The sequence below is a fragment of the Andrographis paniculata genome, unplaced genomic scaffold (assembly GCF_009805555.1).
Source record: "Andrographis paniculata isolate CXL003 unplaced genomic scaffold, ASM980555v1 Contig36END, whole genome shotgun sequence".
Taxonomy (NCBI): Eukaryota; Viridiplantae; Streptophyta; class Magnoliopsida; order Lamiales; family Acanthaceae; genus Andrographis; species Andrographis paniculata.
Genome location: NW_026137569.1, coordinates 2,156,154 through 2,258,917, shown reverse-complemented (window position 1 = coordinate 2,258,917; position 102,764 = coordinate 2,156,154). Strand labels below are relative to the sequence as shown.

The 102,764-nt window shown below is 33.2% G+C and overlaps 16 protein-coding genes and 1 long non-coding RNA gene across 25 annotated transcripts; 4 read left to right on the top strand and 13 right to left on the bottom strand.

Moving 5' to 3' along the window:
- The first annotated feature begins 2,762 nt into the window (after nt 1–2,762).
- On the top strand, nt 2,763–4,645 carry LOC127249863 (uncharacterized). Its single transcript, XM_051272907.1, has 2 exons — nt 2,763–3,218; nt 3,363–4,645. Exon 2 carries the CDS (start codon nt 3,382–3,384, stop codon nt 4,432–4,434), a length of 1,053 nt encoding a protein of 350 aa, XP_051128864.1. The 5' UTR covers nt 2,763–3,218; nt 3,363–3,381; the 3' UTR covers nt 4,435–4,645.
- Nucleotides 4,646–5,936: 1,291 nt separating this feature from the next.
- Nucleotides 5,937–7,596, bottom strand: LOC127249702 (uncharacterized). Its single transcript, XM_051272633.1, has 5 exons — nt 7,579–7,596; nt 7,267–7,409; nt 6,989–7,145; nt 6,670–6,874; nt 5,937–6,580 (listed from the first exon to the last, which is right to left on the bottom strand). The coding sequence occupies exons 1-5, from the start codon at nt 7,594–7,596 to the stop codon at nt 6,105–6,107; spliced, it is 999 nt and encodes a 332-aa protein (XP_051128590.1). The 3' UTR covers nt 5,937–6,104.
- Nucleotides 7,597–8,133: 537 nt separating this feature from the next.
- LOC127249656 (PRA1 family protein G2) lies at nt 8,134–9,231 on the bottom strand. Its single transcript, XM_051272578.1, has one exon. It carries the CDS (start codon nt 9,035–9,037, stop codon nt 8,414–8,416), a length of 624 nt encoding a protein of 207 aa, XP_051128535.1. The 5' UTR covers nt 9,038–9,231; the 3' UTR covers nt 8,134–8,413.
- Nucleotides 9,232–9,516: 285 nt separating this feature from the next.
- LOC127249655 (uncharacterized protein At4g26450-like) lies at nt 9,517–13,946 on the bottom strand. Its single transcript, XM_051272577.1, has 5 exons — nt 13,536–13,946; nt 11,195–13,229; nt 10,904–11,093; nt 10,526–10,580; nt 9,517–9,948 (listed from the first exon to the last, which is right to left on the bottom strand). The coding sequence occupies exons 2-5, from the start codon at nt 13,087–13,089 to the stop codon at nt 9,896–9,898; spliced, it is 2,193 nt and encodes a 730-aa protein (XP_051128534.1). The 5' UTR covers nt 13,090–13,229; nt 13,536–13,946; the 3' UTR covers nt 9,517–9,895.
- Nucleotides 13,947–15,754: 1,808 nt separating this feature from the next.
- LOC127249757 (receptor-like protein kinase BRI1-like 3) lies at nt 15,755–20,394 on the bottom strand. The gene is made up of 2 exons (XM_051272730.1): nt 19,754–20,394; nt 15,755–19,664 (listed from the first exon to the last, which is right to left on the bottom strand). Exon 2 carries the CDS (start codon nt 19,593–19,595, stop codon nt 15,945–15,947), a length of 3,651 nt encoding a protein of 1,216 aa, XP_051128687.1. The 5' UTR covers nt 19,596–19,664; nt 19,754–20,394; the 3' UTR covers nt 15,755–15,944.
- A 6,591-nt stretch (nt 20,395–26,985) lies between these two features.
- On the top strand, nt 26,986–28,738 carry LOC127249971 (putative 4-hydroxy-4-methyl-2-oxoglutarate aldolase 3). 4 transcript variants are annotated; one of them, XM_051273095.1, is made up of 2 exons: nt 26,986–27,192; nt 28,058–28,738. In XM_051273095.1, the coding sequence occupies exon 2, from the start codon at nt 28,116–28,118 to the stop codon at nt 28,614–28,616; it is 501 nt and encodes a 166-aa protein (XP_051129052.1). In that variant the 5' UTR covers nt 26,986–27,192; nt 28,058–28,115; the 3' UTR covers nt 28,617–28,738. The 4 variants fall into 4 exon arrangements, with proteins under 4 accessions (XP_051129052.1, XP_051129051.1, XP_051129050.1 ...); XM_051273094.1 differs by having other exon boundaries at nt 26,987–27,192; nt 28,097–28,738; XM_051273093.1 differs by having other exon boundaries at nt 26,990–27,192; nt 28,093–28,738.
- Nucleotides 28,739–33,360: 4,622 nt separating this feature from the next.
- On the bottom strand, nt 33,361–34,808 carry LOC127249862 (scarecrow-like protein 18). The gene has a single exon (XM_051272906.1). The coding sequence runs from the start codon at nt 34,688–34,690 to the stop codon at nt 33,443–33,445; it is 1,248 nt and encodes a 415-aa protein (XP_051128863.1). The 5' UTR covers nt 34,691–34,808; the 3' UTR covers nt 33,361–33,442.
- A 6,780-nt stretch (nt 34,809–41,588) lies between these two features.
- LOC127249878 (probable protein phosphatase 2C 18) lies at nt 41,589–44,302 on the bottom strand. Its single transcript, XM_051272931.1, has 5 exons — nt 43,652–44,302; nt 43,069–43,458; nt 42,863–42,980; nt 42,546–42,769; nt 41,589–42,454 (listed from the first exon to the last, which is right to left on the bottom strand). The coding sequence occupies exons 1-5, from the start codon at nt 43,934–43,936 to the stop codon at nt 41,945–41,947; spliced, it is 1,527 nt and encodes a 508-aa protein (XP_051128888.1). The 5' UTR covers nt 43,937–44,302; the 3' UTR covers nt 41,589–41,944.
- A 1,212-nt stretch (nt 44,303–45,514) lies between these two features.
- On the top strand, nt 45,515–47,376 carry LOC127249523 (uncharacterized). Its single transcript, XM_051272351.1, has 3 exons — nt 45,515–46,204; nt 46,296–46,541; nt 46,633–47,376. The coding sequence occupies exons 1-3, from the start codon at nt 45,530–45,532 to the stop codon at nt 46,771–46,773; spliced, it is 1,062 nt and encodes a 353-aa protein (XP_051128308.1). The 5' UTR covers nt 45,515–45,529; the 3' UTR covers nt 46,774–47,376.
- Nucleotides 46,857–51,295, bottom strand: LOC127249521 (uncharacterized). Its single transcript, XM_051272346.1, has 9 exons — nt 50,223–51,295; nt 49,238–49,367; nt 48,518–49,020; nt 48,250–48,330; nt 48,053–48,151; nt 47,862–47,975; nt 47,712–47,786; nt 47,549–47,620; nt 46,857–47,439 (listed from the first exon to the last, which is right to left on the bottom strand). The coding sequence occupies exons 1-9, from the start codon at nt 50,538–50,540 to the stop codon at nt 47,173–47,175; spliced, it is 1,659 nt and encodes a 552-aa protein (XP_051128303.1). The 5' UTR covers nt 50,541–51,295; the 3' UTR covers nt 46,857–47,172.
- Nucleotides 51,296–52,373: 1,078 nt separating this feature from the next.
- On the bottom strand, nt 52,374–55,284 carry LOC127249522 (cold-responsive protein kinase 1). Of its 3 annotated transcripts, XM_051272348.1 has the most exons (8): nt 55,142–55,284; nt 54,876–55,009; nt 54,180–54,328; nt 53,978–54,093; nt 53,676–53,886; nt 53,352–53,589; nt 53,116–53,266; nt 52,374–53,031 (listed from the first exon to the last, which is right to left on the bottom strand). In XM_051272348.1, the coding sequence occupies exons 3-8, from the start codon at nt 54,247–54,249 to the stop codon at nt 52,642–52,644; spliced, it is 1,176 nt and encodes a 391-aa protein (XP_051128305.1). In that variant the 5' UTR covers nt 54,250–54,328; nt 54,876–55,009; nt 55,142–55,284; the 3' UTR covers nt 52,374–52,641. The 3 variants fall into 3 exon arrangements, with proteins under 3 accessions (XP_051128305.1, XP_051128304.1, XP_051128307.1); XM_051272347.1 differs by having other exon boundaries at nt 54,876–55,248; XM_051272350.1 differs by lacking the exons at nt 54,876–55,009; nt 55,142–55,284 and adding an exon at nt 54,434–54,865.
- A 4,412-nt stretch (nt 55,285–59,696) lies between these two features.
- Nucleotides 59,697–63,073, bottom strand: LOC127250000 (DNA repair protein recA homolog 1, chloroplastic). The gene is made up of 13 exons (XM_051273134.1): nt 62,769–63,073; nt 62,457–62,548; nt 62,057–62,132; nt 61,898–61,960; nt 61,633–61,762; nt 61,420–61,505; nt 61,196–61,321; nt 60,909–61,013; nt 60,754–60,810; nt 60,527–60,589; nt 60,369–60,445; nt 60,209–60,281; nt 59,697–60,023 (listed from the first exon to the last, which is right to left on the bottom strand). The coding sequence occupies exons 1-13, from the start codon at nt 62,982–62,984 to the stop codon at nt 59,919–59,921; spliced, it is 1,269 nt and encodes a 422-aa protein (XP_051129091.1). The 5' UTR covers nt 62,985–63,073; the 3' UTR covers nt 59,697–59,918.
- Nucleotides 63,074–69,973: 6,900 nt separating this feature from the next.
- LOC127249800 (NAC domain-containing protein 21/22-like) lies at nt 69,974–74,804 on the bottom strand. Its single transcript, XM_051272800.1, has 4 exons — nt 74,525–74,804; nt 72,600–74,318; nt 71,086–71,360; nt 69,974–70,681 (listed from the first exon to the last, which is right to left on the bottom strand). Exons 2-4 carry the CDS (start codon nt 72,766–72,768, stop codon nt 70,235–70,237), a joined length of 891 nt encoding a protein of 296 aa, XP_051128757.1. The 5' UTR covers nt 72,769–74,318; nt 74,525–74,804; the 3' UTR covers nt 69,974–70,234.
- A 1,680-nt stretch (nt 74,805–76,484) lies between these two features.
- LOC127249799 (uncharacterized) lies at nt 76,485–82,713 on the bottom strand. Of its 3 annotated transcripts, none has more exons than XM_051272798.1 (12): nt 82,490–82,712; nt 82,300–82,395; nt 81,983–82,066; nt 81,281–81,355; nt 80,775–80,855; nt 80,489–80,628; nt 79,833–80,093; nt 79,353–79,524; nt 78,860–78,943; nt 78,468–78,639; nt 78,015–78,205; nt 76,485–76,917 (listed from the first exon to the last, which is right to left on the bottom strand). In XM_051272798.1, the coding sequence occupies exons 1-12, from the start codon at nt 82,622–82,624 to the stop codon at nt 76,732–76,734; spliced, it is 1,677 nt and encodes a 558-aa protein (XP_051128755.1). In that variant the 5' UTR covers nt 82,625–82,712; the 3' UTR covers nt 76,485–76,731. The 3 variants fall into 3 exon arrangements, 2 of the variants coding, with proteins under 2 accessions (XP_051128755.1, XP_051128756.1); XM_051272799.1 differs by having other exon boundaries at nt 82,300–82,390; nt 82,490–82,634; XR_007838484.1 differs by having other exon boundaries at nt 76,777–76,917; nt 78,015–78,123; nt 82,490–82,713.
- Nucleotides 82,714–88,406: 5,693 nt separating this feature from the next.
- LOC127250008 (uncharacterized) lies at nt 88,407–91,149 on the bottom strand. Of its 2 annotated transcripts, none has more exons than XM_051273148.1 (2): nt 89,652–91,149; nt 88,407–88,676 (listed from the first exon to the last, which is right to left on the bottom strand). In XM_051273148.1, exon 1 carries the CDS (start codon nt 90,922–90,924, stop codon nt 89,659–89,661), a length of 1,266 nt encoding a protein of 421 aa, XP_051129105.1. In that variant the 5' UTR covers nt 90,925–91,149; the 3' UTR covers nt 88,407–88,676; nt 89,652–89,658. The 2 variants fall into 2 exon arrangements, with proteins under 2 accessions (XP_051129105.1, XP_051129104.1); XM_051273147.1 differs by having other exon boundaries at nt 88,408–88,657.
- A 3,776-nt stretch (nt 91,150–94,925) lies between these two features.
- On the top strand, nt 94,926–96,453 carry LOC127249730 (uncharacterized). The gene is made up of 2 exons (XR_007838466.1): nt 94,926–95,034; nt 96,238–96,453. It is a non-coding gene; the product is annotated as an uncharacterized LOC127249730 (long non-coding RNA).
- A 304-nt stretch (nt 96,454–96,757) lies between these two features.
- Nucleotides 96,758–102,724, bottom strand: LOC127249729 (uncharacterized). Its single transcript, XM_051272674.1, has 16 exons — nt 102,540–102,724; nt 102,265–102,450; nt 101,852–102,025; nt 101,193–101,601; nt 100,852–100,970; nt 100,685–100,762; nt 100,283–100,423; nt 100,012–100,056; nt 99,478–99,644; nt 99,276–99,354; nt 99,120–99,205; nt 98,831–98,960; nt 98,540–98,672; nt 98,152–98,336; nt 97,429–97,621; nt 96,758–97,318 (listed from the first exon to the last, which is right to left on the bottom strand). The coding sequence occupies exons 1-16, from the start codon at nt 102,714–102,716 to the stop codon at nt 97,116–97,118; spliced, it is 2,505 nt and encodes an 834-aa protein (XP_051128631.1). The 5' UTR covers nt 102,717–102,724; the 3' UTR covers nt 96,758–97,115.
- Between the last annotated feature and the right edge of the window lie 40 nt (nt 102,725–102,764).

The window sequence follows — 102,764 nt, the reverse complement described above, 5'->3', positions numbered from 1 at the left end:
AATTTATTTAGTAAATCTAGTTTGTATACTAAAAAAATAAAATACCTGAAAATTCACTAAAAATAAATAAATAAAAAATAAAATAGCTGACAATTCACTTAAAATTACAATTATAAGTGTAAAAATAAGCTCGACCTTAACACAAATTTTAGTGTAGTCTGTATTTTTTATCTTTTAAAGTAAAAAAGAAATAAAAAAGTGATTTTAAAAAATATGAGTATGATTATTTTGCTAAAAAAATATGTTAATAACATACAAATAAGAAAAGTTGGCATATTTTTTGAATGAGCGTGACCTATTTATCAAGTGTACTTTCAATAACAATTTATATTTATACACTCTTAGAGAGTATTATCCAACACATGTAATATATATATATATATACATATACACGTTACGCAGCACATAATATAGTTTTATATATAATATATTTTTAAATAACCTACATTTTAGCAATTAATTATAATCAAATAATACATATATTTATTACATGCAATACATATTGTATATAATATATATATGTTGTAGAGATGCTGGGAAGATGTGATTCTAATGCCATGTGTCCCAATTTAATTGGGACATATGACACTTAGGCATGTGTATATATATAATATATTATATATGTTTTGTTTTTGTAATTTATATTGAATTTATTGTTATATTTAAATTTTGTAGTATTTTTATAATTATTCTATAAATTGATACAAATATTGAATATATTTTATCAATTTAAAATTTAAAATATATAAATACAAATATTATATAATTCTATTGAACAAATCAATATTAGTAAATTTAATTTAATTTATTAAATAAAATATAATTATTAATTTAAAAGCTATTAAAACTAAATTTAATTAAATAAATAATTAATACTACAAATTAAAATTATAATTAAAAAATAATATATATATATATATAATATGAAAATAAATATTTATTAAAAAATTAGGATGAGTATTTTGGTTGTGAATATAAAATAGAAGAGAGTATCTGGCAGAAAAAAAAAGTGACGTACATAGGAAAAAGTAGTGGAGATGTCCAAAAACGGATATCTCCATTGCTGATGGTCTAACTATCCGAATCCCGTAGTTATAGTAATTAATTATCAATTATGGGGTAAAATGAAATTTGTTGGAGCCAGGCGAAAATCAAGCTAAATAATTATAGTAATTAATTATTAATTATATATATATATATTTATATTTATATGTAATGTTTGAATACATCCGCATAAAATCCATCAAATCAAATCAAATCATTACCACGTCCTCAATAATTTAATTTAATTTAACTTAATATAATCATCACAAGCGTTTAATTTATTAATTGATTAATACTACCACCCCTTCATTTTATCAAACCAAGTAAATGATAAATCTACAGTTCAAATCCCATTTTAAATGTAATATTTTATGATTAAATAATTGTTTGATTTATATAAATAGATAATAATATAATATTTTTATACTAAAATTTATATTTACTGTAATATAAAAAATAAAATGTAAAAGCTTAATTTGATGTGAATGAAATAAAATCATCACTCTCAATCAAATCACATGTATAATATCAATACTATAATTTTAAAAAGCCTTGCCTGCCTTAGACCCATCAAATTAAAATAAAAATATTAAACATATGTTTTTTGTAAAAAAATATTGAATAAGCAAATATAAATCCATATATATATTGTACACAACACATTGTAAATGCATATATGAAATTAAAACAAAAAAATATATATATCAAATAATTTTTAATTATCTTTCATCAATATTTTCAATCCATTTTCACTTAAACAAAACAAAAACATTTATATATATATAATTAAAGATTTAAATATTTTGTATAATTATATATAATATAACTTTAAAACTTTATTAATTTAAATAACTCCAAACAAAATTTTCACCAACCCAATTACTAGCCACAATATTTTTACTTTTTACCAGCCCCATTAAAAACATGTCCGAGCTAGAATTATAAGCCCGTGTGCATATATATATATATATGTATGGTATGTATTATTTAATTGAAGGGAATTAAATAAGCCTCAACTTATAAGGTAAATGTAATGTGATTTTTATTTTTATTTTTATTTTTATTTTTTTACTCTTATAAGAAAAGGAAAAAAAATTGTTGGAAGTTATCCTAAAATCTCTGCTGTAAATCTGTAATACCTTATATAGCTATATTAGATAGATTTTTATTAATATATCCAAACAGAAACTCCAATAAACAATTCAAGATAAAAATAAATCATATATATTCACACATATATATATATATATAGATATATAATATCAAAATCAATTACTTAGATTTATATTTTTAGGATAAATGATTTGGAATCAAAATCTTCCAAATACTTCATAGGAAACCGAATTGAATATATATAGTAATAAATTTTCTAGGTTTGACGGAGATTTTTTTAAGGGGTGAAGTTTTGAAAATTTTCGATAATAATAAAAAATTAGTATTTGATTAGTAAACAAATAAAAAAAATAGTATTTAATACGATGTTTTTATTGAAAATTACTATTAATAATATTAATGGTACAAAAACTCCAAAAAAAAAAATAATAATAATATTAATAGGAAATATTAATTATGATGAAAATTAATAATGAAATTATTACTTTGGTGTGTTTGGTTAGAGATTTTTTTGGTGTACGTTTAATGTTAAATAAATAATATATATTTTTATAAAAAATTATAAAATTAAACAAATTTTTAGAAAAATATTTACAGAAGAAGAAGAAAGCATTAAAATAAAGAGAAAACGAAGGATATATGGTTATATGTTTACAGGCGAAAAAAACGGGAAGAAGAGAAGGGAGAGAGTCAATTTTTCAGTAGCAGTTATGAACTGACTCTTTGATTTTCTTCGTCAATCTCATCTCACCTCATCTCATCTCATCTCGATCGTTTTTGTTTTGGTTTTTGTTCCTTGTCGCGTGTTTTCATCGCTGATTTTCCGGTGGTTGATTTCTGCTTGATTTTGAATTCACGGTGGTGGAGGATCGGAGCTTGATTTTAACGGCGGAACTGATCGTGGATAGCGTTAATACTGACCCCAATTTGTGCATCAGAAATTTTATGGAGGGATTGATGATGGTGATGGCGTTTTCGTTTAAGATTAGGAAAGGGTTCGTATTCGTATGTTCTCCCAAATTCAAGCAGTAGATTTTGAGAACTTGCAGTTTTCGGCTCAGGTCAGTGCAATTTATGTTACGATGAAATTAGGGTTTCTTACTTTTGGGAATCTATGAATTCCGATTGTGATTGTGTTGTGTTTGTTTAATTGAGCAGTGATTTGTTTGGTTTTTAAATGATGCTTCGTTCTCTTTATGATTTAGTGAAACTTTTTGCGAATCGATGATGGTGATTGATGGTGGTTCTGGCGGGGGAGATGAGCTGAGGGCAAAAATGGAAATTGACGTAGAGAAAGAACAATCAGAAGCAATGGAGATGGAAATGGAGGTGAAGGTGAAGAAACAAAAGCTTTGTGATATTTGTTTTAAGGCTTTTAAGTCAGGTAAAGCTTTAGGAGGTCACCGGAGGGTTCACGGACGACGGCCGGATCCGTTAATCAGCAATCAGAGCCGATCGATCAAATTCAAGAACAAATCCGCCATTAATTCCGGCGGTTTTCCGGCGGAGGAGAGGCAGGTCTGTCAGGTATGCGGGAAGATCTTTCCATCGGTGAAGTCTTTGTCGGGGCACATGAGATTGCATCCGAATAGGCATTGGAGGGGTATAAACCCCCCATCGACGGCGAATTGCAGTTCGTCTTCTTCGTCTTCACTAGTCGACGGCGATCCGCCGCCGGAGGAGCTGAAGGACGAGACTCGCCGGACTTCAGTCTCCGGCGAGAAAATTGATTCGACAGCCTTACTGAGCTGGAATGTGAAGGCCAGGAGAGGCCGTAAGGCCATCCCTCCCGACGAGGACGATCTGCGCGCCGTCGACCTGCTGCTGAGATTGTCGGGTACGAAAAAGCTCTTCGCCATTGATGGAGCTTTTGAGGAGAGGTTCAGTTACAGGAAGGGGAAAGGTCTTGCGAGCTGTAGTCGAGATGAAAGCAGGCCTTTAATGGCGACAATGCAGAAGATGAAGATGAACAGGAGGAGTGAGAATGTTGAGAAATTGGTAATTGAAAATGGTAATAATGATTTCTTCCAGGGCAGCCATGAATCTCGTGACAGGTTGGGTGGGAATAGCTCATTGTTGTACAATTCCATGGACGAAAATGGGAGAGTTAATAATAATTATTCCAATGTGGAAGAAATCAAAGAGGAGAATGTTGGAAGAATGCTGGACTTCGATTTGAATGAGATCCCCACAGAAGATGAAGATGAAGATGAAGATGACGATGAAGATGACGATGAAGATGAAGATGAAGATGAAGCTTCTACAGCTGGTGCTTGAAGAATTAACTCAACTTTTTGTTGACTTAAGGTGCTTTTTTTCGATTTAATTTCTTGTTATTTGCCTTTTGTTCTTGACTAGATTTGCTTAGTATTAATTTTGCTCTTTCCTTTGGACGTGATTATGCATGTTTTAGTTGCTTCTTGAATTTCTTGCTTGTTCATATATTATGTTTTGAACTATATGCATAATCACAAGCTTCTTTACTTTAGTTGATGATTTTGTGTTTGGTAGATTTTAAATATAATTCAAATAATTGACTATTAACATATATATATTAGAGGCATGGTTTTGGAATTATAGATTATGGTAGAAATATTTACATGTTAAGTCTTATCTTAATTAGGTTGTTGAGAGATTTAGGGTTTTTGTTTATTTGAATTTCAAACTTATTTTTATCGGTTTAATTTTCTTGATAAAAAATTGTTATATTTAGTATATGGATTTTAAAAAATTCCTTCATATGAAACATATAGTTTTATTTAATTACAATTTAGCATGCATGGTTGCGCACGCGTGTATATATGGATTCCAAACATGCATTGCTAATTTGCTCATATAATATTTGAGATATAGCTTAAATTATAAATAATAGTCTCTCAGTCTTTTTTATTCGGGACCAACAACTATTGTCCTATTTTTTTTTTTTTTTAATACAAATTTTACATTTTTATCCTTCATTCATTTATTACTTTTAATCTCTACCATACAATTAAGGGCAAATTTGTCAATTTATAACAAAAAGACAATCACCTAAATTGGACTTTTAGTCAAAACATATCAATTTTATTATCTTCGTATAACTTTTATTTATTTTTTTTTAATTTATATATTTTTCAATATTATACTTAATTATAAATATGTTATCACTACCTACGTTACATAATTTATCTAGTATTTTTTTTTATTTTTTTATTTTTTATTTTAACTCATGTTCAACGTAAATTAACACAAACTTTGTGGAAAGAGATAATGTTATTTTTTAGCATTCTCTTGATTAAAGTGTAATTATATTAACCTCTTTATATTTGTATAAACATATTTGACCTTTTATTGTGGTATTATTTGTTTCATTTCAAAAGAAGCTTTTGAAGTTTTCTTTTTTTTTTTTTTAGTAAATTTAAAAATAATAGTATTTGGTAGTGAAAATATGTAATAATATATTTATAATATGAATAAAAATTAAAGAGTATTTTAATATTATTGTATATTTCGTTTACTAGAAAAAAGATTTAGTAAGTACTTTGAATGTGTATATATATTATTTTATGATAGTATGTATATATATATATTTCAGAAAAAGTAAAGAGAAAGATAATAAGTCAATGCAAATGAATTCAAATAAAAGATTGGGCCTTGATCTGTCCTTGTTATTTTGGGCTTCGTTCGTTCATGAATCCAGAACTTCTTGATCCAAGAATTTCGGGCCCAGTAACATTTATGGAGTATTTTTCGAAACAAAAATATATAACCAAAGCTTAAGAAAAAAACAATCCCAAATCTAAATTCAAATTATACATACAGAAATGACATGACTGCAGGGTCATCTAAAACATACAAACAAACACAGAATTATCTTACACAGAAGCAACCATTCGATCTCTACACAAACTTCTATATCCAAAACGAGGAACAAACAACCCCCAACATCAATTGTCCTAATCCTACAGCTAAGTCGGAGCAGGCTCCATCCGATTTCCCGACGATCCGGCTACGAACACGGCCACAACAACGACTGCCAACGACACAACCTGCACGACGAACCAAAATCCATACTTACAAACGCTAGCCCGCAATTCCATCGTTTCATCCGCAAAAGCAATGTCTTGGCAAGCGCTTTCCAATTTCTTCGCCACGTTTTCAAGCACCGCCGCACTTTTTTCGGCGTCCTTAAGTGTATCGACCATCTGCATCTGCTCCGAAGCAAAAGCCTTGTGTTCTTTCAGAACTGTAATCCCTTTCACAGTCGCCATCCTCAGCTGCTGAATCGTTCTTGTTATTACCATATTCTCCACCTCAGCCTCGATTTTTTGTTTATAATGGCCCTCGAGCTCTGTTTCTACATTTATGTTTCGTTCTTCTATAGCATCGACGAATTCTGTGTTCACGTATGTATCTTTGCTGATATCCTTAAACTTCAACAGCTCTGCATAGATTAGATCAACAACAGTCAATAATCATTCCCACAAGATTGATTATACGATAAATGGTTTCGCAATCGAATCATGAACCAACCATTTTCTAATTCTTCTTGCGCCGAATGGAGTTCAAAGATGGATTCAGCTAGAACATCTCGATCTCTTTCATCTTTCACCTGTGATGATGAGCTGGCGACAAAATCTTCCAAGGACAAGCATTTGTAATCTCCCTCTCCATTGCTGGCTCTGCAATTCTCTTCGTAGTCCTTTAGGCTTTCATTCAGTACTCCATTATAAGATCTCTGCAAAAAATACCATGTTGCAACATTGCAAGTTAGATTTCATGATGGAATGAGAGTTTTTCGTCTCGATTCCGACCTGCTCTGCTCTAGCCTTCTCAGTGGTTTGAATCTGACCTTTTCTCCTTCTTCGCCGGCTACCGTCGAAGGCTTGCTGCTACTCCAATCTCCGACGAATGATGGAGGCGAATTGAACCACGAATCATCAAGCAGATCAAGGTAATTGAAACTTCTACCATTAACATCTATTAGAGAGACAGAATCGCGTGTTTTTCTTTCTCAGTCTATATACCATCTCTGGATCCTTCTCCAAATTGCGGTTCAGTTTCCATAACCTCAGAAAACTGTTCATTGCTTTCGATATTTTGCCCAATTATTCCAGACTAGAGAATCACCGCGATTCCTCGATCATTACGGAACAGAATTCTTTTGTAACCAACTCATGCGCCGGAAATTCGGCTTCAAAATTCATATGGTGGGCAAAATACTTAGGATCCCCAACGTCAGAAAATCTTAGGTCAAAATCGAGAACAAAAACCTATGGTTCCAGCTCATGGAAAATTCTCAAATCGAAATATACTAGCGAGAAGAACTGAATTCCGAGGAATCAACTCGGGATTAATTTCAGTTCCTTGGAAACAAAATATGCGGATAAAAATGAAATAAACTGGGCGGGGAACAACTGGAGAAGGAATTGATAGGCGTACCTGAGGATCAGGATCCATTAATGGAAGTCCAACTCGATTTGGGAATGGAATCAGAAGGAAAGAAACCCTACAACGGTTTAAAGATTTGATATTTGATATAGCAGTAAAAAAACATACATTTTTATATAGTAAAGGGAAAAAGATACTATTTTATTCCTCTTAAATTTTTTATTGGTTTCAAAAGGTGGCATAATAATTAATAATTAGTGATGTGAAATTAATAATAATATTTTTTTAGGAATAAAAATAAATAAAATTGGTGTGTAAATTTAAATAGATTGGTATTATCTAAAGAAAATTATATTGGTACGAGGTGTTAATAAATGTTTTCCTCAGCCTTTCATCCCTTCATCTTCCCCAAAAGAAGATACCCTTTGGTGTAATGTTATTTCAATGCTTCTTCAATGTTACTGTCATTTCTTTCAAATACCATTACTAATAAAATGTGTCTCAAATAAAGCAGTTGGATCATTGTGATATTGTGTCAACATTATTTAAAAATTAAAATTTGACAACAACAACGTGATCTCAAAATATTCCTTAAACCTCATAATTGATATGGTCGTTTGCTGTCAGGTCTCAGAATTTGCAGACCCAAAAAAAAAAGAAAAAGAAAAGAGAAAAAGCACTCATCAGAATTGATCAGATCCATCATCAAGAATTCAAAATCGGACATGACTAACTAATATTGTTCGTAACGAAATCACAACCATACAATTGCTAGCTGCAAGAATTCAATTCATGGCCCAATGAGACAAAGTTCAAAGTTCAAATGCAAATTCAAATTCAAATTCGAAAAAATGAAATGAAGAGATGATGATTCATCATGTGCTGGTTACAACGGCGGATTGAAGGGCGGTGCGCCGCCGCGAGAGGGCGGAGCGGTCACAATCAAGCCATTGGAAACGGCGTCGTTCTCGTCGAGGAAAAGGCCGTCGGGATTTCTCAAGACGGCGTGGAGGACGGAGATCAGAAACCCGGCGGCCACGCCAGCGGAGAGGCTGTTCAATGGGCCGGTGATCCAGAGGGCGCCGGCGGTGACCGCAACTAGGCCGCCGATCACCGCCCAATCGCTGACGTGGCGGCCCCAGATCAGGAGCGGATCTTCCCGGAAAAAATAGAAGATCAGCCAGAGGAAGAACACCAGCCCGATCAGGACCAGCGCCGCCGGCGAGCTCAGGAGGGCCGCCGCCGCGCACGCCGTGATGATTATCGAGTAATTCACCGAGAAGTAGCCGGCGTTCCGCCGGAATCGGAGGGATGCCTCCGCGACGGATTTGGGGAAATCGAGGGCGGCGGTGGTGGCGAGGAATTCCGGCCAGGGGCGGCAGCGGGACAGGCAGGCGGAGAGGTTCTGACCGGATCTGGAGATGGCGTCCATTCCGGTGATCGGAATCGTGGTGTACGTCGCAGCGGCGGCGCCGGCGGCGGCGGAGGAAGACGAGGAGGACGGGGGCATTTTGGGAATTGGGGGGTGAGTTTGACTTTCGGAGAACTTGGTCAAACTCCGACAATGGCTTTGGCTTCGGCGTCGTAATCGCTGCCCCTCAGATATGTTGGCGGAGGGGCGGTAATCGTCTGCGTTGAGGTGCACCGGAGAAATATCAGGAACCAATGGCTGTTCTCCGTCGGGAGCCCTGATTGGCGGTCCGATTCAGCGAATTTCTATTGCCCCAAAAGCTAAGTAGTAAATGATAGCCACTACGGAAGGAATAATTATTATAAAATTTGTTAATTGTAAGGCTCTTATTGCATACAAAACGTTACTTCCATATTTAAAATACTTTACATTACAGCAATTATAGAATCAAAATATTTTTGTAATCTTGTGACCGTAAAATTATGTATTCAAATCTAATCTACTAAAAACGAACTCGAGTATTATCGCCGCAACCAAGCAGCCCGCCTATTCCCATAAATGATCGGATTAAAAGCAACTCCAAGAATTGCCCTGTTTCTTGCATTTGAGAAATTTCAGCAATCAAACTGCATATATCCGTTAAAAATTAAGAGTTCTGCAAGCCATTCAGGCTTCAGCTCCACAATTTTTACCTATAACATGCTAATTGAAGTCGAAGATCAATATCGGGTAATAAGACGCGATCTCCGACTGAAATGGCTACTCAAATATAATAATAGAACAAGGTGTGATGGCAGGCGGATAGATCTACGCTTAACATTGCATATCATGATTGCAACAGCAACTCGACTCAAATAAACAAGCCTTTGAACAGTAATAAACAGGCAAAAGAAATTATTAAACATGTCAGCGCAGCTACCCAGATGTGAAATTACTTGAAATGATTCCACAATGTGCTCAAAATGGCTTCCCATAGTCCTGTGTCGGTTGCTCCCAATGCCCCAAAAGACCTATAACAAATGAATAAAAATATACAATGTGAAAATTGTGCACAAAACAAACATTGATAATGATCACATTTGGTGATTTATTGAGGATGTGAACATTGCTGTCTCGCGCTTAGAATATCCACCTCAGAAATACAATCTTCACTGAGAATCGAAACCAGGTTCTTAAAAATAAGAATACTCAAAAGGATGCAGGGACAGTGAAACATAAGTCACTTGTTAGTTTTGCTTGTTCAAAAGTAGCATAGAGTAGCAACAGCATGTTAAAGTTTAAAGATATCAAAATCATTTTCTAGGGGTTAGTTGCATGTTTGTAAAATGAATGGGGGAGAAAGAATCAGGATAAGGAGTCTGCTCTGCCAAATAGGTATAAGATAATTCAAGAAAATTTCAAAAAAGTAGCAAAATTTTAACCCCCTAGAGTAATAGTCTATAACCTTTCTTCTTCAGTTAATTTTCATATATTATACATGGGAAACATGTATTTTGTTTTAATTGGCATGCCAAAAACTTCTTTACCAGTTTCCTCGAATAAAAGAAGGCAAGTAAAGCAAATACAAAATATTAAGGATAGTCATACTTATTGGTATTTCACCAAGGGACATGTAAATTGAGTCATCATCAGCAAGCATACCCTGCAGTCAATGGAGAATGGTTGAATAAATATGTAGGAAGTGGAGAAAGAGTTCTGTACTTCATTGTGTATTAATTAAAGAGAAAAGAAAAATTAAATATCTGTAGTAAATTGCAATAAACACATTAAAAGGATGTCTTGCAGATTATGTGCTCAAGGTCGACAAAATTCAAGAGCTAATTAGAGGTATCAACAATGACTTGTATTTACGATTAATCAAGTACACAATGCAGCTCTGTCAATCGGAGGAAAAGAGTCTTCTGTTCAATTCAATACATAAAGACACAAAATAAGGAAAGCTATCAGCGAAATTTTTTATTGTACCTCAGTGTTAGAAAGGCCCATAGGATTGTTCAAAGAATTCAAGTCTGTATGAACAGAAGTACAGGTTGGGCTCCCATTTGCAAGTAGCTCAGATATCATCAACCCATACCCATCCTGAACATCTGGAATTGCATTTGCATTATGTACATTATTCGAAAATCCATCCAGGTCAGCAAATACCACATCTCCCCTGTAAGTGAATTATATGATGATTAACAAAAAATTGCATAAAATAAGTATGAAATAAACATTACATAATGGAAATTTGTGTCGGTCTCAACATAAACTAACCTTCTCTCAGGATTACTGAAAGCCTTGTTTTCTTGTGCAGAATCACTATCCAAATCAATAACTTCAATATCATTGGCCCCAACACTGTGTTTATTATCTTTATTCGGCGAGCAATTATTACTCATCGATAAATCAATGCCAACAGAGGATCCTACTTTTCCTGCTTGAGTTACTGATGGAAATAAAAACATAGTTTCAGTATCTCGCTGCTCAGTAACATCACTAGTTCCATCTAGATTCAGATCACAAGTCTTAAATGAACCCGGAAACAGCTGTTTCTCTTCCATGAATTCACCTGGCTCAGCTTGCCCTCTTGGAAACATTGAGTTATCCAAACTTTTCTGATCAGGAGATAGGTTGCAATGAGCACTCTGTAAAGTTTTTGCATCTTGTACACATGACTGTTCTTCAGTAGAGCTATATACCAGTAGAGAGCCGTCAGATTCAGCATCCGGGGTAGGAAACCATTGTCTAAACTTTTTGAAATCCTTCTTATCATCAGAGTCAAAATCTACAGCCCGCTTTCCATCTCTCTCCATAAACATGGGATTGGACCTTTGAAGTTCAGATAACTGCTCCTCTGGTTCTTCCTCTTTACATTGAAGAATTTCAACTGATGATCCAGACCTCAAGCACAATCCAGGATTCAGATTTTTGGAAATATCAAGTTCTTTAGCTGTAGGCAGAGAATTTACCATATCAGATTGAATTGGTTTGAGTTCTTGGTTTTCTTGAGATGAAGCATTACCTCTGGAACTGCCAATATCATTATCCAAGGTCCGTGTCTCAGAGCTTTCTGAAAGTTCTTTCTTTGATGCATTCACTTCTACGATCACAGGATCCAGACCACCCTTGGATCCCTTGTTCATCAATGAAGATCGAGTTTTAGTGGGAACATTTACAAATTTGCAGCGCTTGACTAAATCATTATGGTCCTCCCTAACTGAAATATCATCCCTTGAAGAAGACTGGACCTCCTTAGACATTTCATCCTTTTGATTCAAAGCATCATTGTTTCCTTTTTCATCAACAGACTCTGCAGCATCCTTAAACTTATCAGCATCATCAGGCTTTTTGGGGCATTCTCCTTCTGTACCCGACAGTAGAACCTTCTCTTTGCTCAAAGTAGAGTTATTTGCATCTGCATTCTCCACTAAACCACATTTTTCTGTAGCAGGTGCCGTATGAACTTCACTCACAACTTCTTTGGTTACTTCACAAGGAGATAAATTCTGCACCTGAGAATTATCATCCTTTTCTACAAGCTGATCACCATTATGTCCAACCGAAGCATCACTGTCAACTTCTTTCCCAGGGGAAGCCCTGCTCTTCTCCGCCCATGATTCACTTCGACCAGATTCTTTGTTCGTCTCTGTCATGTAATTTTTAAATAAACCAGCTCTTCTCCTTACTCTACCTGAGTTTCTTGAATCCAGTAAAGAGTACTCATCAGAGTACTTTCTCCTACCTAGTCCTACTTCTATAGCAGCATTTCCTAAACGAGAATGAACAGAGGCCCGGCCATTTGCAGGACTTTGTATTCTATCCGCTTGCTGTTGCCTAAATTCCTGAAAATTGCCCTCCTGGTTCTTCAAGGCTTCACTCGGCCACTTCCCTGAAAGTGCACTCGGAGGAAGCACCCCTCTAGAAACCAAATACTCAGCAGCCAGCTTACCAGCTTCCTTGAAAACATCAACCTCTTGTGGTGGCTGAAGGTGCTTTGGACGACCAGCACGTCCATAACCATCACGACCATAGGCCCTATTCTCAGCACCGTACATCCGAGGACCTCTCACTGAACTTTCTGGAGAAATTCGGGCGGCAGCCACTCCTCCAATTCCTATGGAATTTGATCTGTACATGTTCCCTGGTCCGTTTCGGTGCTTTGTATGCATTTTTCTCCAAATATATGAATACTTATACTGTGATGTGGGTAAAAACAGTTGGATTAGCAACCAACAAGTGTACTAACAAGTTACCTATATTTCACCAGATCATCATATGCATCAGCCTGCTGAATCTCCAAAAAATGAGCCTGCATTTAGATCTCCAATAATCATAAACTTTCATAACAAAAACTACAATAGTAATGATAAACACAACACACACTTCCCTCTGTTCTGAAAAAACAATGCAATCAGATAATTTCCCAACATACGTGCTAAATTCTTATAAAGGATTTCTTACCAAAAACCTTAAAACACCACACATAACAAAATCTCATATATATGTTCTTCAAAGCATGGCCTTTCAGATAAATCAGTTAGCAGATCTGGCGACTCGTTCACTAGAAAAAAAAAAAAAAAAAAAATTGATATTCAGCTCAGCAGCGGGGGTTTACCTCATCGAATTAGGGCTGTAGCTGAGACCTGAATTTTAGGGTTTCAGGTTTTCAGATCCAGTTCTCTTATCTGTCATCGTCAATTCAATTGCAACATGCTCGAATCGTCCTTCCACACAAGCTACTCAAAAGCAGGAGCGAATTCATTGCCCAGCCAAGATAACGACAGTAATCTGTGGTTTTATTACGCTAATCCAGACAAGTTCCGAAATCAATTGAAGTCTGATTACACAGAAAACCCGTCCTCGTAATTTTCAAGAAATAAGAACGGATTTGTGTCACTTTTAAGTTCCGACTTTCCTCCTGCTTGTTCTCGTTCTTCTTCTTCCTTCCGTCGTTTTGTGCAGGTGAGAGAGCAGATTGTATCGATTGCTTTGAGGGAAACGCATGCCTTGCGTGGCTACTGCTGACCGACCCGCTGTTAGATCAACTTTTTTTTTATAAAAAAAATATATATATTTATTAATTAATTTTTAGCAACAAACAAATGATTAATTACACATGAAAGATTGTAGATAAACCAATAGATATTTAAAAAACATATATATTATTATTTAAAATATCATATTAAAATTTTTTTAATTTAAAATGTAATATTCTCAAAATTTTAAACTCGAATTTGAACATTAAGGGTGTGTTTGTTTTAGGGTTTGGATTTTGAATTGGGATTTGAATAGTAAAAATTTTGAATTTGAATAGTTGTATGATATGATATAAATAGGTGTTGATGTGATGTTTTGAATGTAAAATTGATTTTTACTATAATATAAAAAATAAAAATTAGGCGTTTGATTTGATGTTTTTGGAGAAAAAAATAAGATGAATAGTGAAAATAAAATCCAATTTCCCAAACAAACACACATAAACAAATGTTACTATAATGGATTTTATTTTGGTTATATATTTGAGTGTGTTTGTTTGGGGGATTGGATTGGATTTACACTGTTCATCCAATTTTTTCCCCAAAAATATCAAATCAAACACCTATTTTTTATTTTTTATATTATACTAAAAATTAATTTTACATTCAAAACATCACATCAACTCCTATTTATATCACATTATACAACTATTCAAATTTAAAATTTTTACTATTCAAATCTCAACTCAAAATTCAAACTTCCAAACAAACACACCCTTCTTATAAATACGTTTGTCTACTTTAAAAATTATATAATTAATAAATAATTAAAAAAAATTATATTAGTAAAAATAATTATAATTTAATTAAAATAAAATATATATATATATATATATAAATTAGGACTTTTAAACTATAATTAGAGTGGATAATTATATTTAGACAAATTAAATAAAAGGGAAGACGGAGTAATAGGTGTATACCAATATATTTTAAAATACAATTACTTATTTTTAAAGAAAATTATAAAAATTGGATGGTAATTAAAAAAAATCAAATCTTAAATATTTGAATATTATTTAAATTAATAATGTTTCTAAAAAAATTCAATTTTTTTTAATTTATACATAGTTTTATTTTTTTTAAATAGTAATTTGTAAGAAAAACTATTAATTATAGAAAATATATAATTTTAAGATGAAATTTTTAATTGATAGTATAATACCAAATCTAAAAGTAAATAACATACAGGTTGTAGTTGTCTGTGAAATTTACATTTTGAATAATAACATTTTTTATTGAAATAATTAATTTGATAGGATATAAATATATATATTAATATAATATTAAAAATTAAAATTAACTTTTATTAAAATATTATACATAAAAAATTAATATTTAATTTAATATTTTCAAGATAAATCTTTTTTACATAGTTAGAATAATAATTAGGTATGTGATTTGTGAAATTTGTTGAAAAAAACTCTTTGGCCCAAAGTTAGTTTTACCAACTGTTAGTTCAGATGATATCTCGAGCTGCGACTATTATTATAAATTCATAAGTAACTTTTTCAGCAAATTTTATGAGACTGTTTCTTTTACTATTTTATCTAATAAATATTTAAATATATTCTAACAATAATAATATTTTAAATATAAAACTATTTTAATAAAATAAAAATAATAGTAGGAACATCAATAACGTACCATAAAACACAGCCGAAGTCCCGTAAGGATGGCCCGGTGGTATGAGATTCGACGTGGGACTGTGAGGTCATGAGTTTGTCTGTCGGGTCGGAGTTTACCAATGCCCACTTTCGGATAACGGTAAAAAAAAATTTATAACACAGCCAAAAAAATACGATCGATCATCATCATCATCATCAAATCCTAATCCGCGTGTCTTAATTCCAGCCAAATGAGTATATAGAGATTATTTACAGTAAGTAGCAATGCCCAAAATGTGTAAGAACCAGACACAAATATCGTCCATCGTCGTCTATCTCTCATCTACATACATATATAGATATATATATATATGTATCTATCTACGTCTCCCTTTCATTGGACTCGTCGATCACAGCATTCTTCACCAATATCCCTTCCAATATATCGCCCTCCGACTCCGTCTGCAGCTCCTTAAACTTAGCCATCACCTGAATCATCGTCGGCCGCCGGAACGGTTTGTCGTCGAGGCATTCGAACGCGATCTTCAGGTAATGGTAAAGCTCGGCGTCCCCCGACAGGCTCGTAATCAGCTCCGAATCCAATATCTCGTGGCTCCGCTTCTCCTTCTGCAGCTGCTTTGCCCACCCGACGAGGTTATTGTCGTCGCCAAACTCTGCCGTGTCGATCGGTCTCTTCCCAGAGATCAGCTCCAGGAGCACCACTCCGTAGCTGTACACGTCGCCTTTCGTCGTGCACCGGAAGCTCTGGTAGTACTCCGGCGGGACGTACCCGGGAGTCCCCGCCAGCGTGCTCACGCTCAAATGCGTGTCGAGCGCGTTCACGAGCCTTGCCATTCCGAAATCCGAGACCTTCGCCTCGAAGCATTCGTCGAGAAGTACGTTGCTCGACTTCATGTCGCGGTGGATTATGTGCGGAATGCAGCTGTGGTGTAGGAAGGCCAGCCCCCGGGCGGATCCGATCGCAATTTTCTTCCGAGCCGCCCAATCGAGCCTAACGCCGCCGATCTTTTCGCGATCGTGCAGCACAGCCTCGAGGCTTCCCCATTTCATGTACTCGTAGACAAGAAGTCGTTCGTCGCCGATCCGGCAGTAACCCAATAACGGGACGAGGTTACGGTGCTTGATTTTTCCTATCGTCTCCATCTCCGCCATGAATTCCCGGTCACCTTGCCCCGTCACGTGGATCAGCTTCTTTATCGCGACGACGCTGCCGTCCCGAAGCTGCGCTTTGTAGACGTCGCCGAACCCTCCTGACCCGATCAAACTATCAGCACTGAACCCGTTGGTCGCTTCGAGTAAGTGCGCGAACGTCAGCTTCCGCAACGGCTTCTCGAACGTCGCCACGTTGATGCTGAGCGGCTCGGGAACGCTCGACAGCTTCCAGCTGCTGCTGCCGGAGGTCGGGAGGCTCTCGATGTACTTCTCGCGCTTCTCTTCCGTCTTCTGAATCCGTTTCGCACGGTATAGAGCGTAAAGAAGCAAGAATATGCAAACGACGGACGCGACGATCCCGATCACCATCCCTAAAGCCATACTTTCCCTCTGGCCGTGGTTGGACGAGTTCGACGCGCGGTGGATGTTTCTCGAGCTACACGGCGGCAACGGGACACCGCAGAGCCCGGAATTGTTGGCGTATCTCGACGCAGGAAACGTCGTCAGCTGTCCGCCGGAAGGAATGGATCCCGACAGATTGTTGTTCGAAACATCGAGATCGCTGAGGAACGACAGGCCGACTAATGACCCCGGGACGAGCCCACGAAGCTTGTTGTGCGACAAATCGAGCACCCCGACCGTCCTCAGCCCTCCGAAGCTGTCGGGAATCTCGCCGGTTATCTCGTTGTGCCCTAAATTGAGAACCTGCACATAATTCATGGATCCTAAGCTATCCGGAATCGCCCCCGACAAACGATTGTACGACAAATCGAGGTAGATCATGCTGCCGTTGCCGGAAAAGGTGTAAACCGTTAATCCGGTGTAGATTCTCGTCGATGGGCACGAGTGAACCATCGGAAAATTCGCCAGCCTTTCAGTGCGAATCCCTTCGAACTCGACGAGTCCACCGGCACCTCTGCATTCCGTCCCGCCTTCGTTCCTCACAAATGCAAACTGTTTACCCGACACCGGCCCCGGAACTATATGGCCGGTCGACGCAGCAAGCTCCCGAGGAATCGAACCCGTCAGCTCGTTGCTGTTCAAATCTAACCATATCAGGCTTCGACACTCGCCTATTCCCGCCGGAATCGGTCCGCTCAACGAATTGTTTCCCAGCTGGAGGATCGCGAGGTTGACGAGATTCCCGATCTCTGCCGGGAGTCCTCCGGATATCCGATTGCTTGACAGCGATACCCATATCAGATTCGTGCAATTGACGATCGACTTCGGCAGAGTCCCAGTGATCTGATTATTGTTAAGAATCAGCATCTGCAGGTTACCGCCATTGATGCAGATGCCCTCCGGAATGTCGCCGGTCAGCCTGTTCGCCCACATGACCACGTCTGAGAGCTCCGGCAGGTTCCATATCTCTGGCGGGATTGAACCAATTAAGTCATTGAAGCTGAGATCGATTGTCCGCAAGTTCCTACACAGCCCGAGCTCCGACGGCACCGATCCTGAGAGATAATTGTTAGCCAACAGAAGCTTTTCAAGCTTCGAATTCAACGTTTTTGTGCAAAATTCCGTAGGTACATTCCCGGTCATCACATTCGAGCTAAGGTCGAGAACCCGAAGCTCCGTGCAGTTCGTCAATGAGCGCGGAACGGGACCGGTTATATTGTTGAACGCGACGGAGATATACTCGAGTCTCGTAAGGGAGCTCACAACGGTGTCGAGGAAACTCCCCGAGAGCTGATTATCGCCTAGGCGTAAACTCGAGAGCGACGAACAAGAGACGAAGTTCGACGGAAGTTCGCCGACCAATTCATTGTCGGAAAGATCCAATTCCTCGACCGTCCGGCAAATCCCTCCCAACTCAACCGGAATCTTGCCGGAAAACTTGTTATGCGCCAATGCCAACCGCCGCAAACTCAATCTCCCTAACAACTCCCCCGGAATCGACAACCGAATCGCATTGTGACTAATGTCTAGAGTTTCGAGTCTCCGGCAATTCGACAAGCTCGCCGGAAAAGCCGTTGCTGAAAGCTCATTTCCGGACAGATTAAGCACGGTGAGGTTCCGGCAGACACCGAAATCGAAATCGTGGATATCGCCGGTGAAGTTATTGCCGGAAAGATCGAGAACTGTCAAAGACGCCAATGCATTTGATACGAATGCCGCCGGGACGGCGCCGGAGAAGTCGTTCCGGGAGAGGTCGAGCACCGCCAGGCTCCGGCAGGAGGAGAGGGAGCCGGAGAGCTTTCCGGCGAGTTTATTGCCGGAGACGTTGAGCAGATTCAAATTGTTACAATTGGAGAGGAGGGAAGTCAACAGAGCCGAATCTGCAATCTTGTTTTCCGACAGGTCGAGTTGGGACAGAGAAGCCCCGATTTTGAGATCGACACGTGGCAGGGCGTTGCCGGAGAGATTCAAATGGACAAGTCTGCTGCAAGAGGTCGACAAGGCGCCGGCGGCGAGTGGCTGGGAGAAACTGTTGCCGGACAAATCCAGGTGCTGGAAGCTGCAAGAATCGCCGGTCGTCGAGGATAGGTTTCCGGCGAAGGAATTTCCAGCGAGGAGGACGGTGGTCAGACTTTTGAGGGCCATGAGATCGGAGAGGTCGAGATTGCCTGAAAGCCCAGCATTTGACAGATCAAGTTTGGCGACGGCGCTGCCGCCGGAGCAAGAAACGCCGGCCCAGGAACAGGGGGAGGAAGACGACGGAATCCAGCTGCGTAAGAAGCCGTCGGGATCGGAATCAATGGAGGAACGTTTGAAGGCTAACAAAGCGGCGGCTTCAGGTTGGGGGGAATTGATTCGAGCAGAGAGGTCCGGGAAACAAATGCCCATCAAAAGCATTGCGACGAAGGCCGTTTTTTGGACAACCTTAAACACGCCGAACCGTGCACTGTCCATCATTTCTGCTGTGCGAACTGCATAAGATCGAGATTGTTCTGGATTTCGGGCCCGATTTCTTCAGCATAAATCCTATTCACCGAAAGCAAATCAAGAAATTGGAAACACCAACAAACAAAGAAAAACATCCCAAAAAATAAAATTAAAAGTCACAATCGTACCCTTTTAAGGACTCCACGGTGAGGGTGAGGGTAGAGGGTGGAGGAGCAAGAAACAAGACAGGGACAAAGAGAGAGAGAGAGAGGCAGACCAGACCAAGAACCAGGTGGGTGTCGTCTTATGTTGTTTCCGTAGGTACAAGACTACTGTACTGTTCTCCCCTCCTGTCTTCTATCAAGTCTACAGAAACTCATCGGAGCTGAATTAACCACCGCCGGCGCCACCACCACCGGAGGCTGAGGTGTCGAGTTGTACAAGAGGAAAAGGTTTTGCCTTCAGCCTTTCTTGGCTTTTGGGTACGATGTTCAGAATTGTCGGCTATCACAGACAATTTGTGATGCCCTCCAATATATTATATATATATATTCACATCTATATATATATCTAGAGAGAGAGATATAGAGATATATATCCAGACCCTCCTCAATCACAAAATCCCACACCATTAAAATTCAATTCCCCCAATTCCAGCAAAACCCTACTCATTCTCAGGTGACTCAATCTCAAAGAAAACCCAAAAAACAAGAACGAAAACGAAAACCCAGACCAGACCCACTTTGCAGACAAGACTGTATTGTGTTGTGTGCACCAGAAATCGATTAAAGAAAAGCTAAAAAGATGAACCCCCCAAAAAAAAAACAATCTTTAATGACAATGAGCACAAAATTGGGGGTGCGAGGGGTCCAGTCAAACTTGGGATTTGATTCCCCCACCCCACCCCACCCCTACCTCCCCGCCCTTCACTAGGGTTAGGGGCCACTTTTTCCTTTCTTTTCTTTACGGGGGTTACGGGGCATCGACGCCTTTCCTTTACGTGATGGATCAAAGTGATTGTTTTCCTTCTTGAGGATATTTTCAACGCTATTATGTTAGTTGTTGATTTTCTTTTTTTATTTTCTTGCAAAAGTAAGGAAAAAAAAATAAAATGGGATGGAAATAGTTACAATTAGCTGTCTGTATGTATTAATTAATTAATGAATTTGCTGGGATTTTGGGGTTAGGAAAGAGTATTTTGAGTGCAAGTTTTCACTTGTATTGTTTTTTCTTTTCTTTCCCTAAAGTCCAATCTGTCGCTTTCCATTTCATCATAATTTCAAATATGGGGTGTTTGATTTTCTTGAGTTGTTGTTTGTTTAAGATTTATGGGATTTAGATCCATTTTTTAAATTCTTGATTAGTTTTTGCATTTGACCAAAATTGTGTGTTTTAGGAAGGGAGGATAGATTAGTAGATTGTTTCTTTAGTGGTATATTGATTGGATCACATTTAATGCATGCTATTTTTATTTTATTTTTTCTTTTGTTCTCCAATATGTGTTTATTATTTTAAAATAATTTGTGATTATTGTTTTGTGTTAATATAAATCATGTATAGTGACTGTCACTTATATTATAACTCAAGAATTGAATCTCGTTTTACATATGACATTTCATTATTTTCAAAATAAATAAACCCAAATAAAGAATTTTAGAAAACCCACATGTACAAAAATGATAAATATTCAAAAAAAATCAAACTTGAAAGTAAAGAAACTTAGAAAATAAAATCATATATATATATATATATATATCCCTAACACAATGCAAGAGAGTCAATGGGGGCAGCTTGCCTTCCATGTCACTTCAAGATCTTCGGACAAGATTCGAAATGGATCACGCTAGCTCCCATTAATTACTAATTTCAATTTCAAAATTTATATCTAATAATATTTTTGCAAAGATCAAGAACCCTGATACTACTATTATTTAATTATTTTTAATTAAAAAGATATATATATATATATATATATATAAACAACAGAGGATGATCCAATCTCCAGTGTGACACGAGATCTGCAAAAAAATTCAAACTCCATGTTGGAACAATAAATATTTTATTATATATATATATATAAATTCTCGAGTCTGCCACTAAGATATATATAAACTAAAAACAAGCAACTTTTTGAGGGGGCAATTCCATAGATTTCTGGGACGAAATTATTTGTTTATTTAATTAAATTATAATATTGCTTAGTATGAATAAACATTTCTTGGACAGTGGATGATTATATTGATATACTCACTATACATATAATATGTCCAAAACGTGACATTAGGCACGGGGCGCGGGACCTTAGGCTTCACCTTCCCATAAAATAATAATAATAATAATAATAGTACTATTATTATTATTGATTTATTTAGATAAATGTATTTTTAGTTTATTATTATTATTATTATTATTATTTGGGACACGCTTTGTCCAAATTGCAGGACAGAAGAGTGAATCATATTCTGGCTTACGTAGGGGGAGACCTTCCTCTTTCCATTAGATTCCCATCATCCCAAATTATTTTTATTAATTAATTCATTGAAAGAAAAAAGGGCAAAGAAAGAAAAATAAATTTAATTTTTTTTAAAAAAAAAAAAAATTAAAATGGAGAAAATGAGTGTATATGTATAGTGTAAGGTGCAGTTGAGATGGATTTATCAAATGGTAGGGACAAATGAGATTAAATGATAAATATAAGATTTGTTTCTACTGTGTAATAAGACAGCGGAATCCTCGCAATTAAATAGTGCGGGTTTTTGGACTCTTGTATTTTGTATATTATGTTCATACATATTCAAATACATTATAATACTATATCCATAGGGTTCATATTATGTTTTGAATATTAAATTATTTTTTTATTTTAAAATTTTTTTTGGACAATTTTTTTTATTATTATTGAAAATTTTTGATAAAATTGTGATAAGAAAACACACCCCTAATGTATTTTTATTCGGTTTATATAGTTTGGAGGACAATGCACACTTGAAAAATAATAATTGCAATTTTTATCTTATAAAAATAAATACTATATGATTTTATTTGTATATATATACTTTGAAATATTTTAAAACTATTTATTAATATTATACTCCCTCCATTACTTTCGAAAGAGATTCTTAGGAGTTTTGTACTATATTAAAAAATAATAATATTATATTGGTTAATGAAAGTGTGTAAGAAATTTTGACAATTGTTAGCATTTGACTTTTTGTATTGAGTAATTGTACATGTAATGGTACATTTGTGATTTAAGTAAAAGATAAGGGTATTTTAATATTAGTGTACGATTATTTTTTTTAAAAAGAAAATTATAAAAAGGTACTTTGAAATTGGACAGACGAAAATGGTAAAAATAGTACTTTAAATTGAGACAATCGAAATATTTTTCAATATATATCACATTAAATATATATTTCTTCTCATAAAATATTATTTTTGTCATCTATTGTTTCAATTTCTAGCTCCACCTCCACTTTTGCATCCTTAAGAAAATGTTGAAATATATATATTTATATATATATATGAGATGTGTTATGAGAAAATTCTAGGAAATCAAAAAAACAACAAACAAGGACAGGAGAAAAACAAAAGAAAATTGGTTATCCAGTTCGATCAAAATGATCTACATATGGAACGTTGTCGAGCCATAAATTTTATAGCGTCAATAATATCAAAATCATATCTAAATCATATCCTTAAATTTTAGGATATAATCCAACTTCTTATCTCAACAAAATGGATATTGTAACTTCTCTGCATCTTTGATAGGTATAATAGCTTCGATTTTGACTTTAGTTTTCGAATTGGATTTTGATTTCATCGACAACATAAGTTGTTGATCAAGTACATTTTATATAATATGTGATACATCAGTCCAAAACAATTTAACGGTGTGATCACCTAATAATTTTTTTGACATATTTTTTGATTAATTATATCATAAATATAATATATATATATACATATGTTTAAACAAAATATATAAATTCAAAATAATAATAATTCATAATAATAAAATACACATTGATGGGAGCCACAGTCTTTTTATCTTTTGGTGCACCATCTTCCTTAAAATGCTCCATTATTTGACAAATTCCATTCCATCCCCACTATTTATCATTAATTCAATTTTAATACAATCATGACTTTGTGAAAAAATTCTGTCAACTTTAATGAATTAATGTCCCCATTGGGTTAAAAAGTACGTAAGTAGTTCATTATCATTATTATGTTTTGTTTTTTAAACAAAAATTATGACTGCAGATTTTTGTTACTACAAATTCAATTCATTATTGCTACATTGAATATTTTTCATAAATAAAGAATATTGCTGGAATTTATTATTGAAATACTTGGCTCTGTTTATTTCTATTCACATATTTATTTCGAAAAATATTAAAATTTAAAATACCTTCTCAATCTACTGTTATTTTCTCGAAAAAGTTTTAAATAAAAATGCAATATGTATAAAAGTTGGCACCCTAGATGGCTTCCCACTTATCACGGCCAATTTTTATATTAGAAAAATAAATGAATAAAATTACGTACCACACGTGAATATACAAACTCGATTACTACACAGCCAATTATGACCCATACTAGATTTATTTAAATAAATACAAAAAAAAAAAGGGTAATAATTTTGACAAGAAAAAACAAAAATAAAAATAAAAAGGTCAGTATCTAGGGCACAGCTTTCATGCTTTGAATGAATACTTCATACATACTTGGCCGCCAACTCTGGGCCCGCATACGCACGTGCGGCGAAGCGTGTGGGTGGGCTCAGAACTTCTGTGAGAGCGCCACGTGTAATCTACTTGGATCGGTCAGGACGGAATAAAGGCGCGGGCAGCTGAAATGGAGCGGCGAATTTGGCAAATTGTTTCATAATTGATACGCCGTGCTAGTCACGTGTTCACTCTTTCTATCCTTTTAATTTAATTTAATTTTTTTTTGTATTTTTACTTTTTATTTTGAATAAAAATACGTTCAATTAATACTGTTTCGATAAAAATATACACTATTCGTCTCACTACAAGTTTATAAGTTTTGTTATTATTTTTATACGTTTCAAAGCAATAGTCACTATTTTTTATATTAATATATTAACAAGAGTAAAATAAAATAATAATAATTTATTCATATATTTTATCAACTATCAATATAATATCAATATTTCTTAAGGCTCGCAATCAACACAACTAAACTATAATTATGGAACGAAGAGATTATCTTTTTTTGTTCTGAAATATATTATTTTCGTTTTTTATTTAAAAATATTTATCTTTATTGCAGTAATAAAAACATTAATGTTAAAATAGTCTTAATTTTAATATAAATAATAAATAATTTTTTTTATATATATACAATTAATTTATATATAAATACAAATGACAAAAGATGTCAAAATCTTTTTATATATAAAAACAATAATTTCGTTATAAAAAAATAATAATTGTGGGTCTCAGTTAACTACAAAAATATTCTATTTTCAAAACAATTCTCACATTTTCAAAAAAATAAAGGCAACGTAGTTCTTTTGCCATTATCTTTTCAATATTATTAAAACTACTTCCTCCGCAATTCAAATATATGTTTACTTTTCCTTTTGAATTGTTATAAAAATATTATCATTTTATTTTTAAGTAAAAAATTATTATAATTTTGTACCTTTTTACTATAAAAAGAAAAAATAACAATTATTACTCATTTTTATTAAAATTTATGTCCGATTAAATGAGCATACATTTGCAAGATGGAGAGAGGATTTTATTTCTAGGTTCACACGTGTACAGTACCTATTTTTGAATTAATTTGATTTTTCCATCACACGTGGGGACTCTGAGTTAGGAAGAATTAATTAGGACCATGCGCGCGTGCGTCTGTCTTGACCTAATTCTTTAATTAATGAAGTGAGTGCTAATCCATCTTTGTTACGAAGATAAATTTAATTAAATAAATAACACTTTTTGTTTGCTAATATTTTAAAACATATTTTTACACTATATAACAAATTCTTTCTCTATTTTTTACATAAAATATTTATTTATATAAAAAACTACTCCTATATTATATTCGAAATATTACATTATACAACATTCATTCATTTCACATCAAGCATGCATTATTTATTTAACTTTTTATATTATTTTCAATTTAATTTAGGCTCTGTAAATTACATATTTTTTAAAATTTAAATATTATGAATTAATAATATATATATTTTTTTTATAAAATATCTTATCAAATACTCACTTATTATATATAAACACTAAAAGTATATATTTAAAGGAGCACTAAATTTAAGGTAAAGCATCTAATTCATACATAAGGATTTTCATTGATTACCTTTTTTCACCAATCTGTCTCTACACTTTAAAATCATCTAGTATAGTAATATATATTTTTATTTAAATAAATTTAAAATAACTCAGGACACAACCAAACACATCATTAAAATATTTTCAATTTTAACAATATTATTACAATATTTATTTTTTGTTAAGGTAAAACCATAATTGAATTTTGATAAATTAAATAGTTAAAAAGAAATATTTAACATTGGTTTCACATTGCTAAATCAACAATTTCAATTAGTCCCTTCCGTCCCAAAAGTATAGTCTTATTGTATTGGACACGAGATTTAAAATTATATTGGCGGTTGGTAAAAAGTATGGATGAATGACTTTTTTGCTTTTGTGAGTATATTAGTATAAAAAGTAGTGACAATTGTGTAATAATAGTGAAAAAGTAGGGATAGTTTTATAGTGATATGATTATTTATGAAAATAAAATTATTATTTTTGAACATATAATAATGGTAATTAAGACTATTGTATTCGAACGGTGCGAATATTATTTTTTAATTTTGAATTTTGAATTTTGAATTTACTAAAAACTTCAAAAACATATTTAAACGCAATTCGCCTCGCCCCCACTAAACAGTGTTTTTTTCCTTAGCTTTTGACAAAGGGAACCAACTCAATAATTAGAAATAACAACCTAAAATTATTATTGTCTGATGCCTCTAATGTTAGTCAACTAACATTTGATTAATCTCGGAAATTTCAAATTTATAATTATAATCAAGATAAATAAAATTTTTTTGATTTCTCATTAAATGATCTATTAATGTCGTGACTTATAGTTCCTTCGTGCGTGACAGACAATTCATGATGTCACATCATTATTTATTTATTTATTTTCTTAAATACGAGTGGAAATAAATTAATAATACTGGAGTATTCTATATATATATATAATTTAATGGGCTCAGGCCCAAGGTCATGTCGGAAGCCCATTAAGGATTTTTCTTGAAATTGGGCCAATAAATGAAGCTGCAATTTGCGCGTTGATGGAGACTCTTCGGCTGTGCATTTTCGGCCATAGATGACAGATCCACGTTGATTCGTTGTGGCAGACGTCATGGTCGATGGGATTGTGACGTGATGGCACGAGCTACGAGTAGATATGAGGCGATCGTCTGACCGAAATCGAATGATGTCTGCTTGAAGTTGGTGGTTCGTATATACTTCGGAGTTGCTGCAATTGGCCTGTTTTGGAGCATCGGTTCCTCCTCGGTCCCTGGGTGCTTCTATTCGCTTTCTTTGTAGTCAATAATCCGGTATGGCGTTTAATTGTTGTTCGATTCAATTGTTCAATTCGCTTGATTTTGGTTGGCTGGAGTCCATGAGTGTTTTGGTTTCGATTTCCGTTGTTTCTGCTGGTTATTTGAATGCTTATAATTTGGGGAGCACTGCTAATTTACTGCGGTTTGAGACCTTTTGAGTTCATCGGTGAGTGCGTTTAATTTCACCTTAGGTTTCCACAATTCCGATTCTTATTATGTTTTGATTTGCCCTAATTTGACTCTTGAGCTTGCTAGATTTGGGGATAATCCTTCTTTACGTTAGTTGTATTAGGCATTCCATTCGTGGTTGGGCTTCTACGGCATTTAACTTGATAGAACATCTGCATTTACTTGGCATTTGTATTGTGCGCCATGGATTCTGTCTTTTACCTTAAACCATCTTGTTTTGCAGCAGGTGTTAGTTTTAATTGGGAAGCTTTGAGTGGTTGATTTAGAACTCTTAAATGCCCTGAGATTGCATTTTTCAACTCATGCAAGTTTTAACTTTAGGTTAGGTCTCAGGGATTAATGTTTTTCATGTAAAACAACATAGAAATGAAAGATATTATTGTTTCGATCATAAGTAACTGTGCTTTAAGGAATTGATGCTTCTTTGAATAAAATAGCTGCTCTTAATTTGTCATAAGTGAGGCTTCTTGTTGGATAACTTTATAACTAGAAAGATTGATCGGTGCAGAAGGCCATAGTTTAACGTAAAACCATTGTGTGAATTCCGGTTTTCGCCCCTGCAATAACATCATGTTTGGCAGGACAAGTAGTAGTCTTGGTTAAATTTCAGTCGATTAATTCGATGAAATGTGAAATGTTAGTTGCATTGTTCAAATTATACTAAAAACAGGGTGTAACGACCATTATATGATATGTGACGGACAGACAGACAGACAGACAGACAATTCATGGGTTCCTTAGCAACTGCAGAACTATGCGACACAAACGCAGCTCTCCTCTCGAGCGGCGACATCCGTGTCCTGCCACCAATGTTCAAGATCTACGGCCAAAGTCGCGCATTCTCCGGGCAAATCGCAACGGTGAAAGTATTCGAAGACAATGTGCTGGTGCGGGGGCTTCTAGAATCGAAAGGCGAGGGTCGAGTGCTGGTGGTAGATGGTGGGGGGAGCATGAGATGCGCCCTGGTCGGCGGGAACCTGGCCCAGCTGGCTCAGAACAACGGGTGGGCCGGGGTGATCGTGAATGGGTGCATACGCGATGTAGACGAGATCAATGCCTGCGACGTCGGGGTGAGAGCATTGGCGTCGCACCCACTGAAGTCGAACAAGAAGGGACACGGCGAGAAACATGGCTCGATCAATATCGCCGGGACAATGATCCGCGACGGGGAGTGGGTGTATGCGGACAGCGATGGCATTCTTATCTCCACAGGTGAGCTCTCTATCTAGTCTTGGTTTTATATATGCAATTGCAAATGCAGTACATTGATCTTTTTTAATTAAAAGTGTGACAATAAATTTCAGATATTGTTCCAATGGGCACTTAGATAAAACTCTTTTAACTTTTGCTAGTTGTGTTTTCAATTTTATCTTAGAGGGTTTAGTGCAATTTGTGACCTATTGACTTCGGAACTGAGATAAGGTCCGATGATGTGGAAGTTGAGATGTGACATGAGGTCATGGGTTCAAACTTCAATAAAAAAAAAAAAAAAAAACGGATAGATCGCCTATGTATGTGTGACAACATCTAATATAATGCTTTTATACAGGAACGGAACTAGAATTTGAATAAATAAGGGGTTATTGTTTTTTTTTTTAAAAAAAATTGGTATAATAAATGTATGTACTGAGATCGTATCGAAATTTTGGTACAATATTGATATATACTATTTCATACCCAAATAAAAAAAATTAAAATAATAATTTTGGTATCAATATATTTAATTATTTATATATATTGATATACTGAATATTAAAATACCGAAATTATTTTAGTATATGCTAAAGATATCAAATTATACATTGGTATAGTACCAAAAAAATTAAATATGATTTTAGATCATATCGAAAATTTTGATATACAACCAAGCAGAGACCTAACTCATTCTCAATCAATCGGATGATCTGACATCGACTCATACATATACGGGAGTTGGCCTAACTGATACCTAATTCATTCTCAATCAATCAGATGGTTTAGCACCCGCTCATCTATATACTGAAGTTGTCTAATTACTAGGTATTATATCATCCCCACTTAAAAATGCAATGTCTTAGTTACATTCCAATGATTCCTTAAACCCTAAACCCTAATTCCTTTAATTGTTAAGCTCGTCAACAATCTTATCAACTACTGCGGGCTGTTGCAGATGGACTTTGATATTAAATGAGACACGTTCGACTCTTATTATAAATTTCATTAGACTTTTTTTTAATTTTTTCTCATTCAAAATTAAAATTAAAAAATCACAACTAAACAGACATTTAATTTTTAAATTACATATTGTTTCTTTAAATTTTATTTAAACTTAACTTTAATAATATATGTATATATATAGTAACAGCTTACATATATTATATATATATATATATATATATATAGTAAACCAATTATTCGAACTAAAAGTCACTGATTTGAATTTTTTGTTTTATTTATATATGATCCCTTAAAATGTGAAATTAAAATTGTAGGGTTCAAATTTTGTTTATGTTTCTGGTTCTATAGTTCTAGTTAGAATAACAAAGATCAAACCAAAAATGAAACCAACGGTTCGAACAACCATTAGTGTGGCTGCAGTATATATTTGTTATAATTGCAATATGGGTAAGTACTTGTAAGTAAACAATCACTGTTTTTTTTTTTTCTTCTTATTAAAAACTACGTGAAATATATTTTCGATTTTGTAAAATCCAACATGAAATTAAAATTTAATTGAAATAGCTCTAGGCCAAGGTATTAATTAATGTGAGAAGTCAATTGAAGCATTTCTTAAGAATCCTACAAGCTAAGGTCGATTCGTTCTATTTTCTTTGATAGATGGTCTGATCTTCATTTGGATTCGAATCCTAAACCCTAAATCTAGTGAGAGGACCACTGGAATCATAAGTTCTTGAAGAAACAAGAATTTTCTTGTGTCCTTTAATTTCCAGACGATTGAGAAATAAAGCTGATTAATACATTTAAAAGAATTATGTATTTACAAAATACTATCCAATTCATCCTATTTGATCAATATGTATATACACACACGATAAACTGAATAGATAGTATTAGTCCAACAATATAATAATTTATTAAACTAAATAAACAGTATATAGTATAGTATAATATTACATAGGACAAACTACGAAACCTTAACCTGACACCTAATTAAGAATAAGAAATACAGCTTCTACAATATACAATATATGTTTTCTGGCAGGCATCCAAATTCTGCCACGCAATATTTGCCTTTTCTGTACCTCTCCCACTAATACTATACTCCTTATTAGTACTTATTTACATATATATTACACATTATGCTAATAGTATTTCATTTTCCATTTTGATTTGTTCTATTACATTTTATATATACATATCAATATATATAAAATGTCAACTTAGACATGCATGTTTAATTAAGTTTCGAAATGACTTTTGTTTTAACAATTTATTATAAGGGCACTCGAAGAAGATGCCCACTCACTTCAATTAATAATTCCATCCTAAAGTTGAGTGAGTGATTGTGTTTTTGTCTGTCTTTATATATATATATATATATATATATATATATATATTTATATATAAATATATATATATATATAGAGAGAGAGAGAGAGAGAGATTAAAAATAATAATAATTGGGTAAAGCAATGAAAACTAATGTCAACTAGTTAATTAAGATTCCACGAGAGTGGAGTGCTATTATTCTATCATGTGGATGCTTTGATTTTGGAATTAATGTAAATATATATATATATATATTTATTCATCGGGAGGGATGGATACAAACATCAAATAAATAAATAATATTATGGCGAAGGCACAATTTGAGGAAGCAGCAGGGATCTCGATATACATACATAAATATATATATATATATATATGTGTGTGTGACTACTTCAACTTTCAACTACATTTCCTTCAAGATTCCTTCTTACATGATCAAAACATGCATTAATTAATTAATCAATTCATTGTCCTAAAAAAACCCTTTCTCTATCTCAATCTTTTAGGTAAAAAGAAAAAAAAGACACAAAAGATAGAGCAGAAAGAATTCTTGAAACCAAAATGTATGTATACACAAAAGATAGAAGAGATGGGTGTGAATATATAATATATATATATAAGTTGATGTTAACATTCCATATATAAAGGGATATTGCGTGCAATGTCAGGCAATTATATGATCCCAAAAGAGAGTATATAAAAGAGCAAAAATATAGCAACCCCACAAGGCAAAAAGTATGCCAATATAATGTTAGATTTGCACCACTGCTCTTTCTGCTACAACTCCTGCTCCTCCTCCTATACATTATACATTGCGTGGCCGTCATCAAATAACCATCTTATCACTGTCAGCACACCCCCCCTCCACCCCCCCCTACACATCATATCATGGCAAAGAAAACCCTATCAACCACCACACCCCACCTCCCTCTTGCATATTATGAATAACAAGATTTCAAGATCCTTTCTTTTTTTTTTTTTTTTTTTTGAAGTTTAATTGTGAATATATAACAAGGGTTGAGTTAATAATTGATATATAATCAAGGGGTTTTGTGGGTGGGGTGGGGTGGGGTAGGGTATGGTGGAGATGAAATTGCATGAAAATGTAAGGATAGAGAAGGGGATAAAAGTTTATGTATTGGGTATATAAAAGGGAAGAGATGCTTTAGAAGGCATAACTAAACAAGAAGAATCGACAAAGGGAAAAAGGGTGATTCTTGGAATGCCACAAGACATACACAGACACAGACACGAGAGAGATCCCAATGCTAAGTTGTAGCAATGGAAAGGGGCTTCTTGCCAACATCTCTTTGACAACTTTTATGCTTGGTTTTGCCAAGGAGGGGACAAACCCCACTAATTAGGGTTTCTTAATTAATTAATTACCCTATAAATATATATATATATTCATTTTTATTATTTATTTCATTACATACAAATATAAATACAATACAATACAATACAATACAAATAGTAATATACAATTAATTAAAGGTATATACGCTTGCTTCGTTTCGTGCTCATCAACAACATCATACATACATTTCCTCTTGATAATGTTTAAACATATTAAATTAGTCTTTCTCTCTCTCTTTCTCTCACACACCCCACTATACATATATATATATATATATATCAATCAAGAAAAGAGAATTTAGGCAAACAAATAATATACTAATACTTTCCCATCAACCACCAACTAATAAGTTTATCTCCTTTTGTTGTCTTAAAAAGTGCAAATTGTTAAAAGGGAAGTGAGTGAGTGAGTGACTGCTTAGGAATAATTTCAAGATATAACTAATTAATAATGCATAATAATATTATATAGTTGAGGGAAAGTGAAGCATTATCTAATTAGCACTCGAGATGAAAGAAAAGGCTACAAACCCTATATTTATATATATAATAAACAAAAGTAAAAATAAAAACCCACCAGAATGACAACTACACAGTACCCATCCACAAGATAATGGTATCTTAATATGCCATTGTTGCCTCTTCGAAAGGCTGATAGATCGACTGGATCATTAGCTAGCTGATGCTAGGTTATGGAGGAATCTTTAATTTGATAAATAATTAAAAATTCAATAATACTACAGATAGTGTTAAATCACACACACACACACACACACACGCAAGCAAGCAGAAAAATCTAGCAATTGATTACCATACAGTGAATTGAACGAACCCCCAACAGAAGCATCGATCACCAGTATATATATATATATATATATATGAAATTAAAGTACCCAGTTTTCAGCACTCCAAGAAAACAAAACCTGAGTGAAGATCGATCATGTCAATTGAAGGCATGCAACAGCAGCAGCAGAAGATGAGAGACGTGAAATACTGTTATCTTCCCATCCAAATTCCCAATGTTTCAGATCACAAAATCCATGCATTCGTTGTAGGGAAATTAGGGTTAGGGGAAAGGCGAATTTCAGTTAGATAGCCATAGGCAACCCTGATATACATGATCCTCAATTAAACTGATTGCATATATATATATATAGAGAGAGAGATATAGGTATATTGATAGATGATCTAATCTGATCTGATCTGAGTTTTAGTGCCAAGAAGAGACTGAGAAAAGGGGGTGATTCTGCCATCCCAAGAAAAAGGAATCATTGAGAATGTGGAGGTGATACCCCTCAGAAGGGTAATGGAGTCTCAGCAAAAGCTTCGCTTGGGAAAGGGCGAAAGGGCTCAATGGAACCTTCACGAACCCTGAATTTCGAAGCATAACTTCCCATGATCTGAACCGTTCGTGCCTCTCCTTCCTGCTCTCCCCCTCCGCCGCCACTATGTCTGCAATTTCTCTCCCGAACCATATCTGCTCCACCGCCAGACGCTCCCGGCTCGTCGGCGGAAGCGTCGCCTCCAACGAATCGAACACCGCCGCGTAATGGTCCAGCGCCTCCACGAAACGCTGGAGAAAAATCGGGTGGTTGTGATTCGCCTCCCTCTCCGCCACCGCCAGAACCCTCGGGCACATCGATTTCAGGCGGTGGAGGAAGAGGTGCAGCCGGTCCCGGTCCTTGAGCAGGCGGTGGAGATAGTGGACGCAATTCACTGCTAGGGTTTCGTCGGGGAGGAGGACGACGGATGAGGTCACTGAAATTGGGTCTTCGTTGGGGAGGAGGATTAAGGGGTGGAATTGAAATCTGAGACCTAATGAGTGAGCGAATTTCGCGAGGCGGTCGCCGGTGCGGCGGAGGATTTCGAGATCGCCGCCGGTTCCAGTGATGCGGAGCGTCGGCGGCGGGTAGCGCTCCGCCACCGCCTGCATCAGCGGCGGCCATTGCACGCCGTGCATTATGTCGAAATCGAGGATGTGGATCGCTTGATGCCCTTCAATGGCTTCCAGGATCGCCTGATTCGCCGTCAATTGGCTGAATCTGATGAACGGCGTCACCTGGTTCAGCGACAGGTACGACGACTGAACCACCTCCTCGTTCTCGCTCGCCGGCGCCGGAAAAAAGCTCGTGGCGGCGGCGTAGCGGCTGATTCGTAGGGACAGGGCTTTGGTGAACTGGTGGACGAGTCTTTCCGAGGAGTCACCGTACGGCGAAGAATTCGATGACAGAACCGCCGTCAGGCGGTGCGCGGCGGAGAGGTCGGAGCGGGAGACAAGCTCGGCGCAGCTTATGAGCAGCTGCCGCATGTGAATCGACGGCGAGGCGAAACTCCGGGGAGGAGGAATTATCTGATGGTGGCGGTGGTGGAGGTACACATTGGGCGACGGCGGCGCCGGCGGCGCCTCCGCCGGCTCCTCCTCCTCCTCATGAGATGACGAACCAAATGATCCCAACATACTATTAATCAGCAAAAGGGCACAACGGTCCCTCTCGATCAAGCTATTAATGAGACACCCAAACCCTAGAGCGAGAGTACAGTAGCACACCTGTCTGTATATCTGTATATATATGTGTGCCAACAGTGGCCAATTAATTAGACCTACGTGAAATTGATGGGGTGTGGCGGAGAAGAAGAGAATTTTTTTTTGGAGTTTGGGGATGATTGGAATCTGATGAAACTTTTAATGAGCTGAAAACTTATTGATGAGGTAGGGAATGGTTGAAGAAGACAAGCTTATGCATTTTTCGGGTGATGAAAAAAAAGTGAGAGAGTGATGACTTTTACATCTGATGATATGATATGTATATGATGGAAATGACACAGCAATACAGACACAGATAAAGATAGAGATAGAGATAGAGATAGAGAGAGAAAGGGCAATTCCCTTGAATTGAAGCAGTAGAATTAAGCCATGGCAGCAGCTGCACAGTATGAGCACTCACTCAACTCAACCACACACAAACACAGGAAACCCCATGAGGGGGGTAGTAAATGATATATAGACACAGCTGAGACAGATCAAAATAAAATAAAATAAAAATAATAAAATAAAATTGTTGTAGTTGTGCAGCTAGCTAGGGTAAGGTGTAAGAACATATCTATATATATCATCAGCTGCAATGTGTATCTAATTAATTAATTATATAATACTCCATCATTTTATTTTCTTTCTTCGGAAAATTAGGGCACAAATTACAGGCAGAGACACAGAGAGTTGCAGTTAGAATTAGAAGAAGAGATGAGAATAGTGTGAAGATGGAGAGTAATAAGTTAACAAAGGATTGACAGAATCGCCGACAGACACTCCCAAATGTCGTCTGCTTCATCAGATTATTAAAAACAGAATAATTGCCACAATTAATATTCTTCGACAACTTTATCTACATACATACACACATCCATCTGTATGTATCTCATATATATATATATATATATCTAGAGAGAGAGAAAGCCATTCATTTGGGGCTACAGTTATCACCTATTGTAAACCAATTACTCCATCTATCTTAAACACTATACAATATTTTTAAAATAAAAAATAATTAAATACTATTTAATTTTTTCTTGACATTTTATTATCGTATTGCCCACCTAAATTCCCGTACCCAAAACAAATCATAGGAAGCACATTTTTATTATATTTATATTTCCTGCATCATGGTTTTCTTTGACATCAATCGAATGTAAGAATATTATTTAACTGATTTGGCGTACTTATTGGGGAATCCATATTTCAGTATATTATTATGTCATGTAATTTGTGGAAATTAAGTTTAATTATTACCCAATATGGCACATGAATTAAGTACAATTCAAGATATTTATAAAAATGATAGGACATAAATTTGTGTGATTTTGGTTTGAAATTAAATATTTTAATATTGTTTGTTTTTTATTTGAAATAAAAAAAAACAAAGACAGGCTATAACTACATATTTCCAAAATTGTTGTGCACCTATTATTGTGTAATTCTTCTAAGTATAGTTGCGATGAGTGAGATCTCCTCACCTGGCAAATATTCCTAAAGAATAGTAATGAGAATATATAGAAAATTAAGGGTTATGGACCACATGAGCCAAAAAGGCACTTAACATATGGAGTTTTTTTATGACAAAATAATTAGTGCATACAATTGGCTATATATATATATATATATAAACATACAATGAAGCATAGAATTTCAAGGGGACAATGACACTTACATATACTCCTTCAGTACATTTTGTATGTATTCGTTTAGATTTATTATTAAAATTAAGCAATATTATTACTGTAGGTATATTTGAGATATAGTGTTTAGAGCATAATGGATACATTCTTAACATTATATTGGTAAAATTAAGTGAATTATAATCAAGACTATGTTATCAGATTATTCTATATAATCTAAGCCGTTGAGGGTTTGAATCCATGATCTCACAATAATAAATTATTATTATTAAGTAAGAGAGAGAGAGAGTAAGTAGAGAAGAAGAGAGAACACGCAAAGCCTTAAATGTGTGGATGGGGTTGAGGGTGGGGATGGATGGATGGGGAGCAGTAACTAAATATATATATATATATATACATATTTATTACATAGTAAGAAAGAGGGGGAGAGAGTAGTACGTACGTAGTGGACAATTGTTTGTCTGAAATGCGAATGCAAGCAATTACCCTTTTTCATTTCCATGTCTCACTTTGTCTATTTTTATTGGATTCTTCTCAAATCATCTATTCATTTCATTTCATATATATATATATATATGTCTGCATTTATTATGCAATATTGACTACCCCTCCCTCGCCCACGTGCACGTGCCCCTCCCTCACCCACATCTAATAGTATATCATATACCATATGTATATATATATATTATTCTTAAATTACCGGCGAATATAAAACTTTTATATAACCTTTTCCTTTTAACGGAAATATTAAATATAATATAAAATTACAGTATATAAATAAATAATATATATATATAAAATAATAGTCCACAAAATATATATATATTATAATTGATATAACACAAGAAGTATGTAAGCGAACAGATGGCACAAGGTGACATCTATATAATAATATTACACTAATTTAAATTATATATTGCCTATCTAAATTTTATATATTTATTATAAAGTTCATCACTGTGGTAATCTTCTTAATCATTCCCAAAGTAAGTATTAAATTAGCTATATATAATTTGTATTAATATATGTATATTAGTAACTATTTAATTTATTTTATATCAAATAATTATTTCAATTAAAATTTTTACTATTTTAATCTTCAAATTCCATAAACACACCCCGACGGGTGTCTTATTTTAATGTGTGTGTAAAAATTTTATATTTTTATTTTTCTGTTTCTATTCTATATTTATTATTTGGATCTTACTTTTATTTTTTTTATAAAATATTATTTGAATTATAAAACATAAACGTTCAAATGAAAAACATCTTATCATAAAATTATTTTAATTTAAATTCAAATCAAAATTTTAAAAAATCAATCAAAAACACACTCAGTTTTAATAATAATTATTATAAATTATTGATTCCACAAAATTTGTAGCTGATTGTCTGAGCACACGTCAATCTCTGATGAATTAATGATTACAATTTATATGTCAATTAGAAACAGCAATCATTTGTCTATACATACACATATTATAACTTATACCAGTTACTCTCTTCTCCCTACTTAACTTATTTTTATCTTTTTTTAAAAAAAATTAATTTAATTAAAAAATGATTATATTTTATTATTAGTAAAAAGGTATATGGTTATATATATTTTGATATTTTTGTTTTGAAAATACACAAAAAATAATATATTTACAAATAAAAATTAAAGATATTTTTATATTTAATTATGATTATTTTGACTGTAATTAGAAATAAATACTTTTAAAGCGGAAAATAAAAATAGTAAAAATGGTACATTGAGTTGGAATAAAGAGAATATATTTTCTACCATTTTCTTATTTATATGTTAAATTTATTATATTATTATTAATTTTGGCAAATTAAATTAAAATATACACTTTAAAAAAATAAAAATTAATATCCTCTATTAAATATTTATTTCAATGAATTCTACTATCATTATTATACATTATTTATATTTTTTCTCCATTATTTAAAATTTTTATAATATTTAATAATAAAATATTATTATTTTACACTGAAAACAGGATAATAATAATGGATAAATAAGACCTAAAACTAGTCATATAAATTTTTTAAGTGATCCAACACAGCTGTATAAATTAAAATAAAAATATATATATTTGATATAATAATTTATATATATATATATAATAGACATTTTTGTGTGTGAGAAGACATTGCAATATATGATTGGACATGCAACAATAAAGTGAACGATAATAATAATACCCATACACTGCATACAACTACTTATTTATAATTACTATATTTCAATATCTAAATTTTAAAAATATTTTTGAATTTGAGGCAAGAAAAGGTGGCTGGACAGTACAGTGAAATACTGTAGAATGGATTTGATGGTGGCAAGTAAAACAAACCAAAATATATTAACCAAATTAAACACACTATTATTATTATTATTATTACATGTTGTCAAATTTAAAGCATAAATAAACAAATAGTAGTACGTTACTCCCTCCGTCCTACGTATCGTGTCTGCTACACTGTAGACACAGTATTTTAGGGGATGTAATTAATAGATAATTAAAAATGTATTAGTAAAAATAATTATTCTATAATATAAATAATTATAAATTAAGATTAAGATAACTAATTAGTTTAATTAAAAAATTTAAAATGAGATTAAAGTGTGTAATTATTTTCCAAAAAAGGAAAGTGACATAGTATGTGGGACGGACAGAAACAGCAACGTGAACATGGTATTTGGGACGGAGGGAGTATAAAGCATAAATAAACAAATAATAGTATGTTACTCCCTCCGTCCCATGTAATATGGGTGTATTACTGTAGACACGGAAATTTAGGTAAAATATAATTAGTAAGTAATTAAGAAATATATTAGTAAAAATAATTACTCCCTCTGTCCCATAACAAAATATCCATTTTTTCATTTTAGTCCGTCCCATAACAAAGTATTCGTTTCTTTTTTTTAGTAACTGTACTATCTACCTAACATTACAAATACCCTTACAACTTACAATATATTACACAAATGTCATTACTTTTATATCACACGTACTAATAAGGTTATTTTAGTCATTTCTACTTTATACTATATCCTAATATAATACTAATATTTTTAAAACTACGTGCAAAAAGCAAATGGATACTTAGTTTCGGGACGGAGGGAGTATTATTTAGTAAAAATAATTATAGATTAAGATTAAAATAACTAAATAGTTTAATTAAGATTAAAAAAATTAAATTTTAAATTTTAAAATATGATTAAAGTGTATAGTTAATTTTCTAAAAAATAGAAATAACATATTACGTGAGAGGGACAAAAATAGAAAATAGAGATAAATTATTTAATTTTATTTTGTGGTGTTGTACAATTTAGGAGTGTTAGAATTGAAAAGCTGACCTTATTGCTTTGTTTCACGTGCATTATGTGATTTGACTCTCTACTTTTTCTCTTTCTCTTTTCATACACATATATATACATTAATAATTACTATAGTATATAAGTATTTATTTAAATGTTTATGGTCGTTGGAATCTATTTATTTACTTCCAAGAAATTCCACAATAAATCATTAAAATTCAATTCTTTAGGTTACGTTTTGATGATATTATATTGTTTTGAAAATGTTTGACTTTTATTAATTAGTTTATAAATACTTAAAACTTGGTAGATGTTTAATTTAACACGCTTTTAGATTATTATATTTATTTTTTAAAAAAAAAAATTATAAAAATATGTTTAGCAAAAAATGGGAGCTAAAATTTTATAAAAATTATAGAATCTAAAAAATTGTGTGATGCGGGTATGTTTTCTTACACTTTAAACCCCATACTTTTACTATTTGAACTCTATGTTTTTAAATTTATATATATATATATATAACAGATATTATATTATATGTTATTTTAATACAAAATTCAAATAAAAAAATTTTAAATCCCATCAAAAAGAACACATAATTAAAAAGAAAAAAAAAACAAAATGTAGATGGCATTTATGAGGATTTCCCCAAGTTAGAAAATATGAATTATCTATCATGTGATGCATATATGTTGTCTGATTTAAATAGGAAATTATCACCTGGCAAGAAAGGATATATGTCCTTTGTATTACGACTTCATTTATAACATTAATAGATATATATATATATATATATATTGGCGTGTGCTTGAATGTGTATTCACGTCCTGTCACATTACTTAACTATTGTATATAAAATATTTTATACAAAATATTCATTTTGCTGCCCACTTCTTGTTAGGATATAAGAGTATTTGAAATGAATATTTTATAACTTTTAAGTAAATAAAATGATGGAATATTCTACTAATTATATTTAATTTAATTTGTGAGCATCTTATATAACAAAAATATATTTATTGTTAAAGTAGTACTATTTTTAAACAACAAAGCATTCCAAACAAATCCTGTATATTCGATATATATAAAAATGAATTATATTTCATGTGTCATAAAAAAATAAAAAAATAAATAAATAATGTCATTTTTCTTATTTGTTTGTCATTAAAGAAATAAATTTCTTTTAGTAAGAAATTAGTTATATATTTGCAGTTAAAAAATATAACTGTAGATCCTGTGTTGATGCGGTCAAATCATATTGATTTAACTTATCAGCATATGCTATATAGATGATCGGTTATAATAATATAATACATATTTTTATTATAAATATGATAAAATATAAGTTGGTCATATAAAGAAACAAATTAGAAAAAAAAAATAGAGAAGTCGATAGAAATCTATTAGAGAAAAAAAAATACAAAAATTAAAAATAAAGGTAGTTGGGCTTGATGTTGATAGCCCAATGTTGTTACTTGTTGGGAATGAATTCACTTTTACTATAAACATCATATAAGTGGTATAGTTTACTATAAAAGATTATTTAAAGATTTTTCTTTTTCTTGTTATTATTCATGAGGATGGTTTCTAAAATAAGAATTTTTTTAGTGTCCATTGAGTAAAACCCTGATCAAATGTAATTATCCACATAAAAATAAAATAAAAATAAATTTTGATATGTTTAATAATAAATTATAATTTTACATTATATAATATTTTGTATAACCAAGTTATAAAATCACATTTTATTCTGATCTCATCACCAACATAACAACACATCAAACATAACATCTTGCCCGTCTAATTCGATCTACTTTTATTTAGCACTCCAAAAATAACAAATAGCCAAAAATAAAAAATAAAAAATAAAAATATTATCATACGTTCCAAAAACATTACACTAACACACAAAATTTCTCCTTACTTCTCCTGTTCAACTATTAAACAAAAAAAAAAAACCAACTCGGCTTAATTCGACTTGCGACCGTTAGACTATGAATTCAAACTCTCGCCTCTGAATTTTGTCAGCCGCACATAGTTTGCTTAGTGTGACTTATCTTATCAGATTTAATTTGCATACTATTAGGTTCGGCTAAAAATTTGCACTCGAGAATAGCGACCGAATATTTCCACATTATATATAAGAAAAATAAAACTCAGCTCAATTCGACTCATTCCGTCGAGATTCAACCCTAACCCCTTCGGCAAATCTCATAGCCATTTTCGCCAGCTCGTCGATCTCTTGTCCGACGACAAGAACCTCGGGAGGCTGAGGAGACTGTTCACCCGAGTAACGCCTTCGAGCGCCGACCACTCCTCATCCTCTGCCGTCGAAAGGCACTCCGCTAGGCTCCTCTTCGATTGACCGAGATCTGCATCGCTACCCTTCTGTACCACTTCCTCGACAACGGGAACAATCTCGCCGGGCTCATTAGCTGTACTAAAAACAGTACCGTCGATCGTTTCTTGGATCGCAAAGTCTCCTCCTTCCTTCGAAACGATTATTTTCTCGGCTTCAGGAGCTGCAGTCGCGCCATTGAACGCTGCCGGCGCTCGGTCAAGGAATAAACATACGACAGCGCAGTCGTCGTTCTTCGAAGTCGGGTACTTGAGCCTCCACGCTCGGGTGGCACAGTCGACGACCGCTCTCGCGGCAGTTCCGCGGCTCGGAGCCGAGGCGACGATGTCCACTGCCTCCTTGTTGGATAGAACATCCCATACCTGTGTCAAAACCCCGAGTTCGAATCGATGTGATCTTTCGTATTAGCATAAAGGTTGGTTTTTTCAAGAATCGAAATCGTGTTGTATATACCCCGTCAGTGGCAAGAACAACGAACTCGTCTCTCTCGGTGATGCGGTGGTGATAAATATCCGGCATCGATATCAAACCGAAGTCTTTCAGACAGAAGTCCCCGAATGCCCGAGCCATGGCCAAGCCTGGGGAATCGCTGTTCGGCAGCCATACACGAGCGACCTCCGGTTCATCTTGCAGCGCAAATACGCGTCCTTTGCATTTCTGGATCCGAGCAGCTTCCCCTGAAATTTCGACGTCGTTAATTTAGCTATCGTATTCGTAAAACCCAATTAAATGGTTTGGATAAAGAGTGTCGTTATCGTCATCGTAATTACTTGGAAGATTAGGTTTCAAGTCGACCGTCAGCTGCACAGCCGACAAAGCATTGCTCCCGTCTCTCGTCGCCAATACTGCCCGCGAATCGCCAACGTTTGCGATTATAAGATCCTCACCCTGGACAATATGTTGGATATAATTCATAAATCAATGTAATGTAAAACAGAGGAATCGATCACGATCACGATCACGAGACGTGTAATACCTCCTTGATCAAGGCAACGGCAGTGGTGCCGCTGCAGAAGCAATCGATCGTCGGATGCATCTTCAGCTCCTTATCCATCAATTTGAAGGCTTTGAGTATCGACTTCTTGAGCTGCGAATGCTTTTCGGGGATAATTTCGGTGTCTTCGGCTTCCAACGATTCGCAGCCGTCTTCGTCCATGAAATCGTTGAATCGTCTCATGTTTTCGAAATTTCCGTTGATGTTTTGTGCATTGTTTAGATCATTTTCAGGCTTGATTTGCCATCGGGAACGTAGCAAGATCGGCAGGGCGTCCCGTACTTTTCTAGCCACCATGTGGCCGTACGGACCGTGGCCGTCGAACACTCCACAGAACGTCGCCGCCGTGGCGCCGCCGCGATCGCAGAAGTTCTAACGGATAATTAAACAATCCAAGCAAAGTCACAAAAATGACCAACGGAATACACACGACATTCATTATTCAGTGCTCTTAATTGATTTTCTAAACCTAAAACAAATCATTGCGCCCGAATTCAAACCCTAATTAAACGAAATCGGAAATTGAGTTAATCAGAAACTGTAAAATTTGCTTTTAAAATCGAACCTCCCAAACAATCATGGCGTCTTGATTGGTTCCTTTCTTGCCTTGCTGGGTGTACAAGCTAGCGACGGTGCTCGAACCATTTCCAAATAGCCGCCCCGGAATCTGATGCAGCGCCCGCTCCTCAGCCACTACGGCGGCGCCGCCGCCGCCGCCGCCTAACTTACTGATGAAAGCAGTGAAATCGCCGGAGGCAGTTTTTTTAACTTTGGAATCAGCCCTAATTTTCCCCCCCTCCCTCTCCCAATTCGATTCCCTCTTCTGATCTGATGAGTAGCAAATACCCATTTAATTAAACAAATCCAAAAAAAAGCTTCCTCAAATACTCAGCCCGGCCAGTAGATAGTTAAAAAAAAAAAGAAAATAACGAATCGAAGGAAACCCTCAGTAATTGGAAAAGCAAAAAGAAGATGAGATAAATATCAGAAATGGAGAAACAGGTGAGGAAGAGTAGGCAAGGCGAGATCCAGAGGCTAGAGAGAAAAGTCGAGATTCAGGTGAACGAGGAGGTGGGAGTAGGTTTGGAGAGAGAGAGAGAGAGCGAGAGATTTACGAGTTTCGTTTTACTGCTAATTAAGATTAGAGGATTTTCGAATGAAGGAAGAAGATGAAAAAAGGCATAGGATACCTGCAGCAAGCAACAGCCATTGAAGATGAATTGAAGTGTGCGTGTAGGTGAGCTGTAGCTGGATGTGATGAAAGGCGCGCGGATTTACACGTGGCAGTCCATGGGTGGCTCCGGGAATTGGGATTATTTTTCGCTCTTGTAATAAATGGCTAAAGAAATCTTTTTTTTTATATATTTTAATTCCGCATTAATGTGAGTTCACTTGTGCTGGATACTTTTTTTATGTTTTCTTTTTATAGATTTTAGTTTTTATTTTTTATGTTTTAAAATGATTACTAAATCTAACGTTTACATAACGTATTAAAATTATTTATACGTAAGTTACTGTAAATTAATAAATATTATTTGAATTCAAAAAGAAAATTTCTAATTCTAATTTTAAATCAAACCAAACAAACCTCCAAATGTGAAATGAGTCTAAGATTACATTACGATTACGTTACGTCGGCAACTGCCGGCCGACACTTTCATTCCAACATTACGTTGCATCATGCATTTATATTATTATTATTATTATTATTATTATTATTATTATTATTATTATTATTATTATAATAAATTTATATATGGTTTGATTGTCCCATGCTACACAATATTTATTTATTTAAAGACAAACCATTATAATTAAATGAATTTAATAGTTGAGGATATTTGTTCCAAATCAATCAATCAATCAATAATTCTAATAATGTGTGAACTCACTCAATAATGTGCTTCTTCACGGGTGGGGTGGGGTGGGGTGGGGTCTATAATATAATATGTTATGCCTCCCAACATGGATATTATTTATTTGAAGTAAGTAAGTATGAATGAAATTAAAATGCTCAAATTCATCACTTGCTTTTCTGAACCCTTTTCACAAAACGTCTCAACCTGTTTTCATTTATTAATTTTGCACACCACTTATTCAATTTTACTATAAAATGATTCGATTCGTTTGTTATTGAAATGATTCATTCAACTATTGAAAAATAATGCAATATAATTATTTTGGAATGCCTTTTAAGCTAATTAAAAACAATTAGGAACCTAAATTAAGATAATTATAAGATTTCAACAGAGATACATATGAAAATAAATATATATATATAAATAAATGAAAGTTGAATCAACAATATTAGACCTATTTTTTTTTAGTAAAGCCCAGTCTAAATATATGACACAATATAATTGGGCTTATTTTTTGATGGGCTAAGCCCGGCCCAGTTAGACCCTTTTTAAAACTAAGCCCGGTTTCATGTGAAGACGGGACAATGAAGTCTTGTAGCTTATTCACACGTGCGCCTCTGCGTTGCATGATCCGACCCGTAATCCCTCCCGCCGGCGCTGCCCGGAGAACTCCGCGTCTTCCGCTCTACCAGAGGCCGCCGGCGTTCGAGGCCAATCTGTCAGACCTGAAAAAATGGCACGATTGGGCTAAGAATCAGGCCTCCTCAATCGGCTCCACCTTCGTCGAATTGGACAACGGCCCGGACTCCACACTCCTGCTCCGGGAGCTCAACTGGCTCGTCGAAGACGCAATCGAGCAGCCCTCCGTCCTTTCTTCCCAAATTTCCGGCGACGTCAATTCACCGGTGTCGATGAGGGCGTGTTTGGACGAACTGTACAGCTTGTGGAAGCAGCGGATAGAGGAGAGAAGACCGTTCCAATACGTGGTGGGTTGCGAGCACTGGAGAGACTTAATCCTGAGCGTCGAGGAAGGGGTTTTGATTCCCCGGCCGGAGACGGAGACAATCGTGGATATGGCGGACGCCGCCGTGAAAGAAAACGCCGATCTGAAGAACGGCGCGTGGGCCGATTTGGGGACGGGCAGCGGAGCTCTTGCAATTGGGATTTCTAGGGTTTCCGCCATTAGAGTTATTGCTACGGATTTGAGCCCCGTGGCTGTTGCAGTTGCATCATACAATGTGCAGAGTTACAATTTGCAGGCTAGAATCGATATCTATAATCAATCAATCTGCTCAAAATCCTTGTGTTCTTCAATTGATGTCCTTTTGATTGTCTTTGATGGTTTGGCAGGACAGAGTTGAGGTGAGACAGGGCTCATGGTTTGATCCTCTCAAAGATGTTGAAGGGAAATTGAGCGGATTAATCAGCAACCCACCATATATTCCGAGCGACGATATCAACGGCCTGCAGGCCGAAGTTCGTAAGCACGAGCCGATACTCGCCCTGGATGGAGGGATGAAAGGGTTGAAAGACCTCATCCATCTCTGCAATGGAGCTGCTACAATGCTAAAGCCTGGTGGATTCTTTGCTTTTGAGGTATGCAATTGTGAATTTGAAGAAACCGTGGTGAACTATTTTCAAATCCGTCGATGATCTTGAAGTAAGTCGCCGTTGTTGTGTGTTGCAGACGAACGGGGAGATTCAGAGCAAATTTCTGGTGAATTACATGGTTATGGAGATGAAAGGAAGCTTCGACCGTGTAAATATAGTTTGCGACATGGCCGGAGTTCAGAGATTCGTCGCCGGATATCGAGCACAACCCGAGTGATAAAAATCCCGTCTTGGTAAGGAAGAAATGCACACATTTGCTGAATCTAAAATAAAAAAAACTCGAAGATCAATACAGCAATGTTAGAGAGGAAACGCTGTCTTTTATTGCATCTGCAAGTTCTTAAACTAATCTCTAAATGTACACACGGCGCCAGCTTTGCTGCCGCCCCGACGTTCAATTTAAACGTCGAGGGCGCAAGCAAAAACCGTCCGACCCTGACAAGGGAAAAAGCTACAAGAAGACTGACTGACTATTTACATAATGTTACGTGTAAAATGAGAAGTTTCCAAATCCTCTGATCCACCATAGAATTTCATGTGCATCCATTTCTAGGGCAAGCTATTAACCAGGAAGATCTCGACTCACCGGTACAGACAGGACAGCCAAAATTGTTGTCTAAGACGCTCTTCGCCACTGTTTCTTCCCCTTTTTCTGAGTCAGCTTAAAGGGGCTCCATGTTTTCCTGCGTTTCGAAGTCTCGCAGAAAAGTCCGGATGCAACGGCCTGCTGAAGCCACAGTTCAAATTCATCCTCCTCGTCCATCATCTCGGCATCCAAATCCCATGGATATCTGCTGGAATTGGATCTCTGAGTTGATGTCCCTAATCCAACCATGTTTACATGGAAACTGGGTCTGTGGGTGTTTTCGCGGCAACTCATCCCCTGTTTTTGGTACAATTATAGAGGATTTATACAAGTTTTCAAGACGAAAGCTATCGGTTAATTACGTCAACATTACAAGACATTATCCTCAGACAAATGAAAGACTAACCTGACATATTGCCCACTCAGATACGTCAAAAACCCTGCTTTCGGCGCACACAAAAGCCCGGGGTATGCCTCCCTATAAATAGCACGCGTAATGCACAAATTAGTACCCGTAAAAAAAATTTACACAAGTAATGGTAAAACGCTACCGAATTTTATCAAAAAACCTTGTGAGGCTGATCAAGTACCACCGATTCTACCCATCCGTCACCGTCTTTTGCGGGATGATATTGACAGCAGTCCTGTTCGAGGAACAACAATTATGAAGAAACAAGCAATTGCCGACACATTCTGTAAACTTCAAACAGCAAACAGACCTGACACCATCTCGCTTTGGCCTTCGTTCTATTTGTACAAACCCATATGTGTGAATTGCCACACTTCGTGCACTGTATGCGCCTCGACTCCTCAGAGCAAAATTCAGTAGTATTCTGTTATATATGCGAGTGTTATTTCTAACTAGTTCAGGGGAAGCAAAAGGATAAACATTCTCGACACAATGAATTACCTGACAAGAAGTGCTTGCGGATTTCTGCATCACACACTTAGATTCTTCTTTTCTGAGCTGCTCATCATAATCTCTCTTCTTTGCAGTATCCGAAAGAACCTGAAAATCGTACCAAAACCAGCAGCTACCATAAGCCATAACCATTTTTCTTCCGGGCAATTGAATAATAACGAAACACTAAATATTACAATAACTACCTCATACGCGCATTGAAGTTTCTTGAACGATTCACTAGCTAGCGAACTTCCCATATTTTTGTCGGGGTGCACGAGCATGGCCTGTAAAACATTTTGAAATGTGATTTTCAATGCACAAAAGGTATCAACTGAAAATAGGGTACCCACGGAAAATTCGACCTGTTTTAGTCTAACAAATAGAGAACTACAATGATCGAAGATCAATTTTAGAGAAGCTCACATTTCAAGCTAAATCTTTTAAGTAGAAAAATATTATCTACGGGCACACCTTTTTATGGTATTCCTTCTTCAATAGCACCAGATCGAGTTTCTTTTGACATGGAAACCCAAGTGCTTCATAGTGATTGCCACTACTCAATATCCTCTCCATCTCAGTTATCGAGTCCGAATCTTCTTTCTCCACTTTCTTTGCAGCGAATTCTTTAGGCTTCTCGACAAAAGATGATGGGCTAGCAGGTTTGCTAGCTGATTTATGTGAGTTCAACTTCTCCTGTTCTTCTCCTTCCACATCAGAAGTGGCAGGATATTCACACTCAGTGGAGAAATCTTCCTCACTAAATGAGTAAGACTGCTTCTGTTCGTCAGAGGGAGTGTTTTCACTCAAGTTATCACACCACTTAATCAAATATTTCAATAGATCGTTGGATAAAAATGCCAGGTTAATTGCAAGAACAACTCCAAGCCATCCTACTCTAACTTTAACACAATACATAGCGTATACGGTCGCCATAAGCACCACCAGCCGTGCATGATTCAGTGAAAATAGATAACCTGCATTCGCATACTTATGGTTGGTCAGGAAATGTCGAAGCATCAGAATCGTACAGGAAAACATTCAGGAAGAAGCAAACTATGGTCTATCCAAGCATCCTCGTGAGCAGAAAACAACTCAATAAATAAAAGAACCCCAATATTTAAAGAATGCCCAAAACTGAGGATAGAGAAGAATGTAATTATTGATAAAATAAACGAAAAGAGACACACGTACCACCAACTACGAACAAGGCACCCGTAATCCAGAAGTTAGCGTACATCCACAAAATTAAAATGGCAAACAGCCCCACAATAAAAAGTCCAGGAGTGTAGCCTAAATACTGAACAGCAACACCAGCTGCTCCCTGAAAATAAATTTGCAAGAGAAAGGCTTAGAAAACTACAATTACCTTCTGTTTAAAACAACACAAGAAAGTTCTAAGCAACGATGGCTAAAATTTTTCACAATAGATGTATAATGTATAATGAAGATTTCGATAGTCAAGAAATCACCATTCGCACATAATAGACAGGTTACTCACACCATGGTATATGTAATGTCAATATATGACCAGTGGGATGATCAATCGACTAACTTCTATTCAAGTCCGTGAAGAATAATTGAATGAAAAAAATGGTTACAAGCGAATGTTAAACACATCAGCCGTCTCAAACTCGCACTAAAGATGACATTATTGTCCAATTTCCCATAAAAAGAACAGCGGATTGAGTTTAGCTTCTATAATTAAGCTATTTGATAGAATTATTACTCTCTGAATGTGCAAAAACCGAGAAAGAAATTGGGTAGATTTCTTCCAGAACCATAGTACTCAAACAGTATGAGTTTGTGCTATCTATGAAACCACCTAGATTATGAATTCTTTGAAAAAAAAAAAAAAGAAAACATAAGAATTGCTTCATAATGATAAAATCATATCTACAGCCGACTCATCTTGCTAGTAATATCAGATAATAAGAAATTGATTCTATTCAGTTAACCTGTCAAAACTACTTACAAAAAACACCAGAAAGAATCTGTTCTTCAGGTCTATAATTATAGGCATGTCTGCCCTAGATTATCCTTTATCCAAAACTTAGATACAGCTTCTCATCAATGGCTACATCAGATCCATCAAATAGACATTAAGAATATCCAACCAAAGTAACTGTAACATAAATTAGATCTGGGAAATTATTTAACAAGACCTTGAGGCACATACCATACTAAGTAGCACATACAAGAGGCACGACATTGATGTCAAGCTTAGGAAGCAACACCACATAATGACGAGCAGAGCAGCCGATCCCAGCCCAACAAAAGATCGACATCCCGAGAGAAAACAGTTCCTCCAAAACTCCAACAAGAACAGCAGACCTCTCCCCAATCTAGCACAGCCACAGCACACCATCGGCCAATGCCGCTCCATAAAAATCCCAATCTTGTCCCTCAAACAGCTCATGGCAGTCCTTGCTACTGAATAGCAATCTTTCGACTGCAACCATTTCAAACCTTGATTGAACAGTCCAATATCCTCCATCACCAAATGGAAACTCAATATACCAACGAACAAACAGTAAGTTTAACTGCAGCAACCAAATCTGGAACTATAAAACCTAATTTCTTGACCATGTTCCAAAATGGTCTCTCTTAGCAGAGACGGGGAGCGGTTTCACCTCCAAATAATCGAAGATTAGAAATGCAGCATCCATTGTTTATGACCTGTCTTAAATCCAATACCTAACAATCAGGAAGAGCGATTCGTAATTGTAAAAAACAAGAGCATAAGAGATCCAGAATATTCCTCTTCCACAAATAGAAGCTGCGATTCATGAACTCCAGTCTGCAAATCCACAGGAATCGAGAGCTAAAACAAGCATAAATTGCTTCACAACCACGTCTTCCAAAAAGTAATCCCACATAAATAAAATCACACCATTTTTTCACTTTTGCTCGTTTGACCCCAACAATCCCCACCCCCCTCCAAAATCCCCCACCAAAAAACACAGCCCCAACACCTACCACAACCAGATCACATATAATTTCCAAGAAGAAAGCAGAAGTAGGGATAAATTTAAAAATGAAAAATGTCACATAAAAGGGGAGTAAAAGAGGAACCCTAGGTGACGATTTCGTTTGGCAACTCGAACTCAGCTCACCTCAGCTCAAGGCAAACAAAAAGGCTGAAAGGTTAAAAAAGTGAAGAAAAGGGAAGGGAGTCTTGAGACCAGACCAGACTGCGACCGACGAGCAAAGCGAGCGGGGCGGGGATCATGTGAGAGACAGACAAGATTCCTAGATTTCTCATCATTTATCTATTCTTTCATTTATTTATAATTAATTTAATAAATGTACAAATTATTTTTTCTAGTTTATCTAAAATTGATATATTAGTAATATCTTCTTCTTATTTTAAAATTTATGAATGAATAAAGAAATTATTGGCAGACTTTGAATATGCTGTCTGCTGTCTCTCTGCAGATATATTTATGTATATAGTCATAGACGTAACTTGAAAGTCTCAAATTTATGATACATCTAACATGCAAACAAATACAAATTATTGCTCTTACTTTATGCTTTGTGTTTTTATATTTTAATTCAATTATTATTAATTACCAAGTAATATTAACAGATTTATACATAAAAATATTAAAATAAAATAAAAAAAAAAAAAAAAAGACGTACTAATATAAATATACTACTCCGAAATATAGGAACTTCAGTTCAAAATAATGGATGAATTGTGTTTTCAGTTATTGGGCTTGGATAGGGATTGATTGGCCCAGTTTCTAGCTATTCGCAAATGTTGGCTTATAATAGTATTATTTTAAATATCATACTACTATTAAAATAAATAGCATATGATAATAAGTAGTATATACAATCTATATAATCTTAATATTTATTTATGTCTAGCATTTTCTATGTAATGATTAGGGTTATTAAGCAGCTAATGACCGTCGCATGTAAAATTATGGAGTATTTTGTTGACTTTGAATGAATGATATTATGATGTGCATGAATTTAATATTGTTCAACTCGGTCAAATTATTTATCCGTACGCATTACTATTACAATTATTATTATATGTAATTATATTGGATCGTATTGATTAACTTCAGTCAATGCATCCTAATAATATACACAACATCAACATACAATTGTTGGGTTGAAATAACATTCATTCTAGTATATCATCAGTATGTGTTGACTTTAATAATAAGATACTCACACGTCAATCTCTGACCCCTATTGGATCATGAGATTTGAATAATTACATAATAATATAATATAAATAGGAGCTGAACTGATATTTTAAAAATAAAATTAATTTTTAGTATAATATAAAAAATAAAAAATAGATGTTCGATTTCATAAAAATTGATAGAATAATAAAAATATTGGAGAATCCTCCAAACAAACACACGCTGACTAAGTGTAATTTTAATTTAATAATTACATGAACATAATATTTTTCTATAGCTATCAAAGCAAAGAAAAATAAAATTTACAACATGTCAATCGAATTTAATTTGTGTAACGGCCAAAACCAAGCAATTTGAGAGAGTATTATTACACTAAACAAACCCACCAAAAAAAAAAAAACCTTTCTTCTTACATGGAATTCACTTCCTCCTTCACGAGCTCCGATCATACACGGCGGTGAACGTCATAGTCGCCTGAGAAGACGGGAGTGTCGTCGCCGTCGACACCGTATTGTCCAAATTATCCGATCCGGACGAGTTGTAATTCACTTCCGGTAGCTTCGCCTTGGCGTTGCTGCTCCTGATCTTGAGCTCCATGAAGTCCGATATCAATCCCGGCTTCGTTATCGCATCTTCATCGACAATTTTCTCGCCTCGGAGCATTCGAACAACCATCGACATCGACGGTCGAAGCTTGGGGGCGTCTTGGGTGCAGAGCAGACCGATCTTCAAGAACTTGCAAGCCTGTTCGGCGTCGAAGTCTCCGTTCAACGATTCGTCGACGAGCACCACCAGCTCGTTCCTCTCGTACATATGCCACGTCTGTCAAAAAAATTTGATCCTTATTAGGAAGAAAAATCACTAAAACAGATGAGAATTCGACGATTTGCGCAGATGGTTCTTTACCCTTTCAAGAAGGTACTGTTCGTCGATTGGCAATCGGGAGTTGTTGTTGCATCTACCGGTGACTATCTCGATGAGAAGTACGCCGAAACTGTAGACGTCTGCCCGCCGTGTCAGCTGGCCCCTCACCGCATATTCCGGTGCCAAATAACCTCTGCAACGATACGTCAATACAATTACGAATTGATATATATATATATTCTATATATACATAGCCCCGTGAAGTATCGTAAACTTACATGGTTCCGGCAACGCGTGTGCTGACATGAGTCATGTTCGGAGGGATAAGCTTGGCGAGGCCGAAGTCTGAAATTTTCGGGGACAAATGGCGGTCAAGAAGAATGTTGCTTGCTTTGATGTCGCGGTGGACGATGTACGGTCGCACTTCTTCGTGAAGATAGGCGAGCCCTCTCGCCACTCCGATGCATATTTTAGCCCGCGTTCGCCAGTCGAAGTAGATGTTGCTGCGCCCCGAACCTGGAGAAGCATTGATCACAAAGATGGTCGGTTTGACTTATCCTTTTTGTGATGTTAACGACAATAATTTGGGAATGCTGCCGTACCGAGGAGTGTTTGTGCTAGGCTGTTGTTCTCTAAATACTTGTAGACAAGAATCCGTTGGTTTTCTTCCACGCAACAGCCGTAGAGCTTCACTAAATTCTCGTGTTCGATGTCTGAAATTACTTGAAGCTCTGTCAAGAACTCTCGTAGCCCCTGTCTCGACTCGGGGGACAGAACCTTGATCGCTACCATCTCCCCGCTTTTAAGTTTTCCCTGTTCGTTCATAGGATGTCGATGGAGTTCAGAAATGAGATCTTAAATGTTGGAGTTGATTTGATGTTTTGGAAAGAAAACTCGATTTTACCTTGTAGACGGAACCAAAGCCTCCTTCCCCGACTTTATTTCCTGGGCTAAAATCATCGGTAGCTATTTTCAGTTCCTTGTATGTATAAAGATTCACATTATCGACTCCAGAGAGCTCTGCAAATAAATTGATGCACATGAACATCTCAAAGGAAAATACAACTCTATGCAGAAGATATGAATTGAAGGAGCTTTGTTGTTACCGTCTCCGAATTCGGATCGTCTCTTTGCAGGCTTTGATCTTCCTCCGCATAAGAAAGACATACAGGTCATAACTCTGTGGTTTAGCAGTGAATTTATGGTTTGATTGCTATGGATGGATGATGATTCCAGGAAGATAGGAGATACAACACTGCCAGATTAAAAGAATCGATCAACTGTTCAGTCCACAAAGGAATTGTAATGTTAAACATGGAACATATGCAGCATAAACAAGAGAGTCATGGATGTTGAAAACCTTTTTGCCTGTAACCAATTTGATCAGGAGAGCTAAGGAAGACGATACAAAGGATCGAAATATTTAAAGCCAGAAATCATCCGATAAGTGTCTAGAGTTCATCAAATTGGGGAAATTCACCATGAGATCACTTCATGATACAACCAAACATTGTGAAATATGCAAATCACTCAAGGAATCAACATTCTGGAATCCATGTCTAGAACTAGGAAAAGTCAGAGAAGCATACGACAGGAATTGTTTGAAAACAAGCAAGCGAGATGAGCTTTGAGGATGAACAAAATTAAGTTCATCAATCAAACCCTAGGGAAATCAATATCACAAAGATCTATCTCGAGCACAAATACAACGAATCCTCGACCAAAACCAAGAAATTAAATCAAACAACTCCGATAAGCAGCAGGCGGAAAGCGAAATCCAGAATCCCCAAAATCAATAGTACCTGATGAGGAAACCGAATTCCCCAGTACTGGTTCGGATGCGGCAGACTGAGAGTACCAAAAAAAACAACTATGGAAGGCTAGACTCCTGAATCTTTTAGGGCCACCAAAGTCCAAGTAGAAATGCGTGATGAAGCTAGTTTCACATTCGAAGACGATGAGGTCAAATTCAAGTTCAAATTTATATATATGGACCAACGAACGAACGCGGTGGGGATAATTCCCTCAAAACACTAAAATGATAAAATACAAATCAGAATATGCATACTGAGACAGGCAAGACTTTGTACGCGCGGAGCATTTGACGAGTAGCTTCGAGGAGGTTTGGGGGTTGAAAATGTCAGCCATGGCTGTGGGTTGTAGCTCGCATCGTACGTACGACTGTGGTCCCTTTTTTCCATTTATAATTCTTTTCTTCCTGCAGGGTGCAGGGCAGACACAGTGGACTAACCCTAATAGAGATTGTGGATATTTGCATCCACACCGTTGGTTAGTGCGAGTTCACAAAATCAACGGTCTGGATTTACCTGGGGTTGATTACTCATAGCTCCACTGGCCACGCCACCCATGTGTTGTTTAGCTGCTATTTGATTGATTATTTTAAAGAAATGTTTTGTTTTTGGATTTTCTGCCAAACTATTTTATAAATACGAACCGCCGTAGACATTTTTTTTTTTTTTTTTATTTTTTTTCTTTTTATTTATATATTCTCTCGTAATAATACATTTATTATTATTTAAATTATTGAACTTAATATTAAAATATTTTTATATTTATATAATTTTTTATACATATATTATTATAATTAGTATTAAAAATATTAATAAAGTATTTCTTATTTTTTCTTAATTTATAATATATTTTAATATTAAAAATTAATACATCAAAAGTAAACGAATATTTAATTACATAACAGAGAAATAATATTTTTTAATAAATTTATTTATTTTAAATATATGTATCAAATATAAATTAATTTATTTTAATTTTTTTATTTTTTTAATAGATAAATATTGTATTTCAATTTAATATCTACTACTCTTTCCGTCTCATATTTATATATCTATTTACCTTGAACTACGTTGTGTTGTGTTTATAGATTTTTAAAAAATATATACCCCCTATGTCTCATATTTATATATTCATTTGTTTTTTTTACGGAGTTTTAAAAATATTAGTATTATATTGGGATAAAGTATAAATAAAGGTAAAAAGACTAAATTAATTATATTAGTATTGTACTCCCTCCGTCCCACATAATTTGTTCCTATTTTTTATTTTTGTCCGTCTCATATAACTTGTCCTTTCTATTTTTTGAAATATAATTATACACTTTAATTGCATTCTAAATTTTAAATTTTATAATTTTTAAAATTTTAATTAAATTATTTATTTATCTTAATCTCAATTTATAATTATTTTTACAAAATAATAATTATTTTTACTAATACACTTCTTAATTACTTAATAATTATACTTTACCTAAATTTCCGTATTTACAGTAATAGCCCCATATTTTCTGGGACGGAGGAAGTATGATATAAATGTAATGACATATGTGTAATATATTGTAAATTGAAAGGGTATTTGTAATGTTAGATAGATTGTACGAAAATAGATATTTTGTTATGAAAAAATAGATAAATTATTAAGGAATGGAGGAAATATTTTTTTTAAAAATAAATTTAAGTTAATTATAAATAAATAAATATAAATTTTTATTATTTATAAATAATATTTATATTATATATTTATTGAAATATAATATTAAAAGTATATAAATAAATATTTGATTTCTTTAGTCATGTATATTGATTCATTATTCTTATAAAAAATAATATTATAATTTATTATTAATAATTTAATAATGTTTATATTACCTCAATATCGTAGTTGAAATAAATGCATTACTAATAAATAAAATAATATTTTATATCAAATATTAATTTTTATAAAAAAATAAAAAATATATATAAAAAAATACTTCCTCCGTCCCATAAAAAAATATTTATTTACTTTTTGCACGTAATTTTAGAAATATTAGTATTATATTAAGATATAGTATGAATGAAATATAAATGACTAAAATAATCTTATTTATGTATGATATAAAAGGTAATGATATTTATGTAATATATTGTATAAATTGTAAGGATATTTGTAAGGTTAGATAAATAGTACAGTTACTTTAAAAAAAATAAATATTTTATTATAGAATGAACTTAAAATAAAAAATAAATAAATACTTTTGTTACGTGAATAATTTATTTTCTATGTCAACAAAATAAATAAATGTATATACAGTGGATAGTCCTTTTGCCCCACGTCAATTTTTTTTAGAGAAAAAAAAAAGGTGCTTTTGAGATTTAATTAAATGAAGGTGGAAAAAGACATGAAAGACTAGCAATAGAACAATTGGCAGCGGTCAATGATAAAAGTAAAAGGCTTTCTATTATTTATTATATACAATTAATTAATTTACACGCCAACGATGATATTTTTAGCATTCACATCACACTATAACTATTTATTTTATATTTTTAATAACATTCACATGCACGCATGTATTTTTAATAAATAAATTTATTAGTGTGTGAAACCAGCCCTCACATATTCAAACAAATGTTACTTACACCACGTGGGATGCTAATTTATTCCAAATTCAGTCTTACAATTTTTTACTTTTCATTTTTTCCTTTATATACGATAGGATTGAATTCAAATTTGAGATATAATATTTCAACAGTAAAATTATTATTGTTATTACATCATTTTTAATGAAAAAAAAATATATTATTTAAATCAAAGCCAAACAAATTCAAGATATGTGACATAATTAGTAGAATGTGACAAATCCCAACGCCATCGAACTATCCAGACAATTTTTTTTTTTTACATTTTAGTTAAAACTATTTTATAAATTATATTTCAAAGAATAAACAAGAAAATTGTGTAAAAGATATCAAGCAAACAATAGCGGAAAGACTAAAAAACTAGTAATCTGTCAATCCCAAACATAGTGCAATAATTATTTTCGACACAAAATTTTAAACGAATAATATTAAATAAAAGAATTTTAAAATGAAGTAGTATTATTAGAGAAAAAAATGCATATTTATTTAAATAATGTGATAAAGATAAAATTTAGAGTAGAAATTAAATATATTTAATTATTTATTATTTTAAAAATATTGTAGTACTAAAGTTACGACATATAAACTTAGTATTTTGGCTCCTTCGGGAGGTTCTAAAAAATTAAAAGATAGTAAAAAGTTAAATTTTGTAATATACTCCCTCCGTCTACTCATAAAGTATACAATTACTTTTGGCGCGGTGTTTAAAAAATAATAGTATTTTAATTGTAGTGGGTAGTTAAGAGTAGTGTAATGACATTTTTGCCTTTGTTTTTTGGTATAAAAGTAATGATGTGATGTAAAGTAAGGGTATTTGTGGAAAAAAGAAGATATTTAATGAAATGTTTACTTTGTAATTGGACGTCCCAATATAAAAATATATATACTTTCTAGCTTGACGTAGGGAGTAATATCTTTTAAAAATTATAATAATAGTAATTATTAATGAATAATACAAAATATTTAAAAATAGGGCAAAAAATTAATTTTGGTTTTAATATAATAAAAATTTATCAATTTTGGTCTCAATATAAAAAACTCATTAATTTTAGTCTCATTATAAACAATTTCAATCAATTTTGGTCCAATTATAAATAACTTCAATCAATTTTTGTTCTACCGTTAAAAATTAACAGAAATTGTTGACGTGGCAGCTGACCTGGAAACTACACGGCCATGTACAATTATACCCGGTCATGTTGTTACATAGCCATGTATATTTCAGTGTGTAATTATACATGACTATGTTGTTATACGGCTATGTACAATTATACACGTCCATGTTGTTATATGACCATGTATATTTCAGTGTATTATACACTCTCTGTTTTGATCTAAAATTTTATTTTATTATATATATATTTTTAAAATTAAAATAGTTGATATAGTTAAAATGAAATAATAATAATAATTATTATTATAATATAATTAAAATGTATCAATTTTAGTTCAAATATAAATATTTATAGAGTATGTTCTTTTGGAAAATTTTATCTTACAAACATCAGATTACTGTATTGAAATAATAAATTAATTTTTAATACTAATATATTATACAAAATTAAAAAATAGTTGTGTAATTGGATGTTTGTAAGATGATTTTTTTTATATGAATAATAGAATTTTAAACAAAATATTTCAAAAGAATATATCTTATAAATTTTTATATTCGAATTAAAATTGATAATTTTTTATTATATTATGATTACCGTTAATTTTGTCCATTTTAATTATATAATTTATTTTTTAAAAAATATATTAATAAAATAAAATTTTAGACTAAAACTGAAATGTACACCACCATCTAACAACATGACCATGTATAATTATACACTGAAATATATATAACAACATATTCGTGTATAATTGTACATGACTGTAATTTTGAGGTCAACTAACACGTCATCTCCGTTATGTCCACGTCAGCAATTTCCGTTGATTTTTTAACGATGAGGCCAAAATTAATTAAAATTGTTTAGAGTGGAACTAAAATTAATGAATTTTTTATATTTGGATCAAAATTGATTATATTTGACCAAAATTAATTTTTTCCCTTAATTAGTCTCGGACAGAGACGGGGAAGCAGATAAAACTGGTAACGGTCGTGTAACTAATCCGCACAGCACATTAATAATGCATGTCAAGTTGCCCCTATATTTATGAGCAGTGGGAACAACTTTGTCTAAACAATTTGGTAAATAAATACTCGTAATAATTCATTAATTCAACCCAACCAAGACATCATCATTTCCTTCTCAACAATCACTACACATTTCTATCACTGCTCCCCCAAAGGCTAAAAGAAACAAAGGGAGGAAGAAGACTCACTAAAGAGGTTCGGGTTCGGATTTGGGGCCCCCGAAACAATCGATTCTTCATCGAACGGGCAGGCGAGGCACGTCAATTCTCACTTCATTGTGTTTCTTCGAAACCGTCTTCCTCGTCGGGTAACGACAACGAGGATTTTGCAAACGAGCCTACTTGGCCGATCCCTTCAGTCACGGCTGCTCGAACTTTCTGTACAGATAGTTAAATGCCGTTAAACATGTGAAATTGCTTTTTCGGCAACAGACGATGAACAATTGTAAGCAAGAAAAAATTATTTGTAAATTGGAAGTTTTGAGAGTATGTTCGAAGATTCTAATCGACGATAAATAATCCATTGATTCGTACAACGAGTGACGGAAAGGGGAGTGTAGTACCTTCTCTATTTCTTCAGATAGAATCGGGTTTTCTTTCAGGAATTGTAATGCTTTGTCTCTGCCTTGTCCCAACCTAAGTTTTTACATTGTCAGAAATCGAAAAGGCCGTGACACTTTGAGCCAATTCGACCATTGTAATGAACATTATAACAAAGCTAACCTTTGATCCGCGTAGCTGTACCAGGCACCCTTCTTTAAGACGACATCTGTCATTTCAGCACAATCCAACACACAGCCCTGAAATCACGAAAATGCGATAACCTATAGTAAGAAAATAGCAACAGCAAAAGAAAAGGTAAATTACACAGCTACACAAACCAGTTTGCTGACTCCCTCGCCAAATGTGATTTCAAACTCGGCTTGCTTGTATGGTCTCGACACCTTCAATAAAATGGAACTAGTTGGAATTCAGACAACAAATGTTATATAGAAGATATATTGTGTCGAAGCCCTATTTCTTAGCTGCAGTTTACTACATCCAATATACGAAAAACAGTAAATTTCAAACAAGCGTAGATGAAAATCTCAGAGTTAGCAACAAATACCTTACTCTTCTGAACTCTTACACGGACTTTAAGCCCGACATCTTCGTCTCCTTTAACCTACAACATCGCATACACCGGTTATGATCCATTAAGAGGCTTTGTTCAAGTGACAATCGAATGACAAAATAGTTCAGTCGACGTGGTTTTAGGCTCACAGATTTAATCTTCCCGATGGGACGTATCTCAAGTCGGACAGATGCAAAGAACTTTAAAGCGATTCCACCACTTGTGACTTCGGGATTTCCATAATAAACACCGATCTGTCACAGAGAAAAATATCATACCAATAGCCATTGCATAGAAATTGCAATTTACAACTAAAAAATTCCTAACCAACTACAAAGGCAATTGTGTTTCTTCATGCAATAAAACTTTCCGCACATAAGGATCAACTATGCACTTCTAAATTAGGTCGTTCATGATAAACGTGAAATAGTATTACCTTGTGTCTGATTTGATTCAAAAATATAAGAGTACATCCAGCCTTGGAAGCATTGCCCGACATTTTCCGTAAAGCTTGGCTCATAAGGCGCGCTTGCAAGCCCATTTGTTGCATTCCAATTTCGCCCTTCTCGTAGAAATTGCATACAGCAAAAGGTGTTCAAAGTCAAGACAAGAATCACTAACTTGAAAGCAACAAACAACACGAGTGACATTTAAGCTCACTTCAATTTCAGCCCGCGGAGTAAGTGCCGAGACTGAATCGATGCAAATGACATCAACAGCACCGGATCTACACATGCGATCAGCAACTGACACAGAGAATACAAAACCCTCAGAAATATGATTTCGAAATAGTCCCTGCACCTTACCAGACCGATCAACAGGTAGAAAAGTAGCTTATAATTTCTTGGAATTTTAACGCGTAAAAAAAATTACTCTCTAGCGCCATCTCTCCATTATCCGGCTGGCAAACTATCAAATTCTCGACATCCACTCCCAATGCTTTCGAGTATGCGGGATCAAAAGCATGTTCAGCATCAACAAGCATGGCATTCCCCCCGAGCTTCTGTTGGTTCGAGATTAAAGAGACATGACCATAAAAGAAATAATTTAGAGACTACCTTTTCGAATCTTTGCACTTAGAATTATAGATTTTCGAGTGATACATAATTACAGAAGTAAAAGAAAGCACATACTAGACCTGCACTTCCGCAATTGCATGGAGAGCTAGGGTAGTCTTTCCGCTACTTTCTGGGCCATAAATCTGACAATAAAAATCGGAGCAAGGAAATCAGATCATTGCAAGAAAACAATGATACAATGCGCAAAGGGATGATCGATGAAATAACGAATACAACACCTCTACAATTCTTCCTTTGGGAAGGCCGCCACCTAAAGCAAAATCCAGCGGCAAACAGCCACTTGGAAAAGTTTCTCTACACAAACAAACATTGCTATAAAGATTGCAAGACTATAATAATGGTTTATGAATAAAATACATAGTCGGCAGAGTATCGAAGCAAGAACATCTATAGAAAACATTTATACACTGAAGATACATTAACAATCAAGATATATATATATATATATAGTGGTGTGTCTTTGTGTTTCCAAACTTGATTTCTACTAAGAACATCTAATCCTTTCTAGTTAAAAATTTCAATCCGAAATCTAATTTTCTTCTAAAAGATTTCAACTCCATCACACTATGAGAAATGTGATAGAAATAGCTGATATTGATGAAGAAAAGAAAAACCTACACCATAGCTCCACCAGCACTTCCCAGTCTCGTAACGCTCCCTTTTCCGAAAGAGCTATTTATGTCGTTCATGGCGGCATCTAGCGCCTTTTGCTGTTGTAACAGTAGGAAACAAACAGGAAATTTTCAAGCGGCAACAGTGATAATACTTCAAAAGGAGAACGAAGAACGCACAACCTTCGACTATGAAGCTACGCAACAGCAATTTAATACCGAAACTATCATTAACGGAAATGTTCTCGAACCGCAATCAGTCTCTTCTCCAAACATTATTAAACAAACACAGAAATCGGCATCGTTTGAGTTCACTAACCCGATCGATAAAACGAGGGTCAAATTCAGCGAATAGCGCACCGTTCACCTTCCCGTCGAACTCCGACCGAACCCTAATTTTGGGTGGCTGCGTCCGCGATGGACTGGAGGTCTGTACCCTACCTCGAAGCGCAGGAGCAATGAAGAAAGTTGGGGAACTACAAGTCTTCGACTTTAAGAGTAAATTTTGGGGTTTGAGAGGGATTATCAAATCCATTGTCGTGCTCCTCGTCACGTTTGGAGCAAATATACAGCAAGTGTGGAGTGAAAGCTTCTCTGTAATTTGAAGAAGACGAAAAAACGCTCAAGAAGACGACGCAGACCGTACTGCATAAGCTACAGGTGCTTGAAATTTCTATTAGTTATTGGGTCGGCCCATTTAACTCATGGGCCCAAAATAATGGGCTTTAAAATGTGTGAACTTGGTCGTACTCAAATGTTTAGATATATATATGTGTATATTTTTTTTTATTTTGATATATTTCAATAAAAATAATTATTGTTATGTTTTAAATGAAAATACCTATTGGAAATTATTTTAAAGAAAAAAAAATGTAAATTAATTAGTATTTGAAAATACAACTAAATTGTTTTTTTACCCTTGTTTTTGTTGATCTACATAATCATTCATGTGTAAATTTGATGTTACATTTTGAATTAAAAATAATTTAATATTAATTTATAAATAAAAATAAATATTGTAATATTCTGAATAAAAAATTTAATTTTAAAATATCGCACTAAAATATAAAACTGAATATTTTGAATCATTGTATATGTATTTATATTTTTAATTCAGTGTGTAACAACGTGTATAGTATTTGCATATAAACAACATATCAATATTAATATGAATTTGGTGGATCAACCACTGCAAAAAAATATTGCTATTTACAAGAAATTTATTTATTTATTTATTTATTTGTAACAGCAATAATATAATTTTGAAGCCATTGATGACGTATAGACAACAATTTATTTATGTAATAGAGGAATACCTTCTACCAGAACATCGGTATATTTAATTTTTATACTCACTCTGTCCCCCGTTAGAAGGGTGGCGTTTGCTTTTTGTACTTAGATTTTTTAATATTAATATTATATTGGATTGTAGTAAAAAAAACAAAAATACTCTTAATAGTATGGTATAATATAAAAGTAATGATATTTGTGTAATATATTGTAAGTTGAAATAGTATTTATTATGTTAAGTAGGTAGTACAATTACTAAATTAGGATATAGTAACCTTGTTTTGGGACGGACGAAAATAAAAAATAATAATTTTTTAATGGAATGGTGGGAGTATTATGAAATTTAGATTTTATTAGTACATTCAAATTTGTTGCTTATTATGAAATTTACGATACGTTGCCAAAGGGTTTTTTTTTATAATTAGAATATATATCTGGAAATGAATATTTGGGGTTTTGAAATTTTATAAAATTTTAGTTATAATAAATAAATAAATAAATATTTAACATTATATTTTGTTTTAATAAAATATTTGACGTGATGTTTGAGATGAAATAAATGTCTGATGTAATATTTGTAAAAAAATATTACAACAGTATTCACTTTGTTGTAATAATAATAATAATAATAATAATAATATAATGTTAAAGATTAATAATATTGTGCATGAAAGAAATTATTGTTGGTGAGTTTGGTACAAAGTTGCTTTCATAACTAATATACATATGTTCTTTTACTAATATTTTAAAACTACTTAGAGTTTTTTTTTTTTTTTTTTGTTAGCTATTGGTAATTATGAAAATATTTGTAAAAAATGTAATGTTGTTAAGTGGGTGAATTAACATATTTTTTAGAAAAAAAAATATATATATATATATTTTTTGAAAAATAAATTGTTAGAAATTTTGGGAGAAAATAATGAGATTGTCTTTTTATCATCAAAATAAAGAGTCTGTATAGGCAATACAAAACAGATTCTATAGACTCAAATCCAAGTAATCTAAAATTGAATATCTAAAATATCTGAACAAAAATATAAATATATTTCTTTAATTAGAATAATGTTATATATAAAAGGACAAATCGTATGTTATGACTTTCAAGATCACAACATACAATTACACACATATACATGAGTATATATGGATTTGTTTGAGGTTTTAATTTGTATTTTAGTTAAATAATGATTTTATGTGATATTTTATGAATATATATATATATATTTTATAATAACAATATTAAAATAAAATCCCGAGTAATCAAACCTATATTATATATATATATATATATATATATATGGCTCCACTTCTAACCTAATTCTTGTAATAATTCAACCCTTGTCTACAAGCTAAGAGAATTTTTATAACTTATAGAACATTGTAAAGTATGTCTAACAGTTAAACTATAATTAAAAAAAATATATGCATTCATTGAATAATATTTATACCGTTGAATTATAGTGTAATTAAATATATTAAATCATCAAAAAAATCTTGAATGATGACAATTTCAAAAAAATAAATATAAAAATCGAAAAACACCAAAGCAGTTTGAACTCGGACTATGATATTAATTTGACTGGTTCAGTACATATATAAGACAAAAAGTGTATTTCTGACAACACATGATAATATAAAATACAACACATGTCCTAATTAATAATATATGATATAATTTCACGTATCATATTATCGGTTTCATCAAAATAAATATTTTTATACAATATAGTACAATATATAAACCGTAAAACACATCTTCTATATCAAACAATTACATCAAAATTTTAAAAAATAAAATTAAACATTGATGATGAGATCATCAAGAATTTAGTGTACGTACGTAGAGTGTAATACATGTGTGTATTTGGGTAATTGTGGTGAAAGTGATAGTCAAATTATAAAAAAATAATAATGATAAAAAAAAATAAAAAATAAAAATAAAAATAAAAATTATAATTTGGGATAATAACGTAACCCTCTTTAATTTTAGAGTTTTGTCGTGTGGTCTTTGGAAGGAAGCTAAGTGTTAACTCCACACGCAATTCCATTCATCTTTAATTTATTACTTACTTTGACATTCCCATATTTTTATTTTATTTTATTTTATTTTAAAAAAAGACATCATGCAAGTAATTAATTTCTATCAATAAAATAAAATAAAATAAATCCTGGGTCAAAATTTTCTTGTGATGATTATTGAATATTTTAAATGCTTCCTACATAATATGATGTTTGACATCTATGTCCTCTTCCATTGCAACAATCAAATTTTGGCTCCATTTTTGTTATAGAGTTTTGAAAAATATTAAATAGTAAAAATGAGGTATTTAATTTGATATTTTATAGCTATCAAAACCTTAAAAAAAAAAAAAAAAAAAAAAAAAAAAAAAAAACAAAAAAGGTATGAAGTTGGGTCTGTACAAGAAAAAATTATTTTTGTAACAATTTTTTTTTTTTTTTTTTTTGTCTTCAAATCTACTTTTTCCGTTACTAATGATATTAGAGACGAAATTAGGAATGGAATTACGTTAGCTACGTGAATTTTAGGGACAGAAGTCCGTTACAAATATATTATTTTTTTTAGTGGTATTTTCATTTGTGTTTTGGAATTTTATTTTATTTTATTGATTTGTTTTGGATTTATTTATATTAAATAAAAATATATATTAAATTTTTATTATTATTTTTTTTTTACAAAAATAAAGATTATTTCAGTAAAAATTGTCTAGTGTGAAAAAAGAGATATATGAGAAAATACAAATGAACACATATGATTGTACTTACGTGTGCTCGTTTTTTATTTTGTTAATTCAAATATCATTTAAATATATAGTTACACAGATTACATATAATAATTATTTTATTTAAAATTTTTCAAAATTTAAAGAACGAAATTAAAATAAAGAGTTTCTTTGGTTTTTATTTGAATAGTATCTTTATGTGATACTTTGTGACAATAAATAGTACTCCCTCCGTCCCGAAATTATAGTTTGGGTTGTGTTGGATATGAGATTTAAGAAATATTTATAAAAGACATTTTTGCCCTTGTGAGTGTTGTGTAATAATAATGAAAGAGTAATGGTAATTTTATAGTGATATAGTTATTTATGAAAATAAGACTATTGTTTTAAAACGGACAAAAATAATAAACAAGACTATTGTATTGGGACGGAGGGAGTATATTATTATTGAAAAATTTTCGAGTTAAATAATAGTAAAACTAATTTGAAATCATAAGCAAACACACCCTAAAATCACTAGTAAATTAATAATTTCTAATATACCAATTACCATGTCCACTTTAATTTACTAGGAATATAATTAAGTTTGGAAAAATATACGTGTAGTGTAGCTATGTAAATTAACGTCAATGTCAATGCAATTATTGTGTTAGATATTACATAAAATACGTACAACATAATTTTTAGGCTTTTGATATCCTCGTAGGCATACAATTTAATTACAAGTTTGACCCCAAAAAAATAATAATAAGAAAATAGATTATACTACTCCCTCCGTTTCAGATATCATGTCCATGTTGCCGTTTCTGACCAATCCACGTACCATGTCACTTTTTTTTTTTTTGGAAAATGATTACACACTTTAATCCCATTTTAAATTTTTTTTTAAAAAATTTTAATTAAACTAATTAGTTATCTTAGTCTTAATTTATAATTATTTATATTATAGGATAATTATTTTCACTAATACATTCTTAATTATTTACTAATTACACCCCCCCTAAAATACCGTGTCTACAGTGTAGCAGACACGGTATCTGGGACGGGGGGAGTATTATTTCTTATATTGTACTCAATTGTACGAATTTGAATGATCATAACCAAATAAAATCCTTTAGGGGTTGTTTGGTTCAAGGATTTGATGGGATTCCATGGGATTTGGATTTTAAAATCCTGTGAAATCCATGTTTGGTTAAGAAAAAAAAAATGTGGAATTTAAAATGATTGGGATTTGAAAAAGAATCTAAAATCCTACAAATAAGAGATTTTTTCTGTAATGTGGATACCCTGTTACTTTTAAATCCTATTTTTGAAATTTTAATTTTTACATTTATATCATTTTATAAAAAAAATAATAGTATTATATTTATATAAAAAATTAAATAATTTTAACATTAATTATTATTTGAATTATATACTTAATTAAATTTATATTATTTTTTATTGTACAATATTTTTTAAATAAATTAATAAATTTATTGTTTAAATTATTATTTATTATAAATTTTATTTGAATTATAAAATTATAGGGACAACCATAAGTCGGGTTCAGTCGGAACTGATATTCATCCCAAATATATATTGTTAAATCCGAGATTCAAATTGGATCCGATTATATTAGATCCGACCGAGACTATACCCGGTAAGACTTGATGGATCCGAAAAATCCATTTTTTTTACAATTCTTAAATTTTAATTTAAAATTACACATGTACCGGATCCAATGTATATTAAAATTTATGTATTTTATTATAAAAATATTATAATAAAATAATGAATACGTTAAACTCAAAAAATATTTTTAATATAATTATATTATTCGAAATTATTTTTTTGATATGTATGGTTGATATATTATTATTATATTACCTGATCATGATCCGGATCCAGGCTTAATACTCAAATAATTGGACTCAACTTCAAATAAATAGGTTGGGCTCGGTCGGGTCTCGAGTTTACACGAATCTATTGTCATCCTATAAAATTATTGATATCTTTTTAATTTATATTAATAATGAATTAGAGGTTTAATTTGTCAAAATAAATAAAATTCATAAGAAGACAATTATGTCATTTAAAATATAAAAAATCCAAATCCACCAAATATAAATCCCACCACATTTTACCAACCAAACGTAATATAGATTCCAAATCCTAAATATAATAAATCTCATCACATATAAATCCTACTGTGAAATCTCAATCCTACCAAAAAAAGTCCATGAACCAAACAGCCCCTTAAACTATGAATTTGTTCCTTTTTGTGTTTAGCTTTAAATAGTGGTTAAATAAATATTTTGTAATATGTATATAGTATATATTTTTAAAAAAATAAAATGTGTAAACTTGTATAGTAAAAATAACTATATTAAAAATCAGGGAAAATAAAATCGATATAAACCTAATTTACACACATATATATATATACGTATATATATATATATATAACTTTGGAAGAAATTAGATGCAGCATACAAGTTGATAATTAATATGTAATATTTAAATTTTGCCATCTTGAAGTCAAATGGATTATAACCATTGATTTTAATTTATTTGCACAATTATGACAATATTACTTAATTTGGTAGATAAGAGAAGGTTAAGCCTACAAATGTAGCTTATAATTACAATAACTTGTTCAAACCAACATTTCACCTAATTTATTAGTAATGGTCTAGTTACCTACAAATTAATTTTTTATTATTATTATTTTCCCTTTCCTATATTTCTTTCTCCATATATATATATATATATATATGTAGTGCAATAATTGTCCAAGAAAGATTTGGATTAATAATTATTGCTCAAATGTGTTTAGGAGAAAAAAGAGTTTGAAGAAACGAAAGTTAAATTTTTATAAACATGATTTTTTATTTTTTTAATTAGAAAGTTTTTTTTTAGTTATGTTTCAAGGATTAACAAGTGTTAAAAGTTCTGTTTATTTATGTTTTCAACTTTGGGGTCGAAATTTTATTCGAATTTGTTCTCATGAATTATTCGTGTATATATAAGGCGTGGATCTCATGTTGATCCAGTGAAATAAGTAGGATCAACATATATAATACAAGTAAACAATATATTGTTTCTATTGCAATCTTTTCATGAGAAATATCACATCTAATATTAAATTTTCTCATAATACATCATATTAATCTACTTTTATTACCTCAAAAATTTGTAAATAAAAATACTTAAGAGTTTGTTTGTTTAATATTTATAATTTTAAAGTATGAAGAATTGCAACGACATACATAAAAGTATTTTGTGTTTAAATTGTTGGCTTTTATTTATTATATATATAATTGTTGATTTAATTTAATGATATTTATTCATTTGGAAATATTTTTGGTAACAATATACTTATTATTTTTATTTGTATTTGAAACAAACCCTACCGCTACGCAGATAGTCATTTCAATATCACATAATAATAATAATAATAATAATAATAATAATAATAATAAAGGCATTGTCAAAAACACTTGTTAAAATTAAATTAGAAAAGTAATTACATCAAATTAAAATATTAACAGATATATACGCTGCAGATGATAGTAACAATTGAAAACCGAGAATGCATGCACGGTAATCCGTAACCTTACCCTGCCGACACCCCACATCATACATACATCTTTTATATATATATACACACAAATATATAACTAAACCCTAAATCCTCAACCTCGCATGCATGAATGATATTAAATTATTAATAATAATAATAATATTATTATTTATTATTATTATTATTATATCAAAGGTGGTAATGGTTACTCCAGATGGAGGACGCCAGAACCACTTCTGACAAGTAACTGTCAGAACTCCCACAAGCTTCGACGGAATTATTATTATTATTATTATTATTATTATTGAGCTCAATATTATCAACAATTCCTGCAGGCTGTTGCATCGTCGTTGTGGAATGAGCAGGAGCTGGGTACTGTAAGAAGATTTGGGGCGGGTCCAGGAGCTCAGAGAAGTTAGGGCTTGTTTGGTTGAAATTGGAGAAGCAGGGCACTTGCTCAGAGGCGACTTCGTATGGGATCGTGAACGCTTGGTCCATTAGTCCCGGGAGCATCGATGGAGAACTTGGGGATGTCGTCACCTCTTGCCTTTGCCCTGCACTAGCGCCTTGTTTGGTTGGAATTTTGCTCATTTCTCTCCTGCTTTTGAAGAATACCCTGCATAGCACCCAGTCCTCCTGCATTGGGAATACAGAAAACGACAAAACTTATTATTCAATCGAAAAATAATAAAATATTAATAATATGAAATCAGCATGTATAGAACCAGCCAAACAACTCCTTGTCCGATCCAGTTGCATTTTAATACAAACTACAACGTAACTGCCAACATAATTAAAATAAATAAAATTAAATTGCAGATATTTTCAAAAGTCTTGTCGAAGTGAAAACAGCCTGTAACTAAATGACGCCTGTAATTATTGACAAGTTGGAGACACCGCCAAAAACAATCTATCTATCTATCTAATCAGCCCCACCGCTGCCTAATCATGATTAATTAAATACTTAATTACAACCTAATTATAACCAACAATAATTAACCAACCTGAACAAAAAATGACAGACTACAGTATAATTTTACCTTACAAGGATGTGATGCTTTCGTCGGGCCGGGCCCATGCTGGCGAAACTCGTGCATAACCCAATCGGTTTTCCATCCTTTGGGAGCCCGGCCCTCATAGAACACCAGTGTCTTTCGCATTCCGACAACCGTTTTCTTCTGAAGGACCGGCCGGTCCTTCCCGGTTGCCTTCCAGTACCCGTATAGCGTCGACCGGTTCGTTCTCACACCGGTCGCGTATTTTTTGTCTCTCCGGGTGTAGAAGTACCATTCCTTGCCTCCAACACATGCAGCTTCTGTGTCATACAGTAAAAATCAAAGAATTGTTAGACAACTATGGAGTTCAGTAAACAAATTGTATTACAAAATTATAACAATAATAAATAAAAATTATTAGTATTATATAATAATGTGGAAGGAGAATAACACTGTAGGCTGATTAGTGTGGACCATTCTAGATTATAATCCATCCTATGAAATACTGACACCAGTACAATAATGTACAAGTACTTCCTTGTGTTGTCTTAATTAATAATAGTACCAATAATTAGCTAGCACATCTGTGTGATTAAATTATGCATCTATCCATTCATACATGACACACTAATTTGTACAAGAATAATAATAATAATAATAATAATACATAGAAAAATATCCAACGAGCATCAAGAATATGATGTCAGTAAAATGACCCATTACGTGAGATGAAACACGTGCCCTATTTTTAGTGGCCAGAAAGAAGACTTGGCCAAATTATTTGACAGCAACCTATATCATATGATGCATACACACAAGGGCAAAGTATTAATACTCTCATTATGTAAGCTATTCAATCATATGCATGGAAAGGGTCTCATAAAATGAATGTATGCTGTAATTGAAAAAATATATAGAATAAACTTCGATGTTTACAAAATATATAAATAAATAAATAAAAGATACTTTCTAGAGTAGTATAATAGGGTACACGCGTAAGATACAAATTGGAGTAGATGCATGGAAGATGTGACAGTTAGTGCAACTTTTGTTTTATTATCACTATTATTTTTGTGGTGTAATAGCAATTTTCATTAATAACTTCCTTGGCTACATATATATCTCGAATATAATTGCTGCTGTTGTCTCCATCTATTTTTGTTGGGACTGTGCCAAGAGTGTTTGTTTCTTTAAAAAGGCAACTGAACAAAAAATTCGAAGAAATACATGCATCACATCTAACTAAAAATACATCCTCTTAGAGAGTGTTTTCTTTTATATTTCCATATTCTTTTTCCTACAACGTATATATAAAGCGGCTTTGAGAAAGCATCAATTATACTATCATGAAGAAAACCCTGAGTCCCTATTAATGAACACTAAGAACAAATTTATTTTCCAGGCATAGATGCTAGCACAACTAAATGTTAAAAAATTTATAAAATTAAAGATTCTTCTTCCATTAGCAGAGAGATGAGATAAGACTTCTAAATAGCATGTAAGGCATGAACGAAACTAATTAAGAGACAGATAGAAGATGTAAGGATAAATATGCGAACCAGGAATGTCCCAAGGCTCGCACTTATTGAGGTCGACTTGGATCAAGGAAGGGAAGGGGTGAGGACAACCACCTAGCCATTTGTTAAGGTACTCACATATCAGCTCCTCATCTTTGGGGTGGAACCTGAATCCCGCCGGCAGCCGATCCTCCACGCTGCTCAAGCTCATCCCTTTCTGCTCCTGCTATATATATACACACACATATATATATATATAGTCGCGTGTGTGTGTGTGTGTGAATTGATGTATGAATGGATGGAAGATGAGGGAGAGAGGGAGAGGGTAATACAGAGGGGCTACTGGGAATTTCTGTGATGAATAATACCGTTTGAAGAATGGTCATACGTGCGCTAATGAAAAGCCGCCTTCATATTTATAGGAAAAAGACCATCTCACAATGCCCAACTTGTGATGCTTCTAGTTATTATTATTACACACACACCCCTAGGATTTGAAACTATACCCATTATTAATTTAGGGGGTGGGGGGTAGTAAACTTAAGTTAAAAATATGACAAGTAAGGAATACGGGGTAGGGGGGGGCGTCCGTGGGGGATTGAAATTCCAACTAGGATTTTGTCTTCTGCGTATTTCTCCATCTCAATCTACTATAGCAACTATACTACGGAAAAGACATTTTAAATACGGTTTTGTCTTCTATATATATTCAGATAAACAAAACAAAAAATTATGAGTGGTGGGATAATAATGTCTCTGTGCATGTGGCATGTATAATAAATACATTTTATTTAAGTAAACGTAAAAGGAGAAGTAAATTTAAAAACCACAACAATGTAATTAATATATAAAAACAATTAAGCATCGAAATTGTGTTTCTTCAGATGGTGAAAGACATACATACACGCAGAACACCCTCCTCCATACAAACAAGTGAAGACCAAGTATGGGTTGTATTCATACTCTTATTTAATTCACACAAAATGGACAAATGCCCAAACACTGAAGTCAAAAGCATATAATCAAGAGTTGTATTCACACAATCGCAATATTTATTCAGGCATAAAGATGTAAAATTTAATTCACACAAGATGGCGAAGTGCACAGTAGGATGTAAAATTTAATTCACACAAGATGGCGAAGTGCACAGTAGATAAATAGAGTTGTCTCCAAACTAGTGGCTTCTAATCCGCCCCACTTACACAATGAAGAGGGTGACCTTTTGGAGGACTCTGTTTTGGCAGTTTCTTCTAATTTCATTGATTAGCTCCTAAAAGTAGTATGCACACACCATAGCTGATTTATTCACTTAATTCCAACAATCAGGGCAGGGCAGGGCAGTCAGTTTGTGCCCACACACTATCATTTATTCACTTGGCTACGCTAACACTAATTAGTTTAGTCAAGCAGGTTATCATGGCCGCGCCCACATTATCATATATCTGATGTTTTTAGTGATTAACTTTTGTGAAAAATAATTGGTAACAACTAAGGCTAATGTCCAAATGTTTGATGCTTTCTTTCCTTTATGTGGGTCTTGAAATTTTTGATGATTTATATACTACCACAGAGTAACACAAAAACATGAGTTTAATACGTGCCCACCAAATAATCAGTCATCAAGCATGCAACTTGCAAAGTTGACCAGGATTGAAATACCTGATTGGCTGCTGCTGACCAGCTTTGTTATAACTAATAGAAGCATCAACAGTTGGTGCAGCTGTAACAAGTTGCTAATCAAAGTTTATATATCAAGGCTTCCTGCATCATCATATGATGTTTATTAGATACGATGCAACAAATGAATATTCTTAGGTCTTACTTAGCAGTTTTACTACTCTTTTGATGGGTTTCATCAACCAAGTTACCAAGATAAACATGGAAGATTTTCAACATTTTGGGGGCAGTTTCAGTCAAGATATCTTAGCACCACAGAAAATTGAAATAAATGAACACTAATTAATTACCTCAATTCACCCAGATATTGGGAATCCTAGTGACCATTTTGATAAGAATGAGGGCACTTTCATTCAAAGAATACTGAAAAGGACACTTTATACAACCCATATATCATTCCAAAGTAATATTGGCATTACTGAGAGTTCAATTTGACCTGAATGCCAAAGCCATGAAGCTGTGTCCAAGTACTTCGAATAGTAGAATCATCTGCCTTTACATTGATGGCAACCTCTCAGGTTATCATGTTCCAGACACTAACATTGTCTATCTCACAAGCTGTAGTTGTCAATCCCCACCACGCACTAAGTTGCAAAGGGCCACCAACACCTGTTTGTGATGACAAGTGATTTTTAACGATACCACGTGTGGCCCTTCCATCATTCTAAAAATGCCCCAAGTCCACAGATCCACAAATGACATCTTAACAAAAATATTAAATGATGTGTAAACAAGCATATCAATAAATTTGAGTGCGAATATGCAGAAGTAACAACAAAGTTTAATTTAGAACTGCTTCAAAGAACTTTTAAAATAAAAAATCAGACTAATAACACACTTTTACTGAGTTTAATTAATCTCGTTTTGATCTCACAAAATAAAAGAGATACAGTCATATGTACAAAGCGGGTGAGAGTGGGTGGGAGTAGGAGTTACATAGAAATTTATTAGCATAGAATGTTCCTTAAACAACAGAGAATAAGTGATAAAAATTGAGGTGTTCTTAATTTTGACTATGAAATTGATGGTCATCTGAATTTTTTGACTAAGTATAAGATGTATAGAAGAATGATGCCAAAATAAAACCTATTGTCCCTATCATCCCATATAAAGTTATATAAAGTCTAGAGCAACCTAAGTCACTAGATAAAGAAGAAAGTCTCTAAGCCCTTCGGTTAATATTCCAGTCTTCACAACTTTCCATCAAATTATCTATATCCACCAACTTGAAGAAAAAACAAAAAAAAAGTAAAGAAAGAAATAGCTGAACAAAAAAGGATGTTGTAAAGACAAGGAAATGTGGAGGAAAAAAAAAAAAAGCAAAGAAAAAAGAGAAAAGAGAAAAAAGTCAAGATGAAAATAACAAGCATCAACTAGAGCGTTTCACAAAATGAGCAGAAACTCTCCAAGGATGTTTTTCTGGGTAAATTGCAAACTTAAAACTGTTAAAATGAGAGCTGCAACCTATGTAGAAGAACTTGTTTACTTTTTGAAAAACACCATCTTATTATCTACAGTTAGCAGTAACAGTCCACTATCAGTTGCAGAGATTACATTGCAAAGGAAAGAGGCTGCGCCTTCATTTGCAGAGTGTGAACTGAAGATGTCTCATAACTTACAAACAATATTAATACTATTGGATGAAGAAAAAGTTATAACAGCATGTAGTTTATCTCCATACTACACAGGGTGTGATTATGAACTTCCTGCTATAGACAAACAATGATCATATTAAAGAACAAGAAAGTATATGCTAATAAAATATCAGTAAATCAATTTGAAATACAAAGCATATATTGTATATTTAAATATAAAAAAATTAAAAAAAAAAAGTATGAATGATAGGAAAAGGTCAAGCAAAGGCAAAATATAGATACCAAGCAACTCTACTTATCCACAGAATTTGCAATGAGCCATGCTCATGCATCGTCTATCAATCAAGAGTGGCTGCAGTGTTGACTCCACAGCAGTATTATGAATGGGTTCTTGCATATTCTTACTTAGAACACCACGAAAGGAGACAAGGTGCTAAAACCAAACTTAGTAGTCTATGACATTCATGCATAGAAAGCTTCCGCCTTAGAATACAGCAATCAATGCTATGGAGTTCTCTAATCAGTTTTCTAAAAACATCATGAGAAAATAAGTTATAACTAACATCAAACTTACATGTCAAATAACATTCAATAATTAACTCACCGACAAATTCTCGTAAGCCAATAAATACCCTCATTAGATGACTATCCCATGGATTCAAAATTATACAAAATTTATTATCATGATGAAGTACAACAATGCAATACAGAGGAACATACACATCACGAGGAAAAGGTCATATAAGCTTAAGCATTACTATCAGGTAATAATGATACATAAACATTACAGTTCTGGGAACGTGAAACTCCTTCCATAGATGCAAATAGAACATCAAATTGGGACTTCATTGCATTCAGCTTCAAAATGTATCACTTCCAGCTTCTCATATTCCAAATAAATGTTAGACCTTTTCAGCAACTAAAGCAATGTTTCTTGGGGATAATACAGGATCAAATAAAGCTAGCATAACGGGCCTTATAAGCACATTTCCATGCTCCTGGAGAAATAGCAATCTATCAAGCAGCAAAACAGTTTCCAAAACAGGTCCTAGAGCAGCTCGAAGCGTCCAATAAGGTCCAACAAGTTCCTGCAGTTAATGCATTTATCTCCCTTCACAAAGATATGGTGAAACTGAAGAAAACATTTCTTAATATATTTACTAGAGAGAACAGATTATTACAGAACATTCTTCAATTATGTGTTTCCTCATCAACAAAGAGAAGCAACACTGGAACACAATAACACAGCACTCCTGAATATAGTAATAAATTCCAACAGAGACTTGTTGGTGTTTTCAGAATGACTCTTACATTATATATGCAAAACCTCACAAATCCTTACAGACCGAATACAGAAAAATAAAAATAAAAATAAAAATACAAAAACAAAAGGTCTGCATCGTAGAGGAAAGGTACAAACTTAACAGCGTATATAGTTTTTTCGGCTTAAATACATTAAATCAACTACTTTGAAGGAAAAATTGTATTAAAAGACACGGATCATCATCTTCTATCTTAATGACCACACTATATAGGCAACTTTGGCAGAAATTTGGGTTAGGGCTTTTGATGGGTCACTTTTGTATACACAAAATTGTGGAAAGGAACAGAAAGGCTTGAGATGGATTAAGTCTAAGAATGAAAATATTATAGAAGTTTGACCAAGATTATAAACAAAATAATTCATAGGGCCTTTATTTGTTCCTTGATCCAATGCAATCCTCTTGAATCATTTTGTAGTGTGTACAATGACCACTTTGCACTTCTTTCTTATTGCACCTCCATGGTGTTGTAATGATATGTGCTTATTTTAATGTCCAGAGTCCAGAAGAAAATTGGTAATGACTTTACATCAGTTGACAACTTCAGTTCTGAGCTAGAATATTGATGCCAGCTTCAGAACTGTCTAACATGTGCAACATACTTCACGTTGTCCGTTAAATCATTATATTAATCAAAGTTGACATAATTCCTATGACCAATTATGATGATCTGCAACTAATGCTTAACATTAACAGCCAATGCCTAAACTCATAAGACAAGCAGACATGGCAGAGAAAATGGTATCAAGAAAAATATGAGAAATTGCCTTTTTATCCAATCACATATAGAAAGGAAAAATGCAGCCAAAAAACAAACAACCAAATAAATAAATAGAAGAAAAAACATTCAAAGACAAACTTACGGAAAATTGTTCAACTTCCTTCCAAAGCATAGTGAATTCAATATCCAGTGAGTCACTGAGACCAAGCCGGCCTAATCCAGACTTGCAAAACTCCATAAAAATGGGATACCTATCAGCAGAACTTGGTTCATTTGAAGATTTAGAATTTGGGAACATTCTATCATCGGAATTATTTTTCATCATTGCGGAACCTGGAATAAGTAAAATCCAGAAAGTAAAACCAAAGCTTCAGTATGACACATTACAATGCTTGCCGAGGTCACAATGGCATATAAACCAGTCAATTCTTTGCACTAGCATTTCTTTCCCATCATTTTTCTCATTTCATTTTCACAATTGTCCTTTTGCTGTAATGCCCCACGCAAATAAAAGGGGCACTAAGCAATAACAAGTAGCTTTTCACCATTAAAATAAAATAAAATAAAATCAACTGTCTTAAATCAGAACTATTACCCTTGATGGACCCATGAGCAATATCTGATGTCAAATTGTTTTGGGAGGAGGATCTTGCAGTACATGCATTAGACTCAAAGATCCTTCGATAATGTTGGCGGCGCAAAGCCTTCCCTTGACGCCCTATTGCAGGGCTTCTACCAATAATTTCTGGGTAGTACCGATCAAGAACCTTCACATAGGAAGCAATTGGTTAGCGGAGCTTTACAGGCAGATTACCAAGTACATTAAACTTTTAAATTACTTGAGGTAATGACTTGTACACTGTAAACCTACTTACTTAATTGTCAGCCATGTAAAGACTTGACACAGAGAACTCACCCATCCTCCATGACACGGTAACAGAGAGAAATTAAAATGAGAATACAGGAAAAAGGAAAATCCAACCATACCATCTGAAAGGCAGCACGAAATACATGAAGCTCAAAATTGTGAAGGCCAGCATCTCCTCCCAAATCCTTCCACCTTTCTGCACTCTAATGAATCTAATCAATATCAGCAAAATAATTCATATTTATAGTGATATTGGGGATGAAATTTGGACAGAAGAATAATTCATTTTTACACTGTAATTTAAACAAAACTAGAAAGACTAAATAAATACATAAAACATCTAAATAGAGTTCAGATAATTAAGCGGCAGATACAAATCTTAATTAAATGTCACACGTATAAAGAGTGGAATCCAAACAAAAAAATACTAATTTATGATAAAATAGAATATCATTAGATTGTGCACCAAGAAAACCTCTAATTACCAAAACTGCAAAGTCCAATGATGGTTAGCATGACAGAATAGCCCATGTGTGCGTTTGATATAAACAGTTCATATGTTCAATGTAGCAACTATAAGGAAACAAGAGTATATGGAGGATGGAATGCTACCTGACATGCCAGATCACGGCCATTTTTTCCTATCTGTAAACCTGCAAATTTAGCACCTTTACTCATTGGGAAACCACATTGATCGTCACCTCCATTGACACCTTCTGATAATAAATTATAGCAACAACCAATGCTAATCACCGCTTTAACTTCATGGCATTCCATGAATGTCCTGGATATTGGTAAATTAAAGTGAGAAATCGAAGTAAGAATCTCACAAGCAGAGAGCACAGTACGAAATCAGACTAACGTATACATCCTGAAAAGTTCAAACAATTGCACTCTTAAGCTTCCATCAATGTCAAGACTTGCAATGTAAAAGACCAAGTATGAATGAGTATAATGTCATTGTTGCAGAGAGATAATAATAAAAAGAACATTCATTTTTCTTTTGAGGAATAAAGCAAAGCCAATTTGTGAAGCAGGCTAATTACAATTCCGATACATCCAAGAAATAAACTAAAAAATCAAGATTCGGACCTAAGCATGGTCACTGAAAGATCTCCACATGCATGAAGTCCAGCCAGGATTAAAGATGTGTTGCCATTAGCTTTGAAAGTGTAGGGAGATTCACTTCCAAGACTTTCTTCAAGAAGTGTTCTTTCATCATATTCTCTAAAAACAGATGGCTTCACCAAATCATCCACATGCTCTGTGGACCTACTGATATCTTTCAACGTGGCAGGAGATAGCACTTGGCATGTTACTGTTTTTGGTTTTCTGAAACCTTTATATTCTGATCTGGTGAAAGAAATTACATAATTGGTTAAGTTTGAAAGGCAAAAATGTCACCTAAGCCAGATCATATGAATGCCATATATACTGCATGCATAACAGAAATATCAATGACTTTATGCAAAGTCCGGATGGGTAATTAAATTCTCAATGAGAGTTAGGAAAAGCAACTACTTTGAAAAACATAATAAAACAGGATTTTATATCTGATAAAGGATAAAGGAAGGTATCTGTTTAAATGACCGTCGCACCTAAAAGAAATGCACCAAGTTTGGTGTATAAATGCCTCATGTAAATTCAAAGACTTAAAACTTTATGCAGAATACTCATTGTATAAGCATGCATGTAACAAATCTAGACCAACAGTAATACACATAATATTAGAAAACTTGATCCCATACCGAGACTTTCTAATCTTAGCAGCATAATATTTCTCAATTCGCTTGGCACGAGCAGCAGTAATGTTTCCATGATGTAAAGAGGCATCAATTGCTATTACAGACAGCTCATGTTCAAACGAAAGAACTTGAGCAAGGTAGCCCTGTAAAATAAAACCACACAAAGCCATCACAGTAGCTACCAGTTGAGAAAATCAGATAATAGAAGATCAAGCACTAAAGAAATATGCACATAACATTTATAAGAAAAACAGTGATCTGATGCAAAGGAAAGCAAAAGATATCTTACCTGACCAGAACCAACGTCCACAACAGTTTGTGCTTCGTTTCTCCTGGCAACGGAAGCAATGACGCCTGCGAGGGCTTCAATCTACTCAGACAAAAATTAAACATGGAATAACTTAGTTGCATATATCAATTTATGACAAGGCAAACAGACATCAACTAGAATCCTAATTTGCAAGCTTTGGTTCCATTCATTTCATTCTCACTAAATATATTTGCAATTTATAGAAATTACACCATAATAAAAGCAGGTTTAGAATACGGATAATCTTCAAAATATATCCTTTATCCATTTACCAAAATTTTTATAAATAGCTAATAATTTGACATTGAAAGTACCCAGTATCCATGACAAACCACATTTTATTTATCATACTTAATCTGGCTAATGTCATAAAAAACATCACTACTGAGTAAGAAATGTGTATATAAAAATTGATCCAATCCTCACAAGTTGGCAATGGCATAAAAATAAATAAATGAGAGAGAGAGAGAGGGACCGTGACATACTTCATGTCTTTTCTTTTGATTCATGCCTTGTGCAAGGACACTGTTTAGAGGTTGTAGCCTCAAACCTGGGAAAACCTGCAAGGGACAACCAAAACTGAATTCACACTTGGGTGTATATATATATAGATATACACATATATATTTGAAGGGTGTGTGTATTTACATTTGAAGAAAGTGTTGACCCCACACCTATTTTAAAACAAAAAATAGCTTTTCTTCTTTGGAAATAATTTTTGCAGTTTTAGATGTAAATACGTTCTAAACAATTTATTTCGCAAACTTTCTAAGCAGTTTCTTTTACAGGTTATTTTTCATTCTTCCATATTTCCCAATTTTTACAGACCAATTACCTTATGTTTTTTCATCTACAGTGTTCTTTTTATGTTCTTTTTGCAATAAGTCTATTTTAATTTTACTGTGCATTGCGTGAGTTTTTGGCTAGTTGCTTATGAAGTTGAGGGTGAATTTTCTTTTTCTGTCCATAAAACCAATGTTGAGACAAAGCCAACCAATTATGGTGTTGTGCTTTAGTTAAAGCTCTTAGTGATATATTTACATGACTTTTCCACAAAACCTCAGCTTCTTTATATGAAGGTTTTAATGAACTCAAGTTAGTCATTTCATCAAAAAGCAGTCTCCCACCATTGAGCTATAGTGTGATGGAAAGCAATAACCTAAAGAGTGGAGTTGAGTGGACAATACCTTCTGTAGATTTATCTGCTCACGAGGAAGAGAAAGTGACTTCAACTTATGGACATATTCTTTAAGCGAAGCTGGCCAATGATCCTGTCATCATGAAGCCTAACATATTCAAACATAAGCTAAGCCTAATGCAAACTGAAGCTTCAAAAGGCAGTGACAAATTAGATGTTGCATTTCAAAACTCTAATTCTGCCTGCTATTATTATATTTGTTCAAGCTGAAAACAATCTCCTTCAAGATTCAATACCATAGACGGTTCTACCAGCCAAACTACTGAAGCAATTACTGTAATTAACATCAAGAAAACAAAAAATGACCTGAGCAACACCAGAAGGAAGTTGCAACAGTTTCTCCACGGGTTCTTTCCGCAGACAATCCATCCACTTTCTATCAACCGCTTCCCACAGCCTATCCTGTCAACAGTCCATCAACCATGCATTCAATTCAAACAATGTCATTAAACATTTTTAGCAACAATCATAATACGTAACACGAAAGAGGAATTGCCTTGAAGAAGTTGACGACATGCGCATCTAAGAGGAATCGGTATGGTTCGAGGAAATCGATTATGGCATGAATCCACTCCAGAGTTTCGCTGGCTGTCCTGCACGAGTATTCGCACTTTCCGCCATCATCAGCCATGACGCTTCTCCCTTCTCCGCCGGCACCGCCGCTTCGCAAACCTTATTCTCCACCGCTGCCGCCAAACTCCGAAATTCGGAAGACAAGCAATTGCATCGCCACTCACAAATCCGAACCGACCCATTGGGCCCAGATTCATTGATCCAATTGCCAAATTTGGGCCTTAAAAAGTAACCCATTAGCCCATTATTTTACGCGGTTGTCAATAATCAAGCGTCAAGCCGATAATAATTGCCTCCGGCTCAGCTCCGCACCACCGTATATTTATCGTAGAATTTTTTCTGTTTTGAAATTTTTTTTAAATAATAAAAAATTATTACAATAATAAAATATCAATATATATTATCAAATCAATACTCATGACTTCACGGACTCAGGGCGGATATGCATTGGCTAAGGGCAAGTGACACTGGCCTCCAAAATATATGTATGTTTTAGTGTAAAAAATAATAAAATTATACTTTCTTTGTCATCTATTTTTTTATTTTCGGCCGTTCATAATAAAACATTCAATTTTTTAGTAACTGTACTATTTACCTAACATTATAAATATCCTTCCAATTTATAATATATTACACAAATATCGTTTATTATTTTTATATCAATTAATAAAGACAATTTCGTCAATTTCGTCTTTTTACCTTGCAAAACGTAACTTTAAACTTTATTTTTTTATAATAAAAAGTATTAAATTTTATATAATTTTGTTGAAATTTTTTTTAAAACATTTAAATTTTCTTATTTTTTTGTCCGGATGTGCTATGAATTAAAAAATATATATATTAAATCGATAAATATATATATTGATTTTTTTGCCCCCGAATTTTACTGATAGTTCCGTTACTGCTCACGGCTACGAGTCCATTCTCTCAAGAGGCAAACTTATAGTTTATGTATTTATAGTAAAATAAATAAATTTATTACCACTCATAAGTTTATTACTTCAATTTTTTAACTAATAATAATCAATTTGTATCTATTTTTTATACTTTTTTGAAAGCTTCTACACTATTTATCAACATTAGTTTCTTTAACAATATTCCATTCAATATATTTTTTATTTTATAAAATAGAGGATCAATATTAATATTTTATTATTTTAAATTTTTTTAAATCCAATAAAAAAAAAAAAAATACATATAAAGAAAGCCTAAATTAATAGAAGAGGTAATAGTGTAGGAATCGGCTGGTGAAACTATTCAATCAACAAAACTTTATTTCAATTTCAATATGATCGAAATTGCAATTCCCATCGAAAATCAAATCCTATTATTAGAGATGTAGATCAATTAGTCCAACAACAAAACAAAGATAAAGACCCGACAATTACAATCAATAAAGTATAATATTTCAATTATTACAACCAAACAAAAACTAAAAAATAAACACACCTATATATAAAATAGATAAACGTAGACACCGCGATGTCTAATGCCCTATGAGTGTCTGTGCTTTATTATTATTATTATTATTATTATTATTATTATTATTATTATTATGTCGTCTCATAATTATGTATTTATTTATTTTTTGCACATAATTTTAAAAATATTAGTATTATATTGGGATACAATATCAATAAAATATAATGAGTAAAATAACTTTATTAGTATGGTGTGATATAAAAGTAATGACATTTGTGTAATATATTATAAGTTGTAAGGGTATTTGTAATGTTAGATAGACGGTACAATTACTAAAAAAAAAATGAATATTTTGTTATGAGACGGAGGAAGTATTCAAATTAATTTTTTGTAATATTAGATAGACGGTACAATTACTAAAAAAAAAATGAATATTTTGTTATGAGACGGAGGAAGTATTCAAATTAATTTCTATGATATTAGTTTTGTCTTGTATAATTTTAAATAAAAATATATTATTATTATTATTTTTTTTTTTTGCAAAATATCCGTATCCAATTTTTTATGGCTTTTAGAAACAGCCACTAAATAAAATGTGTATTTATTAGATAATGGAGTACTTATTTTTCTAAAATAAGAAATTACTACGGTGTATTTGTTTGGAGATTTTGAAAAGACTTCCATTTTTCACATAAAAATATTTTTTAAAAAATATCGAATTAAATATTTATTTTTTTATTTTTTATATTATATTAAAAATTAATTTTATATTCAAACTGTTACCTCAATACTTATTTATACTAAATATTAATTTCAATTTAAAATTTTTATTATTCAAATTTCAATCCAAAATCTAAATGTCCGCACAAACAGATGCTACTAAGTATTTTCGGGTTGAATTACAAACACAAAATAACACTGAACACAGCCAAATTCTGAAAGGACCTCGTGATAGAGCACGTGGTTGTGCGCGTGTGAATTTTGTGAGGGAATAGAGCGCGTGGGTGTGGAGTAAATTGGAATCTTGAACAGACAGGCGACAGAGAAGTGACAAGCACGTTATTTCTCCTGTGCCAGAATCTCATTTATTATTATTATATTATTATCTTTAATAAATTAAATATTAATTATCTAATTATTAATTATTATTATTATTATTATTATTATTATTATTATTATGATTGCATATAATTGATCTATTTTTAAAAAAATTATAGTTATGTTCTCTTGTGGGTTTAATACAGATTTTTTAAAAAAAAACATATTATATTAAATAATTATTTTTTTATATTATATTATAAATTTATTTTATATTTAAAATATCGTATCATCAACCTTTATTTATAACATCAAACAACTATTCAAATTTAATTTTTTACTATTTAAAAATCTAAACTTAAAAATTAAAACCCACAAATAAACATACCTTGTAGATTTCTAATTATATTTAAAATTTTATAATTTAAATTTTAATCAAATTATTTAGTAGGATTTTAAATTATACATATTAATTTTTATTTTAAAAATACTAAGGGGGTGTATTTAATTGGGATTTTAATGGATTTTTTTGGATTTCAAAAAGTCCGTGGATTTATGTGGATTTAGAAAATCCAATAAATCTATGTTGAGTTTGATGGATTTTAGTAATTAATTTAGATGAATTTTTACGAATTTGATTGAATTCTTTATAGATTTATATGAATTTTGTAGGACTGTAAAATAATTTTTTATGAATATATATTAATTATATAAATTTATATCAAACAATAAATTTTATAAATATAATAAATAATTATTAATAAGATAATATTTATAAATATAATAAATAATATATAAGTTTTAATAAATAATATATACGTATTTACTTTTTATGTAAAAAGATTATATTAAAATAAATAAATAAATAAATAATTTACGATATTTTTAAAAATATATATAAATTAACGGTTCAACAAAAAATATATAATTAAATATCTATTTCACTAGCTTATGATAATATAGTGTATTCGATAATTGAAAAGAAAAGACGACAGTAATACATATTTATTGTGATATAATTATTTTTAAAATTATATTTATAATATAAAAATATATATTTAAAAAAAAATCATAATAATTTGCTAATATATTTTAGTTTTAAATTATTATTTTTATTAAAAATTATAATAATAGTAATAAATATTATCGTATTATTTATCACATATACTACAACGAGAGATTCTTTTTTATACAAAATTTTCACAAAAATCAATTAAAAAAGTGTACGTTGAATACCTCAAGATTTTAAAAGACTTAAAAGTCTTGATTGAATACCTCTAGATTTTAAAAAACTTTTAAAAATCTTGATTGAATACACCCAAATTTTGAAAGTCCAACAAAATCTATATTGACTACACCCCCTAAACTTCATCATCCACATAAAAAAAATAAAAAAAATTATAATCTACTATCATTAATTTGTTAAACTATATTTTCTTAAATATTGCATTCCTATCCAATTTTTCTTAAATATTGTATTCCTATCGAATTGGTAGGTGGTAGTATCAAAGCATTGAAGTAAAGAAGTAATTTTAAAAGTTTATATTAAATCTTAAACAAATTAATAAAAATATCCAACTATCCATGTGTGTGAAGGTGGTGGAAAATCCAGATAACAAACAGCTACCAAACAAGTGACTACACACTGTTGAAATAATTATGAATAATTTTCACACAATTTTTCTAATATATACTTTTTTAAAATATCATATTTATTTAAAATATAAAAAATATTATATCAAATATCTATTTCATTTAAAAAAATTGACTATATCCAAATTTTTCACAAAAAAAAAAAGAAAAGAAAAAAGGTACTAGTTGAATACTAAATAAAAATAAATAGTTTTATTATTATTATTATTATTATTATTATTATTATTATTAAGCATATGAATTGTGAATAATGATAAACCCCCAAAGGTATAAATATACTGATTGATGATTGCTGACCCTTCCCCATTTTGGATTGCTGCCCGAAATTGTTCTTCATTCTGCACCTTACCTTAAATAAATAAATAATTCATATAAAGCTGCCATAATTTATCATCATCCCATGCCCTTTCCTTCCCTAAATAAGGGACCAAATTTATGAGAGGATTCTAATTAAGGCAAGGATATGTTCTTTCATTTTATTATTTTTTCTAGTTTATTATTATTATTTTTTTAGATAGTGGCTTGTATTTTATTTATTTTTGTAAAGTAGCCCAATAAAATTTTGTGATAATTGTATAGCAAAAATAAAGAGAAAAGATCAATATTCATACATATTTTTGTGCATCCTTCAAAAACTCTGTCCCACACTATTTTCTGAAATTCCCTAAATGGATTTAGATTTAGGTAACAATAACATGGCCAGCAACCCCATGTGATTCTGGGTTTGGTTTTTGTTTATCAAAATTGATCATTATATAATTATATTTAAGTTGGTTTTATTTGTTTTTTGTTTGTATTTGAATTTATTACTTCAAAGGGGGGTGTGTGAATCACACCCTATTATAATTGCCCTGTAGTACACATGCAGAGTAGTGCTGTTCTCAATGTGGATATGTAAAGATACAGGCATACAGGTACAGCAAGGACAAGGAAGCCAAAACCCATACTATCTAATAATTGAAATTATTTAATATATCTTATATATAGAGACACAAATACATGTACATGGGTGTGTTTACTTAGGGTTTAGTTTTGAATTCCGAATAGACAAATTTTGAATTAAAATAGTTATTTGATGTAATATAAATATGTATTGATACGATATTTTGAATGTAATAAAATAAATAAAAATTGGATGTTTAATTTGATGTTTTTTTAAGAGAAAAAAAAATAGTAAAATCAGGTGTAAAACCTGACAAGTAAACACACTCCTTAAGGTGTGTTTGATGGAGGTTTGAATTTTAAATTGATATTTAAATAGTAAAAAATTTGAATTGAAATATAATATAATGCGATATAGATAAAATATTAATGTGATATTTTAAATATAAAATTAATTTTTAATATAATATAAAAAAAAATAACTAGTTAATTTGATGTTTTTTGAAAAAAAAATTATATAAATATTGTAAATCATTCTCAATCCTCCAAACAAAACACACCCATAGATAATGGCAAACATGGGATTTATCAAAGAAGATTTATTTTATTTTATAAATTATGGAATAAAATTGTATCAATTCTTCCCAGAATTTGTTGGTAGTTGATTTGATTTCATGGGCATTGTGACCTTAGTTTAGACTGTGTTTATTCCGGGGATTCTTCCCAAAATTTGTTATTCATCCAATGTTATTTTTTTATAAAAAATATTAAATTAAAAATCTATTTCACATTCAAAACACCTGTTTATATCATATTATATCATTATTTCAATTCAAAATTTTTATTTTATAAATTTCAATTTAAAATTACTACTGCCATTTACCTTGAACTACGTTGTGTTGTGTGTATAGATTTTTAAAATATATATATATTTTTATTGAGTAATGAATGATAGGGACAGGTGAATCTATAGTGTTGATATAGAGACATTGCTCCCTGTTCCCAAGCCATCAATCTCACATTCATTGATTGATCCAAATGCCTTTGAACAGCCACCTGTCAACCGTTAGAAGCTGACCTGACCTGACCTGACCAGCTGGAGATGTCGTCAATAACTATATATACATATATATATATATAATGGTAATAATGAAAGGCTTCATTATTTAAAATAAAATTTAAAAAATTAAAATTCAAAATATGTGAAAAAGAAAAACACCTGTAACAAAGAAGAAGGCGACCCGACCCGGTTGATAGCAGCACATTCAAAGAGCAGTTAATGGCACACCAAGCAATACCAGAATTTATAATTACAAAAAACTACGAGTAGCTATTGCAAATTAATGCTCGAGATCTGGTCAATGGAGGAGTGAAAGCAACACTTCACTCAGACTCAGATATTTAATTTCAGGCAATAAAGATATGCTGCTGCAACCATAAAATAGACTAGTTTATCGCAATTTAGAATTTACTCATTTATCTAACACAAAGGCAATGTAAATTATTACCTCTGCTTACTTTATGGTAATTAAATTTCAAATGTAAAAAAGGACAAGGGAAGGGACTTGTGAATTGGGATCAGATTGATGGTCCAAATAATATAAAAAAATTTAAAATTAAAAAAAATAGAGCACAACTAATGCAACAGTGAATGAGCACGAAATGCATGCCATGGATCTCATGTTACGTTACAGTCGGAAAACTGTGGGTCAACAGAATTGCAACCGCACGCGCGTGGGGCGCGTGAGCAAAGAACAAGAGCTAACAATGTCCTCATGCTATCGCTAAAATCCAGAACTGAAAAGTGGAAGAAAAAAGGAGGAGAGATTCCACAAAAACTTTCCGGTAAACAAAAGCAACGAAAAAGTGAAGGATATTCAGCATTAGGTTTGGATTCAGCAACACAGGGGAGAAATGATTGAATATGTACATATGGTGGTAAATAGAAAACGATTATATTGTTCAAAGAAGAAAAGGCTATAGGCCGTAGAACTTTGAAAACGAACATTACTCTAGGATCCACAGTGTGTAGGCCTTAGGGAAGAAAAAAGCGAGTTAATTACTGCAGTTGTAAAGAAATTACTACTCACAGTACTTTCAGGTGCGGTTTCTGCCATGATTGGACTGGTTTTTGGTTCCGACTCCACCGCAACCGCCGGATTCTTTCTTCTGCGGGGAAGAGAATAAAGGAAGACCGAAAACACCAGATTTGGACGAGCCTCGAAGTGAACAAACTGGAACGTTGAGAACTGGAGTGACTCGGACGTTAGCTGAATACGATCTTTCCATTCCACGATGTCTATGCTTTGGTCCGCCATTGAAAGAGCTCGGACTGCTGGAGCTTCTTTCCAAGCCGTAGAACACTATTTTTCCGGAGGAATTCATTCGAGGACTATCCACTGAAACGCCTCGAACAGGAAGTGTTGATTCAGGAGCTTTTCGAATCGGACTCCGGCCAGCTCGAGTGTTGGCTGTAGCGTTTTCCGACGATTTCGTCGACTTATGCTTGGATAAGCGAACTCTGGAAATAGAATTAGTGTTTTGGTGAGTGTTCCGAGCAACGGATTTTGGTTTTTCTGAATCGAGTGAAAGTCGAGGAAGATCGTCGTGCTCATGGCCGGACGAAGAGGACGAAAGTGAAAGTCTAGAGGATATTGATACCGATTCATTCTCAGAGTCCTTTAAAGGTAACAGTGGAAGGCTTAAAGATGAATCGGTGGATGTAATTAACGGGGATTTCGAGCTACGGTTCAGAAGATGTTTCAGGCTTCTGGCTGCATTTCTGTTATGCCGATGAGAGGATAATGATGCCACCGCCATTTTCAGATCCTCCTGCTTTGAATTGTTGGTCTGGTACATCTTCTTCAAGCCTAGAAGCTCCTTCCACCGAGTCGAGCATCTCGGTGCCTTTGGCGAGAACAAGTACGGATCTGTTGACGATATTTCACATCTATGGCGAAATTTAGGCGTCACCTGAGATCTAACGTCAGAAGACGCGGAAGCTGGCGTCATCGTGTTCCGCATGTTCGTAAACTGCAACGGTACAAGTTTACCATCGGAGAAGAGCTCATCGGCGGGGAGCATTGTAACCGGATCTTCGAGACGGAACTCAAAATCCACAAAATCCTTAGCAGAGCTTTCCGGATCTGCTCCTTCCGGCTTACTTTTCTCCACATCGTCAGGCAACAATAGATTCTTCGGCGAAGGCATAGTGACGGAGCCTTTCACTCCCTCCTTTTCCGGAAACTCACGGCTAATAGAGATTCTCGGACTCAGCCACCCGTACGACGAAAACTTCGCCGGAGTACAGTCCAGAAAACTCTCCGGCGTCCTTCCAATGTTGTTCACGCATGCGGATGCCATGACCGATGATCATGTAACCACTCACTAGTATCCTTACAGCACAAAACTTCACCTAAAACACTCGATCAACTGCAGAAACACACACAAAAAGCAGAGCAAAAAAATACTGTACCGTCACCTAAACCACAGCAACGGAAAACGCCAAACGTAGGCCAGACCAGGTCGGAGGAAAGAAGAAGTTGTTTAGCTAGCTAGGGTTTGGTGTTAGTTGGGGATCGGAGGAGACGTTTATGCCCCACTGGGCATAGTGAAGGGCGCATATAAATAGCAAGCACAGTATTGTGGCGGTGGGGCCCTTTTTTCTCGTCCAATAGAAATCGAACACGTGGCAACATGGTCAAAGCCAGGAACGACTGGATATTGGTTCTTGGAAGCATCTGGTGGGTTTAAATTACTGGTGAACTTACACATGACATGACCTGAGTCTGACCCACCCGGGCCGGTTTTGTATATTTCCAAAATAGATTCAAATCAATTTTATATACCTCCTCTATTCTTTTCGCTTTAAATAGTCTCCTACTCTATTTAAGTAGCTTTTTAAATATATATATATATATGTGACGTGGAAATTTGCTGCATTATTAATTTTTAAAATTCGTTTTTAGTAAATTTTGACAGAATTTAATACTCTCTCCGTCCCAAACAAGGTGCAACATTTACTTTTGACACTAATTTTTAGATGGGTAGTATTAAGTAGGATAATTTAGAAATTAGGTGATATGATGAAGATAAAAATATATATTTTATTTTTTTATTTAGATGATACGAGAGGATAAAGTGTGGAGTAGAAATTAAGTAATTAATTATTTTTTATTTTGAAAATATTGCATGATGCTTGGGACATGCCAAAAAAAAAAATTATTTGGGACGGAGAAAATAGTTTATAAATGAATTATCTCAAAATATATCATACTAAACATGGCAAAAAAAAGTTGAAGTAGATCATTTATATTTATAATCTACATTATACGTGGTTTATGCAATATACATAAATTTAAGAATACTATTGATTTTTCGTTTTACACAAGGCTCATTTTACTATGTAAGTACTTTTTTGGAGACTATTTGGAGGGGGTATATATATAATTTTTTTAGAAACAATTAATATTATTGTTGTTGTTACCTCTATCTCAATCCAAAAGAGATATTTTAGAGTTTTAAAATAAATTAATAAATAATACTCCCTCAATCCCGAATATTTTGTCTGTAGATACGAAAATTTATGAGGAATATAATTAGTAAATAATTATAAATTAAGATTAAGATAATTGATTAGTATAATTAGAATTAAAAAAAATTATAAACAAAAATTTTTAAAATAAGATTAAAATGTATAATTTTTTTCCAAAAAAAAATGTGACAAAATAAGTGCAACGAACGAAAAATGAAAATATGGATATGAGATGAGGGATGGAGGGAGTAATATTTTATAGATTAGTAAAAGTATGTTAGATAATTTTAATATTTTTGTCATTTGTATATGTAATAATATGTTTATAATCTATGTAAAAGTTAAAAAATATTTTGATATTAATGTGTGATTATTTTTTTACTCTGATAGTATATTAATAATTTTGAATGAGACAAATAAAAATGATAAAAAAGTATTTTCAGTTGAAACGAATGTATTATTATTATTGTTATTATTCCTTATCCGTCATAATTATATCATATTTTTTATTATCTTTTGAATTTATGCACAATCTATTTATAATAAAATATTTTATTCACTCAATAATTTTATTATTCTACTTTAACAAATAATAATCAATTTGTCAATATATTTTTCCATCTGCTAATTTCTTATTCATTTTTAATTAATTTTTATATTAAAGTACCCTCCGTCACATAATAATGTATCATTTACCTTTTTAGTCGTTGTACTTAACGTTAAAAATATCTTTATATTTGTATAATTTTTTATACAAATGTCATTATATTAGTATTATAAGACACTAATATTAATATTTTTGCATTTTTTTCTTGATTCGTAATACTTTTTGATATAATAATTAATATCCAAATATCAACATGCAAAAAGTAAATGAATACTTAGTTTTCGTTAGTTTATTGTTTGTATAGAAATTATATTTATTAAATTTTAAAAATGATAAATTAATTATGAATAACTCAAAAACAATAAAATGAATAAATTGATTGTAAATGAATATGGTAGAGTTTTTAAATATAGTATTGTAAACAAACAAACAAAAAAAGCTCTATAATAACATTTATAATATGAATATCTTACTACAATTAAAATGGAATAAGAAAATATAATCAAACAAAATGTTAAACTTTATTCAATTGGAGTTTCATACTTTCCTACCTAATCTAGTTTAGTTGAAAATATATTTTTTTGATATTGTTTAAAATTTTGAGGGAAAATAACGTCTTATTAAAAAATAAGGAGCCTATATATAAACAATACAAAACAAATTCGATAGACTCAAATCCAAATAATCTAATCTATGAATAAGATCAAATCTATATATAAATCTACTCAATTTAAAACTGAATATATAAAATATCTCAACAGATATAATATAATTTTTAATACATAAAATTTATATATGTAGGACATTTAATAAGTAGTATATATTCAATAAAAAGTTAATATACGTATGTCTACATCAAAGCACAAGTGTATTACTCCCTCCGTCCCATATATTTTTGGCTTATTATACGAAAAATTAGGTAAAATATAATTAATATGTAATTAAAAAGCGTATTAGTAAAAATAATTATTACTCTATCAGTCATTCAGATCTATTCTCACTTTCTTTTTTTTGTTCATCCAAATTTATTTCCGTTTCATTTTTAGTAAAAAAATACCACTTTTTTTTTTTTTACCAAAAAGAATAAAAATTTATATTCTTACATATTTTTCTTAAAATCCGTGTCCGATCAAATGAGCACACAATTGGATGATGGAGGGAGTATTTAATAAAAATAATTATAGATTAAAATAAGTAAATAGTTTAATTAAAATTTTAAAAATTATAAAATTTAAAATTTAAAATGCGATTTAAAATGTATAATTATATTTCAAAAAATAGAAAGGACAAGTTAATTGACACAGACAAAATAGAAAATAGAAACAAATTGCATGAGATGTAGGGAGTATTTTTTAACACAAATATTTTAAGTTTTATTATTTAGATTACATTTTTTTTTTCTCACAAAATATTTCATCAAATACTATTTTTATATAAAAATTAAAATAAATGTTTTTCAAACTTTTAGCAAAGAAACGCATATTTTCTAAAATGACTACTTTCATACTTATATCTATAATGCAATATAAAGGAAAAGAAATGTCTTCCACTTTTTTCTTTTCGTGTCAAATAAACAGATGAACATTATTCTGAAATTTTGGAAGAGGGAAGGGGTTGAAGAGAAATAATATCAAAATTTGGGGTGGAATTGAAAATATGAAGAGTAAGAGATTCATACTTATCTATTAAAGGAGAGAGTTTTAAAGATGAGTTGGTCACTGCCCGAACCGACTGACCAAATTTATTAAATTTGAATATATAAAGATGAACTGCAGCAACTGATGCTTTTGAAGCCTGCAGAGGGTACACTTTGGCCCATTATCTAATTTAATTGATCCACATTATGATTTCATTATTCATAAATTAAAGCTATTTAAAATTATATTTCATCTTTTTGATGTGTTGCCTTCTATATACAAATGATAAATAAATATAAATATAAGGGTTTCTTTGGTTGTATTTGAATTTTATTTAATTTTAATTTAAATAGTTTGTTAATGTAAGTATATTATAAAAATATATTTTAATAATGTGTGTTGAATATTATTATTATTATTATTTAAAAAAAAAAATTGAAATGCAAATGTTTACGTAAAACAATTACTGAAGCTACAAGAAGTGGGCCACAGCCCACAGCCCACAGCCCACATACGACAAGTAAAGGGTGGGTAGGGTTTTTGACCCGAAAACATAATCGGGTTCGGGTCGTTCCACCTCAAATCTAGGGTTGCCGAACATGATATAAAAGGGACCTGGCACGCATTGTATCATTCTCATACTAGCCGGCAGAGAGAAGAGGCAGTGAGGATTTCGGAGCGAGATGAGGGCGAAGGTAATTCTAGTTTCCATCCTTTTAATCTAGGCGCTTGATTCGATTTGAAACAGTATAATCGGATGTTGCGCAAGTTTGTTTTCAATATCAAATGCTATGAACTACTGAGGTTCTGTTTTAGCTAATTCTGGATTTTTGTTTTTTTATAATTTGTTGTTTCTATCTCCCTCCTCGTGGTAGCCATGCGATATGTTAGGTGCTAATTTTCCTATTCGTTGAAAATAATATTTTCTTCGTATTTTTTGTGATTGTGAATTTGTGCTATGATATTGTTAGTGCTGGCGCGACGTGTTGAAATTGTTTAATATATAATGGTTGAGGTATTGCAGAATATAGTAAGCAAATCGAAGCACGCAGTATCATTGTTTATGGTCTAGTTTGTAGATTCTAGTTGTGCAATTTATCGCCCTTTCTTTGTCCGAATCTGTGTGTTTCTTTGATAACATGAGCAGAGTTGGCAGTAGTTTTGATGTCCGATCGCTTTGAGTGAAGGCAAGAATGTGCACAGTATCAATTATCTACTCATTATGTGTATAGAATGAAGCACAGTAGAAGAAAATACAGACACAGACAGTTAATAAGAAGTTTGAGGTGTAGAGAACTATTGATAATGGCTGACTTGATTTTAATCTCCCAAACGAAAAGAAAGTAGCTAGTGAAATTCAACCAAAGCTTATAACAACATGCATTTATATATATATATATACCTTTTGGTTGGCTGTGAGGTTCTTTTAATCAGAGTTTAGATGATACTGCTCAACAAATTTGTACAATTGAGGTCTGATGATTCAAGCTGAAATGAAATTTAGAGAATTAAAAAAAGGATATAGAGATAAACGTGGCAAGCATGCACCTTTAACAATGGATAAAAAAAGATCCAACATTTGCTTTGGTGTTTATTTAAAACGATGACAAGAAATATCCTCCTTTTGTTTTGCTGTTTTCTTATTTCCATTTATTTAGTTTTATCCATTCAAATCCCTAAAATGGTACTTTGTTTTGATGTTTTCATTGCTTATTTGTCAATTAACCGGCAAGATCATATGGTCAAGGTCATTTATTCAAGTACAATATGATGCTTGTTCCAGTTCCAATTTCCCAAGTACTAAAGCTCGATGAACAATCAAGCAATGTGTTATTGTATTATATTCTTCAGCATCATTTTTCATAGACCTTTTTTTGTTCTTTATCTTCATTTTACAGTGGAAGAAGAAGCGTATGAGGAGGTTGAAGAGGAAGCGCAGAAAGATGAGACAAAGGTCCAAGTAGAAAATGGAGACGCAGGCAATACTTGTTTTTCTGCTTACTGTTTTTGCAGTCAAGTTTAGACTTATTTTGGGCTGACTGATGTTTTAAATATTTGGAGGGCATGTTCATCTTGACCTTTAATACATTTTACTTTCAGAGTGCTTTTCTCTACGTTTTGGTTTTTATTTTGTATTTTACTATGCAATTTATAGTAGAATAAATTTTGCTTGTTGAAACTTTTTATACATAAAATCTATTTGCACTTATCATCGAAAAAAACCCTTTCCCAGGGAATCGAAAATAAAATACTCAAATGTGAGAATAATTTGGCACTCTATAAATATATGCATATAACACAAAATATATTATTTTATAACACAAGATTTGCAACCATAAATTAACCATTACATAAAAACTTAGGGAGTCCCTTATAAAGCTATCAAAATTTTTATACTAAAAATGTTTAGATAATAAATATAACAATACTCATCACAATAATAATAATAAAAAAGACAAAACTCCCCGTGACAAAATCACTAGATATTTAATTAATTATATAAAAAGATAAAAAACAACGAGGCATCTCCTCATCGTCTAACCAACCATTTCACAACTGTCTAACTACAACATAAACTTAAATTATCACAGTAAACAGCAAGCCATGAGCATACCTTGAAGAAAAATGGCTGTAGCAACACATGTAGAATCCATCCATCTCCGCCAAACATCGTAAACTTCATTACCTGACTGCGAATGGCTGGTCGTATTCATACCGTGCAAAATTGCGCCCAGGAAGAATATAAACTCGACCAAGAGGCATGAACAACGACGGCTCATTCCACTGCAGTAGTCCTCTTCTCCAGCGTCGATTCAAGGAAGTCTGACAACAACTTGGTGAGAGGAGGAAGGCTGTGGGAAGGTCCGCTGAATATCGTTTTCCATGTTTTGTCAGATGGCATTGTTTGGAACGGAGTCGCGTCTCTTTTCAAGCTGAATTCTGGCAATTCTCCGTAGATAGATGCATAGCCAACTCTTTCTGTACACACACCATATTTTTCATTAGTAAAACAAATGGAAAATGAACAAGCAACTTTACAATAACGTAAGTTGAAAAGTGCATTTGTCTGCAATGATGGAAAATCTCACCTGTTTCCTCAGCATTCACGTATTTCCTACGAGGAAGGCTGATATTACTTTCCTGCTTGCCCCTCGGATCGAAGAGAACAAATTCATGAGCTCCATTTACGTAAGCAAGTATTTCATCGGCTTCTTTTGCTTCCTCAATATCAACATTTGTATTAGGACTCGAGCTAAGGAAAGAAAGCCGTCCACCCTTGGCCTGCAGAAATGCAATTGGTAAGACATGTGATTCCTCGCACAAGATTTGTTCTATCAACAGGAAATGTTTCATTTCCTAATCAATAAATAACTCAACCCTAAAATTTTCCTTCTCGATCACTATCCAAGGCCTATGTTAGTAATTTTCGGCTCTAAGTTGCCATACTAAGTTTTCACGTTTAACAGCATATAAAGCAAGATTAATCTCAAAAGTTATGTTCAAGAATCAATGGTGTTAATAGGGAGCATAGTATTAGGGGTAAGAACATTACAGCTAAGGTCCTAATCTTAGGTTAGCCTTGTATTGGCCATAGACCATTATTGAAATTTGAATTTAGGTTTCGGCCAATTATTGGGACACCTTTATTCTTTTGTGTTGCTTTAATTTCTTTACAATAATATTTTCGCTAAAAGGTGACATTAAGCCATGAGAAACAGGTGCAAGTTCGCATTGTAGAAAGCAAAATAAATGTGTAAGAACCACAGAAATACAATAACCACAAAGACCATGAAATCGTAGGAAGAAATCACCTTGTTAACAAACCATGTCGACAAGGGCACTGGATTCTCTACGTTGAACAGTAAGATCAACCCTTCTGTGTTTGTGGATTCGGATGGCTGCTGCTTACATTTAGCCTCAGGCGGATCTTTCTGCTTAGGCATCCTTGTGGGAACAAGAACAGCGAAGGTGGAATTGTCCACCGAACAGGCAATGGCTGCACATGACAATCATATGATACAAATTAATATCGTGAACACACTGGTAACTGAATCACAACCAGCTGCTGCATGAAGCCAATTTGAGAAACAAACTATATTTATCATCTTTGTATGATTAATTTCTGATGGTGTGAGAGCAAGAAAAAACATAGCAGTGTTAAGGAAAAAATATTGTATCAGAAGGAAATAGAATGCCCACCCTCAGCATCCATCCTGTAGGACCAAGACACACAAAGACTTGACAAACACCATACTATCAACCGTGGATTTGAACCTCGTGCTGCAGACACGAGATACTGTGACTTCCCAACAAAAGATAGAGCTGTAATTCGCTGAGACAATGAGCAAATACACGAGTTAAGGAAACTAATAGCAAGAAAATCATCACAACAGACGTAAGGAAAGATGTCTGCTACAAATTGTGAACTATGGGTGCGGTGAGGGAAAATCTGAATAGTAATGAAATTAGCAACAGAGGAATTGTAGAAACCTCAATACTATCTCCAAGTACGCCTAGCATAGTATTCCTGTCTGGATCCCACAGAGTAATAACGATTTCAGCAGCAACAGCTAGAACAGTGCCATCGCCAGAAAATGCAGCAGCAGTCATAGGCTTCTTCCTGCCATAGAGGGTCAAAGAGAACATTTGATTTTTCTGTTCAATGCTTGTAATACATAAAGAGCCATTGACATAAATTATAAACATTATAGAGCACAAAACTGCAAGCTTAATAAATTGTACTATGCAGCAATGCTGACAAATTGTATAGAGACAGTACTTGTATGATCCAACAGCATGGCATGTCCAGGCCGTTTTCTTCCTTGTCTGATCATTTGGAGCTGTCTCGGTTCTTTTAACCCACACCTGCCAATTAGAAGATTTCTTGCTAAGAGAAATTCACAAGAAATATAAACCATCAAAGAATAGCATCTACCTTAAAGTCGCCACCATAGGAGGAAGTCACAGCCATGTGACTAGTTGGACGGAAAGCTACCGAGGAGATCTCAGCTTCCCTGTATCATTTATTGAAGCATATCATAAACTTCAATTTTCATATGCCTAATTGAAAATATAAGTGCACCCACAAAGTAGCATCTAACATACACGAGTTCAAAACTTCTAAGAAAAAGACAAACCTGTGTGGTTCATATATGACAGTAGACAAACTACATTGTTTGCTCTGATAGTCACATTCCCAGAACTTTAGAGTCACCAGGCCTCCAATTCCTTCTTCAGCGAGTCTGGTTTCAACAGTGCTCATGGTGGAACCATCTGGGGAGATTGATACCAAATTCACTTTCACCTGAATCATATGAATTCAAATAAAAGAATAATAAAAACTTACCACCCAAGATATATCAATACAAACAGTCCACACACAGATATAGAATATAAAATATTAAACACAAGCTCTAGCTGAAGATTGTTATCGAAGGCATTATTGCAGGAAAAAGAAGAAGAAAATGCGAAGAGGTGAAAACAGAAGCAACAACACAAAAGAAAAGCAAAAAAAGACAACACAGGTGGAATTATAGGACAGGAGCTGACTTCAATGTTTTGTATAATACCAAGTCCGAACATAAAATGCCATAATTGCATTAGGGCGAAATAATTAATAAATAAATCTAGATATAGCTAGAGTCCATTGGAATCCAGATTCTCAAGCATACCGTGATTTCATCCCCCGGGTGATGATTTCTCTCATATATTTGAATCTGCAAACACACAAACACACGGAATCACCTCTAAAGGACAGTGGAAATGATTATTAGTAGACTGTGCAAGGGATTAAAGTTAAATCTTCCAGTTAAACATAGACAATATTTCATGTAAAACTCAGGTGTATGTAATGTAATACAACTGAATTTATAACATAAATACAACGAATTGGGATATATAGGGACCAATCAAAGTTTAGAATTCAGTGTTGATCATGTTCACCTCTGAAATCTCACGATCATCCAATAAACTATAAAACTGAACACGGTAATTCTCAGTTGGTACTGCAACCAAGCCAGCAGCATGGTTGAATACAACTCCTTTACCAAGTCCTTTGCATATTTCCATCTGGGAGCTTGGGAGCTGAAATTATAGAAAAGTATCTTGTGAAGAAATTAACAAACACAAGTTAATGCTGCGTACCCAGCAATTCTAGGGCATATTACAGAATGAGATCACATTGAATGCATGGTGTGTATGCAACATACTCTTCTCCTTCACTAGGGCAAGCATTCAATAAGGCAAGCTAGTGACATAGTAATAAAATCTTATAATTAGTAAGTACTTTTTCTATGAATGTCCTTTCCTATCAAATATTACAACTCAGATATTTCCAAAACAAACCTTGATCCCAGAAATGGACCTTAGACTCTCCATTGAAGGCATTCTGAGCAAATGAATTTGATTATCTGCACAGGAGATCTGAAGAAACTCACAATTAAGAACTCATCTAATTGAAGCAAGTGATTATAGTGAAAGATATGGCTGCTTCAAGTACGAGTTTCGCTTACACATGACAATGAAGGGTCAGGAGAACTGGTGAAATACAGGAGTGGAGATCCAATCCGTGGAAGAAATTTTTTCTTTCCAGTGTCCAACTGCCAAACAACTAGGACACCTTCTTTCCCACCTGAAAATTAAACTTTTCATGTTTGCACTCATGAAATGAAGATTAATTAACCAACCAAATGGATAACAGGAGTGGGGTTGGGTGGTTGGATATATTCCCAAAATAGTTGGAAACCATGCACAAAGCCACCACCTACGTAAGTAAAAACAAGAGGCTAGGTCCTACAAGAGCAAAAAAACTTATTTCCACATCAAAGACAAAATTCCAGTATATTCATAATACCTGAGTACAAGTAGGCACCATCTGAGGAGAAGAAGAGAACATTTACTTGTGCAGAATGCCAGTGCCATGTAGTGCAAGAATCTGCATCATCGTCATCCCGTACTCCGGGTCTGTCCTCGTCTTCCATATTCAAATCATCATTGTTTAACTTATTGCTATCAGAAAATGTTCGACGACCAACACCTCTCCATATTAAGATCCTCCCGCTATCATCGCCTGCTGCTACCGTCCTTTCAGTTGGATGAAAAGCCATAGCAGTAAATGATTTTGTATGATGCAAACTGAGTTTTTTTAAACCAGCATGTTCAGAATCTTTCTCTGGACTTTCCCATATGCGCAGCTTTCGCTTCTGGTATATTCCAATGCATTTTCCCGAGGGACTAATCATTATGTTGCTCAGTCCCCGACTCTATAAAATGAGAAGTCCAGAAGTTAAAAGGCATGCTGACGAAAATAGTTGAATCAGTAATATTATTATCTACCCTTATCTAAAGATATTATATGTTATAAAATCATCCATTGAAGCCAAAAAAACTACTATATAAACCATTGTCATAACATTCTCCCTATTAGGCTATACCACTATGTACCAACAGAGGTATACCAATACAATTCAGTTTGCAATTAGATCAAAGGAGATCAGGGTAATTGGGGTAAACCTTGGCCAAAGTATTTCCAGGGTTTAGGCGTGACTTTGTCAGATTACACTTCTGAATCTGCATCCATACAGCATTTGGTTGCTCTTTCGTTCTGTCCTCAGTACAGACATAAGCGAGAAGATCAGGAAGCTTTCCACTGGGTTCAGATGTCTGTCTCAAAAAACCTGGAATAACCTAAAATTACAATAAAAATACAAAGCCTATTCAACTACAGTATCCAACGTACACGAGTACAGAAAAACGACAATACAATTTAAGCTTCTCCATTTCATATTCTTAGCCAAAGCATAAGAGCAAAGAAGCAGAATACGCCATTCACGTTTGCAAAAAAAATAAATAAAAAATCAAGTATATAGAATACAACTTTGCAAAAACATTGCTGTAACAATTATTAGATATATATATCCAATTACCATAGAGCGAATAGGCAACCGGACGTCAATAGTCTTCATCAATTCAGGACACGAAAAATCCCAGTACTTGACTTTTCCATCAAGAGAAGCCGTCCAGCAATAGCACAAGACTTTGCTCGCCGGAGTGGAAGCAGGAACAACTATCACCGATGTCACCTCCGCCTCATGACCTTCCAGTTCACAAGTCTGCAAGCCAAAAACTTCTATAAGTTTTGAACACACATCACACACAGACATACATACAGTAACCATGACATTCAGAAGAAAAGAAGTACCTGCAAACCGGTGGCGGTGCTGAAAACAGAAACCGTGTTTCCGGTGCAGACAAGCAGTCTCTTGGCGTCATTCGAGAACGCCGGCGGCGACGAGACGAAGCTCCTACCGCCGGTAATCATTTTTTTCGCCCCACCCTGCTGGTCGGAGAGAGAATTGAGGTTTAGGTTTGGGAGCATAAACCTCCGCCCTTACAATATTTAATGGGCTAGACCTTGTAATTTGTA

Bases quoted from the DNA above. Each gene is read 5' to 3' on its own strand.
- LOC127249656 (XM_051272578.1), bottom strand. From the start codon at position 9,037: ATGCCCCCGTCCTCCTCGTCTTCCTCCGCCGCCGCCGGCGCCGCCGCT.
- LOC127249800 (XM_051272800.1), bottom strand. From the start codon at position 72,768: ATGAGCTTGAGCAGCGTGGAGGATCGGCTGCCGGCGGGATTCAGGTTC. The intron at 71,361-72,599 runs GTTCGCATATTT...TGTATGACACAG, and splicing joins CGAGCCTTGGGACATTCCTG to AAGCTGCATGTGTTGGAGGC. The intron at 70,682-71,085 runs GTAAAATTATAC...TTCCCAATGCAG, and splicing joins AAGCATCACATCCTTGTAAG to GAGGACTGGGTGCTATGCAG.
- LOC127249863 (XM_051272907.1), top strand. From the start codon at position 3,382: ATGATGGTGATTGATGGTGGTTCTGGCGGGGGAGATGAGCTGAGGGCA.
- LOC127249862 (XM_051272906.1), bottom strand. From the start codon at position 34,690: ATGTTGGGATCATTTGGTTCGTCATCTCATGAGGAGGAGGAGGAGCCG.
- LOC127249523 (XM_051272351.1), top strand. From the start codon at position 45,530: ATGAAGTCTTGTAGCTTATTCACACGTGCGCCTCTGCGTTGCATGATC. The intron at 46,205-46,295 runs GCTAGAATCGAT...ATGGTTTGGCAG, and splicing joins TGCAGAGTTACAATTTGCAG to GACAGAGTTGAGGTGAGACA. The intron at 46,542-46,632 runs GTATGCAATTGT...TGTGTGTTGCAG, and splicing joins GTGGATTCTTTGCTTTTGAG to ACGAACGGGGAGATTCAGAG.
- LOC127249878 (XM_051272931.1), bottom strand. From the start codon at position 43,936: ATGGGTATTTGCTACTCATCAGATCAGAAGAGGGAATCGAATTGGGAG. The intron at 43,459-43,651 runs GTTCGATTTTAA...ATTATCCGTTAG, and splicing joins ACGCCATGATTGTTTGGGAG to AACTTCTGCGATCGCGGCGG. The intron at 42,770-42,862 runs GTAATTACGATG...TCGAAATTTCAG, and splicing joins CTTGAAACCTAATCTTCCAA to GGGAAGCTGCTCGGATCCAG.
- LOC127249799 (XM_051272798.1), bottom strand. From the start codon at position 82,624: ATGGCTGATGATGGCGGAAAGTGCGAATACTCGTGCAGGACAGCCAGC. The intron at 81,356-81,982 runs GTATTGTCCACT...TGTCCCTTGCAG, and splicing joins AGCAGATAAATCTACAGAAG to GTTTTCCCAGGTTTGAGGCT. The intron at 80,629-80,774 runs GTAAGATATCTT...TTTATTTTACAG, and splicing joins TGGACGTTGGTTCTGGTCAG to GGCTACCTTGCTCAAGTTCT.
- LOC127249522 (XM_051272348.1), bottom strand. From the start codon at position 54,249: ATGACCTGTATGTCTTTCTTATGCGGAGGAAGATCAAAGCCTGCAAAG. The intron at 54,094-54,179 runs GTAACAACAAAG...ATTTATTTGCAG, and splicing joins ACGATCCGAATTCGGAGACG to AGCTCTCTGGAGTCGATAAT. The intron at 53,032-53,115 runs GTAAAGAACCAT...TTTTTTTGACAG, and splicing joins AACAGTACCTTCTTGAAAGG to ACGTGGCATATGTACGAGAG.
- LOC127249655 (XM_051272577.1), bottom strand. From the start codon at position 13,089: ATGCATACAAAGCACCGAAACGGACCAGGGAACATGTACAGATCAAAT. The intron at 10,581-10,903 runs GTACAATAAAAA...CATTGACTGCAG, and splicing joins TGGGCCTTTCTAACACTGAG to GGTATGCTTGCTGATGATGA. The intron at 9,949-10,525 runs GTATGACTATCC...CATTTGTTATAG, and splicing joins CCTTGGTGAAATACCAATAA to GTCTTTTGGGGCATTGGGAG.
- LOC127249729 (XM_051272674.1), bottom strand. From the start codon at position 102,716: ATGCTCCCAAACCTAAACCTCAATTCTCTCTCCGACCAGCAGGGTGGG. The intron at 100,424-100,684 runs GTTTGTTTTGGA...CTATAATTTCAG, and splicing joins GGTCCATTTCTGGGATCAAG to CTCCCAAGCTCCCAGATGGA. The intron at 98,337-98,539 runs GTGGGCATTCTA...TGTCATGTGCAG, and splicing joins CTACAGGATGGATGCTGAGG to CCATTGCCTGTTCGGTGGAC.
- LOC127249521 (XM_051272346.1), bottom strand. From the start codon at position 50,540: ATGGAGGATATTGGACTGTTCAATCAAGGTTTGAAATGGTTGCAGTCG. The intron at 47,976-48,052 runs GTAATTCATTGT...CATATATAACAG, and splicing joins CCGCAAGCACTTCTTGTCAG to AATACTACTGAATTTTGCTC. The intron at 47,440-47,548 runs GTTAGTCTTTCA...TACCAAAAACAG, and splicing joins CTGAGTGGGCAATATGTCAG to GGGATGAGTTGCCGCGAAAA.
- LOC127249757 (XM_051272730.1), bottom strand. From the start codon at position 19,595: ATGATGGACAGTGCACGGTTCGGCGTGTTTAAGGTTGTCCAAAAAACG.
- LOC127249702 (XM_051272633.1), bottom strand. The intron at 7,146-7,266 runs GTGATTCTCTAG...AGACTGAGAAAG, and splicing joins GTAATGATCGAGGAATCGCG to AAAAACACGCGATTCTGTCT. The intron at 6,581-6,669 runs GTTGGTTCATGA...TAATCTATGCAG, and splicing joins GCAAGAAGAATTAGAAAATG to AGCTGTTGAAGTTTAAGGAT.
- LOC127250000 (XM_051273134.1), bottom strand. From the start codon at position 62,984: ATGGATTTGATAATCCCTCTCAAACCCCAAAATTTACTCTTAAAGTCG. The intron at 62,133-62,456 runs GTAGGTTTTTCT...TTGTTTGTGTAG, and splicing joins AGTGCTGGTGGAGCTATGGT to AGAAACTTTTCCAAGTGGCT. The intron at 61,763-61,897 runs GTCTAGTATGTG...TCGAACCAACAG, and splicing joins ATGCAATTGCGGAAGTGCAG to AAGCTCGGGGGGAATGCCAT.
- LOC127250008 (XM_051273148.1), bottom strand. From the start codon at position 90,924: ATGGCATCCGCATGCGTGAACAACATTGGAAGGACGCCGGAGAGTTTT.
- LOC127249971 (XM_051273092.1), top strand. From the start codon at position 27,304: ATGCTTATAATTTGGGGAGCACTGCTAATTTACTGCGGTTTGAGACCT. The intron at 27,365-28,092 runs GTGAGTGCGTTT...TGTGACGGACAG, and splicing joins GAGACCTTTTGAGTTCATCG to ACAGACAGACAGACAGACAA.